Source organism: Drosophila novamexicana, unplaced genomic scaffold, assembly GCF_003285875.2.
Source record: "Drosophila novamexicana strain 15010-1031.04,08,12 unplaced genomic scaffold, DnovRS2.1 tig00000739-arrow-arrow-pilon, whole genome shotgun sequence".
NCBI lineage: Eukaryota > Metazoa > Arthropoda > Insecta > Diptera > Drosophilidae > Drosophila > Drosophila novamexicana.
Window position 1 is genome coordinate 2,871,314 of NW_020824819.1, and position 117,137 is coordinate 2,988,450.

The 117,137-nt window shown below is 38.2% G+C and overlaps 13 protein-coding genes, 1 long non-coding RNA gene and 1 other non-coding gene across 23 annotated transcripts; 8 read left to right on the plus strand and 7 right to left on the minus strand.

Moving 5' to 3' along the window:
* Nucleotides 1–2,467: 2,467 nt before the first annotated feature.
* Nucleotides 2,468–20,569, minus strand: LOC115763515 (diuretic hormone class 2). Of its 4 annotated transcripts, none has more exons than XM_030706114.1 (5): nt 20,496–20,569; nt 20,281–20,389; nt 4,495–4,608; nt 3,597–3,719; nt 2,468–3,541 (listed from the first exon to the last, which is right to left on the minus strand). In XM_030706114.1, the coding sequence occupies exons 3-5, from the start codon at nt 4,587–4,589 to the stop codon at nt 3,406–3,408; spliced, it is 354 nt and encodes a 117-aa protein (XP_030561974.1). In that variant the 5' UTR covers nt 4,590–4,608; nt 20,281–20,389; nt 20,496–20,569; the 3' UTR covers nt 2,468–3,405. The 4 variants fall into 4 exon arrangements, with proteins under 4 accessions (XP_030561974.1, XP_030561976.1, XP_030561973.1 ...); XM_030706116.1 differs by having other exon boundaries at nt 4,498–4,608; nt 20,457–20,562; XM_030706113.1 differs by having other exon boundaries at nt 20,457–20,562.
* A 7,301-nt stretch (nt 20,570–27,870) lies between these two features.
* On the minus strand, nt 27,871–29,904 carry LOC115763366 (ribosomal L1 domain-containing protein CG13096). The gene is made up of 2 exons (XM_030705893.1): nt 28,724–29,904; nt 27,871–28,654 (listed from the first exon to the last, which is right to left on the minus strand). Exons 1-2 carry the CDS (start codon nt 29,849–29,851, stop codon nt 28,037–28,039), a joined length of 1,746 nt encoding a protein of 581 aa, XP_030561753.1. The 5' UTR covers nt 29,852–29,904; the 3' UTR covers nt 27,871–28,036.
* Nucleotides 29,905–31,018: 1,114 nt separating this feature from the next.
* On the minus strand, nt 31,019–33,276 carry LOC115763497 (U3 small nucleolar ribonucleoprotein protein MPP10). The gene is made up of 3 exons (XM_030706092.1): nt 33,084–33,276; nt 31,314–33,018; nt 31,019–31,247 (listed from the first exon to the last, which is right to left on the minus strand). Exons 1-3 carry the CDS (start codon nt 33,185–33,187, stop codon nt 31,095–31,097), a joined length of 1,962 nt encoding a protein of 653 aa, XP_030561952.1. The 5' UTR covers nt 33,188–33,276; the 3' UTR covers nt 31,019–31,094.
* Nucleotides 33,277–33,638: 362 nt separating this feature from the next.
* On the plus strand, nt 33,639–35,365 carry LOC115763547 (haloacid dehalogenase-like hydrolase domain-containing protein 2). 2 transcript variants are annotated; one of them, XM_030706163.1, is made up of 4 exons: nt 33,639–33,819; nt 33,875–34,162; nt 34,235–34,454; nt 34,520–35,365. In XM_030706163.1, exons 1-4 carry the CDS (start codon nt 33,683–33,685, stop codon nt 34,691–34,693), a joined length of 819 nt encoding a protein of 272 aa, XP_030562023.1. In that variant the 5' UTR covers nt 33,639–33,682; the 3' UTR covers nt 34,694–35,365. The 2 variants fall into 2 exon arrangements, with proteins under 2 accessions (XP_030562023.1, XP_030562024.1); XM_030706164.1 differs by having other exon boundaries at nt 33,645–33,807; nt 33,866–34,162; nt 34,520–35,363.
* Nucleotides 35,366–35,557: 192 nt separating this feature from the next.
* Nucleotides 35,558–39,071, minus strand: LOC115763546 (alanine--tRNA ligase, cytoplasmic). Its single transcript, XM_030706162.1, has 3 exons — nt 38,986–39,071; nt 37,729–38,748; nt 35,558–37,661 (listed from the first exon to the last, which is right to left on the minus strand). Exons 2-3 carry the CDS (start codon nt 38,721–38,723, stop codon nt 35,753–35,755), a joined length of 2,904 nt encoding a protein of 967 aa, XP_030562022.1. The 5' UTR covers nt 38,724–38,748; nt 38,986–39,071; the 3' UTR covers nt 35,558–35,752.
* Nucleotides 39,072–39,425: 354 nt separating this feature from the next.
* On the minus strand, nt 39,426–40,287 carry LOC115763330 (transmembrane protein 126A). Its single transcript, XM_030705835.1, has 2 exons — nt 40,089–40,287; nt 39,426–40,019 (listed from the first exon to the last, which is right to left on the minus strand). The coding sequence occupies exons 1-2, from the start codon at nt 40,205–40,207 to the stop codon at nt 39,467–39,469; spliced, it is 672 nt and encodes a 223-aa protein (XP_030561695.1). The 5' UTR covers nt 40,208–40,287; the 3' UTR covers nt 39,426–39,466.
* Nucleotides 40,288–40,311: 24 nt separating this feature from the next.
* Nucleotides 40,312–41,106, plus strand: LOC115763331. Its single transcript, XM_030705836.1, has 2 exons — nt 40,312–40,695; nt 40,765–41,106. Exons 1-2 carry the CDS (start codon nt 40,387–40,389, stop codon nt 41,038–41,040), a joined length of 585 nt encoding a protein of 194 aa, XP_030561696.1. The 5' UTR covers nt 40,312–40,386; the 3' UTR covers nt 41,041–41,106.
* On the minus strand, nt 41,052–41,552 carry LOC115763332 (dolichyl-diphosphooligosaccharide--protein glycosyltransferase subunit DAD1). Its single transcript, XM_030705837.1, has one exon. It carries the CDS (start codon nt 41,463–41,465, stop codon nt 41,127–41,129), a length of 339 nt encoding a protein of 112 aa, XP_030561697.1. The 5' UTR covers nt 41,466–41,552; the 3' UTR covers nt 41,052–41,126.
* Nucleotides 41,553–41,631: 79 nt separating this feature from the next.
* LOC115763329 (proton-coupled amino acid transporter 1) lies at nt 41,632–48,628 on the plus strand. The gene is made up of 7 exons (XM_030705833.1): nt 41,632–41,690; nt 42,030–42,155; nt 42,227–42,330; nt 44,289–44,466; nt 45,278–46,199; nt 46,264–46,436; nt 47,413–48,628. The coding sequence occupies exons 4-7, from the start codon at nt 44,319–44,321 to the stop codon at nt 47,655–47,657; spliced, it is 1,488 nt and encodes a 495-aa protein (XP_030561693.1). The 5' UTR covers nt 41,632–41,690; nt 42,030–42,155; nt 42,227–42,330; nt 44,289–44,318; the 3' UTR covers nt 47,658–48,628.
* Nucleotides 48,629–49,323: 695 nt separating this feature from the next.
* Nucleotides 49,324–49,421, plus strand: LOC115763619. The gene has a single exon (XR_004017925.1). It is a non-coding gene; the product is annotated as a U6atac minor spliceosomal RNA (small nuclear RNA).
* Nucleotides 49,422–49,689: 268 nt separating this feature from the next.
* Nucleotides 49,690–50,128, minus strand: LOC115763469. The gene is made up of 2 exons (XM_030706052.1): nt 50,068–50,128; nt 49,690–49,983 (listed from the first exon to the last, which is right to left on the minus strand). The coding sequence occupies exons 1-2, from the start codon at nt 50,075–50,077 to the stop codon at nt 49,727–49,729; spliced, it is 267 nt and encodes an 88-aa protein (XP_030561912.1). The 5' UTR covers nt 50,078–50,128; the 3' UTR covers nt 49,690–49,726.
* A 1,671-nt stretch (nt 50,129–51,799) lies between these two features.
* LOC115763531 lies at nt 51,800–54,544 on the plus strand. Its single transcript, XM_030706146.1, has one exon. The coding sequence runs from the start codon at nt 51,892–51,894 to the stop codon at nt 54,184–54,186; it is 2,295 nt and encodes a 764-aa protein (XP_030562006.1). The 5' UTR covers nt 51,800–51,891; the 3' UTR covers nt 54,187–54,544.
* A 1,499-nt stretch (nt 54,545–56,043) lies between these two features.
* LOC115763575 lies at nt 56,044–56,997 on the plus strand. The gene is made up of 2 exons (XM_030706193.1): nt 56,044–56,440; nt 56,507–56,997. The coding sequence occupies exons 1-2, from the start codon at nt 56,044–56,046 to the stop codon at nt 56,995–56,997; spliced, it is 888 nt and encodes a 295-aa protein (XP_030562053.1).
* Nucleotides 56,998–73,204: 16,207 nt separating this feature from the next.
* On the plus strand, nt 73,205–78,907 carry LOC115763393. The gene is made up of 3 exons (XM_030705936.1): nt 73,205–73,288; nt 73,636–74,554; nt 74,778–78,907. Exons 2-3 carry the CDS (start codon nt 73,699–73,701, stop codon nt 78,827–78,829), a joined length of 4,908 nt encoding a protein of 1,635 aa, XP_030561796.1. The 5' UTR covers nt 73,205–73,288; nt 73,636–73,698; the 3' UTR covers nt 78,830–78,907.
* Nucleotides 78,908–88,135: 9,228 nt separating this feature from the next.
* Nucleotides 88,136–89,359, plus strand: LOC115763440. Of its 5 annotated transcripts, none has more exons than XR_004017910.1 (4): nt 88,136–88,687; nt 88,755–88,882; nt 88,967–89,013; nt 89,097–89,359. It is a non-coding gene; the product is annotated as an uncharacterized LOC115763440 (long non-coding RNA). The 5 variants fall into 5 exon arrangements; XR_004017911.1 differs by having other exon boundaries at nt 88,755–88,869; XR_004017909.1 differs by having other exon boundaries at nt 88,744–88,882; nt 88,967–89,359.
* Nucleotides 89,360–117,137: the final 27,778 nt, after the last annotated feature.

The window sequence follows — 117,137 nt, forward strand, 5'->3', positions numbered from 1 at the left end:
GTAGTTTCAAGCTATCATAGCTTCATTGTGGAGGTGAGTCTTTATTTAGTAGTACAGGTAGTATTTGTTGTTTCCCATTTTTGTAAGAATATATAGGGGTCATTCCATCTTGAAAGTTGTTTTTTATACCCTTGCAGAGGGTATTATAATTTTGTCGTGAAATGTGTACCGCATAGAAGAATACATCTCCGACCCCATAGAGTATATATATTCTTGATCAGCATCAACAGCCGAGTCGATAGAGCCATGTCCGTCTGTCTGTTTCTATGCGAACTAGTCTCTCAGTCTTAAAGCTATCTTAATGAAGTTTTGCAGAAGTCCGTCTTTCTGTTGCACGCAGCACATATGTGAAAACCAGCTGGATCGGACCACTATATCATATAGCTGCCATAGGTACGATCGGTCGAAAATGAAATTTTTGTATGGAAAACTTTTTTGTCATTCAAGATATTTTGATTAAGCACGGCATTTAAAGATTTCACTATGCTCCCTTCATTTTTGCAAAATCTTATTTACATCTACTATATCATATATCTGCCATAGGAACGATCGGTCGAAAACTAGGTTTTTGATTAAAAACCTTTTTTGTTTATCAAGATATCTTGATCAAATTCGGCGAGGGTATTAGAACTTCGGCGTGCCGAAGATAGCCTTTCTTTCTCGTTTTTATTCGTTTTCAGCAAATTATGTACAAATTAGAATGAGCTATTTAATTATATAATTAGAATGAATATCGGCTACCAATTAGTTTATTAACTATTTATGCTGGGCGTATCGGAATATGATAATAATACGAATGATTTACATGTGATTAAGTCCTTTTATTAGAAATATATATATGTAGAAGCTCATACTTATCTCTGTACATATTACTCGGAACAAACGCGACTGACTCAATCACTGAGGGAATGACGATAGGAATTACTAGGAATTACCGTAGTTGCCTTGAATGGGGTTCTGTGAAATTCCTCCTTCAAATGCGGAAAAATCGAGATAACAGTTGTATGACGCTTTCTTGTTTATCATCCAAACGGAGTTAAAACATTCATTTTCAGAGATCTTTGTTAAAATTCATTTAAGGGCTGTTTCACACTCTTTGCAAAATATATCTCTGCTTGATGAAGTTCCGGGTTGAAGTGATTTTGAAAGGATTTTGATGAAAAATCGCAGAGTTCAAGCTTCTTTGGTGGAAATGGGGATCAAAAATGATCAACGATTTTTTGGGTGTAGTTTTAATTTCTCTCCGATATGTGTCAAAGATATTTTTAAAGCCCAGCATAAAAACTTTTTAAACACGTACCTTGGGAAAAAGGCGGATTTACCATTAAATCGGCTACAAGCTCATCTTCAAAAATCCTTAGGAAAATTTATTTAATATAATTTTCGTAAATTTACTTACTAATTGGAAAATTAATGTCGAAAAGGAAAGTAAAAACCCTGGACCTGGTTAGATTGGGAAGTAAAGTTATATTTGATTTAACATTGATACATTTTTCCTCTCTAATTAATTGGGCTTATCGATTTGGGGCAATATTGCGCATTTTATTATTTTACGATCGGGCTAATAAATAAGCACATTCAATCGCAATGTATTGGCACATATAAGCACAATCAAGCTAAAACGAGTTGTGGCGCATTTGGTGCTCCCAAAAGATACATTTGAAATAAGCTTGAACGCGCTTATACGAGTATGTTTCTTATATATACACTTATACTTACTTAAGTAGTAATAAAACTTGGTGTATTTATCTGGGTAGCTAAGAGTGAGGTCAATAAAGCCAAGGAGCGAACTTCCAAAGGTCAGCGTTTGACTTAAAGGACGACAGTTGAAGTCAGGATGAGTTCCGGACCTTTTAAAGATAACCTACTTTTTATCCAGAGCGTAAGTGACACTACCTTAAAGAGTATTAGGGAAAACATAACTCAAGTCTTATAATATTTATATAGGAACTATATCCTAAAGCATAACGTGAAGTAGATAGTATACATATATGTATGTGGTACGTTTCACTTCACAACAATGTTTTCAAATCAAAACTATATTTCTGAATAGTGCTCTCGTTTTTGTATTACTTGCGGGATTAAATTTGCTCAAACTATGTGCCTCAAAACTTGAATACCCTGAACCCAATCAAAATGGTTAAAAAGGGTATAATGTATTTGTGCGAATGTATGTAACAGGCAGAAGAAAGCATCTCCGGCCCCATAAAGTATATATATTCTTGATCCGCATCATTGTCCGCCTGTCTGTCTGTCCATATATGAACGCAAGAATCTCAGAGCCTATAAGAGCTAGAGGCTGGAGTAGAGCCCACATTTGATTTCTTGCCACAAAAAATAACACGAATTTATCACAACATCATGCTATGTTTCTCTAAACGTAAATTTATTTAATCTTGTCCATTAGGATATTAATGTATATATGTTATTAATAGACACAATAATCCGTATATAGTTATATATATATATATATAAGTACATATGCAAGCGTACGTTCTTAGATATTTGATGCATGCGTCGCAAACTCTTAAATCTATCTACAGGAAGTGCTTCCAAGCTGCAGCAAATGGCTAAAGAAGTTCAAAGTTGTTGGTTCGGTTAAATTTGTTCAAGCCCAAAACAGTTCGTACATAATTATAAATGGTAGGTTAGCTCATGATCAAAATATAAAACGAGATTTTCAAGTGACACAATAAAATATTTTTTATTTCTCATATACTTATTAACTCAACTTGTAAGCGGGAAACTAACTTGCACTTCTTTGACTTGGGATCCAGCAAATATGTTGCCTATGGCAACTATCATGTGCATACTTACATATATATAGATACAGATATAGTTATATATATGTATATATGTGGGTGTGTATACATATGTTGTGTGTTAAGACTAAGGCATACCTATTAAAAGATTTTTTGCGCGAGTTTAATTACAGTTCAATTTTGTTATAGCTTGTATTGTACTTGTTTCTACATTTTACTAAATAGGTTATATTTGTATTTAGGCATTAAGACGAGCGAGAGAGCGAGAGTGGATTATGATCTTAATACTTAAAGATTGAGCGTGCATAAATTCATTCAACAGTGGAGCAACAATTTAACGCTTTTTCAAATGTTTTAAAACTAAAACGCGTATAATCGGATATAGCACACCTCACTTGTATGTATGTGATACATAGAAATTCCAATTAATATGTATATACAATGCGTTATAGGAAGTATCAATAGTAACGTAATTGAATGGGTTTTAGTTAAACTGATTGCAAAAAGTTTTGGCAAACGCCTTTAATTTCACATTAGAATAAAGTCAGTGGAAATCGTAACAATATCCGTTGTTAATTTCTTGTAGCTTTTAAGGAATTCGTTTTTTTAGTCAGAAATTATCGTGGTCATAGTCATCGCCCATTTAAGCATCGGTCTCGGATCGTCGCCTTCGACCTGGTCCGCCGGGAAAGTTGGCTGCAGCCAGGCCCATGCGATGTTTTGCCTCCTGAGTGCCGGAATATCCGCGCGCCAATCCAAAGTCCACGGTGCGCTTCGAGCTAACAAAGAGCAGGATTGAATACAAGAGCCTTAAAACTATGCCTTTAAGCTTACTTTTCCAAATCGTTACGTGCTCGTATTATAGTGCGACCGAAGCGTGTCATCAGCTCCATCAAAAGGTCGTCCGGCACCTCTTCGAGCTCGTTGTAGGCGCCATAGCCGCCGTTGGCACTTTGACTGTGAGGCGATATATATTAACATTACTATAATTCCTTAAATTCCTGCTTGTCAAATTTATTGAATAATTAACTTAAAGGTACAATTCGGCACAAATAATTAAATAATCAGGGCCTCTAATTACTTTTGCTTGTAATTGACATTCGCTTCATATCTTGCATTTGCATGGAAATCGAAAGGCGGCCGCTCGCCCACTCGTCAAAGTTAATGAATGTCATTTTCCATTTGAGCAGTTGCCCATTAAAAGAACTTTCACATTATTTAAATGGGTCAAGATGTCTGCGTAGGTAAATCATACACATTTGAAACAAGATTTTAATTATTTCAAGTGTTCTCCTTGGTGCGATTTACAAAATACATATATAACACGTTTGCTGTTAAAACTGTCACATCAGCAAGAGTTTACATTCAGTTAATTAAATATTCTACCAGCCAAGTGAAAAAAGGCACATAAAAAAAGGAAATGCCCTGAAAATGACTAAGGACATGCGCTTCCATCCAGGCACATCTCCTACATTTGCTGTCGAAATTGGCCTCATCATCGCAGCCGATGTCAAAAAAGTCCTCCATATCTCTGTTTGCCTTTTATAATGCTCTGTGTGGCTGAACGCCTCGAACACACACACAGACTCTGAACAAACTCTGGCAATTGGTTTCCGCAAATATTTTTGCAGCACTCGCAGCCAAAGTGCCAGAAATTAATTAGTTCATGCAGGCGACGTCTGCGAAACTGTCTAAAAAGAAAAATTTGTGGCAAATGAGGTAATTCCACAACTACCTGGGCATGGGTGCAGCATCGGTCCTCGAGATTGCCAGTAGATAGACGGTCATCAATGCGAAGGCGCAGCAAGCGAATCTATTTGTCATCATTGCGTTGCGATTTTATTAGCTGAAAGAAGAAACAGAACAAGCCATAATAATAAATATCTGATTAAAGAAGTATTTGAATCTTTCAGGCACACGAAACCCATTAAAACTGGCCAACTTGCGAATGGGCAACTAGCCTCAAGCAATGCTAGCCGACACATAGCACCGAGGCAACAATTAAAAATCGATCGAGAGGGCTGTACAGGTATAATTTCAGCCCGACCTGAGGCATCCCCTCCAACGGACACAAACGGAAGTCACAGGAATACCATTTCCCATTAAGTGATTCATTAACTGCTCAACGAAGCAGAAGCCGGTGCCCTGGCAGCGACTCTTCCTTCTTCCCCCCCACCAGCTGTTCTCCCCTTCTCTTCTTGACTTCCGTTTGTCCATTTGACTGCAGCAGAGCCAGATGATGGCAGTGGCCATAACAGCTGCTCCTCTGCGTTTTGCATTCAGCACTTCCTGTCATCGGCCTGTCCTGGTCGTGCCCCTTAATACTGTTGTCACTGTTATGTTTACAGTTGCAAAAGTTTAACAGCTCTGTGACATTTCTCTGACATCACCCGGTAACAATACACCCTTGTCAGCCAGGTCGACAACAGCTCCCACTACAAGTCAGACAAATGAATTGACTCACTGGACCCGTCCTGTGCCCGCTGCTGACTTCTAACTCATCTGGCACTCCGGTCGTTTGTCAGAAATTGCCGAGGGACATGCACTTTTCAAGTGCATTTTCATTGATAGACGAGCGAATTTTGTCATCCCACATGTTATTGATTGCCTGTGATGGAGCCAATGTCATTAGTACGGGCGGCGCATCGGTGGTAATAAATCCAGCATGGTTCAAATGATTTCTAATGGTAATGACAACATTTTTTCTAAATAAGTAATTATTTTCAGTAAATAATATCACTTTGCAAATTCGTTTTGTATGAGAACGACTCTCGACTTTTGAAATAATTTGAAAACCAAACCAAAATCTAATGACATTAAGGTAATGCGATGAGCTTTACTTCTATACTTCATACCTTCAATTAATTCAATTAGTACAAAGACAAACTACGGCCGACTAATTAGCCGCTATTTAGGAGAACGGACTAAAGCTGAAAGAGGTCAACTGCAAAACAATGTCAAACGCATGAGTGGACAATTACGACTGCCGATTGCTCTGGCCACCGGGGGCTGTTATTACGGAAAAATGGGGAAACTTTTCTTTAACCTTGGACTCGCATCTGGCAAAGAAAGGCCAAGAACTTGTGTGCCATCAGGGAACAGTTGCCAGTTGCAGATAAAAAAAACGTGCCGGTTTCACCTACCCGCTGCGACTATTAAGCCATTTGAAGGCAGATTTCGAATCAAATAAATTGGACAAGCATTTGAAAATAAAAGCCAAGCGAAACCACACACACACACACAATAAGATCAATTTGTGATTACGTTTTATTGCACAAGCGTTTGCCTGTTTGCTGTGGCCATGCGAAGCCACAGGTTGTTGGATGCGTGTGTCCTTTGCGAAGCTGGACGATAAAAAGGGCAACAAGTATGAATGCTCATCAAATACACTTTCTGCAAATATAGTAATAAAGGGATTTTACGCAACGCCGGACAAGTTCCGTGCATCCCAGCTGCTTTTTCATACCCTGTACCCAGGCACTTGCCTAAAAAATTCAAGCTATAAGCTATTAGGAACTTTTTTTAATATCTTAAAAATATTTATTAACAATTTGGCGTATATCGAAAAGAAAGGTTGTGCTTGTAGTTTTGTGTTCTAAAATTTCGGCTTACATCTATCTCAATCTTTGAGTTCAATTTTAACGCTTACAGGGCATCATTTAGTCGGTTACTTTTGACTATGAAACAAGAGCAACTAGTATGTTCTTTTGTTTCCATTTTTTTGTATGCCGTGGGATCAGAGTGCGTATGATTGCCGCGCTATGGCTATGGGTATTTGGTGTGTGATTATTAGACAGCTCCAGCGACAGTTCAGTGAAGCGATGGGCATATGAATGAGTGCGCTTGTCTGACCATCCGTTTATCAATCATTTTGGCATTTGATTTATGGCCGACCGACCACGCGGCCATAATGAGTAGTCCATAAATATATATAACGCATACGCCCTGGGTGACGGTACCAGTTACGGCCCAGCCAAGTGTAAAGCGCTGCGCACATAAATTTCGATTTATTTTTTATATATACAGATAAATGTGTACATTTGTTTGCTCGTGGCGCTGATATTCAACCGTGAGCTGGTCACAATCGTCCATTTGTGTTTGTGTACAAGCCTTAAAGGCTTAGCTGCTACGCAAATACAAATTATCCGAAAATAATAAACATATAATAATATTTGCGCTCAAACAAGCAGATATTCAACAATTGTTAGGTCAGTGCACAATAACTAAATATTTATAATGTTTGTCTGCAGCAAACACGCAGCTCTACCCTCCCCCTTCGAGCCGTTGCATGACACGAGTTTTCATAACCAGCCGGATACGTGAATTGGGTGGAACTTCTAATCCATCTCCGCCTTGCACTCTACTCGAATCTATCGACTGATGTGTGCGTCTCCTCGTTTCCACGGCGCTTTGACGCTGACACTGAACGATTCGCTGCCAAGACTCAGTCATTCGAATTTTATGCTCTCAGCTATCCAAGTGCCAGGCGATTAATTGTAGAATGCAGCTGATAGTATGGTCAAATGACGCTTGAAGCTAACAAAGCGCAAATGCCAACAGTTTTTTATTTGACAGCACTCAACTGAAAAGAATCATCATTTCAATGGTACCAAAAACTCCCAATCTAATATATAGTATATGTATGTTGCAATAATTCTAGAACATTCATAAGGTTCGTTTTGGCAATTTATACACTGAACCCAATAAAAATGGGTAAGTAGGGTATAATGTATTTGTGCAAATGTATGTAACAGGCAGAAGAAAGCATCTCCTACCCGATAAAGTATATATATTCTTGATCATGTCCGTCTGCCTGTCTGTCTGTCCGTCTCTCCGCATATATGAACGCAACGATCTCAGAACCTATAAGAGCAACAGACTTGAAAATAGGAACGTAGGTCCTCCAGCGCAGTACAAGTTTGTTTCCAGTCGTTCTGGCCATGTTCCCCTGTCGGTTTGTCCGTATGTATGAAAGCGTCGATCTCAGAACCTATAAATGCTATAGACTTGATATCTTAAGCGTAGGTTCTCCTAGTGCTTGGGCAGTACGAGTTTGTTTCGGATAGTAGAAAATGTACCCCATTTCCAAGCAATCGATATGAATCGATAAGAGCTAGTGTCACAAAATTTGACATCAATATAAATGTTTTAAGAAGGTTCAGGGTATCTCCTAGTCGAGCACTCCCGACTAGAGCATTACTTGCTGTTAGTTAAATTTATAAAATATATGTTTGTAACCTTAATTTTTGCATATTTATTGAATTTGAGTTTCATTTCCTAATGAGCTTATAGCTTAAATTTGTATTCTGTATTTCTCTGTTTTCAAATAGAAACAAGCTAAATTATTGTTGTCGCATGTTGTATATAAATTAAGACACGTCGATTTATTCTTATTTGCCTCATTAGATGTCTAAATTTCCAACTCTAACTTTAACTTAAATAGCGCAGACAAAAATTTGCCTGTAGCACAGGAGCTGGCAGTTGACTTTGCCAAGCCGGATATAATATTTTTGCTTTGTGAGCGAGTATAAAAGAGACATATTTATAAGTATTTGTACTTGAAATATTATAGTAAAATATTAATAAGTTTCGACTTAATCCAGCGCTCGTTTTATCTTTTCGCTGCCTATATAAAATTCGATAAAGACAAACGTAAAGAAACACACAGGCGGGCGGACCAATATGACACCCAATACCAAAGACTTCTTTCTAACATAAGCAAAGCACATTTCGTGACAAAAAAAAGGTGAAACAAGTGCGAATATCAGACCCACTACGCAATGCCTTTTTAATAGCTGTAAAATTATGAAAATATCCTTTTTGATTGTGAGGTGAGTGTTGCCAAAACTGTAGACAGCAGCATCAGACTGTGGGAGATATATATTCCTATTCTTTAAGCATGGATGAAATTGCACTATGATCCCTTAAATAAAATCAGTAATCTAGCAGTCAAACGAAGAGATTTGTGCATTACAAATTTCACTCAAAACTAATAGACTCCTCTTTACTTAGTGTCCAGTGTGTTAAATATAAATTTAGGTGCAGCTCAGCCTTAAATTGTTGACAGTGTGCCTTGGGTGCGGTTTGTTCCGGCCAAAGAGAAATAGGACACGCAGACATTGAAATTGCATTGCGTTGATTATAGTCAACACCTCGACTCGCCAGTTGCCGGCCCCAGCGACATTCTCGCCCTGCTCGGATGTGCGAATGTGGCCGGACACCTGCTGTGCTGGTAACTGAAAACGTACTTATGATTTTATAGACTTAGGTGTGGGGTTAGGTATCGATGTGGACTTGGGCCACAAGTCTGAAATTGAATTTGGGTCATTCAATTTCTAGCTGATATAAGTTTTGGTTTCGGGCGAGAAGGAAAATACGAGAGCAGCACGTGATTTGCTGCTTTATTTGAATTTTGTTGTTTCTCTTAAAGCTAGCCGAGTCGGCTTCATTTGGAGTGCGAGAGTCGAATAATATGTAGGCTAATTCACAAACGTCAGGGCAGACAAACAAAAACAATTATGAGAATTATCTATGCGCGTAATAGCAAATGAAAAATTGCGTATACGACCGTGTTGCCAGGCGTACAAACTAAGGAGCTGCCGAGCTAGTTCGTGCCGCGTTGTAATTGGATGCTTATTGAATAAGCAACAAAGGCGACTGCGGGGGGCTGCTCGACTGAAAGCGGCAGCCTGCTGAGTCTTTAGATATTTATCAAATTATTCCGTTTGTCAAATTAAGCAAACGAGTCGTTCATGCCGCAGCGGTAGAATTAATATGGATTCGCATTCGGATTCGGAAGTCGCAAGCCATTTTATTTTCTCTGATTTTTCTCTGATTTTACTTGCTCGAACTGTCAATTGCGCGACAGCGACGGTCGGGATTGAAAGAAATCAGAAAAGGTCTCACGAATAACTCTAATTAACTGCCACGCCCAAGCCACAAAATGGATAAAGAGGGTCTAATTTGTGCAAATGTATGAAACAGGCAGATATATACCATCAAGTATATACATTCTTGATAAGCATCAATAGCGGAGTCGATCTAGCCATGTTTGCCTGTCTTTCCGTCCGTCCGTATGAAAAGAACTAGGGACTTGAAAATTGGAACGCAGTTCCTCCTAGTGCCAGCGCAGCACGAGTTTGTTTCCGGTAATCGATAACTTGCCCAGTTCCCAAGCAATCGATAAAAATCGATATCGAAATCCTGTTTGTTGCGCAAGTCCCTTAACTTTGAAGAGCTACAGTCAACATACTGGATCTATAGTTTCTTGAATAGTACATATATATCAAGCATGGTTAATTAGAAAAAGTTACTAATAATACAAAATATAAATACGTATGTGTTTGTATGCAGAGTTATCTTGCTTTATATTCATAATTCTTAACTCTATCGTCAAGGGCTGGACACTCAAGGCTTTAACTTTCACTTACGGACTTAAGTAAAACTGACATCAAGTAATTACGACCTCTAATGTTGCCCCGAATCGTGGACCTAGCCTTGGGAAATGTAAGTCTTATGCATGCGAGAGTTTCAAAGCGTTTCGAGGACGAGACCTAAGAGGTACGACGACAAGCAGGCAAAGCACGCGCTGCCCAAACGCCGAAAATAAAAAAAAAATTGTTGTCCTAACTCACATACCGCTTCCAAGTTGTGTGCCAGGCCGCAGAGGAGCGACGTGCCGGGCAGGCTGGTACACGAAAACCGAGTTAAGACAATGATGTGGAAGAGAACGTTTGAGGCTAAAAGCATCGCACGCAACAGGAGCGTTGAGCCGACAACAGCATCCTGTGGGAGTCGAGTTGAGCTAAAGTCGTGATGTTGGGCATTGGGTTTGAACCGCCGTCAATGTGAGCAGCTACCTTGGCGCTCTTTGCATTAACTTAAAAATTCATTGCGACCCAAGGAATACTTTTATTAAGATTTGGCCGTAGCTTGCCGTCCCCCTCGAGCCGCCTTTTAGCAAATGTAGGAAAATTTTGCGAAAAATGTCCGACACAGATTAAGATAATTGTACGAAGGTTTTCAACGCACAGCAAATCGAAAATTAAAAGCCAGGCAACAGGTTTTGACCGGACTGCAAGCCACTGGGAATTCGTTTGCGAATTGTTTATTTATTTATTTAAAGTGAGCATTTTTGTGAATTAGCCGCAGGTGATTTGAATTGTTGCATACATTTGAATTGTTTTCAGCCTTTGAAATGGTTTACAAATGTTTCAAAAGCAGCTATGGGAATAAAGTAGAATCTAGGGTTTATACAAATGAGCTGTAACAAAAGTGCTTCCATTTGTTTTTCGAATTGGAAAATTGAACATTTTGACAGCAAACTAACTCAGACTCTTGTATTTAGCTCAGGGTCTGTGCTTCTTTAATGAAAGTTCATGATTCATTTGAATCAATAGTCAAACAAAATGAAAAATACTTTCTTCTTTTTTCAAAACACAAACCTGATGTTTAAAACTTTTCGAACGTCACAACAAGCCACACACGCTCACCGGGCCCAAACGCGTCACAAGACGAAACAAAACTGGCAAAATATTTAAATAATGGGCAAACTATGCTTTTGGCGACAAAAACGTAAGCGACGCATGAGTCTGTGTGCGGCAAAATATGCCGGCAAACTTTTACTAACTGCTTGCCCGCTCCTGTTGAGGATTTTGTAATTCTTACATGTTGCCAGGGCATATCGAGGCAATGCTCGGGTCGTTTCTGTTTCACTATTGCTTTATGATACTGTCGTAGGGCATCAGGCGCAATCTTGATAAACATTCTGTCGCAATTCAAGTCTCAGTGCAGCTTCCAGTCCCAGATGCCATGCTCCAATGTCAAACGCAGATCCAATTTCTGGCTCGCTCTCAATTGTCGCCGGTATTGTATGCAAAATCCCATTGACATACGTTTGTTTATGTTTTCCAAGCGTTGTTAATACAACTTTCTCCAAATCGGAAAGAAACTTTCAACCTCACATATTCAAATATCCAATGGATAACTTTTTTCACTGAATTTCTTCTTAAGATGTGAATGTTTTTACTCTCACTTATATCAGATATGCATTTCGTAAGATATTTTGTAACAATGAAGGCACCACAAGATGTATTTTGCAGTTCGTATAAAAAGTCGAAACCCCAAAATGTCTTTGAGCAAAACTAACCCAATTTTTTGTGTAACCTACTCTTGTTTAAGGTCCCTGGGTGGATAAATCTACATATATCTCGTTTATTACTTGCCAGTCCGTGTCAGTTAACAATGCTGGAAATCTACTAGCGCAAATTCCAGTTTTCGTAAAATATCATCCTTTACAATTATTTCTGCTCGGTATTCCAGTGTGGTCATCTGTGACCCTACAGTTACGCCGTGTAAGACCCTACTGCAGTCTAAAACCAGCTGCCTGTCAATTTTAATTGTCATGCGAGGTCAGCTTAGGCAAACTATATGTATAGTATAGATAGTATAATATAAACCAGATTCTAGAAATTCAAAAATTATATTCTTTTATATCATAAGCAGAAGAATTATGTGGATATTTCATTCCATTTTAAAATAATTTTGATTAACAGGAAGCTTCGTTTGTTTGAAGTACAATAAGAGCTTGATAAACGAAACTTGGTATGTAGATTTTCGAACAGTTTTCCCTTATTGTCCCCGCCCCCTCTAATGGAAAAGCTAATGTCGATGTACACTATTGCGCTGTGGAGCTTCTGGTGCCATATTTAACGCTTTAAAATGTTTAAAGAATGAAAGGGGTAACTATAACCTATATGTTCTGTCGAGCAATATCATTACTGAAGAGAACGGTTTGAGTATGAGCATACCAACATTATTCATTTTCATTAAAATGCCTTTATGACTTCTCGCAAATATTTATCCATATTAAAAAGTATTTTATGTTGCATTTCTTTGCCTCCGCCATGTATACTTTGTCCCCTCTCCGGTTTCCACCCCACCTTGCCCATCCTTCAGTGCTCAGCGATGTCGTTGGGCTTCGTTTGAAAGCTTCCAAATTAATTGTATGCCAAATTTTGCATTTGGTTAAAAATTCATTATATAAATATTTTAACATTTATGGCAGGAATTTAACTCAAATATACTTTATAGAATTCCAATACTACACATGTGAAACAAAAACATGAAGAGGTTCTAAGCGGCAGTTCCTGACTAGGGAATACCCTAAACCCTCTTCCACCAACACCAAATGCAGCTCGTTTAAAAATTAAATGCATCGAAACCTACTTGCCTTTTATCGACAGCCTTAACAACAATACGTTTTAGAAAGAAGCAAGTAAGAGGTTCTAGTCGGGAGCTGCCGACTAGAGAATACCCTGAACCCTCTTTTTCCAACACCAAATGCAAATATATATACTATTCTAGAAGCTACATGCCAGGTTTGGTGACTCTAGCTCTTATTATTTACCAAAATTGCCCAAAAAACAGTATATCGATATCGATATTTATCGATTACTTGGAAACAGGTCAAGTTATCGATTATCGGAAACAAACTCGATCTGCGCAGGCACTAGGAGCACCTACATCTTCTTTCAAGTCTCTAGCTCTTATAGGTTCAGAAAACCTTGCGTTCATACATACGGACAGACGGACAGACAGACAGACGGACATGGCTAGATCGACTCGACTGTTGATACTGATCAAGATAAATATATACTTGATGGGGTCGGAGATGCTTCCTTCTGCCTGTTACGTACATTTGCACATATATATTATACCCTTTTTACCCATTTTAAATGGATTCATGGTATAAAAACTTGTGTCACACCTTAATCACAACTTAATCTTGATGAAATTTTCCACAGGATATTTTTTTGCGCTAAAGAATATTTGTGTTATCAAAAATACAATTGCATTAAAATTGTGGCGATAGCTATCAAATAAAACCAAACTTTATTTTTCGGCTTCAACATGCTCACCACAAGGCTATTCGATTTGACTTTAAATATATTTTCAAATAGACGTAGAGTCCAAGGTAATATGAAGAGACTGCGATTTTTTAAAATTGTTTGAGTAAAAGCATATCAACAACATTCATTTTCACTTATGCCTTCTTTTCGCAAATATTTATCCGCATTAAAAGTGTATTTTTTGTTACATTTTTCATAAGTATTTCTTTGCCACAGCCATGGAAATTTCGCCACTGAGTGGCACCAGGAAAATGCCAGTCCCCAGTGATAAGGCATGCATTTACTCGTCTCTTATCCCGGCCCCTGGCCTGCTCCCTCCTCGCTCTGACCCTCAGCCAGTGCTCAGGGATTATGTGGTTTTCTTCTTGTTTGCTTAAAGGCTTCCAAATTGTTTGTATGACAATGTTTGCATTTTGTAATAAATTCGGTTTAAGAAATTGTTCAACATTTATGGTCTGCGCTTAAATTAAATATTTTTATATCAACCTAAGCGGGTATTACGTTCACAAAGCATCAGGTATGAAAGAAAGAGCAAAAAGAAAGCAAACTTACTTTAAAGAAAATTCACTATGAACGTGCCTAAAAGTTGCTGCAAATCCGCAAAGCTTCGACCGATCAGCATCAAATGCATTTTCTAAGAATAATCTATAAAAGAATTAATATGTGGTACCCAAATTTTTCGAAAGTCCATTTGTATATATATCTAAATCAGATGAAATGCTATTGTATAGGTTCGATCTACTCGCCGTCCCTCAGAGGGTTATTATAATCAGCGAATATTGCCCGGCCTTGCCCGTGAAACGTGCTCAAAATTTGAGAATTTGAGCCCGTGGAAGATTAAAATCTATCCGTACCATCTCGAACTCCACTTCAATTTATATTATATTTAAAGTGAATCAAATAAAGAATCAAATGTTGATATCAACAGTTTTCGCCCATGTTTCTCTTGTGGAGAGAGAGAATTTTGAAAACGAAAAATAAACTTTTTATAATTAAGCCCGAATTTTGCATCAAAAGGCGCTGAACTTTGCGAAATCGTGTCAAAAAAAATTCTCAGACTGATCTTTAAAAAAAAAAAGAAGAGTTTAAAGACTAATTTTCCGTTAAATTTTCAAAAACTTGCAAAACTGTTAAAACATGTGTTAATTTTATTTTTAAATGCGCCTTTGAAAATAAGTTCGGGCAAAACTTAAAACTTTGCCCTTATGACCTTTCACCCGCATTTTTCATTAAAGCGGTGCAGATTTTGCGAAAAGTGTGAAACACGTCTAAATCAATTATTTTTTTAATAGAAGAGTTAGTGCCATCTGTCGGTTTCGAGCTCCCTTCAACCGACCAAGCTGCTTGAATTTGAATTTAGTTCAGAAAAATAATTGAAGTAAAGTAAAGTAGTATACAGAAATTCAATGCCACGAAGTTTGGCAATAACTTCTGTGATTCTCAATGGATCTTGCCAAAATTGTAAGCTTAGATCTTATTGTGCTGTATAATATTTGTCTATTCTCAAAAAGGTAAAGAGTATCTCCTAGTCAGGCACGCCCGTAAATTGCTCGGCCAGCATTAGCAGATTATCTGCAGGCCTGGATTTAGTAAAAACTTCAGATAAAAGAACATACAAGTTAAAAAATGTAGCTATAAGGACAAATTGTGTCCATTGGTTATTGTTTACTTTAAATAATACAAAAGAGTCTAATGAAAAACTTCTCATTCAATTTTCCGGAAAAATCAAAAATGTATACCCACTAATTGGAGAAAATTCATGAAAAAATTATATTAAAATATTTGGAATCCCATATATATTTAATAGGATATTTCCCGACTTGTACACTTAGTTTGTGCAAACGAGCTTCATGACTAATAAAAGAAACTCATTTTGTCATTTCATATATTCCATTAATGACCCAAATGGCTCTTTATTAACTTTTACGTCCCGCCAGTATAAATTTCCAAGTCGGCTCATAAAATCATCTAATTAGATATAAACATTTGTTTTGCACAAGTCGTGGACAATTCGAAACCCGAAAAGCTCCTCTGCATAAAAGCATGTATTTCGTTGTCCAGAATCATAATAATCTAGCAGTAAATTGGTCAATATACCTTAAAATGTCACAAAGGAGTCGTGATAGGACCATGGAGTAAATAAAAGTTAAAATTTCCAAATTTCTGTTAACTTTCACAATTCGGATAGCTAGCGAAATATTAATTTGCGACAAATGCAGCAAAGCTCGACTCATAAGTAACTGGTTAGAAATTTAAACTCTATGTTAAATTATCAACATCTGTGTGTGTGTGTGTGTGCATGTGTGTGTGGTTGTGTATTCCCCGCACCGAGGTCCATTGTAAAGGGCATGCAATAGACATGTCCTCGTATCTCAAAGCCCTTGATAAATTTACGCAGCTTGAATTAAAATCTTGAGTGATTTTTAGGGCGGAGTCCCATGAATGCTTTAATGGTGATAAAATATAACAATACAACTTACATGTTATTCATTCATTTATGAATATTATATACATATCGGAGGTAATAAGATACATTAAATAAAAATAAATCTGCTTTTGGCTGCGAAGATTTCATGTCTTGCTCCTGCTTTGCCTTCCGAAGTGGTAAAACTAGCATGCGTTTACTATTTCATTTAGCATTTTTGCATATAAAAATTTCGTATACATAAAGTTTTGCATGAACAATTTGATTGGATGAAAAATGATAAATAAGGATATCTTCGGCAGGCCAAAGGTTTAATACCCTTCTACACATTTGCAGACATCTGGGAATAGTGAAGCTTGTAAATGCTGAGTTTGGTAAGGAATATCTTGAACAGATACTTCCTAAAGTGCTAATAAAGTAACGTAATCAGCATATTTTTGCTAATAAATGTGGAATTTCCACAGGTTATGTTGATAAACCAACAACTTTTTCATACAAGAAATTATTTTTCGACCGATTGTTCCTATGACAGCTATATGATATAATGATGAGATGTTGACAAGATTTTGCATATACATAAAGAGCACACTGACTTATAAATGCCAATAAATATATATATATTTGGTATTCCGATCCGGTTCCGTCATATATACTGCCTGCAACAGTAAGACGATAGTTTTAAAACTGAGGAATTAATTCGAGACTAAAAAGGGGTACTTCAGGGCCTTGAATAATTTTTGTGAGTTCGTTGAGTCTTGTAGCTGACCGTTTAACTTGAGCATTATACAGGTTTTTTAATTGCTGTTTTTTGGTATTCTCAGCAAACTTTATCAGGGTTTTTGCGAACTAATTGAAAATGGAAAAGTTTTCAGTGAAAAGCAGATGCGCTCATGTTATTTTTGCCCAGTCCCGGACAATTTGGAAGCTCAACAGGGCTAAACAAAGGTGAATTGAAATGGAAAACTTGACGTGATTTTATTATTGTTTAATTTGAGTAAATTTAAAGAAAACAAAATTAAAAGCGACAACGGCAGCTCCACAATATACCACCATTCAAAGCAATATAAGAAAATGTTAGGCACAGTCTGGCTTACCCTTGTAGAGGGTATTATAATTTTCTCATCAAATGTGCATTCAAGGGGGCGTGGTCAGCTTCAACAGCCAGTTGATGCAAACTTATCTATTAGCTTAAAAGCTGTGTTTATAAAACTAAGATACGTTGCTTTGTTACATTTATATGTTACATATATATGTCAAAAATAATGTTTTGCTATGAACAACTTTTTCCATAAGAATATCTGTGTTAGTTTTACCAAATCTTATTCAGATTCCATTAAGCTGTTATGTTATATAGGTCTATAAAAAGAATCGCTCGACAAATGAGTTTTTATATTCTTACTCCAAACTCGCAACGAAGTTAGAAGTTTTTTTCAATATTTATTAAAATATGAATATATGTTGCTTTTTTTCGTAAAATGTACAAGTTACTGAAGAAGAATTCTTTAATCGAAATAATATCATTAAGTTTTATGCACATTGATAATAGACGCCTCATAACAAGTAAAAATATTACAGATGTAATATGCCGACAGCAGGTTTTTTTCTAGTTCAATTACAGTTCACAAAGTCCGTCTTGGCTCTCTTCTTTTAAGGCTACATACTTTAAATTTGGAAATATATAATCGCTTCAGAGAAAGCTATATATTGCCAAAATATTTATTTTATGCAGTTTTTAAAACAAGTCCAAACTAAGCTGAATCTCAGATGAAACTCAAGTCTAAAATTGTATGTCGCATGCCTTTGAGCGGGGGATCAAGTTGTGAGCCTAATTAAAATTATTTTTCTTGGGAGTGTGAGATTAATTGTTTTTAAGCGCCCATATTTTTAATGATACTCTTGGTATAAAATTGAAAAAAATTATTAATAAAAAAGTGCCACAGGGCATTGTATCGGTGCACATATATTTATGAGTCCAACGATTATAATCTAATTCCTGCCGCCATGTTCATGTGTTTCATTGCATTTAAGTAAGACCGAAACGATAGCTAAAGACTAGTGGAGTATGTCGATTTTGGACAGTTTCATCAGAAGCAAAATTTAACAAACTGGAAGCAGCTCATGCTACTCTTATTATCCTTAAGCTACATAATAAGTATACATTTAAAAGGCACATTACGTGTACTTCAAATCTGCCGCTTATTGAAGCTTGCATTTTGTGCTATAATCCCAAAGACTTCCACTTACGAGCAAAATAATAAAGGTACGAACCGACCTTAATTTAGCAATATTCAGTGAAGATTTCTGTGATATTAAAAGGGTCACATGGGCGAAATCCCATGTTAAGCAGACAAAAAGGCAGCGAAGGAACAAATGTCTTTGGCTGAGCACACATTTAGCAGAAGGACCATGCGTGTGCCTGGCTGATTGGCAGGAGCTTAGGACGTTTGGCAGACAATATTGGAGTATCTTTATGAACTTTTTGAAAACTTGCACTTTTACCATGATTTTATCTTTTTCTCCAACAAATTTAAAGTTCATTAAACGATTTACATAAATACTAGCGGATATTGCCTGGCCTTGCCGTGGAACGTTTTTTGCCAAACATTTAAGATTTTACCTTTCCACCAAATACACGCCCGTGGAAAATTTAAATCTACCCATAGCATCTTAAGCTCCAAGTCTATTAAAAAATATGTGCTTAAAGTGCATCGAATAAATAAACGTATGTTGGAATCAACCGCTTCCGCACATGTTAGTCTCATCGTGAAAAGATTGAAGCCGAAGAATTTATTTTCTCTTATAAAACCGTTGACCCGCATTTTTCATCCTCACAATTTTTCAATTCTCACAAAGATCTCTTAAAAATGAGCTTGAAACCGATGATAAACAACAATTTTTGCAATTTTTCGCCAAATTCACACAGTTGCGGGTGGAAATTCCAAAATGGCTGAAACACGTACTCATTTCATTTTTATGTAGGGCCTTGAAAATATGTTTGATCGGGTTCGAACTTATAACCTTTCATTCGTATTTAACATCCAAAGGGGGCAATTCACAAAGATCTTTGGAAATACATTTGAACGCGAAACTTCAGCCAAATCTTTGACCCATTATATAAAGAGATACTATCGGGTATTTCCCGGCCTTGCCCATGGCAACTTTTTTACATTTAACTAAATATAACTTTTACAAACAATTACCGCCCCTGGAAAATTTAAATGTACCCTTACTATCTAGAACTCCACGCCTAAAGATAAGTATGTTTCACATATATATTTGAAATAAATTTAAAGCCCATCGAAAAGGAAGTAAAAGTTTCGGGTTGAATAACTAAAGTCGCTAAAACGTATTCCTTATGGCAGACCTTTAAATAATCTTAAGATCCATCGGGACCTTAAGACTTACCATCCGAGCAATTTAAGTGGTACGCGATCACACAGAAAGAAAAAATAACTAGTGATTTTTTGTCAACATTAGTTTTTAACATTTATTAAGCTGTGCTGTGGTCTCTGCACATCTGTATACTTTTTAAATTGGGGTACTTCACGTAAGTGTAGCTACAAATGTTGCACAAGAGGAAAACGTGCCGAAAATTCGTGTCTAAAGTTTCAAGCAAAAAACCTCGTTCGGGTAAGGTCGGGGCATACCAGTCAGTTATATTTTATTTTATGTATAAGAGATCTATTTTCTAAACAACTGCATGCTGTTCTTAAAGAAATTTCAAAGCTGTTCTAATGTTATTGGAACAGATTGGAGCTCCACAAGCAATTCCTTGGCCGTCAATCTGTTAATAGCTCACTTCCGAACACATTATTGAAAATATACGAGTTTTTTTTTAATGGCTTATATAAAATAATAGAAATATAGAAAGAAACAGCACCAAAAGAGCAAACAACATTACGAGATATACTTAAGGGCTGCAAAGACATACAACTAGTATTAGCCATAATATAAAAACAAAAAGAGAAGAACATCCTGGTCCATTAAAACGAAGTTAATGAACAAACAAATGAAATTTTAAAACACCTTTATAGTTGTCGAACATGCATACGATACAATTAAAAAGGTCCAACTGAATGATTTACAAAACTTACTACAAAAAGTTATTCCCATGAAATTCATTACGTTCCTTTAGAGAAGGATTGACTTAAACATAATTTGGACATTTCAAAATTGAACTCACCCTTTTTTGAGATAGAGCAAAAAAAAAAATGAAAGAAGTTTTCAGTTGACTGCTAAAAACTTTGGATGATATTCAAATTGTCACGACTTAATTATTGCAATAAACCGCACTGCAAAATACACGAAACAAGAAAAATGTGTTAAGACTGTGAAAAGCACTTGAAGATTATTTGAAACCTGCAGTTAATAGCGCGATTTCAAATTGCAAATGTTCACCGTCGCTGGCTTTTGTTCCTGCTCTCTGCTGCTCTATGTAAGTCTCAGGATATTTGCGTGAATAACTGCACCGCTTTAGAACCGAAACCTAAGTGAAATCGCCAGCCAAGGCACACGCGATTTATACGAGCGTTTCGTGCTTCACTGTTCGTATCAAAGTGGACGAGGATTCAAAAGATTTCAACGGAGTTGTCGTACGTGTATATTCTCGTGCTCGTGTTCCGTTCGTGTGTGTGTGTGTGTGTGTGTGTGTGTGTGTGTGTGTGCTGCCGTTCGTGCGTGTGTGCTTGTGTGTGCTTGCGTGCTTGTGCGTGTTTGTCTGCCTTTGTGTGTGTGCCTTTCGTGTGTGTGGGAGTGCCTGCCTTTCGTGTGTATGTTTGTGTCTGTGTATTTGTGCCTGCGTGTGCGTATGTGTGTGTGTTCTGTCAGGTAAATGCCGATGGCACGAGTAACATAACGAACGCCCACAACATTGACGATGCCTGCATGATTGTGCGCAGTCATTGTTGGGTTTGTGTACTTGCCCCATTTGGTTGGGAGCGAACGACCACACGTCGTATGAGCAATGTGCAACACGTGGTGCAGCGTGATGGCGTCGCTGCCAGCGCTGGACGACTGCGGGCCAGCGACATTGGACGCGGAGTGCGTTCCTTTATCAGTTTATCAGATAGCAATTACGCACAATTATCGCACATAGTACGCGATGTCACGCGATCTTATCAGCCAGCGATCTAATCAGAAGCAGATTATTTTCAATTAGTTGCATATTTGGCAGCCGTCAGCCGAAATCTAATATAAATCCCAGGCACTATGGTTGCCAAATAGTTTTGGCTTATTAATTCTTTGGCAAGCTAATTATCGTCCTTATCTAATTAGTATTGTACAATATGTTGAATATTTGACATCACACCATTCCCTACATGTTTATTCATACTTAATCCCCTTAAGAGCGGGGCTATCAATTTCATCTAGACAGACCATTTTTTTGGCATACAAACTTTTACTTATCTGGTAACATTAAACATCTATGTGCATAAGGTCATGGGGTTTTTTTTTGTGAAATTTATCAATGTTAAAATTGTAAAGCCAAGTCTACAATGGGTCAAGCACTGAAAATCCTATCTCTCATAAAAGAACACAAAATCATGCAGGCAGGCTCTCATGATCTCTAGATTTAATAGATAATAACATTGTGATTGGGGTATTGTGTTATTGGTTTGTTTCTCACTAAACAAACTCACGAATGTCGAGACTCCTGTGCTTCTAACATATGGACAATATTTTGGCACTATCGGAATAGCATTTATCGTATTTAGTATTTATGTATTTCTATAAGGAGACATCTCCGATGAATGAAAATAGCATCCGCTGGGTATATTGAAGATCCTTCTATCATAATCTAGATTGTAAATGGTCTTGACATAAATGCGCGCACAAATATGCAATATAATACTGTAAATTCTTCAGAGCCTTGGAATAGAAGTTCGATTCATATGAACTTTTGACCGTATCCAAATTATGTACGGCTGAAATGAAATGTCTTTAGTATAAACAAAACCATTTACTGATCGCAGTCGCATTGAAAAAGTTTGGATAAATGAAATTTAAGTTGACTGTCTCGTGAACTGAGGTTCAGATTGGACCATAATCAAAGGCAGTCTTATGAATAGCATAAGAAATGTGGGACTTTTTAAAAGCACATCTTTAAGCAGAAGTTGCGGTTAACAAGTTGGAGACAAACCAGAAGGGTTTAGGCGTCCCTTGTGCTCAGATCAATTACTATGCTCTGTTGGGAAATGCTTGTATCAAAAAGTTTCGTTTGTTAGTTATTATTATTTTATTTAAAAATTTGCCCGACATGCATGTAAATTTTTATACCCTGAACCCATTAAAAATGGGTATAAGGGTATATTGTATTTGTGCAAAATCCAAATGTATGTAACAGGCAGAAGGAAGCATCTCCGACCCCATAAAGTATATATATTCTTAATCAGCATCAATAGCCGAGTCGATCTAGCCATGTCCGTCCGTCCGTCCGTATGTATGAACGCAAGGATCTCAGAACCTATAAGAGCTAGAGACTTGAAATGTAGAAGCTCCTAGATGTAGAGGCTCCTAGTTCCCGCGCAGATCGAGTTTGTTTCCGATGATCGATAACTTACTTCGTTTCCAAGCAATCGATAAAAATCTATATCGATATCCTGTTTTTTGGGCAATTTTGGTAAATAATAAGAGTTAGAGTCACCAAACTTGCCAAATAGCTTCTAAAATAGAATATATATATGCATTTTATGTTGGAAGAAGAGGGTTCAGGGTATCCCCTAGTCGGAAACTCCCGACTAGAACCTCTTACTTGTTTATTATTTATTTTTGGGATAAAAGAACCATTTTATTTAAATTTGTCACGCGTCGGCAATTATTAAAGTTGGTGAGTGGTGGGAGGGGGAATGATTGAATAATTTCGGTCCCTTGGAAGATTCGGCGGGTGTACTCTCTTGAGTCTTCTGGCGGTGTTGAAGTTGTCCAGCAGGCCAACTGCTAGGTTGTTGTTGTGCAGGTGGAGTCTATGCAGATATCAGCTGCTGCTGTTGGCTATCTCGTCACTGATTCATGGGATCTTGAGAACACGTGGAAGCGTTGTCATGGTAAATATGTGCATTGGAAACGATGAGCAGTGCCTTGTTTTGCAATATCTGAATCAATCTTAGGTTGCTTCGGCTGGCAGTGCCCCATAACTGAATGCCGTAAGTAAAATATTCAAATGTTTTTTTTTCCACTGAGTACCATTGAGTACTATTGAGTACCGTTAAGTACAATGATATAGTGTTTCCAAGTGGTTCGGTGTGAATCAGCTTCAATCTGAAAATACAAAATGCGTGATGATATAAAATGTTAATTATAGTATTGTTTTTACAATTATGATAATAACTAGAGGGTATTCCCCGAAGTTGCCGTTGTCAAATTTTGTGATTACAATTTTAAGCTACTTAAGATTTTTTCACCCACTTGTCCATTGAGTAAGTACCAAAAGTTGAAATCAACGACCTCTGGCCGCTGTTTTTTTGTCTTGTCTTGTTGAAAATCTTGAGGCCGGAAAACAAACTTTCTTTCATTAAGCCCTTGACACGCATTTTCCATCCAAGATTGGTGAATTTTTCATTAGAAACCTGTCTAATTAATTTTCACCCTATAGGAAATGAAAAAGTTGCAAATTTTCTGTCAAAGTTTCACACACGCATTCATTTAGTTTTTATGTAGTGCTTTAAAAATAATTTTATAATAATAATAATAATAATAATAATAATAATTATAATAATAAAAGTATTAATAATAATTTTAATAATACTAATAATAATAATAATAATAACAATAATAATAATAACAATAATAATAATAATAATAATAAAATTAAATAATAATAGTAACAATAATAATAATAATAATAATAATAATAATAATAATAATAATAATAATAAAAATAATAATAATAATAATAATAACAATAATAATAATAATAATAAAAGTATTAATAATAATTAAAATATTAATATTAATAATGTAATAATACTTGCCGACCGTGAGACCGAATCACAATGTTTTCCATGTTAAATATTTTGTGAATTTCCTTGTACTCAGTACGCAGTCACATCCAATTTAAGAATAAATGTTTTTTTCTGATTGTCTTTAGTTTATGTTAATAAACACTCACATCAACCTTATGCGAACCGCAATGAATAAATGAAGCAGTTTTATTTATACGTTTCAGCTTAGCAATGGTGAGCTAATGCCACTTATTTATATATTTATATTATAAATATTTATATTATATATATATTTATATTATAATTATAAAAGTTTGTCCTGACTGACTGACTGATTGGTGATTTACTGTAGTAACCTTCTGTGATGAAGGTGGACATTGAGACGGGGCTTCGGGAAATTCCAAACAAAAATAGCGGAAAACGTTTGTATGAAACTTTTTTGATTACCATCCGATCAGCCTCAAGCTCAATTTTAAAGATCTTTGTTCAAATTCACTTGAGGGATGTTTCACTCTATTTGGAAAATCCATTACTCCTTCGTGGAAATGAAAAAGGATCTATATGAAAAATCATTTGAGACGTGTTGCACATTTTTCGCAAAATCAGAATGAAAATCGGTGAAAAGTTAAATTTTTTAAGTTTTGTCCGATTTTTAACTTATTTTCATAGCTCTACATAAGAGCTGAATGAATATGCGTTTCAGCGATTTGGGGAAGTATGGAGACATCTCCGGTCCCATTAAGTATATATATTTTTAATCAGTATCAATAGCCGAGCGGATATAGCCATATCTGTCTGTAGTCAATCAGTTTGTAGTTACACCTTTCTATTGCATGATGCACAATCGTCGGAACTGGCCGGATCGGAGCACCTTATCACATATGTAGCTGCCAAAAAATAAGCACTTGTATGAAAATCTTGCTGATTATCAAGTTATCTTGACCAAGCTCGTCGTTTATTTTCCTTACAAATGCGCCAAATCTTGTCAATAGTTAACTTAGTGTTGTTTCTCCTCATGATACAAGAGAATTCCTTGTTAGCCAGTGCAAATATGATTTCTTGTAAAAAAAACGTTAGTTCAATACCTTTAATAAAGAGCTTCAGGCCTCTGCTGCCATTCAATTGGTAGACTTTTGTTAAGATAGCTTTAAAATTGATCTTCAGTTTGAATATGTACTAATAATATGGCTAATATTTGGGGTCCTTTGTTACGCCCTGTTCACTTTGTTGTGCCCTGTACCCGCTCGAAATGCTTAGGGAAAGGCATAAAACTTAAAAATTATAAGATAAGAATTACAAAACATCGAATTATAAGATGTCGGCTTACGTTTAATATATATTTCACTCTTTGGATACCTTCCTTATTCCAACCAAATTAAAAAAAAAAAAAGTTTGATGCGTATTTATGCACTTTACATTTCATGAAGGATAACAAAATGAAGTTATTCAACTTTTAACTTCCAAGAAAGGGGCACAGGCGGAAGAAGCAGCCAGCTTGGACGCACATAAGTTTTTATATTATGCAAAAATAATTTTAAAAAATTGCATATTGGACTCTATTTTTATGATTTTAAGAACTCAAAACGGATCCTAAAAACAGACATATAATATTGGCTGAGGGGTACTGATTTTGTCAAAAGTACTTCGTGCTAGTCGTGGAGTTTCGTGCCACGATATGATTCTTGCTCGAAGTTCAAAAATTATTTATGCTAGGAAGTTGGGAACTCACATATGACAATGCGACTGATAAAAGCTTTACAATGTTTTTGCCAAGGCCGTCGAGGACGTGGTCAGCGCCAAATGTCCATAAACTGAAATAAACGTGATTGAAATCCCCGGAGTATTCACACTGCCAACACCTCGTCAGTTTGTAGAACATACATACACATACATATGTATGTACACACATCCTTATATATGTTTGTGTCCACATATGTATATAAGTATGTTAGGCTCACATTATCAACTGTCAAAGTTGGGGAAACACGTTATGGAAGAGCATTAGGCTAATTAAGTAAAAGGACCTATGCAAGTCTAAGGTGACTTTTGGCATGTATCTGTTCATCTTTATGTGCATATGAATATGGCAGGTTGACCTTTCGACCTTGAATTAGCACAAAACGCATGAGGATTGGTCCATCCATCAAAAACTTCAAAGACTTTTGTCTGGCATAATAAGCAATATTTGACGTCAGAACTTGGGATATTGCGTCGAAAAAGCTAATTTATGTATTAGACATACTTATTTTATGCACGCGTTAGTCGAATCTCATGGAAATCATCACACAGTGCAGTGGAGTGCATTTCACTTTACCATGACAAGGAACGCCCGCGGCGAAACTGTTGTCATATTTTGTAAATTTATACGTTATGGCTACCAACTGTGTGGCATGTGCATATTTTGATGTTATGGACAGCAAAGACCACGAGCACACAAAGTAAAAGCTAAAGCCATCTCATGTCATGTTGTCCTGTTAGCATTAGTCCTTTAAATTTCCAGGACATCGACTCATATGCATATATTGCCCATATGGTGCTTTTGAACTGAACATTATTCTTATTTTTTATCGAGCTTAAGTGTATCAATATCCGATTGTATCCGATGCAAATATGCAAAATAGGCAACAAGAAAGATGTACTATCTTCGTTATGCCGAAGATTTTATACCCTTTTAGCACTAGCTTTACTGCTTGGCAGATATTTCAGTAAGTATCTTAGATAACAGAATGTTTTGCCATACAACTCAAAACATTTCTCTATCGATAGAACTATATAATATAAATATAAGATCTTCATAATGTTTAAGCAGCAAACAGAAAATCATAAATGCCGGATTTGGTAAAAATATCTTGATAAAGAAAAAAGTTGCTCATACAAGAACTTAAATTTCGACCAATAGTGCTCACATTTTGATAAAACTGTGAATATATGCAAAGAGCATAGTGAAACTAGCAGATGCACAGTTTGGTTCGGATATCCTGAAAAGTAGAAAAATGTATTCTAACAAGAACCCATCATTTTTATTATATTATGAAAAAATTACAAGATAAGCCAAAGCCTAATAGCGGACAGAGGGACATTAATATTCAAGGGTAGAAAGTTACATAAAAATGGGTATGAATAAAAATTAACAGCCACACTCGACTATATTATGCAAATATGTACAATTCGCGTTTGCGAATTAAATCTAGCGCACAACATAATGGGTTTTTCGTCAGGTACAAACATAATTATTTGATATTCTCTGATATGGTAGGGATCGTTAACATTGTCTATTTACTGTCCCCTCTTCTAAACCTCTTCCATCTATCCAATTCCCTGCTCCAATGCTACAATTTTTGCTGTGCTGGAGACTTCTATATCCAGCTTCGGCAGGACCCCATTTATTTCAGCTCGCAGTACATTTTTTTGGTATGAACATTGCGACAAATACAATTTGAAAATTGGCAAGATTCTTGCAGCTTCAGCAAGAAGAGTAATCTAAAAAAAAGTTGAAAAATGTTGAAATCATTGAAAGCAGCAAATTTCAGAAATTTAAATGAAAATGAAAAGAGCGTATTCGCAATCCTAGCAAGTTATTGTTTAACCGGGCTGAAACACGAATTTATTGCAACTCATCTGAAGCCAAGAAACAGTCGAAACAGTCCACTTTCGGGGTAAACGTGTGCTTAAGAAGCCCAAGGAAAGTCTGTATTCTTATCATGGCTGCAAGCCAAACAAAAGTTCGTTATACTTTAAGTAATCTAAAGTTTCGCGCTTGTAAGATATAAGTATAATAAAAACAACAACCTATACGTTTCCCTAGTTGTATTGACCGACAGGTAAACCAAATTCAGCCTCCTTACATCAACTAATTCTTTATTACTTAAAACGCATCCAATTATGTAAACAGTACATTATGTAGCTTGTATATCAAAAATAAAAAAAATTAAGACAAATAAAAAGCACTGAATCTTCAGCTAATTGTCTTGATTTTCCTCATCGTTCTTCCTTCCTTTCTTATTTCTTATTTTGGTCATCAGATTCGTTAGCTACTTTGACCTTTTTCAGTGCCGAAGTTTTGCGTACTTTTTTTGGCGGCACATCGGTCTCCTCGGCAATGTTCTCGTCAACCACTTCCTTTGAATCCGCCGCTTTTAGAGCATTTCGCTTCTCGCGAAGCTCTGCCTTGCGCTTCACCTGATCCGAAGTTAACTTGACGAAGCCAACGTCCTTGGTTAATGCGAACTTAGTTAGCACCTCATTCGCCTGTTTCTTCAACTTAAGCATCCGCTGCTCGCGTGGACCAACTACGTACGGCGTGTCCGCGGGCGGCGCACACATGCTGATGTATAAGGGCAGCGCCGTTGTTCCGACAATATCAATCTTTAAATACATCGAGCGTATGTTGGCCAACCCGCCAGGGTACTGTTGCTGCAGCTGCTGGATGACGAACAGAATGTTCTCTGTAAGCTCTTGGCCGCTGTGCTCATGATTGCCCACTGGTATGGTCGTTAGATCACCCTTCCGCAGCTGTCTGTAAGCAGTCCGGCAGAGAGCGCGCGAAATCTCCTTCGGCAACTGGTCTTCTTTGCTCAGGCGAACCGCGTGCAGCACATTACGGGGCTTCTGTGTAGCCTACATCCAATATTGGATTAAGATTAAAGCAGCTGTAATAGGAAAAGTAAAAGGTAACAGGTAACTCACCTTGCCGAGAAAAGCGCTAGCCTGGCCGGATATGCGTCCGTCGCAGAGTAAGTAGTCATAGCTATTCAGGAACTTGCGCTTAGCCTCAAAAGTGCCCATATCGTTGCGTAAGCGATTAAACGGCACTACCGTTAAACGCTGCTTGACGCCGTGCTCCCGCAACAAATCCTCATAGTGTTGCACGGTGGGCTCATAGTCACAGCGCGCTCCGCGCTGCAGGTCAGTCACAATCAGGGCAACGTCATCCTCGGCACCGACTAGCGAGTGCTTCAGCGCCAGCTTTGCTACTCGCTTCGGGCAGCTGGGTATCTTATAGCAGCACACCTGTAGCATGTAGCGGTAGTCGCTGAAAATGGGCTTTGCTTTGTGGTTTTTCACCTCCTCGGCCACCTGGCTCATCAGCGCAGAGCACACCTTCTGCACATTTGATTCGCTGACAATTTCATGAAATTTATCCTCGTCAAACGGATTTAACTCATAGTTTAGCTCCACGTCTTTCTGTGCCTTCTTTTTCGCGGCAATTGTTTTTTTCGCACCCATTTCTTTCACATTTTTATTTTTTACAGCCTTTGACAGTTTTTTGTTAGTCAGTTTAGCCTTTTTCTTTTCGCCGAGTTTCTTTATTGCTACTTTTGGTTCTTTTGCCAACGGTGGCTGCTTCTTAGAACTCCTTGTAGTTGATGCAGCAGACTTATTATCTTGCTTTTCGGGTTTCCTGTTAATTGCCGCTTGTGTTTTAGGCTTCGGCTTCTCCACGGATTTCAATATCGGTTCCTTTTCGTTCTTCTTAATTTTAAGTGTTTTTGTCATTTTGGGGGCAGCCGCCGGCACCGCCTTTTTGGCTACTTCTGGAGCAACCGGCGATTCTGGTGGTGCCAAAACCAACGGCTTCTTGGCTGGCTTCGACTTTTGCGGCAGCTTGACTTCTTTGAGCTTGGCTTCAATTGCTTTGGATTTTGTTCCCTCCAGAATGGTTTTCATGTTTTTGCCGTCAACTGTAATTGCGGCAGATTGTTTTGCCTTTGCTGTAAGTTTGGTTTTGTTAACCTTTTGTTTTTCCTTAGAAACGCCGTCATCTTTCGTTTTCTTCTTTAGAGATTTTGGCAGCGGTTTTTGTACTTTAACCATGACTGATTTTCAAATGCAGTAAAAATTGAATACAAAATTCGCTGAACAACACGTGCAGTGTACAAAATTATCGTACAAAAAGTGCCTAATCGATATCGTTTTCCTAAATATCGTTAACACAGTTTCGATTATTGCAACAGTGCTGCAAAACGTGCTCTTAAATATGTATCGTACTAATACTATTTCTATTTCTATATAGCAAAAGGTACTTCTGTTAAAGAAATATGCTTTATAATATATTAAAGCCACATTCTGTGCAGAAATGTGTGTGCGTCATTCGCACGCCATAAATAGGATTATCATACTCCTATTACTTTAAAGGTCGGCTAAAAATATCGCAATTTTGCGATGGCACAAGTGCCTAATTGCCCCAGGCCAAGTCCTTGGGAATACACACGCCCACAAAATTTGGACTGCTCGACGCGTGCCATCTCCCATGGTGCCTAAAATTATAGTTTCCTAGAAACCCAGCGTAGCTACAGAAGCTTGGGATGCGACTCATTTATTGGCACGTGACGAATGCTGCGCGCCTCATGTATTTCGACGTCATGAAAACTCAAACTAATAACAAAACTGTTGCAATATACGTCCAAATAACATTTACATTAAGAAAGGGCAATTGCCAGAAAGTTTTATTTAACGCTTCGGCAATTCCGCAAAGCAGCTCAGTGAAGTATCTTGGCTTACAGTTCGATCGGAGACATGGAAAATTCATATAAAGGCAAAACGGCAGCAACTTAAATTAAAGACACAACGAATGTCCTTGCTGTCAGGCCGAAAATATCAAACTAGCCTAGAAAACAAAGTTCTCTCCTCTTTAAAGCCATACTCAAGCCTGTGTGGACGTATGCTTTACATATGTGGGGTACTGCTATCAACCCGAATATTGAGATTATTCAGCGATATCAGTCAAAAACATTGCTCCTTTCTACATATCTAATGCAAAAATACACAAAGATCTAAAAATTCCCTATGTAAAAGAATACATTAATAATATTAGTACAAAATACATTGATAGACTTCACAAACACCAAAATAACCTGGCCTTAAATCTAAAAGATAATAGTCTAGCAGTAAGAATACTTAAAAGAGCGCATATTCTCGATCTCCCGGATAGATAATTTAAATAAGTAGAACTTCAACCTTACATACAAAATAAGTCAAATATAATAGTAGGTTTCACTGGAAACTTTTTTTTTGATAATTTATGTATATAATTATCATTTATAAGCTATTTATATGGTTACAATTTCAGTTTTTTTGCATTGACTTCGGAAGTAGCCTTTTTGGGACGTTTACTGCCAGCGGAAGCTGACGTGGACGAAGTTTTGTCCTGCAGTTTATTAAAGAACGCCTTTGAGGATTTCAGTGCGCCCTGATCGTTGCTCATGGTAATCTGCAATTTAGATATGAAATATATAAATATAAATTATAGTTTATAAATTGTTTGCTAGCGACCAACCTTATGTACGTTGCGACTTTTGGTTATGGTTTTAAGCAGCTTAGAGTTTGTTTCTCGTTGCGTAGGCGCTTTGCCTTCCTTGGCGCGCTGCTGTTCTCGCTGTTCGATTGTTGTATTGATAGCGCGCTGTTTTTGCTTCTTCTTTCGACGCTCGCGGTTTTTGTCGGTGCGTGTGCGCTCTGTCTTGCCCAGCGGAGTGTGCTTGGGACCACGGAATACCTCCTCTGGAGCCAGAAGCTTGACATCGCTGACTGCCAGTGGGGCAACCTCTTCCATTTGAACGGCGGGCGTGTTAGTTACAATTTTCGCTTCGGGCGCTACTGGCTTGGGTGTGAAATGGAAGTTGGATAGTGCATCAAGCTTGAGGAATAGTGAGCGCATTGCACGTTTAATTTCTTGATGCTCCTTTGGCTCCGGCGCCGCGCTATCATTGTCATCACGATTGGGATTCAACTTTTCTAGCTCGCGATGGTATTGCTGCTCATAAATTTGGGCCAGCGACTGCTTTGACTTTTCCTGATCGAGCACAAGTTGCTTGCGGTATTCCTGTGGAGTGTGCACCGGTCGCACCGTGCGCTCCACATCGTCCCAGGCCTTGTCGCGTATGCGCTGCTTGATTATGTCCTCGATGGTGTGATTTTGCTCGTCCGTAAGTGGAGCTGAGGGTCGTGCCGCCGAGTCAAATTCGAGTATCTCCTCAAGCAGTGAGTTCTGGGGTCGATTTCCTGCTTGCACTTCACCTTTCAGCTGCCACGGCTTCTCGCCTAGCACCACATCCTCATAGTCTCGTATGCGCTGCAGCAGACGCGCCTCCCGCAGTTCATTAGACGACTGTGCCTCCATTGCGGTCTCCTCAGCCTCATCCTCGGAGCTTTCTCGGTTGGATTCCGACTCGAGATCACTGGCAGGTTGCACACCACTTTGGGCCACAAAGTCAGCTTCGTCGATTTCACTCGCTAGATCCTCCTTAGAGTCATCATTATTTGGCTCATTGTCTTCTTCATCATGCTCGCTTTCGCTTTCATTAAAATAATCTTTTTCTGTAGCTGCTTTGAGTTTGTGGGCCTTTTCCTGCAGTTCATCATCCATCTCGAAGAAATCGCCAAAGGTCGCATTAGCCCCATCCTCGTCATCGTCTGAATCCTCGAGGACTCCAAAGTCTTCAGCGAAATGATTAATGGCATCAGTTTCGTCTACCGAATTATTATTTTTGTGCTTCCGCATCTCTTTAGCATCTTCCTGTTCCAAAAACTGCTTCATTTCATCCAGCTTAAAAAATGTGTCATCGACCACAGAACTTCTGCCCTTTTTGGACCGCTTCGCCTTGATTTGGCTGGATTTTGTTGTTGACTTCTCTTTATCAATATTATCAGAATCCTCTAGCTCTGATTGATGTTCCTCATCTTCGGCTTTCTCCCCCGTGCTCTCTTGCTCACTTGTCTGCTCATTCGGATCCTCATCATCGTCCAGTTCAATGCCCAAATGCTGCTCCCCTATGTTTAAAAGCTGGGCAGTTTGTTTTGATAGATTTCCCAGCACAGAATTATTCCGCATCTCGAGCTGTTGCCAGATTTGTTCATCGTCCATATCTTCCAAAACAAGCTTAGACGGAAAGTCTTGGTTACTGTCCACATTGCTTCTAATGCACACGCTATATGTTTGCTGTATTAGCTGATATATGGCCTCAATGGACTCCGTTTGGGGCCTACAACAAAGCAAAAAAATATTCGTATTAGCAACACGTGCACTTAGGAAACAACATAAACTAACTTTAGATATCGATCCGGGTGTCTAACCAACTGCTCAAAGTTTTCTGCTAATTCCTTAAAAGTATCTCGCTTGGACTTCTTCTTTGAGTAAACATTCCCCTCCATTCCTGACTTGTCAACTTTTACAACTTATTAAACAAATAACAGACGAAATCCGCAACAATATGACTTTAAATTCCAAAATGAACAAAACGTCTTGAACTAAATGAACGATTTGTTCGTTCACCAGAATTTGAACGGTAGAACTCAGTTCTTCAACGGAACTAGAAAAATATATTACATATCTCAAAAATGTTAATTTAAACAAATATTTAAAATGTAAATTCGGCAGAACTTTTAAATCACTTTATCAATCCAATGTTAATTTCTAATTGTTTTTAAAAATTTTTACTGTCTTAATAAGTTTTGAACTAGTTCAAAAGATTATAACTCAACACAACGATACTTAGTCAAAAACATGCATGTACCGGCAGCAATATATATCGATAAATTTGTTTAATGTTTTAAAAAAAATACCAGAACCTACACTATCGAAGTATTTAAGTTTCTAATTCACAATAGCATAATCGATTTGGTTTCTGCTGAAGTTATCGATATCGAATGCTGTGCCGCTGGAGTTTACTGCGATTCAGAAAAATGTCCATAAAAGCTGTGCTCATAGATCTTAGTGGTACTATTCACGTGGAAGATGAACCAACGCCTGGCGCTGTTGTGGCATTGCAAAGGTACCTAAAGCTGTAAGATAAATATAATTGATAATAACATACATTAATTATCTTGAAGATTGCGCAGCAGCGGCATAACCGTTAAATTTGTAACAAACACCACAAAAGACTCGAAAGCGACACTCTACGAGCGGCTAGTCAAAATTGGCTTTCAACTGGAAGTCGCGGAGATTTACAGCTCGCTGAGCGCGGCAGTTGCATTTGTGTCAAATGAGAAATTGAATCCTTTCTATTTGCTTACAAATGATGCACGCAAAGATTTCCCCGAAGAGGACCGGAGCCGGCCTCACGATGCGGTCGTCGTAGGCCTGGCGCCCAATGCATTTGATTATGAGCACATGAATAAGGCCTTCAAGTAAGTGTTGCGTCAAACAAAAGAAGTGTGCATCAGCAGTCGGTCTTTAGGTGTTGCCCTCTTTTCTTACAGTGTGCTGCTGCAGAATAAAACGCACAAGCTTGTTGCAGTGCATCAGGGCAAGTATTATAAACGCGCGGATGGGCTGGCGTTGGGACCAGGCTGCTTTGTCAAGGGCTTGGAGTACGCGACGGGCAGCACGGCGACACTTATAGGCAAACCCAATTCCTACTTTTTCCAAAGCGCCCTGCCTGACGGCCTTAGAGCCGAGGAATGCGTAATGATTGGTGATGTAAGACATGCATCATATATTTAAGATTGGATGAAATTTATTAATGAAATTATTGCGCTTTCCAGGATGCAAATGATGATATTGCTGGTGCCATGCAAGTGGGTATGCAGGGCATACTCGTCAAGACAGGCAAATTCTTGCCGGATGCTCTGGCAGCGATCTCACCGCCACCCACGGCTGTGGTCAACAATTTCGCGGAGGCAGTCGATTGGATATTGTGCAAAAAGCAAGGTAATTAGTTTTATGTTCAATTTGAAAAAAGAAAACGGACCTTGCTCAAACGTCAGCAAAATATTTTTTTGAGTTCAAATATGTATATAACGGTTGTTTTATAACAGTTGAACTGATTTCGGCGCGTTAATAAATTCTCTGGCAATTTGTATAACAGAATACAGCATTATAACAGTTTTAGTTACCAACTGAAGGATACCCTAGTTCAAAGCCTAGTTATTCATTTGCAAAGATATACTCCAGTAATTGTAATAATTAATCGCTATTCCGGATTTTCAATATTTTCGGAAAGATTAATTGTAAGAAACGAACCGGAAACAGGTTTACCTACAAAACTAGAGTGGGGATTTCTAGTTAAATTTGCTGAATAAGTTCACTCGTTAATTTTCTGGCCGTGAACTAAATCGGTCATTTAGTTCACTCGTTCAGCTATTCAGTCGGTCATGAACGATGACCTCGGCTCAGCTATTCAGTCGGTCATGAACTATTAGTTAGTTCAGTTAAGCAGTCAAATCAAAATTGAAGTTAAATCCCTCTATCTTTTATGTTTATTAAGAACTGATCATCTAAAAAGAATATATCGTTCAGTAACGGCTGAACTGCTGAGTTGCATACAACGTTCATGACCGACTGAACGAGTATCAAGAATGTTCATGACCGACTGAACGAGTACAGAATACATCGTTCATGACCGATTTAGTTCATTAATCACTGAATAAGTTTAGTAGTTCATTTTAATAACCCGTTCAATCGAACTTGGTCTGAACTAAACGATACACGTCTATACAGAACCCAAAGACCAGGAACTTTAAAACTTTTTTTCCTCAATTCCAATCAATTCCAATCTGTAATTCCAATCTGTAATATATTATAACAACAATTCTCAAACAACATTTTGTTCGCCAATAATTAGAAAATTTAAAAATGTTTAATATTATTTTTATAAATAAGCAAAAATTCACTTGAAATGCAGCATATTTGACCATTCGTAACAGTCTACAATATATTTGTTGTTTCGTGTAATATGAATAGTTTGTTGAGTATGCAATTGTGGTATTGGATGCGATTTAGTTCAGCTTTGTCTGGGCAAATTTACTGGCCAATTGCACAATCTCATCGACGCGCTCGAAGTTGCTGCCGGAGGCCTGAGCAGACTCGGGTTTGCCGCCACCCTTGCCGCCCAAGACGGGTGAGACATGCTGCACCCATTCGTTGGCCTTCAGACCCTTCTCCACGGCGCTCTTGGGCACCGAGCACAGGCAAAAGATCTTCTTGGAGTCGGCATCGACGGAAACGAACATGGCCGCAGCGTCTGGCAATTGAGAACGCACCTGCTTCAGGGCAGCGTCCAGCGCCTTGGTATTGTTATACGCCTCCAGTTGCTGGACCAAAACATTTGCCTGGGGATTGGCCTCACACAAGGCCTTGGCGCGCTCCACAACTGTAACTGAGACGGCGGCACGCAGTGCACGCTCCTTATCATCGAGCGTCTTCTTCAGCGACTTGAGCAGATTGCGCATCTCGTCCTTCTTCACATAGGGTATGGTTGCATGCGATATTTGTTCGGTTAGTTCGACAATTTGCTTCACATACAGCTTGGAATCCTTGCCAGTCTTGTCAGCTTCAATGGTCGCTTGCAGCTTGCTGATTTCCTGCTGAAATGCTTCGGATTTCTTGAGAGCTTTCAGAGCCTCAGGGCCAGTTAGTGCTACAATACGGCGAATGCCCTTGGCTATGGCCTCTTCGCTGCTGATGACAAAGTCCATGATGTGGCCCGAGTTTCTCAGATGTGTGCCGCCACAGAATTCCACAGAGGTTTGCTCACCCGCCTCGGCATCAGGCTGTGCTTCGAGCTGATCGACAGGCACGCCAAACGAGATGACACGCACCGGATCCGGATAGACCTCATCGAAGACCGAGCGCAGACCGCGTATACGCTTGGCCAACGCCAGCTGCGACTCCTTGGCATAGATGGGCATATTTTTGTACACCATATCGCGAGTCAGTTGCTCCGTTTTGGCGACTTGTTTGATGGTCATGGCCGCCTTGCTGTTGAAATCGAAACGAAGTTTCTCTGGCACCACCAGCGAGCCCTTCTGTTCCGTATCCTTGCCCAGCACCTGCAGCAGACAGTGATTCAGCGCATGCGTAGCCGAATGATTCTTCATGGTTAGCCAACGACGCTCGGCATCGATATGCAGCTGCACTTCATCGCCAACTGCCAGAGTGCCTTCGACTACGCCAATGTGGAGTATGTAGCCGCCACGATTGTAAACGCGATCCACCAGAAATTCATTTGCCTCATCGTTCAGCTTGACAAGCGCGCCCTGATCATAGATCTGCCCACCGCTCTCCGCATAGAAGTTCGTCTTATCCAGCACAATGCCGGCCTTCTGGCCGCTGCTGATCTCCTGAACGAATTTATTCTCATACCGCAACGCGACAATTTTGCTGGTACACTCGCTGTAATTGTAGGCGGAGTCGCGCTCATTGGAAACAGCCTCGTATTTGTATTTGAAAGAATCATTTGTGGGCGGCACGCCCTGCTCCTGCAGCTGCGATATGGCATGCACGTCGAGATTGATCTCTTCGATTTTGCTAGCGCCCTTGCCCTGGGAGAGTATATACGAGTTCTGTTTGGCCGCATCGTAGCCAGCCATATCGATCTGCAGCGACTTCTCCTCGGCCATCAGCTGGGTGAGATCCACAGGAAAGCCATATGTATCATACAAACGCCAGGCCACATCGCCGGGTATGGTGGTCTGATTGGCGCCCAGTTTCTCAATGGTGCGATTAAGCAAATTGCGACCACGTGTTAGCGTCTTGAGGAACTGTAGCTCCTCCTCGTTAATGATGTCCATAATTTGCTGTGGATCCTTTTTGACCTCGGGAAAAGCATCGCCCAGCAATTCGACGACTGTGTTCACCAGAGTGGCAAAGAAGCCAGGCTTGGCATTCAGCTTCTCCGTGGCGTAGCTGTGCGGGCAAAGAAGTTATGTTTATTAACGTTTTTTATATATTAATGTTTTTAACCAAAACATACCGCACTGCGCGACGAAGGATGCGGCGCAGAACATAGCCGCGGCCCGTATTGTCGGGATTGCCGCCATCGGCCAAGGCTATGGTTATGGTGCGAGCATGATCGGCCAGGACACGATAGGCCATATCGATGCCATCGGCATCATCGGCGCCAACGCGTCCTTGATAAGCCGGTGCGCCAGTGCCCGCCTGTATGGCATCAAAGAGCGGTATAAACAAATCCGTATCATAGTTGGAGCGTTTATTTTGTATGACCGAAACCAAGCGCTCGAAGCCCATGCCGCAATCGATGTGCTTCTTGGGCAACGGCTTGAGGCTGCCATCGGATTCACGATTGTACTGTATAAACACCAGATTCCAAATCTCTAGGACATCGGGATCATCCTGGTTGACTAGCTCAGGCACGCTGCGTCCGCCGATGCGATCGAAATGCAGCTCAGAGCATGGACCACACGGGCCCGTTTCACCCATTTCCCAGAAATTATCCTTCATGCTGCCGGGCAAAATGTGTTCCGGCTTTAAGCCCAAATCCAGCCACATTTGCTTACACTCCAGATCCGGCTCCAGGCCACTGGCAGCATCGCCGCCAAAATAGGTCACATACAAGCGATCCTTGGGCAAATTCAAACGAACCGTAAGGAATTCCCAAGCCCAGGCGCAAATCTCCTTCTTAAAGTAGTCGCCAAACGACCAATTGCCCAACATTTCAAAGAACGTGTGATGGTAAACATCCTTGCCCACATCGTCCAAATCGTTGTGCTTGCCGCCAGCGCGAATGCACTTCTGCGTGTTCGCTACGCGCACCCATTTGGCCATCTCACTGTTGGGATCGGCTGTGCCTAGGAAAATGGGCTTGAATTGATTCATGCCGGCGTTGGCAAAAAGCAGCGTGGGATCATCCAACGGTATCGTGCTGGAGGAGTGCACATAGATGTGCTGCTTCTCCTTGAAGAAGTTCAGGTAGGTATCGCGCACCTCCTTAGCGGTCAGGAACTTCATGATGTTCTTTTGAATGAATAAAAAACTGTGGGCATAAAGTTGGAGAACGCAAGACAAAGGTTAGTTTTGGCCAATTGCCACGCGACCAAACTGTCTGTATGTACGTATATTCAATGCAAATTGTGAGAAAGTGCACGAATTTACTTTTAACGTGACATAATTGTATAAAATTCAATTGCAAAACTTTCACAAAACTGTTTATTTTATAATACGTAAACAGTTAAATTTGCATTTGCATTTGTATTAGTGGAGTATTACTCACGTCTATAAGAATTGGGTGCAAATACAAAACAATTTCGTCAACCGACTGCAACAACGTGTAAGCCGAACCGATTTCAATGCGGCAAGTTCAGCAAAAGAACCAGTTCAGCTGGCAGCCAGTGCTGAGCAATATCGGCGAACCTGTGACTGAGGAGCTGTGAAACACATCAAAAGTAAAAACCCTCACTCTCGGTCCCGACATGAACTGCCATAGTTGGCTGTTAATATTTGGTAGTTATATACACTTAAATCCCGAATATTTTCAAGCATAATATTAATTACCATTAACGCCAGTGTGACTGCATTGTCTGTGTGTGTGTGTGACTAGTTCACGATTGCAGTCACATCTGAATTAAAATCGAACCAGTTTTTAAGATATTTATCGATGCTTGTCTAATTGGCGGCGAAATATAAAGATCCAATTTACATATATTAATAAGAAAATAACAATTTAATCAGTTAACGTATTTGTACATTTATTGTTAATAATCCAATCGCGGTGGCATATGCCTTGCCTCCAGCTCGTGTTCGATTTCCTTCATTCGCAACAATAAGCTAAAGTTTTGTTTCTCCTCTTTGCCGGTCAGATACATGGTCAAAAATGCCTGTATGACAATTATTGTGCTAAGAGCGGGTATAATTGGACGCGTAAACTTATGATACAGCATTAAAACCTCTCTGGGACTTTCCGTTATAGAAGGCAATCGGTAGGTATAGCATCTGGTCGCAAACATGAATGCAGCAAATGGTGCCAGTATCGTGGGATAGACAACACCTAAAGCTGTTTGGAAGGCGGCACTGCGCACTTGCGTGCACACAGGACACTCGGCTAGAGGATTCAGTAGTAATGGGCGCTGTATAAAGAATTTGTGACTCAACATTGTGAATATCGCAGGCACAGCCACAATGGGCAAGTAGCTGGAGAAGCGACCATTTGCGCCCAGACGCAGACGTGTGCGGTAATGGTTATTAACGTAGGCGCCCGTAGCTGCCGCTAAGGCGCTGAGTATGCCGGGCGTATACCGCAATGACCAGCTATGTATACACGAACATAAAGAGGCTATCAGTCAGTGGTTAGGTAAGCGGCATGAATTGAGTACATACACATCTCCAAGCTTGTCCCAGGATGTTATGATCTTCCACTGATATTGCAGAGCCTGATCTTCCGTTATGACAACTGCATCGGCTGGTAGTTGATCGGGCTTGCCGCGCGATAAGGCCATACTTTAATTAATAATCAAAATAAAATGCACATCAGCGGCACGAGTATCAATAGAAAAAACAGCTGAGCGCCAATGCGGTGGCAGTGTTGTTAAACGTCAACAGCGTCATTCACTTTCAACCGGGCTGTAAATGTTTAAAAGCTAAGCAAATTTATTTGTATTTTACATAGATTATAAAAATGCCGCACAAGCGCAAAACACGTTTTCAATATAATCCGAAACAAGTAACGCGTCGCGTACAGCTAACGACATCAGCACCCAATGTTTGCGTTAAACCCGACAATGGTTCGCATATAGAGAACATAATGCCCGAACAGCGACCGGCGCAGCAAAGGGCAACTCCTCAGGCAGCTGGCAATAAATTTGCGGTGCCACAATTTAACACAATGATACGCAGCCAGGCTGAGGTGGCCACATTGCAGAAGATGCGCGTTGCTGCAACTGGTCCAGAGTTAACGCCCCGCAGCAAGGCGGCCATCGCGCCCAAGGTATGCATGAAGGCATCAGCACCAGCCATAATCCCAGATACATAAGAAAAGTCTACTTTTAACTTTTAGCTTACACAAAAGATGAACTTCCCACAAGCCCGTACAGTATTCAGGGATTTGATACCAATTAATGTGAACGATTCGCTGCGCGAAATTGAGCGTCCCAGAATTATAAAAGCCAAGGATCCGAGCAAATCGAATATAGCGGAGCCCGTACTCGCCGATTATGTAGAGAAAATTGAGCATGTGCAGCTTTTAATGCCAGAGCCGGAGCTAATAATGGAATTTCCAGACGAAGAATTTGATTTTCTGCGTGCCTATAGAAAAGTCTATCGCTACAAATAACAACAGAGTCATTTAATGTTAAATTATACATTTAATCATAGCGTATAAATGAAGAATGGATTGTAACAGCGTGTTTTACTTATAAGTTAGCCAATGAAGTTCATGACAACCAAGAACAGAATTACATGCGCAAATATAAAATCGGCAAAACCGCGCTCCGGCGAGATGCCCGCAAATACGGCCTTATTTTGTGGATTTGCCTGGAGACGCAGACAAACGGCCAGCACAAAGCAGCTAACAGTGCTGATAAAGCCCGACAGAAACGAATTGAAGGGAAATGTGCCCACCAGGCAGCAGTAAACAAATTGTATGATGCCGGTAAGCAGAATGTAGCCCAAGTAGATGTCCACTAGCTTAAGCTTTTTCGGTGTGTTCTGCACGTAGTCGTTGTAGAACTTGGATATTACGCTGCTGATTTCAACCATTTTTTTTAGCTTTAATATTATGTGTTTTCGGCAATAATTAATTTTATTTTGTTATTAAACGAAACGCAGACACGTCACGCAAAACGCCTGGCAACTAGTGTTGCAAGACGCGCTCAATTTGGCCGTAGCGCTGTGAATGGCTAGTAAATGCGTGGGCAAGAAGCAGCAGACCAAGTGTCTTGGTTTTGTTTTGGTTGTCGTCTCGTCATCATTGCTACTTAGAAGGTATTATTTTTTAACATGTGCGCTTGGAAAATATTAATGATATTAAATATATTTTGTTGAAATGCAAATAAAATAGCTTTTAAGCATATTTGTTAAAGTGTAATTCAAACTTGCCAGACAGCATTTCTGCGCGTTCCGTTAATTGCCTGCCTGTGTGTGTATGTGTTGTGCAATAAAAAACAGTTGTGGTTTAGATAGAATAACATGCGTATGTACATATGTATATATACACAAACAAATATGCATGTATAAGCAACATATGTTTAACGAGAATTTGTGTTGATACTAAAGTAACGGTGGAACTTGTTACTCAAATAACTTTTGCTATTTGATCAACAGGAATTCTGCAAAATTCTGCGTTTGCGTCGACATCGTGACCTTCGCTGCGCCACAACCATTGCCAGTGTCAGCAGCGCATAAATAAAATCAATGGAAGACTTAACCCCATTGACCAATCTTCAACAGGTATGTACAAAATAATTGGCATAGCTTCTACATTAAATTTCATTCAAATTTCTTTTTTATTTTTCTTACAGTTTTAGTTGAATGTTTTTATGTTTTCTTAACTGCCAACACAAGCAACGCGACCACTGCCCGCATATATCCAATTACAACAATATCTTATCTACAATTTTTATTTGTAAGTGTTTATTGCATGTCATTAACAACAATTTTTGCTTTGTGGGTGCTTGTGCACGGCTCTAATTAACAAATGAGTTTCGTATTTTGAGCTGCTCAGAAATGCGAGAATATGAACGTGTGCCTAGACAGTCCGAGTCTGGGCCTATGTCTGGTCTGGGTCAGGGTCTGCATCTGGGTGTGTGTGTGTGTGTGTGTGTGTGTGTGTGTGTGTGTGTGTGTGTCTGGGTCGAATTGTTGTTACAGTCACGAATCGAATAGTTCTCATTTCGACTGGGTTTTCACTATCTGTCTGTAAACTATCTCTCACGCAACAATACGCTATCATTTTGGGTTTCCTGGAAATTTAATATTAAAATAAAAACAGCGAGAAAGAAGGGCTATCTTCGGTACGCCGAAGATTTAATACCTTTGCAGAACCAACCTTTTCATAGTGCTTTGCCCGTATCTAAGAAGCACAGGGAAAATAGTTAATGCCGAGTTAAGATATCTTGAAAAACAAAAAAGTTTTCCGTGCAAGAACCTAATTTTCGACCGATCGTTCATATGACAGCTATATGATATAGTGGTCCGATCCAGCTGGTTCCGAAGATCTTCTGCAAAGTTTCACAAAGAAAGTTTTTAAACTGAGAGATTAGTTCGCATAGAAGCAGACAGACGGACAGACGGCCATGGCTAGTATGTCGACTCGACTGTTGATACTGAACAAGAATATATATACTTTATGGGGTCGGAGAAAATTCTAATACCCTTTGAAAGGGCATAATAAACGCTCGCAAAATATAACGCTTCGATTTCAATTTACCTGACAATAAGTTCAAAACTAATGATAATGATAAAGTGGTTGCTCGCAAAAAAAAAATAACACTTTGCTTTTAATGGTTATAATTTGTTAAGAATTCCCATACATTGAAGCCTTATTTATCAAATATAAAAGTAATTTTCGACATTTTGAATGTCCATAATCCATTATCAGTCTATGTTTTATATATATCTGAAATGTTTATTATTATATGCATATATTTTCTTAAATTTAAACGTCACAAACGTGTATACTAAACGATTTGCTATATTCCTAGTTTGTTGTATCTCCATTTGACACAGTTAGATAACTAAGCGTGGACAAAGCCCAAAGCAAATAAGAGACTTTTATAATCTGTATAAAATGTAATTATTAAGTCATAGTCTACGGACTTTATCAAAACGTGTGACAGAAATCATTTAAATTCCTTGTGTTAGATTTGTGATAGTATTTTAATGTTTGTATTTACTTTTTAGTCTTGAACTATTTCTCAAACGAAAGTTTTGCTGGGCGTATTTCAGCTCTGATATTGATTTAATTCATGCATGCTATAGAACACAATTTGACAGCCTATATATTGTATGATATATTCACAATTCTTATCGGCTGTGACTTGTTTTCGTGTCTGAGCCTCTGGTAGGGGGCTGAATATGCCCAAATCAAGTGAGTCACTGGCCTCCTCGATTTGATATCGTTTTATGAATAATGCGCATATGAACATACATATTAATATATATATTTGTATATATATTAGTGTAATCTAGTCAAGCTTCCAACTGGCCGCAAATCAAATCAAGTCCAAGTCCAAGGCTTGGATTTCATATCAGTTATAGTTGCAGTGGCACACGCAAACAAAATTTTCCACTCCTCCGTTATCCCTTATCACGCACTATCCGAGTCCCTACTTCGACTTTCAGTTCGCTGTACAGAAAGAGAAAAAAACAACAAAACTGAGTCAGCGGAAAATTTGCCAGACACAAAAGCGGCGTTTACAGCGATTCGGTTTTCAGTGTAACTTCAGCTGGCGAAGCAAGCGCATCGACTGCCCACATACTCTCACTGACGCACACAGACACAAATACACAGTTCAACAGCATTCATTGAGGTTTCTATTCATTTTTGTTTTTTGTGGCCTGCTCCCTCAACTGATCGGACAGATCGCCGATCCCGCAAAGCGCAAGCCGAAGATGTCCGAACGACAACCGTTGCTGCTGCAAAGCGACGCCTCCGATTATGAGGGCAATCGCGGCGGAAGCGATTTAATCCGGCCACCGGTACGCAGCTCACCGCCGGACAGTACGCTGGTCAATGTGCACAGCGAAGACAGCATCGCAGGTAAGTGCATTGCTTTCCATGCTTAACAATTACCTAAAGTGGCATTTAAAATTGACAAAATTTTCAAAGAGAAGATTAGACGCTGCGAAGAAGTAAAAGGAAAGAAACTCTTTTGCCGAAAAATCTATGAAATTGACAAAGTCTAGATATATAAGTCTTAGATATACGAAGTCTAGATATACGAATTGCTTTCAATCTGGACTTCATTTTTTAGAAACCCTTTTTAAAAGTAGCTTACTCTTTTTGATTACACTATTTGTAGAAGCCTTTGGATATTTATTGTTATAGAGTATTTAAATATTATTCGTTTCGATTTGCGAGCCTTCACTGTACTAAAGTATTTCGATTTGGACAAGTTTTCTCGGAAGTTATTGGAGAATTTATATGGGCTCGCGAATATCGCAGCGTTACACACTTCGTTACAATGAAATCATACCCGCTGCAAGAGTATTAAGTATACATAATTCATACTTTTGGGTACAGCTCATAGTTTCGTTATTTCATGTATCTCTTTCGCCCTATTTCGCACCTGTTTACACCGCCCACATGCTAGCGAAATATCGCAGGCAAATGTCAAAGATGACGTCACAACTAGCTGAAGACCACAACATGTGTGCTTGCGGATCGCTAGTTGGGACTTATAGCTGGTCGCTTTGATCTCGAATTAATATCATTTATAGTGTGTAAATTGTGTAGCTAACGTCCACTTCATAATATTTGACATTATTTGGGCGCCACTTTAAGTAAATGTTAGCATAGCATAAACAAATTATAATTGATTTATTAATTCAAATTAATTCTGCTAACACAGTGCACGCCGCAGCCGCTGGCGGCGATGATGACGAGCAGAGCAGCCAAACGGGCGAGGAGCACAGCAAATCGATCTACAATCCCACACATCATCGCACACTGGAGCATCCCACATCGAATTTCGATACGTTGGTGCATCTGCTGAAAGGCAACATTGGCACCGGCATATTGGCCATGCCGGAGGCGTTCAAGAACGCGGGTCTCTATGTGGGCCTCTTTGGCACGCTGATAATGGGCGCTATTTGCACGCACTGTATGCACATGCTGGTCAACTGCTCGCATGAGCTTTGCCGGCGACTGCAGCAACCGTCTTTGGACTTTTCGGAGGTGGCCTTTTGTAGCTTTGAGACGGGTCCATTGGGCCTCAGACGTCACTCGCATTTGGCGCGACGTGTTGTCACCACATTTCTGTTCATCACACAGATTGGCTTTTGCTGCGTTTACTTTCTGTTTGTGGCACTAAATATCAAGGATGTGATGGATCATTATTTCAAGATGGATGTACGCATCTATTTGCTGTTGATGCTGTTGCCCATGGTGCTGTTGAATCTGGTGCGCAACTTAAAGTACCTGACGCCCGTCTCTTTGATTGCGGCTGTGCTGACCGTGGCTGGCTTGGCCATTAGCTTCTCCTATATGCTGCACGATTTGCCTGATACGCATACGGTCAAGCCAGTTGCCACCTGGGCCACTTTACCGCTATATTTTGGCACAGCCATCTATGCGTTTGAGGGCATTGGCGTTGTGCTACCGTTGGAGAATAATATGCGCACACCCGAGGATTTTGGTGGCAGCACAGGTGTCCTCAACACGGGCATGGTCATTGTCGCCTGCCTGTACACCTCCGTTGGTTTCTTTGGCTATCTAAAGTATGGCGAGGCTGTTAAGGGCAGCATTACGCTCAATTTGCCGCAGGGCGATTTGTAAGTATACGATATATTTATGCTGTTTTATTGATTAACATACATCAATTTCGCCCGTTTACAGTCTATCGCAGCTGGTACGGATTTCCATGGCCGTGGCTATATTTCTGTCCTACACCCTGCAATTCTATGTGCCCGTCAACATGGTGGAGCCCTTTGTGCGCAGCCATTTTGATACAACGCGTGCCAAGGATCTGGCGGCTACGGTGCTACGCACGGTTATGGTCACATTTACCTGTAAGTCAGCTCCAGCGTATAAACACATTTTCCTGTTCAGCCCATTTCTTTATGCTCCTAGTGTCATGTCCGTCTGTTGAGCCATATATGTGTCTGTTTTATTGAACGCGACTCGGTCAGGCACTAAAAAATTATACGATCGATTATATAAAATTACCGATAATTCGCCTTGTCCCCCCAGCTGGGGATTTTGTGTACAATTTGGAACATAGTTACCGTATACCAAAAATCGTAGTTATGTGAACTAAAAGCTTTCAGTAATAACTCATACGGTTTCCTTGATATCGATAAATATCGATTTTACACTACATTTATATTCAAATCATGTTTTATGCCGCATTTTATAACGAGTTTTTATGTACTAGATGGGATGAAATATCATCTCCAATAGGAGATCCGTACAATGAGAACTTGTAGGTTCTTGACAGTGTTGCCAACTGTCGCTTCAAAAAGTAGCTAAAAAATAGCTACAAGCAGCTAAATTGGCTTTTTGGCAACAAAATAGCAATAAACAGCATTGTATTTGCCATTTAGCTGCGAAAAAGTGGCTGAATCAGTTAAAATATCAGCTTTTTTCGACGGATAATTAATGAAAATAGCCAAACTCGGCGTAAAAGTGGCAAAAGTTCAACTGTGAGATCTAAATACTTTGCGCGAGTGTTTGGAGCATTTCTTCTATATTTCATATCGCTTTCACTAGAAAACTTTGTTTCGGTTTGCTCTCATTGTGCTCTCTCTTTGATGTCCAATATATCGTTTAAATATATATGAGTGTGTGTGCTGCACAATTTGGAATTTGTTAAACTTAGTTCGCTTTCTTTCCTTTTGACTTACAAGTTATGTGACAAAATTAAAGGGTTTGTCACGACCATATGGCAAGTTTTGATGGGATTAACCGAAGTATTTCCCTATTTGCATGAATATTTTTTAGGGTTGAGTATTACATTTTTCTAATATTGAAGTGGTTTCTTTCTAGTTATATTGGCCGCCGTTATACCAAATCTGGGCTCGATTATCTCGCTTGTTGGTGCCGTCAGCAGCTCCGCTTTGGCGCTCATTGCGCCGCCCATTATTGAGATTATAACATACTATAATGTGGGCTATGGCCGCTATAACTGGATGCTTTGGAAGGATTTTCTAATATTAATATTTGGGCTGTGCGGTTTCGTTTTTGGCACTTGGGCGAGCTTGGCACAAATTCTGAATCCGAGCATAGATTAAGTGCATCCAGACTCCAGCAGCTCCTCCAATATTTAATGATCGTGTGCGAATTTATGACGAAGGCTTTACTGTAGTCTTTTTACTACAACTCTACGATAAGTTTTTGTTTTTGATTTAGATAGATATATTTTTATTTGTGTTTAGTTTGAACGTTTAGTTTGCTTTTGTTGCCCAAGCACCCAAAGACGTTGACGTTAACAGGTGCTTCATTTTGAATCGATTTTGTGTTAGTAATCTTAATATGTTAGTCGATTTTATTTATTTTAATTAAGCGCAAATAATTCGTTTAGTACCAGACAATAATTAGCATTTGTAATTGTGGTTTTATGTCTTTTTATTTTGTTTTTTGTATTGTCTCATGTAAAGTTACTTTTGTTAAGGTAAAGTTTTCTTCTTTCTGTACATTTTTAATCGAGTATCGCACAATGCCAAAAGTGATTTCGTATAGTATTCCTAAACAATGTTTGTTTAGTTTTAACTGTTTACTGTTTTAGATTAAGGTCAGCGCCGCTCATTCCAATTGCCAATGGCCGCAACAAATTGTGTTTGAAAATATATAACTACGTATAGCTTAATTAATTTATGTGTGTGATTTCAGACGACATTATACTCTATACCATTTAGTAGATATATTTATATATATCTAGCGAATATATTATACATACAATAACTATATATATAACACACACACACACACAACACACGTACAGCAGCTACATATGCTGTGAAATATGTCTAGTTGTGAGGAACACTCTAATATATAGTTCTCACAGTTCTTGATAATTGCTGGACACATTTCACACTATATGTTGAGTATACGTACATCAATATATAAGTACATATATGACAGAGATTTGCTTTTTCAAACTCTGTAATTTATGACAACAACAAAATCTGTAATTTCATTACAATTTTCAAACAGTAACTAAAGACAATAAATAATTGCGTTTAAAGTTTGTAAAAATCCATTAAAATGTTTGCCTTTCTCTTCCAAAAAGACTGCACCATGTCCGTACATGGCCTATAATAATAATAAATAGATACGTTTGCGAAATATTGATAGCGAACCGCGCGTCGGGCCCACTTGTTGAGCGCTGACCTAAGTTCTTGCTATCAAAACATGGAAAGCACAACTCTATTTGATAGCATGGACAGGGACTATCTGTAATCGCATCTGGAATCTATGATAATACAAAAGCGTAAATAATCTTTGCTGCAAATATAGTTCGAAATATAATTCAGCTGAGTGACTAGACATGTCATGCAGCTATATACTGAACTTACAGCTGTAGAAACAATTTTGCTTGGAGATATCCGTTTTTTTTTATAGGTGTCGATATACATATCTTAACGTACAAGCTTTTAACTATCAAGCATATATTTATTTTTATCCCGCAAACTTACAAAATATCTAAACCATATGCATATTTTCTTGTTAATATGCTGCTAAATATTTAAAAAAAAAAACATCTTGATCCACATTCAAGAGAATTCTAAGAAATATATTTTTATCAAAATTATTTGCAATTTCTGAGAATATTTTCATGAAAAATAGTTACAATCGATCTTGGTGCAATGCCTGGCTAGCATGTTTGCGCTTATAATTCCCAAGTGCTGATTCGCGGTCGCTCACGTATATAACTGGGGTTGAGCCGCAAGATTGTTTGTGTTGTTTGGAAGGAGAGCAAGTTAGCACTCCCCTAGACAAGGATGGAACACACAAACGAACGGCGGGGCACAAGACGATGCCGTTCACAAGTTTTTTTTATTAATTATTTTATTTTATTTACGTGAGTAAAAAGAAGTGCAAATAGTTTATACCATAATGCTGCTGCCCTTGCTTTTGATTACCCATTTAAATTTAATTAAAGGGTATAATAATTATGCGCAAAGAGAAGTTGGCTTTGCCCCGACCCTATAAAGGGTATACGTATATATATATGTATATATTTATATGCTGATCAGGTCGGCGACTCCCCATATCATTGATAATTAAAAGATTATGCTTAGTTTTGTGTGGTCACATAACTTTTGAATTTATTTGCAATTTGAGTGCTGAAAGAAGCCGCTTATTCGCATGGAGGATACCATTGCCAGGAGCTCCATGCAACGCAAGTCGATGTTTTGGGATCAAAGCCGGTCTGCTCATCGCATAATACGGCGGTGGCCGTATTACCCTGGCATACCCAGTAGCGAGTGGGATCCCAGTTGTTGCGGTACCTTGTGGAGCTGGTGCCAGAGCAAGTGGGCTGTCCATTGCCATCGGGATTGCAATCGGCGCCATAGGCGACCGCCACGAACAGGGCCAGGCAGAGAAGAACGAAAGCTTCGGTAATGGAATCGAATGGAAATGTATATATATAATTAGCTTGATATATAGGAAACTTTCAATTCTAAGTACAAAACTCACCTGCTTTCATATTGGTCAGAGTCAGACAAGTGAATGCTTCTGAATGTGCCCAACCAGTCCGATTGGCACAGTTTATATACGCGGTTGACGTTGCCTTTCCCAGCCTGATATCTGGCCTGGCTGTAATTATTCTAGTTCTTTATTAATACAACTTATCTAACGATGTTGTGTTCTTGTTTGTTATATGAATGGTTGTGCTCCTCGTGTATTGATAGCTTCGTTGTTTCATTCAAAATGAAAACGTTCAAACTAATCTGGCTGGGGCCTTAAATCTATTGCACTATCTAGACATATGACTAGTTAACCGCCGCCTAATTGCCTGATTAGTAAATCCGTAATACACTACGCTCAGGTAAATTTCGAATTTCGTGAATTATTGTATCCTAATCAAACTCAAGCTCTGCATTAAAAAGTATATTTGGAAATGCTTGAGGCTTATAAACAAACTGCAGAGAATAATTAATTCGAATGCTTAGATGGTGTGAAAATATTTTCTATGTTTGTGGGAATCTCGATATACAAGATATTTTTGGATCTATTCAAATATTTGCTATCTGTAAAAGTTAGTCATTTTTTTTTCCCTTGCAGACGATGTTATATATATAAATATAATAAGACTTGGCCTGTTTTTATGAAAAAGAGACTCTCAGTTCTCTATATCCTAAAGCTATCAAAGGAATTTATTTATAAGATATCTTGACCAAACTAGAACCAAGATAGTATTAATAATTTATTATGTAGCTCAATAGGAAGAATATAAAACAGAGTTTTTAATGGAAAAAATTGGAAAAAGCTTTAAAAAAAAAATTCCTTTTTCAAGGCTCGAACCTGGAACCCCTCAACATCCAAGAGTTTCATTCGGCCCTCTAATGATTATTGCGAATATTTATCAAAAATTATACTACGACAAGGCTCGAACCTGCGCCCTCATCATTTTCACAGCGTCGTCAGATATTGATTACAAAAAATAGATATAGTCACATAAAACTTTGATTTATTTGGAATTTGCGGATAGGCGCGGGCGTGCCAGCTGCTTCAAATGACGCAGTCAGATGCTGTAACAGACCGCCAACATCAGGGCTAGGCAGAGTAGGACAAAGGCTGCGAAAGACATCTTCTAATACTAGATGATATATCTATGGTATTTTACTCGAAACTTACAAGTTTCCAGATTGGTCAGTGTCTGACGAATACGTGCTACTGCACTTGGCTACATAGTTTGATTGCGTAGGCGGTTCCTATCTCGCCCCGATACGTCGAGTGAAAATACAATAGTATTTTATAAATACATCATTATCTAACAATGTTTTCGTCGAGAACATTATAAAAAGTTAAAACTAATCTATTTGAAGAAGTCAATCAAAATTCGCAATTTCCGCATGACATCCTGAACTTAATGAAAAATTGGGGGCTTGGGGAATATTAAAAGGAATGCATTAGAAATCAATGGAATGCAAAAATCAGGAGTACGAAAATGAATATATATAGTTTATGAGTATAATAGTTCGAAATTCCTCTCTTTTTTTTGAGAAATGGAACTAACCAGAAATTGGAGAATACCAGGTATAATTTTGTTCAAATATCACTTTGATTATATACCTTTATATATGATAGAGTATTTTTTTATATATGATATTACTTAAAATAATGATATCATAAATTAGAGGTTGCCTCTCTTATTTCCTCGGTAAATTGCCAGTTAACAGGAGCGAGAGGATAAATTTTGGTATAAACCAAAGTAGGTGTCAAAATTATCAGTACAAAAAAAATTAAAAAAATTTAAGGCACAAAACAATCAGAAATCGAGAAGCTAACGATAACAAAATGGAAATGAAAATATTGAAAGATTTTCGCGAACTGGAAAGATCGGTGCGCTGGTTTCGTGGCTTGTCAGCCAAACAGGTCAGTGCATGCGACCATTTGTTGCACGCCTTGCGCGACGATATTGAACAGGATTCGACATATCGTGTGCGCGATTGCCTCAATCTATTGGGACTGCAACCGATGATTAATGCCAATCAGTCGAGGGTACTGATGGGCATTAGTCAGGGCAACGATTTGGCCTTTCTCTGGTTCTTGTGGGAGTCACACTACAAGACGCCACACTCCTGCCAGGAGGAACGCAATAAGTACACGGTCAACGAGCAGTTAATATTCACAGCTATAGCTCATCTGGACATGACATCGACACTGCGTGGCCTGGACAAGATATTGCCCACTGCGGAACATTCTAAGAAATATCAAGAGCAGCAGCGTCTGCGACAACAACAAAAGCTCGCCAGACAGCTGCGCAGAAAAATGCAGATGAATAATCACATATGGCCCAATGATGCAGCCAAGGACTCACCGTATTTGGTGCCGCAATTGCGACCCAAGCTATACCTGCCCAGATCATTCAAGCCCAAGGAGCGTTCAGTGAGCTTTTCACAATATGAACAGTACAGGGATCCCATGTACAACATACCCAATGAGAGTTCGCGCTGGTTTGCCACCTACGAGCTGTCGCCGATCAAGCGCGAGGTGAAGCGTTGCCTGTCGGATGCACTGGCACAGCTCTTTGCCAGCAGCAGTGTCCGGCCATTGGATAGGTCGCTGTGTCAAGTGCATCGCATGATTGAGCATACGTCGGCTCGTAAGCGACAGGAGTTGACGGTGGAGGCAGTAAGGAGATGCATGCAATTGCTGGACGTACCGGGCACACAGAAGCGCCAGCGCGCCGATTGCATTGTGCGCCAGCTGGAGCGGGAGGTGTTGCTTGCCGCCAAACTGCTGCGAGAGCACAACATGCGGCAACTGATCGCGCTGCAACAGGTTGGCATCGATTACAAAAAATGCAGGGGCGGATGTCAGGCATGCGAGCAGATGGTTTCGGTTGTACCGTTGCCTCGCAATGGTACCGGTTGTCCGATTGATGTTGCATTGATACTACCAGAGGATTCGGATAGGCCTGAACAGCCGTTGTTGCACGATGACGACAATAATTCGGGCGTGCATGTCATGGAATGGGGGCACGAGAAGAAACACAAGACCATCCGCATAGTGGAAGATCGAAACAAGCCTCCCGGCCAGACTTGTTCTGGGCCCAAGGTGCGTTCGCCCCAGTTGCCTAAGGCTCAGCCTAAGGCTGATAAAAAGATTAATGTCCATATTGAAGATAAATCCATATTAACTAAAACCTCAGAGGAAAAGTACTGCGTCAGTCGCTCCCTGCCACACGGCATGCCGGAATGGAATTTCTTCAAGGTCTTTGAGCCGCCGCTGCAGTCAGACACACTTGGAGTCCTGTCCGATGCCCAACCGCTTATACATAGCTATTGCATTGCGGCACTCCAAAAAGCGATAGAGGCCAGCGAAGAGACGGAGGCGCAAAAAGTTTATGGCAGAAAGCACATGGACCTTGTCAGGCTGAGGGAATGGAACACATCCCGCACAGCGCTGGAAGCCGCTAACAAAGTGGCCGCACATATGTTTCGCGATGCCCAGGAGAAGCTAACGCATTACGTCGATCAGGAGAAATCTGATAAAACGGAACGTCTGGAAATGACCAACATCGATCCGGAGAACTCACAGATGCTGATGGCGCTACTCAAACAAGCTGTGGACATATTGAAAAATGATGCCCATTATGTTCTGGCCACCCTGCCCAATGCCTACAAGTTGCCCGTGCTGCTCGACTGGGTGGCGGAGCGTTATGGGAAAACCTATAGCTATAAGCAAATGTGCGCATTGGCCAACACCAGCCAGACCGTCCACGAGCATCTCACTAGAGAGGCAATGAAGAGGGAACTTCCATTGCCGAAATATCATAAGTTTATTGGCAGACAGCTGTTGAACGAAGATCTTAGCCATTATCGGAGGTATATGTGTGGATTTAAGAAAATGCGTCAGGAATATCATCAGAGACTGAATACGATCGCACTCGAGGAATCGCGTCTGGCTTGGCTCGCACTGCGCGGCTTTACCCAGCTGCCCGGCTCCAATCCGAAAACCTTTTTTGCCTATATGCCCGCCAAGCAGCAGGATTTGCTGCGCCATAATCTGTGGCAAGCGTTGGACGTTCGTCGTATTGAAAAACTTCGCCAATATGCCAAGGAGCGAAAATTAGCAGGCACTGTCTGATGCAGTGGCGAATATATTGAATGTGATTGTCAATCAACTTCCCCTCAATATGCTCGCCACTGCAACAATGCGCCAGCTAGAGTACTTAGATTCAACATATAAATTATTTTCAATGCAAATGATTAGTGTTATCCTACAATTGAATGCATGGAAGTGAATGGCTCAAATTTTCTTAAGCTTTGATTAGCGGGCGCATTGCTGAAAAAAGAGGTTCTTTTCGTAGGTCGCCTCTCTATGCGCTTCTCATAAAGTCTTTTAAGGCACCGGATTTTGTTGTACTTGATTTATAGCAACATAAAAGTTTGACTTGTTATTTATTTAATTAGATTTGATTTGCTGCTTTCTTTTAAAGTCAAAATTACGTGAGAGCGGGTTCATATTTGATACTATATATAAATCAATAGAGCACTTCGGGCCATCTATGTATGATATCATTTGTGAATTTAGTTATATAGATCATTTTTGGAGCGCGTCATCTTTCACACGAGTCTATAATCTGTGATAAGAGCTACCGAAAATTGTTTCATTTCCCCAACACTCTCACCATGTATCGCATTTCGATAGCGTTTCTACTGATAGCTGCACTTCGCACGTTTCTGATAAGAATGAAGAACCGCAAACTTTCGGGACAGTCGAATGTACAATTGGAAACGTTTCAATCGGATCGAGACGATTCGATCACATTGACAAGGCCAAACGAAATTTTGCATTCGTGTTTGCAGAAACTGAAAATACAAAAAAAAAATTCAATTATTTTTTTTAGTTTGCCAATGTCAAGAAACTTGCGCAAGAGCTTCTAACAAATTGGGCACGCCCCAAGCTGCGCCGCCTCGCTCAGTGAATGCAGCGAACACGAACGGCGTTAATTTCTTAACTATCTGCAAGCGAACAGCATTTGCGAGGGCTGCCTGTTTATTTGTGAGCTTAAAGTTGATGTAAATTGTATTTGCAAAATACTCTTATCTTCAAAGTGTTCTTGTTGAAAAAATTCAACTAACCGAGGTTTGGAAGATGACGCGCAAATTAAATCATTATATATAGAAGGCCCGAACTGCTGTAGTGATTTATATATAGTATCATGCATTTTATATGATTATAACTACCTTTACCAAATAGAATTACCTTTATGAGAAGCGCATAGATAGGCGATTCACGAAAAGAATTTCTTTTATTCGACAAAACGCACGAGCAAACGCGTCACGTTTGGGTAAATATGAATTACAAATATAATTGTTTAAAAAGTACAACTAAGGTTTGAACCTGAGCTTAAAGATGTGTAAGCCGTCTGCTGGTTCGAACCATCGAAAGTGTTTATAGTGCTAGCAAATGTTAAACTTGTTCAACACGAACAGTGTTGGCAAAGCTGAAAAGGCAGCCCTCGTACAGTGATCGCAGCGAGGGTCACTCTCTGAGTTTTATTAATAAATACGGTAAGTCATGAAGTAATGCCAGGCATTTATTTATTTTTATAAACTTTATTTTATTAACCAGTTGCTGGCAAATTGGCAACTACACGCGTGCTGGCCAAGTTAATGAAGCCCGCGTGGAAAAGTGAAACACACTAACGTGCACAATTCCACAAAAATAATACAATAAATACATATGTACTCTCTGGCGAAAGAACTCGCCCAGTTGGCGACACTAATTGTCAATGATTGCGCGACAGACGACGGCATCGTCGTCACCGTCAGCCATGCGTCCAAGACGCTCACAATTTTAGGCTTAAATTGCCAAAGCGCAATTTGTCGCCAGTTGTGGTACAATATATGCCACTCATCTGGCATGTGGCATGTGGCAACTTTCTGGGCAAATATTTTATAAAGTCGTTGGCATCGCACTGCAACGCACTTAGTCGCAATGTACGCTAACAAACGGAAACTAGTACTCGGCCAACTGGGCCTCTGGCTCTGCCTGTGTCTGTGCCTGTGCCAGGAGCTGTGCTGGGCGCAAAATTCCAGCACCGTGGTCTGGGAGCCAAGCACTGCCAGCGGCAATGCCAATAAGCGCGAGGTGGGCAACAGATTGGATTATGCGGGCACTAACATAGCCAAAAGCTATGATCCGCCGCCGGAATTCTATAGAGGACCGGGCACCACATCAAGCGGCAGCTCCACAGCCAGTAACAGTGCTAGCAGCCTGCTTGGTTCCACGGGCGTCGGCAGCGGCTCGCAGCTGGGTAACGTGGGTGAATCTCTAAGCGAGGCGTACAACAAGTGGCGTCAGAGCACTGGCCAGCACGAGCGGATTAGTGTGGGTACGTAAAGCAGCGTGGCTGATCAACAAGGAACTACTACTATTACAAACAACACGAATACAACAGGTCATTTTGGTGGTGGAGCAGGCGCTGGTCTTGGTGCGCATATACAAAGTCCACATGGACACGCCAGCTATGCTTACGAAGGACATCCCTATGAGTATGTTGGAGGCGCCGGCCATGGTGGCTACTATGGCGGCAGCGGCAGCAGCAGTGCCGAGGCGGGCATACCATTCGATGTGTACGGCACGCGTCCAGGTCATGGCTCACATCATTTACATCATTATCCGGGCACGGGCGGTGAGTACGCCTATCTGGAAGCACACGATATAGCCAGCCACAAGGGACCGGCGGAGTTGTCGCAGAAGGCGCTGCTGGCCAAGAGTTTTCTCATACCACTGGCCAGTGCTGCAGTGCTGGGCATAGCCGCTGCTCTGGTCAGTAATCCGCTGCTGCTGCAGCTGGGCACCGTATCCGGTGTGGGCGGTGGATTTGCGCCCGTTGTGGGCAAACGCAAGAGACGGGCGCTGCGTCGCGCCTACTCAGCGCATAAATAACGTCTATTAAACTTTTTAAATTCTTACACATTTTTGAAATGTTTGCCAAATAAAACGGGCATACGTAAATATCTGACAAGAAGAAAATTTAATTGTGAAAATCCTTTAACTAACAATTCTATTCAAACATGACTCATGTTAATAATTTGGCGCTAAATAGTGTACAGCAAAAGTTATCGATTGCAACAGCTCTGCATCGCTGTTAACTAACAGATTCTGTTAAGCAGCTGAAGAGCTGTTAAATTTGAATTTCGAATTTGGTGTCTACGAATTTATACCTTTCATATGTAAGTAAATAAAAAATAGAGCAACAAATTGAATTTAAGAGCTAATAATTACTGTAAAAAGTAAATCCCAAATGTGTATCAACTTTGACCCACCATATCGTCATCATGTGACTATTGTCCCTAACAGCTCTTTAAGTTAACTAAAGTAGGTAACACGCTTCTTGGCCACAACTCATTTAGCGCTCAGACAGATACAAGGACATGGCGGCACACACACACACTGACACAAAAAATATATATAACAAAAAAAACTGCAACAAATGTAGTCGTTCGGGCAAACGCGGATGGAAACCATAAGTACAATAATTGAAGAAAATGTCAGCTACACACGATGCTACGTGACTTAATAATGCCCCATTGTGCGCCATAATAACGGCCACAACGTGTTGCTGCGCTCTTCGGCAGCTCTTTGGTGGCGCCTCCGTTGGTAAGTTTTCTTGTCATTGACCATTTCATGTCGCTAAGTTTATGACTGCTCCACAGGCACAAAACTTCAACGGCAGTGTTTTTTTATTCCACCCGCTCTTGCGATGTAAACTATTCAGTTTTAATTGCTAAGTTGTTTGGTTATGGCGGAGGGTAGGGGACAGGAAGGGGTTATGGTTCCAAGATTGCACTTGTGCAAGATTGTGGTTGGGTTTGACTGAAATGTGTTCAAATGAACAATTGAAATTAACCTTTCCGCTTTTTAATCATAACTGTCAATGTCATATTGGCGCAAGATTGAGGTTAGGTTTGATTGAAATATGTTAAAATGAGCCACTGTTGAAATGAACTGTTTCACTTTGCAATGAATTTTGATCATTTACATGTTCCGAGACTGTGAATGCCGCATTCACACAAGATTTAGGTTGGGATTGACTGCAAAATGTTCAAATGAACCACTATTGTATAAACTGTTTCGCCTTTTAATGATATTTCTATCTCTATCATCAACATTAAATCTATAATTTTGTTCATTCGAATAAGGTATAATGCGCACAATTACGGCTAACTATATGCCGAAACAAAATATTAATTACAATTCGGTGCGGCCAAAATGTTTTTAATAAATAACAAATGAACAAAAAATAAATATATGTACATATATATATATAAAATATGAAAAAATAAAAACCATTCAGTTAGGCTGGGAAAAACGCATCAATTTCTTCAGCTGGAAACTAATTTGCATTGCTTTTCAATAATTTAGAGCAACGTGAATTTTCACTGACCGATGCCACAAAATGCCACGCCCCCTCAGGTTGGGCTGCAGAGAACCAGCCGCAAAGTTAGTCGTGCAACCAAATGTGATTTTAGACATATATGTTTCTAATTGAAATGGGGTACAATAAAATGCTATGAACCAGATATGTAATTATTCAACAAATTAAAATCTATAAATATTGCATTTAATTTGTATGCTAAAATAATAAACATCGGTTGCTGCGGTTCGTTTTGGCCAGTTGCTACGCATACGCTTGTTTGTCAGTTGGCCCAAATGATTAAATTGCGGTTAGCTGGTCAACTGGCCAAAGGGATTGGCCCCAGCTCACAGCTCACAGCTCCAGATGACAGTAATCAGCCATTGTGTGAAGCTCGTCAGTGGGCTTTACCGTTAATAAGTTAATTAGGCTGTGATAAGTTAGTTATCCTATAATTCAAGCATATAATTTGGCTAATATTCAATGGCAAATATTGTTTATTTAAATCCATGAGAAATATGTGTAAAATTTTAATATTTTATAACAAATTAATCAAAATGTTTTATATAAATAACATTTTTTTAGTTTATCCCGCATAAAGCTCTATTGATGAAATATATAAAGTTTCCAAAAGTTTCAATCCAATGAAACTTTTTCTAAACATTTTTTTTTATTCCCATTGAAACATTTCAAGTTTGGCGTAAGTTAATTCTGCCTCCTGTAAGATATATTTAGGGTTAAATTGTGTTTCACTATTTTCAATATAGTTAATTTGAACTGAGCGCAAAGCCAATTAGTTGAACTTATTAGATCACATTAATGGCGGTTTTTTCGGTATTTTAAAATATAAAAAATGTAATCTGGCCCTAACACCATTTTAGCATTTTCTTTCAATTAAATTAAAAATACTAAGCTGCATATGATCTTAAAATTCAGGCTTTTCAAAAACAAATGATATTTTTTTTAAATAACATCTACTTTTATCATAATCTCAGATCCTAGAACATCCTTAACACAAGCCTCAGATTCGAACTCGCATCCAACTAGTCTAGATATTCAATTTTTCTTTATTTACACTTTTATTAAGTACTTTTATCTTATTTGTAGAACAACACGTCCACATGTCATATTCATCCATTCTTTGAATGGATCCATCTCCATCTCGAACTTCAATTCTGAATTCGTTTTATGTGTTGTACAACGTCTTAAGATTTTGCAAATCATACTGCACCAGTGTGGCCGCATGTTTTACACAATTTTCTTCCACTCAACGGAATGTCAGCATATTGGCTGGCACGCCCATATCATTGCCCCAGCAACAAATCACATTGACACCCACAATTTGCACAACCATGCCCACATAGTTGCGGGGGGCGCAGCCCAAACATTCTGACCATACCAGCGAGAAGAAACCAAAAACGAAAAATAGGATAACAAAAAAAAACTGAAACAAAAACAAATTACAACTGTTGTAAAGTGTCATTTTTCAAAGTGCAGAGCAATAGAGTGGGAGGTGGAGGGGTGTGCGTGGTTGGCAGCTGGGGGTAAAACGCAATGTAGAAATAATCATAATGGCCCATCGCATATTTGAGACGAAATCTTGTGTGGAAATGTTACAGAAGCAACAGCAGGAAAAAAAAAACAAAACAAAAACAATAAGAAAAATGTGAGCAAATTTCGCTGCAGCGCAAAAGAAATGAGAGACAAAAAAGCAAAACAAGAAAAGCATCAGAAAAAAAAAAAAAAAACTAAACCAAATTCCAATTTGTCAGGAATTTGTTCAATTTCAGTTTTGCTTTGTTGGGTGCTTCGCTGAGCCTCCCTCCGCTTGCCGCTCTCCGCCTAACCATCTGCATGCTCCACACGTGCCGCCATGCAAAACCATAAGCATAACGGCTGTGCCGACCTCCACTGGCCATTATGGAGCTACCACGACAAATCGCACACATTTAACACACACACACACACACACACTTACACACACACGCATGCAAACTTACGAAAAAAGTGCATACTTAACATCCACACAAAAAAGAGCAGCAGGCGAAGCAGCTGCTCAAAATGGCTCAAACAACGTCGCAGCTTGTCGCCCATTCATATCGATAGAGGTGAGCTTCTAGCTCGTGACGCGTGTCATGTCAGTCTAAGTATTTGTTGGTATATTTTAATACAAAACAACAATACAATTTTTTTTTTAAATTTCAGCTTTATATAATAATCATAAGGCACGACAATTTCAAAGGTTAGAGTGTGACGCTTACTTTTGCATATGATTAAGTGCTAAAGCTATCGATATGCATTAATAATTATATGCATGCATGTGTATACCTTCATATGTACATATGCCCATGCGTAACCTTCTTCTTGGTGAGCCTTGCGCACTTTGCTTTTGCGCTCTACACATCGCACTCTCTACTCAAGGCGACGGCTAAGCCTAATCGCCGAGCTTCAGTACGCACACAGCTTTGATCGCGATCGGTTGTATGGTGAGTAATAATAATAATTGTGTGAAACGAAATTTCGCGAAGAATAGAACTTAGCAACGCAAAAAGGAACAAAAATGGCGCGAAAATGATGAAAATATTTTGTTTCTTGTGCATGGGAACCACTGCAGTTGCAATCAAATTAAGGTATAAATACGTTTTAGCAGAAAATAAACAACAGTCGATACTGTACTAACTAACTGTTATTATGTATAACATCGATGCGTTTATATGGACGAAGGGGGGCGGACATGGGCATTGACTCTCCCGACGCTGCTGACTAAGATTATTTACATACACACATACATTTACAGAAATATGTATTTGTATAACACAAGTGCTTCTTTCTGTCTGTTATACAAATGTTCAGAAATGGTAGAGATAGTTTTATATAACTTCTTGTTAAAAGAAATACGTTAGTGGTACTGTTGTGATATAAAGCTTAGGTCGTTTTTTTTGAGCAGTTTGTAATATTTAGGCATAATATTGTTGCTTATTTTATTATTTGTTATTTACTTACTTGAATTTCTATTATGGTGCTGCACTTTTCGTGACTCACGCGCCCATCGCTAGTCAACGTAGGCAGCAGAAATTTTTGGCTGTACTTTTGGCCGCTTTCCTAATGACATTTGTATGCGGACCTGCATACATGTGCAGCAGGGCGATTTCAACTTTCTGGAGGCCCTGGTTCTTAACTCATAAGCACTGCAGCCTGCAGCTTGACTTGAAAAGTTGTATAGCGTTGAGGAGGAAGAGCTGGTGAAGGGGGGGGGGGGGGGGGATTGTAAGCGAATTGCCTTTGGCCCTGTTGGCTACCAAAATGTGCGGCATTATCGTATGTATCGAATATGCCAAACGATAACGGTAAATTTATGTTAAGTGCAAGCGCCAAAAACCAATTGTGTTGCATAATTTTAGCGCATTTAGAAGCATCGATTTACCTCTGACAAACATATAAATATTTGAAAATACAGTTGAAAGCACTCAATTGTTGGTATTCTACACAAACTCTCCCATTCCCATTCGATACATATCCCATAGCCATGGATTTGTGAGTGCGTATGCGTGTGCTTGAGCTTGTGTCCGTGTGTGTGTGTGTGTGTGTGCATTGGTGGGCCTTGTAAATCTGTCGGCGCTTGTGCGTCGAGAATTTTAATTGAATTTTGAGTGGCGTATTTAGGGATTTGTTTATTTTTAATAGAAAGGCCACACAGCAAGAGCGGGAGCGGGAGAGCCAGAGCGAGAGAGTGTAAGAGAGTGAGCGACAGAACAATGGAAAGCAATGATACAATTCCGATGCGAATGGCAAATACAACAAACGCTCAAAAGTTTTTCATTTTAAACAATTGATGAAAGGGAACATTTTTGCGCATCAATTTTACTTTTTACGCAACGGAATGAAAATTGAATGAATTTATTTGTTATCAAATACAAGTTGAACAAGTGGAGTAAATGAATGCAAGTAAAATGGCAAGGGAAGGGGTAGGAGGTTGCGTTTTAGGTTAGGTTTTTGTTACAGTTAGGCTTTCTGTTTTGAGGTTATGCAAGTATGGATTTTATGTTAGATTGGGGTTTTTTTTTAAATATTTTTCTTATTGATATGTCTTCTTTTTGAAAGATATTGTTTTGCCTTTACTCTATATATGTTGTTATTGTTTTTTTTTCTAAACTAATTTATGCTCAGAGCTTTTTTTTCTCTTTTTTTTCGGTTTTTCTTTTTTCTGCTACTTTTGTTTTCCATGCAAATCTGTACATAGAAATCTCTTGGGAGCCACAAACAAATAGCCAAATATTGTTGTGCTCTTTATTTTTTGTTAGCCACAGATCAAAATTGTGTTATAAAATGCAATTTGTTAACGCCATAAAAACTCGATACCCACATGCTTTTTATTATGTTCGATGACCAATTTGAAAAGCAATATGCGGACACACAGTCACGCCCACACGACCGCCCACTCAGTTCAATCGGGGGACTTGAACCAGCTACTCTGCTCAATTTACAACTTGCTATTTATTTATTTTCTTTTGGGGGGATGTGTGTAACATTTGGGGCACATGTCACAGGGTTTCGAATCTTTCATGGGTGCTCGTGAGTGTTTGTTTGAATGTCTCTTTTTTTACGAGTGCGAGTGTGAGTGCATTTGTTGTTCATTTCATTTAAATTACCCTGTGGCTGACCTCCCTGTCACAACATGGCGGTGCGCCATATTGAAACATTTCATATCCCACGCTCCAGTCCTTCACAATCGAACGCTCATTGAGGACAGGATCCCGTTTTTCGAATGGTCAACAACAATTTGGGGGGCGGTTTTTTTTTTTTTATTTTTTTTTGGGGGAGAATGAGTTGCTTTTTGTGGGTTTTTAATCAAGTTGTTTGCTCACCAAATTTTTTGTTGATGGTTTCGGTTTGCAGGTTGTCAATAAAATGAAACCATGAAAACAACAGTCTCTAGAGATTTTGGGGCAAGAGATACTGATACTGATTGAGTATTTGTATAATGGGACTATTTTGAGGTAGAGCTTTTTTTGAGCTTGTTTAACCTCGCTTAAACGACAGTTAATGTTAACGTTATATTTTGACAAAAGAAACCTTGTTTAAACTAATTGAATTAATCAACTAAACTGAACTCAATGCAAAACAGGAATAAAATTTCATTGTTATACGCTTAAGTTTTAATTGACGAAAATTGTTGTTTAGTTTATTATAAAACCTACTTTGATATATATTAAATTGCTAAGATTTTTTTTAAAGAGTTTTGGATAAAATACTTACATAATCCAAAATATACTTTTTTGACTTTTACATTTTTTTTTTGGCAATAACAATAACCACTTTACAAGGCAATAATTCTGGTATTTACATTTGTTATGAGGCATAAAAATCATTGCCTACTTTTTGGCTGCGTGCAGGCAAATGCGTAAAAAATAATAATATTTTATCTGCATGTACTCTTATTCCTCTCTCTCTCTCACTCTCTCTCACAGACTAAGTCTCTGGCTAGCTCTTTCTTGTTTTGCAAGATGTACGACATTTTATTATATTTAAATTACACAAAGCATTAAATATAATTCACTCAGTACGCTCCATTTACTAAGGCCATATAAAGGAGCACACACGCACACACACACACATAAGTCCGCTGTCAGCGCACATAAGTATGCAATGGGCCAAGGCAAGAAAAAAAAAATGCCGCTGAAAATCGCTGTAATACTTATTCATCAATTATATGATGCGCAAAAATATATATGTGTATATGCATATACATATATGTGCTGAGATTTACAATATCAAACACACACACACAAGCGCACAAATAGACAGGCAGTACTTTATTCTCTCTTAGTGAGCTCCTAACTCACATACACACACACACACACACTCGTAAGTGTGCGCAGACATGCTCTAGATGGCAAACGCGTCATACTTTACTACTTACTAAATCCATTACAAAGTATTTACGTAGAAAATTGCTTTATATCTCTGCATATCTCTCAGTCGACATCGTTGCCAACGTTCGTCGTGTGTGGAAATTTGTTGCACAACAACAATGCTTGTCACGCTGTTACATACGCGACTAGACAATACCCTGTATTTAGTTAAATCCAAGTTATTCACAAGTTTAAGGCCTGGTGCTGAAATGAAAGTAGAGTTTTATTGTTGGAATGAGACAAATGATCCATTTGAAATTCAAACAAATGTTTCGGTTCAAAAACATGATTTTCTACATTTAAGAATTCAATTCAGGCTCAGTTCTAATTTGAAGTTTGGGCTCGAACCCATTAATTCCGGTAATTCCCACTAACATATCGCATGCTTAAAAATTTTGTTTGTATCAAAAAACGGACACCATATGAATATACATTTTTCAAACTGACTCTGCGGGGTATACAAATTTAAGTACGTGGGAATAATAGTAAAGAAAAAAAAGCTTTGTATGGCGTAGTCCCTACCTCTATTTGTCTTTTTCTTTCTTTCTCTCTCCTTCTCTCTCTCTCTCTCTCTCTATATCTTCTTATGACAGTAGTCAGTAAGGTATTCGCATTCAGGGTTCTTGCTCATGTTTGTTTGTGCACCAGGCATTGCCTCAGTCTCAGCTAGAGCCTCAGGCTCAGTCCGCCACAGGCCCATGCCTCCCCAGTCCCCCTTCCCAGTCATGACAATGGCAAGACAAAATGGCTGTGTGCACCAATTTATGTGATTTTTCGTAAATGTCAGTGGCAAATAAGAAAATATTAAAATAGATTTGTGCACTGTGCAAAAGACAATGGACAAGAAGTAAACTGAAAAGATTATGACAGTGTAGATTAGGGAAATGAAGCTGAAGAGGCTTTGCGTTGATTGGATGCTAAATGATTGAGTTCATAAAGTTGGTCAACAATATAAGATTGTTGAAGCTTGATACACAAAATGTTGGTGTTCATCTGAGTGACAAACTGAGCACAGAAGAGATGACTAAAGAGAGGGCAGAAGAGGTGATAGAAGAGAGGACACAAGAGCAGCCAGATGAGAGGACAGAAAAGAGTATGAGAAATGAGAGAAAAAATAAAGGCAGGAAACGATTGATAAAGGGAGAAAAACAGATCAGAAAAAGCAGATAAACTTCAAAATACAAAGACGGAGAAAGAAAAAGTAAGAGACCAAACATGAGAGAGCGTGACGGAGGCCAAAGAGAGAGAGAGAGGGAGAGAGAGACAGATGGATAGAAAGAGATGGAATCCAAGGATGCGAGAATAGAACTGAGGATAGAGCGTAGAATATTAATTGAGCTGAATAATATTGTTTTTATTTTTATTGCACTTCTCCATTACCTCTTGGATATGACCAATTTTCCCAACTATTTAGTTTACTTTACAACACTGAACAAACAAACTCAACTGTACGATTTTCACTGCCAAAATGTTCCACTTCCAAACATAGCCGCAGTTTTTGCCTCATAAAAACTAGGAAACAAAAAGTTTCCAAAAGCAAAAACGGAAACTGCAAAAGAAATGTGCTCAAATCGGATTTACTTTGGATTATTATGCATAGACAGTCGACTATTTAAGGCAAGAATTATGTTGTTTAGAAGACTATAAATCAATTGTGAATTGTACTTTTGCTAATCCGTTATTCCAATTATAAAGCGAGTTAAATGCCCCACAACATTTAGAGCAACAAGATTTTTAGTACTCCGTATAAAATATAAATACATATAGAAATATATATGATATGTTGTTGTATTATAATGGCGGCAAAGTTCAAATTAAAGCCTGAAATGCATTTGACCAGGTTCACGTTCGCAACAATTGATTTTGATGGATAGAAAAACTTCTATTAACTGTTAACTCAATTGTTGCCCGAATTTAAATGGAACTTTAAATCCTAACAAAAACAAAAAATGCGTTGGCATCTCTTGGAAGATTGTCATGCTGGGTGGAGGAAGGGGAGAGAAGCTGAAGCTGAATTGCACTACGAATCACTCTAGCGTGCTATCAATTACTGTGGCAAGTGTTGCACGTGCCACAAGTGCCCCCCAAACCACCGAGCTCCGGGCTCCAGGCTCCGAGCCGCACGCTGCTCCCGCGGATTGCTCATCTTATTGTGCTGCTACTTGGCGTTTGGCTTGGCTCGCTCTATTTCTAATTTCTTGTCGCGCTTGCTGCTTGTCTGCCACGTTTTCTTCTTATTTATTTTTTAATTTTTTCCTGCATTTTCCTGACAATTTCCTTTTGGTGCTGCCGCTGCTGTTGCTTTTTGTGTGCTTCCAATTGTTGCACAATTTTTTAATTTGTTGCATGACGGCAAAGATAGAAAGCAAGAGTTGGCGGTCCTTGGGAATGTGCATTTTAATCTAAAATGTGTTTCCTTGTGAGGGCTGATTTTCTCTACTCTTCTTTTCTTGTTTCCTTACTTCTATTTGTACTTATGACCAATCAGGAAAATTATTTAATTTGATACAAGTTAAGCACCGATTGCCGCTCCCTTGCCAATTAAACTAAAATTACACACGAATTTTGTGCAACTCTCAATTCAGATTTATGCATTCAATTAGCCACAAATAACCACACAATTTACGAAAATTAACCCACACACACACACTTACCCACACATCCACATACACACACTTAAAAGATAAATAATGTTATAATAATAATTCAAGTAGCCACACAAGAATACAAGCTTTAATTTCAGCCTTTCTTACATACAAATACATGCATAGCTTAGCCCGACCCTAAGTAAATTGCAATTACAATTTATGCTCAAGCAATACTTGAAAATCTATAGTTATAAATAAATATTTAGATATAAAGGACTAATGTGCTTAGGCCTTGTAATAAGCCTAATTCCAAATGCATTTGCCATTGGCGCTGCTGGCCGATAGATTTCTATCTGCAGGCAACTGTGATCACAACGAAGCTTAAATACGCTAAAAATAAATTGATAAATCAAAAGATAGAGATTTATCTTAATATCTGTGGACCCAAATTAAAAAAGTCGATAAGTTTTCGATCTGATAAAATACTTGAATGATTCGTTTATTTCAAAAAATTCATAAACCATCCTCAGATAATACCTCTCGCCAGATACGATAAAAAGATGGGTAGAGAAAATAGAAAATATGATTGTAAAATAATGTCACACATCATATTCTATAGAGTATAATAACTTTTGAGCTTTATTGCATGCTATTTTCAACGTAATAAGCTTAAGATTTTAATTACAGCTCTTGTAGGAATGCACTTATTATAAAGATGCATATACATACATACATATGTGAATTTAATTGTGCAGCAAACGTTTTAAATTTGTGTACTTAATGTGCGGGGCTCAAAAGGATTACGCCAAGGGACTTGAACCGAACGTGGGACAAGCTACTTATTTAAGTAGCAGCTTATGACATGTACGATTCAAGTTGCCACTTCAACTGGCTGGGTCTAATAAAATATCGTTTCAAATGTTGCACGTAATTGCCGTGTCCTTTGCAGTCATCCCTAAGTGTATATCTATCTGTGTTTGTGTCTGGCTAATTGCGGCAACTATACGTAGCCTGGCTTGTATAATTTTAATTGGTTCAGGATTTTAAGCACAGCATTTTCCTAGCTAAGCAAAGTGGCTAATGCTACTTGGAACCAGCCAGTTAACTAATCGAAAGTGTCTCTAAGTAATCCACAGTAAGGGCAATCTACAGTAGCGCGCAATGAGAGACTTGCTCATGCTTCGAAATCTACATTTTGTGATAAGTTGTGTGTATCCGTGTCAAGTTCAGCCACAAGAACAATGTTAACTTACACTAATCAACATATTACTTTTATTACACTAATCAACATATTCTCATTAGAAACTATAATAAACTTATGTACGATACGCCATACTACTGAGCACTGTTCAATACTACTTGAGTTACTATTCTATTTACACATTACACAATGCTATTCAACACTTTTCAACACTGCTCAAAAATACTCAACCTAACCTCAACCTCTACATAACACTCAATTCTTATGCAATACTTCTTAAAAACAATTGAAAGCAACTTCACATTTTTCAACACTTTTTACACTTACACTTAAATATAATTAAGAAAATGGAATCAGCTCGAATAAAATTGACAAGAGAATGAATAAGAAACAATATAAGGAAATATATAATCAATATATTGACATCAATAAATTATATAAATCTTGTTGATTATTGGAAAAGTTATTTGTTTCCAATCCCTGCACAACACTTTGCAGAAGCTCCCAACTCGCAGCCATCTCCTGGGCAAACAGTATATTAATAACTTGAGACCGAAAATTGTTCCACCTGGCGTATGAGTAACCAATGCAGTGGCCAGTTCGAAGGCGATAGCTCTGCAATTATGTGCAACTAGCTGCAACGCATAAATTTCTGCATAACGACTGAAACATAGTCAAAGCCAGAGTAAAACCCACAGGCCTCAGAAACCAGAAACCGGAGAAGCAATCATTAATTATAAGTGCCACATAGGTAAATTTCTAATTGGTAGCTACTAAGCAGAAGTTGGTCGAAATATGTTTGCTTGGGGAATTTCCGTCGACTCTGATGTTTAATAGACAGCCATGGAAACTCGATACAATCGAATACACAATTAGCTTGATTGGTTAAATGCTTATTATGCCATGGGAAAATATTATTATTAATGTACAAGAGTTTATGTTGAAGTGGCAAAAGGAATCTCAAATAATTGCTCAAGTATTGCTCTACTCAAATAGGGTTGAGCCAAAACTAGTTTCCATGTGATTTCACGACGATTTAATACATATACGACATATATCAAATATAAAATACCATACGATGATATATATCATTAAACAATTATTATAATAATTATAAGTTATTATTCTCAAAAACCTAAATACAGAAAAAAAGACAATTCTTTATCAAGGAAATACCCCACAGTAGAAGCAAGCGTGCTTCAGTCAAGACTGACCGTCTAGTTAATACCCTATACTAGTGTTCTATGCTCTGTTTCATATCTTTAATAATTTTTGAGCTCTGCAGTCACCTATCTGTCTATAAAATCATGAGGAAATATGGAGATTTGCAAAAGGTGGTATATTATCTGACTGTATAGTATACTCTGCCTACGTATCAAATGTCGTGTCTCTTTTCTTTTCTTTCCAAAAAACCAACCTCTAATCGTTAATCGTTTATCGATAATCAATTCAAATAGAGCTATCGATAAGCAGAATTTATCTTGTTCTGTGTGTGGTATAAAAACTTACGTATCTCAAATTTAAAGTTCTAGTGTTTAAAGTATTTAAAATTAACTTATCAGCTGATAAGTTACTGGAAAATGAATGAAGATGGTCACATCCAACAAGCCTGTCGACTGTATGTACCATGTGTGTTCGAAGATGCCACCCTCTTTATCTTGCATTCGTACAGGGTATAGAAAAGTACTTGCATGCGCATTTTGGGGTCGGAAAACGAAACAATAGAAGTGCAAGCACCTAACTAACCGAACTAGTTGAGCAGCTCAATCTTTCTATATGTATATGTGTGTGTATATATATAGACACTCAAGTTGTAGTTACCGATTCGTGTGCATGTTGAACAAACGAGCGAGTGAACAATGCAAATAATTGTCAAACATTGCACAAAGGAGGTACAAAAGAAAAAAAAAACGTGCCCACAATGGCCGCAATGAATGGAAGCGTATGATTTTTATAGCGCTGCCAACAGGCATTGTGCTAAGTTGTGGAAAATCGGGAAAAACGCGCCAAGAAAAGTGAGGAAAACTTCGGATGCTGCCTGCTGATTGTCTATGCTATTGGCTTTTCCCCATTCTGTTACGCTTGGGGGCGAACTAAGCGGCGCTTTAATCGCGCCCAAAGTGCACAAGCAACTGAAAAAGGTGCGCATTATGTGTTCTGGCCGGGAGCAGGAGATTTTCCCTCTGTCATTGGCTTTGCACATTTGAATGAACGTAAAACTGTGGGTTAGTCCTTTCGAATCCTAGTGTCATTGTCAACGCTGCAAGCCGCCCCTATGCCGTCTTACTATCCAGCATTACAATGAAAGTCAATAAATTTGATTTGACATTTGCCTTAACTACCGCTGCCCTCTCCAGCCACTCGCCTTCTGCGACATTTTCTTGCGCTGATTCAGCACATTTGCCTTGCGCTTGTCGTCGGGCTTCGAATGTAATTTTATTATCCCTGCCTGACAAAATGTCACACATTCAGTTTTTTAATGAGCAGCGCCGACTGGGTGAGGCGGTTGGTGCTGAAAGGGGGCTGAATAAAGTAGAAGTTAAAAATCAGTTAGATGGGAAGAGAAGTTATTCTGAATGGAACATTTAAATAGGAAAGGTTCAGTAATACTTCAAATAAGAGTACTTTATTTAATTATAATATTATCAATTTCATTATTATTATTATTTTGAGATACAATAATAAAAACTTAAATAGCCATTATCATATCATAGCCCGGAACTTATATTTCAACTAAATAAAAAAAACAACGTCTGTCTGTCTATTTGTATGAAGTTGTATACATAACTTTGGTACATTGTGTTTTGTTTTTAAAATTCAGGTTTAATTTTTCGATAACTGTCTACAAGTTTATTGCTTTACTTTATGAGAAACCGCCATTTACTAAACATTTTCACCTTCATACCCTAAGAACACCAAAGGATTTTGCCAACCTTTCACCTAACCTATTGATCTATCACCTCACGAAGCTCGTTGAATAAGACTCCACTTTGTTTCGACGCAAGACTGTTGCTGGAGGGCGCGTTGCCAAAAACCACTTTGATAATTTTACCAACACTGTCAACATGCGCCGCCGTTTCACCTATCTTTCTATCGCTTATGTCTGTCTGGTGACAGTTTTTTTTTAAATGGCTGTTTCCGCTTCCGCTTCCGTTTCCTTTACTTTTGACTTGCCTGCACGTAAATTGTGTGCCATTCACGACTGTTTTTGTACCCTATACTCATTGAAACGTTGGCAATTTGTGGCATAAAAATGATGTGCACATGAAATGACTCCCGCCTGCCTGTCCGCTCATTAGTCTGACGCTCTTCGAGAATATAATAGATACAGCTTGAGAAAATTGGTAGTTATCGATAATAGATAAATGTCGACGCACAGTCCTATTTTTGTGAGATGTTTCTCATTTAGCACAACTCACTTTCTAAATGTATTCTCCAATATTAACAAGTAAGAGGTTCTAGTCGGAAGCTCCCGACTAGGGAATACACTGAACCCTCTTATTCCAACACCAAATGTAGTTCGCGCAACGCGCTCGTTTGAAGTAATAAAGATAATTTAAAAATGAAGTTCTCTTGGCAGGGTTCGAACTCGCAACTGACCGCATTACTTGCTGACGACTCTATTCAACAGCCACACAAGCCCAAAAAAGAAAACAGTTCCCCCAGTAGGGCTTGAACTCACGACAGACCGCAACACTTGCTATGCCTCTCCTCAACGGCCACACCAATAATTAAGTATTATTGAGAAAAAATCGAACTAAAGTAGCAGCACATAAAACAATCGCAATTGCAATGCTGTTGAACAATTTCGAAGCAGACGCGCGTGAATATGTGTGTGTACATGTATACAGAAATTCTTGGAATTTGCTCCCCATCCAATTGCGCAGTAAAACATTACTTTGGTTTTTTCTTAATCGATCTTAATGAAGTATTCTACAGTATATCTAATTGTATCATAGAATATTTTCATTAAGTTGTGGCTTAAATTGGTGGGCAATATAAGTTGGGTTATTAGCTTGCTTTATAGCTCTGTGGTGCTAGCGGGGAGGTGGCGATAGGTATAAAATTTAAGAAACTTGATATATATATATTATTCTAGAAGTAACACATCAAGTTTGGTGATACCAGTCTTAATATTTACTCAATTTGCTCAATAAACAGGATGCCGAAATTGAATTTTATCGATTGCTTGGAAACGGAGTATGTTATCGATTATCGGAAACAAACTCGATCTGCTCAGGCACTAGTTTCTAAGATCCTTGCGTTCATACATACGGACGGCCGAACAGACGGACAGACAGACAGACATGGCTAGATCGACTCGGCTGTTGATGCTGATTAAGAATATATATACCTAATGGGGTCGGAGATGCTTCCTTCTGCCTGTTCAAAACATTTGCACAAGTACATTATACCCTTTTTAACCATTTTTAATGGGTTCAGGGCATAAAAATAAAAACTTATATTAAAATATGTTATATTTTTGGTGTATGGCAATGCATAGTTGGCTTTAGGGTATCTCTTATTCGTGCATTAGCGCATAGAATTCCGCTACTTGTTTTTCTCTTGTGTCTTTTGCCGCTGATGTTGGCGGTAAATTTTACTACAATGCATTTATAATCTCTTTCACTTATCTTTTCATAGTTTCCTTTTGCACAGTGGCAAAACTTTTTACGGTCTGAGGTTAAAAGTGGCATCATACATTTTGAGAAAGCCTGCGCCCCCCACCTTACCCAACTTCGTTTGACCCGACCCACCGTGCTGAATGAAAAGTTGCAAAAAGGTTGCGGTGGCGACTGCAAAAGGTGCGAATGCAACGCAATTTTTGCTGAACACTTGAGTTTTTAACCTGTCGACAATTTACAATTTTGACAGATTTATGAGTTAATTACGTTGGCCAAGAAATACGCGCAAACAGATTATGATAGATATAAAGATTAAAAGACAATTTAAGCTATTATTTATTGTAATGTATTATTGCCTAAGCTAACAAGCCTTTGGGATTTTTATCATTTCACAGCAAATATATTTTGAAAATTTTTAGAAAAATGTGTATACAAATTCTTAAGTAAAATATTTTTTGAAACAACTATTAAAGTCGAAATCCGTCTTTTAAATTGTAAGTAAATACACGATGAATATAGGAATAGAAGATATTTTTGACATAAGGTTAGAATTTTCGATCTGGTAGAGTATTATATGGAAATATCTTATAATAGCAGCTAGATAATGTACATTATGACATTTTTAATATATTTTAATGGTTTGTAGTCTTACAAATAAATACTTTTATCAATAATATTTGAGAAAATACGTATATAAATTGAACCAGTTTCTGTTACTATAGACAATATTTATATTTATCTTTAAGTTACCAGCTTTATGTAGAATTATAAATTATTTGAGTTCATCTTATATATTGAACCTTGGAATTTGGTAAGCATATTTACTAATTTTTAATTTCAGACCTTCAGTTACTTTTATTTTTTTGAGTTTAAACCACATATTGCGCATTTAAGTATAACTATCATGGCCGAAGAAGAACAGCAACCAGTCGAAGGTCCGCATAAATCTCCGCTTGGTCTATCCCCCGAAGATTTTGCTCATAGCGTACCTGTTCTTCTATGGAAGCTAGGCATAGCTTTGGGCTGTAAACGTCCCATGTTGGAGCATCACGTAGAAGTCGCCGCACCAGAAACCAAAATTAACATAAATCTCAATCATTTCCGGCAACGATTTAGGCAATTGCATTCCATGGAGAATGCGCAGGACCAGGTGCTAGAGGAGCATCGGTATAAGCTCTTTCTACATCTCTATAGGCTGCTTACGAGGCTAGAGCCAAATGAATCCAAACGTCGGCAATTTCTTATATTTTGCTATCACCTTTTTGATACGAAAAAGCCGCAACAAGTGCATCTGGAAGAAACGTTGCGATACCAGGAACACATCACCGAATCCCTCATCTCGGTTGCTCGAAATGTAATGCATCTAAATGAGGAGAATTCGGAACGTCCTTCGGAAGTAAGATCTATCAATATTGAAAACTTTTTTCCTATGCCCAAAAGGTCTTGCACTTCACAAATATTGAAAGTAGGGTTTGCCTCTGTGGTATATAAAGCAGCGCGATTTTGCTGTAACTCAAAAGGTTTGCGTTGGGATCAGGCAAGCTATAAAATAAGTTATATTCAGGCGAGGAAAGCGGCAAATGCAACAAATATTAGGGAAGAACCGAAGCCGAACAAAGACGATGAAATGAAGGTAATTTATATGTTAAATTGGAATAGGCCCGCCAAATCATGTTCAAGCAGTTCAGAGCTTATGCTCTATGAAGATATTGGAATCCAGTTGAAAGAATGCAATTCGAAGAATCGCGAATCAAGAGCTGGTACGGAAGAACCTTTAAGTATAATAATTATCACAATGACATTGTACTAGAGATAGAATTGTTCGATTGGCCAAACAGATGTAGAATAGGATTTTACAAACAAACACGTTTAAAAATTAATTTTTTGACACTCACATCCTTCACAAGACAAACATCGTACACTTTTCACAGGGGTTGATTGACTTTAATTTGTGGAACTCTAAAAAATCGGTATTTTTTCCAGCTGAAATATGCGAAAAGAGAAGGAATATTATCAAGGAGACGACTGAGGTAGGCTGTCAGTTTGTGGAACCGACACGATCTGAACTACTAAATAAATCTCAGCAAACTGAACTACACCACACGCTGTCAGATCGGGGTGTTCAAACAAGTCGAAGTGTATTTTCCGATATCGCTACGAATACTGATGATGAATTGCTTCTGGTACAAATCAATCGTATGGAAACACCGGAAATAGAAACAAGTACAGGTGAAATATTTACCGATATCGATTGGAAAATAAAAGAAGAGCAAGCAATATCCACGAAAATTAAGCCTGAAATCGATCGGTCTAGTGTATATCGCAAATTCACAACTACGAATAACCCTACCGGCTTCTGTATGGAGCAAGTGAAGCCATCTGTCTGGTGGGCAAATCAGCGCTTAACCTCCCCTATAGATCATTTCCTTTTGACGACATCTGAAGAAATGCTGTCACAGATCGGTCATACAATAACAGAACAAGAACCGATAGTCAGTAGTGCAACAATGCACCAGGAATCAATAACTCCAAGAGTCAGTTCCAGCACTCACTTGGAGTTACGTAATCAATATTCCTCATATTACCATCAACATTACATTTTTACGGCATCCGAAGAAAGTTTGGCAGAAATTGATCTTCCGATAATAGGGCAAGAACTGATAACAGCTCGGTCGTTAGAGCAGCAAGAGTCGAAAGTTTCTGGAGTTTATTCCAGCGTTCACGCAGAGGTAAGCAGTCCATTCACAAGCAACTGGAAACATAAAGCGCAGCCAAATATTGAACAATCGATAGCTCAACGGGAATCGATATCTACAACACTTTTCACCGAAACTGATCAGTACACACTTTCCATTTCGGAGCAACCTACGCTTACATCCTCTAAGGAAATGTTGCCAGAGATTGATAAGTCGATAACACAACAAAAACTGATGCCCGATGGATCGATAACACAGCAAGAATCGATATCTTTAAGAGCTACGACTAGCGTTCTATTAGAGCGCGTGCCCTCTCCCACTGGGTGGCAACAAGATTTGCTGTCAGACCCTGTTCAGTCGACAATCTCTGAAGAAGATATAACTGAAAAAGTTACTTCCGACTGCCCTTTAGAGGAAGTTAATCAAGTTCGCGAACCTACCACATGGCAACATCCGCAGCAGACGAAAGACTTATCAATTAATTACACAATAAATCAGCAATCGATGCCCGATGGATCGATAAAACAGCAAGAATCGATGCCTTTAAGAGCTACTTCTAGCGTTCTATTAGCGCGATCTAAGCGCATGTCCCCTCCAACTGGGTGGCAACCAGGATTGCTGTCAGACCCGGTTCAGTCGATAACCTCTGAAGAAGATATAACTGAAAAAGTTACTTTCGATTGCCCTTTAGAGGAAGTTAATCAAGTTCGCGAACCTACCACATGGCAACATCCGCAGCAGACGAAAGACTTATCAATTAATTACACAATAAATCAGCAATCGATGCCCGATGGATCGATAAAACAGCAAGAATCGATGCCTTTAAGAGCTACTTCTAGCGTTCTATTAGCGCGATCTAAGCGCGTGCCCCCTCCAGCTGGGTGGCAACCAGGATTGCTGTCAGACCCTCTTCAGTCGATAACCTCTGAAGAAGATATACCTGAACAAAATACTTCCGACTGTCTTTTAGAGCTAGTTAAGCAAGTGCATGAGCTAACCACATGGCAGCATCCGCAGCAGACGAAAGAGACGATAAGCCTGCAATCGATGCCCGATGAAACGATAACACAGCAACAATCGATAACCAAGTGGCAGCACCAACGGCACGTTATAGCCGCCTCTCGTTTCATTGTAAAGCAATTTCAATGCAACCCCGCCTATCAATGCTCGCCCATGCAGCGCGATGCGCCCAATTTCTTTGCGCAATGGACACAATTCCATGAGATTGTGGCGCCCCAAGCAAAATGGAACCAAGCCAATCGGAACCCCACGATCGATGTCGCTGCGATCCGAAGACGCTTAAAAGCTTTTTTGCGTTGCATGCGCAAGAAATATTCCTTCGATCCGGAGCAGTGTGTGGCCGCGATTGCCAAATGCCAGCTGCAACAGCTGCTCACCGCCGACGAACTGCGGGAATACGAGACGATGCGCTGGCAGCAGCGGGATCGTGGCACTGCCAGGGAACTGTCGCATGAGGAGCGACTGCAGGATGCGCTGCACGGCATGCTGGGCTACGAGTGCCAGCAGCTGCGTTCCTCGGCTCTGGGTCCACGTCTGATGTTGCGCTCGCCGCATCATCAGCGCAGCATAAGCGAATCCTATCTGCTCCTGTCGCTGGCCGAGGTGGGCTACTACTACAGATGCCTGCAGCAGCAGCAGAAGCATCTGCAACAACTGGGCGAATGTGGGCGCGCTTTGACGCCCTGTCTGCTGGCTGAATTGCTCAACTATTCCGAGTTTTATAAACGGCAAAAAGTGCAGCCCAAGAGTCTTCTGCATTTATTCTGGCACACGAGAAGCTATCGACAGCGCTTCCAGTGGCTATTGCAGCTCTGCGGCGGCTTGAGCAGGCGACAGCCATTGCTGCAGTATTTGCAATTGCAGCTGGGCCAGGCCAACGCCGCCTGCGATATGCTGCTGCAGTTGTGGCTGCGTTGCGCCGCCGAGCCGCTGCTGGCCCGGATTAGTAGCTGGCTGCTGCGTGGCGAGCTGCCTGCGGATGAGTTTTTTATTTTGGAGCGCAGCAGCGACAATTGCCTTGTGGAGCACTATTGGACGCAGCAGTTTGAGCTGGTGCAGCAACAACTGCCGTATTTTTTGAGCCAAGCGCTGGCACAGCAGCTACTCGGCGCGGGCCGAAATCAACATTATGCCCGTCAATTTCTGGGCCGGCAGCTTGAGCTGACAGTATCTGATGCAGAGCTGCGTGAGCAATTGGCAGCCGCCTGTGCCAGCAGCTATCGTGAGCTGGATGAGCAGCCACTCGCTGAGCTTGTCACCGACCTGCAGCTGCAGACATCCAGAGAGCTGTTGCAGCAGCTGAAGCAAGCGAGTCCACAACCCTTGGAGTTGCTCAGCCGGCTGCATCAATATTGGCTGCTGACAGATGTGGAATTTGTGCGCGAATTGATCGAGCTGCTGGAGCCGGCGCTAGAGCAGCCCGCTGAATACTTTAATCCAAAGCAACTGAACAAAATGTTGGAGCAGCTGCTCTGCGCCCACAATGAGAATCTCTATGTGGTTAAGGGTGACCACAAGGGCAGCCAGAGCTGGTGCTGCTTCCTCTTACGTTGGCAGCAGCCGGCCCACTGGCTGCCCTTACTGGGCGCGCGCCAGTTGCAATACGAGATCAGCTTTGCCTGCCTCTGGCAGCTTCACTATGCAGACTATGTGCTCAATGAGCGGATAAGGCGACATCAAGCGCATTTTTGGGAGCGCATCAATTTGGCGCACTCGAAGGATGCGCGGCATGTGAGAGATCGCTTCGAGCAGTTCAGTGACCGGCTGCAGGAGTTTATGCTACAGCTGCGAAGCTATATGCTGCAGGATGTGCTGGCCAGCGCTTTTGAGCGTCTATATTTTGGCTGCAGTACGGCAAAAACTCTGGACGAGCTGCTCGAGCTGCATGGTGCGTATCTGGAAAGCATTGAGTACGGCATTATGCAGAGGGGGAAATGCGGCAAGTTCCAGCACTATCTGGGCCAGCTCTATGCGTCCATTATTCATCTGGATGCAGTGCAGCAAAAGTTTCTATCACTCGGTCAGCTATTCAATCAGCGCTTGGATAAGCGGGAATCGGCGCAGCAGCTGCTTCTGGAACTGCGTTGGTCCTGCCAGAATACATGCGATGCCATTAACGATTTGGAGCACGATTTTCAATTGGTTTTGGCCGAGTTTTTGACTGGCCTTTACGCCACAGGGGAGCCGCAGCTGCAGGTGCTGGCCAAAAAATTGGATCGACATGGGTATTACGAGCAGCGATTTAAGGAATTAAAGGAGGCGCAAACGTTTAAATTTCAGCGAAAACTAAAAACTAAAAGGAAATCGCAATTCGATTAGCTTAAAACTTAAGCTCAAAATTTCATTTTATTTTATTGATTTTTGGTAATTGAAAATTTGGTTTTTATAATTTTATATAATGATAGTTGAGGTTAAAAAACTATTTATTTTTAATTTTTATTAAAAAATGTGCATTTGCTTAAGTTATAAATAAATACATTTTTTTGCTTATTAAATTTTAGTATTAAAATATTGCTATTCTACTCTAGAACCTAGAGTAGAACTTTTATATAAATATATAATATATTATCAATATTTGTGATCAGCTGGTCTCACAATACACCATGATTAGTGAGACCAGCTGTTCAGATATGTATATATGTATATATTTATAAAATCTTTTATATTTATGTGAATATTTATATATATATATATATCATTATTTAAAATTATTAGTAGATTTATCAAATGATTTATTTCTATATTTTATTATTAAAAATACTTTAAATTAATTTTTATTTTTTAATGTAGTTATTAGTATTTTGTTAGTATTTAAAATACTTATATTATTCTAGACCCCAATTTAATGTATTTGTATATATATAGTTTAATTTTTAGTATATATTCTCATTTGAGAATTATATAGAATTAAATAAAAAGGAATCTTTAAAGCAGTTTTATGATTCAACAATTTCTGCTAATCGAAAGTTTCAAGTTTATTTTTAGTATTTTATATAAATACATATCAAATATTTCTTGTCAACTGGCAACTTTCTAGACTTACTTATAGAAAACAAATATTTTATTAAATTAAAATTGAATCCTGATTCTGTAATCGTATGCCAATATTTCCTTCATTCTCACCTATTCCACTTTAATGTCCTTCCCATGCGCAAGTACAAAGCCTTCCACATTCAGTCCAATTCATGCACATGCGCGTGTCCGTTTAAAGGATTGACAATGGATTTAAGCAAAAAAATATTTTCATTTGAAAAACGTCGTCTCTTTGGCGTTTTTGTGTGCACAAATTGGATTTTAATTGAAAATTAAGAATCGACTTAGCAATGTTTGAATTGTGCAGCTGCCTTTTGTTATGCTAATTTCTGCTGTGAATACAACTGAATAACGAATGAATAGATGCAGGCAGTCGTCATCGTCGTAGTCGTAGTCGTGTGAGTCTTGTGTAAAATAAAGTAAATAATGGATAATTACTTTTTGGCTTAAGCGTTGGCAAATTAATTCCAAGTCCTGCTTTCGTATTTCTCTTCAGAAGTTCGTGTGAAATTTAATTATTTCAACAAATTTCAATTAAATCAAGTTGAATACTTTTTTCTTCCCCCTTTTTTTTCATAAATGCATAATTTAATTTTGTAAAATTTCCACATGCCAAAATATCATACATATCTAATTGTAAAATCTGGCCATAAGCAATGCACAATGCTGGAAGCGTATATAAGTCGAGAACTCTTTGTTATCTTGACAGGCCCAGCTGCTGAGACGTTTTCTGACTGCGTCACATATATCAGGCTGGTAAAATTATAAAGCGGCTGCCTTTCAGAAAGAATGTCAAGAGGAAGATAATTGAGCCAGGCATTTAATATAACCTTCCATGGCTGGGCCAAATGGTGGGGGCTGCCTTTATTTTGTCATGTGTGCTTTGGACGGCAAAAGGCAAACAAAAGACAAGTGAGTGACTTTTCACTTGCCACTGATTAGCAAAATTAATTTCATAGAAAATTGCGAGCGCATGTGTGTGTGAAAAGTCATAATAATGTGAGCTGATAAAAAATGGCAGATTTAATAAGCTGTCAGAAGAACTCAGTTTCGACAATTGTTGGCCAGGAATTTAATTAACTGACCCATTGAAGGTCATAAAATTGGAGCTTAACTTAATTCTTGCCCTACTTTGTGGTCTAGGCATTGTTTAGCCATTGTCTTGGTAAAATTACCATGAACTTTATGATATTTGCAATTTGTGTTGTCTAAATTTAAAAGTATCTAATTGTTAATTATTTTGCAACGAAATGATAAGTTAATAAGCGACAATTTCTCTGGTTCATGCTCATTGTAAATTTAACATGGACTTTAACATATTGTGCGGCATTTGTTTCTCGCTTTTGACCATAAACCATCAAAAGGGTTTTCATGTTCATGGTAAAGTTAAATTAAACATTTTAACACGCTGTTTTATATGTTAACACCGAATTTAACTGGGCAAAGTTGCCGCACATCTGCCTTTTAAATAAGTTATGTGTAAAACAAGAGTTTTTCCTGCTAATTACCAACTTACCAGAAGCTATAAAAAAGTTAACATGGACTTATATTCTAACTGCAGAAAAGAACAAGCTAATGTTTTCAAATGTAACTTCATAGTTTTAAGAATTTTTCAAATTTCAGCACATAAAAATTGCCATGAAGCTTACAGACAAGTTGCTTAATGTCAAATTTGCATATTTGCCAGCTTGAGCCTAATTAAATAAACTCATAAAAGTCACTTTTTTAACTAAATTTTTTCTCTGCATATAAATATATTTGCATTTGTATATGATTATATAATTTCTATATAATTAAATGTTGTTTAATTGTTGTTTGCTGCTCTTCATACGCTTACTATGTAGCCTATGCCGTAGAGTACACAGCAATTGTGCGCCATTTCCAAATTAAACAATAAAATTTATTATTATGACCGTGACATATGAGTACTTGATCTGTTCGAGCCATAAATTTCAGTTGCAGTTGCGCGCTGGCCGTTTAACATTTTGCCATTGTTATTGACAATTTGTTGTCAGTATTTTCCCTCTTTTTTTCTCTCTTTCTCTTTCAGAGGGATACAATTTATGTGGGGGGCGGTCTTTATGAAATACTTCTCATTATTGCAGTGAAGCAGCCTGGGCAAACATATTTGAACTATTTTCATTACAATTGCAAACACAGGGCGCGCAGAAAATCAATTGAATTGCCATTTCACATATGAAATGGTCATTTGTCAATGAACACACGTACACACACACACACACACAGAAGCACAACAATTGATAGGGGGCGTGGCTGGCCGACGCTCTGGTTACTGCGGTCTGTCAAAATGGCCGCATAAATATGTCGTTCGACCATGGCCCCGCGTCCACTTGTCGCTAAATTGCTGGTCGTTATTAAATTTCCGCTGCGTTGAGTTCTCATTTCCGTTTCAATGGGCAGCGCAGCTGGCGACGAATATGTGCGACGGATGTTGCCACAGACATAGATACCGTTAGCACTGACCAGCATCGGCTACACCATAAACAATGTTGGGCAACACAAGAAAAAAAAAACAACAAATGTGTGTTGCAGTCGGTTGCAAGCCACTGTGTAATGCCCGTTCACAATTCAATAATAGCTTTAACTATTAAGAAATTTATGAATTCAACTTTGAACTGTTTCATTTAAATGTTGCAAATAAAAAATAAACCAGGAATTGAACCAAAAGCTGGGCTCACGTATGTGGAAAACCAGGTTCCAACCGAAACACTGGACTTGCAGGCCTGGCGCTCAGTTCCAGAACAAGTAAAAGCACAATTTGTCCGATTTGTCACGACCCTTTTGGCCATATTATCGTGCTTTGTATAGACGCCCAGCAAGACAGACATTGTACAAAACCAGCATACCCCTTTATACTTTGTGAACAGAGTATAAAAAAGGGTTAACAGTTGCTGCAGCTTAGTGGCTGGCTGTTTGGCGGGGTGCAACATATTTGCACGCCCCATGGGGCGTATGCGTAATATTCGATTGTTATTATATTGTATATAAACATATATATTTTTGGCAGCGCCTAAACAATTGCACATTACACACACAGTTTATGTGCCGCAATCAAAATCAATGCTGGAATCCAATTGCATTATTTGGACTTTTAGCAAATTGCAACTAATTGAAATGCCCCTCTGTAGCTACAGGAGGAGCGCGTAGTGGTAGGGGCAGCTGACTTTTTCACTGATTTCATAACTGGTTGCTAGTGTGCAGCTTGTGTGTCATAAATTTCAATAAAAGGCATTTTTGGTATTTGGTTTGGCTTCTTGCTGGCTGTGTATATGTGTGTGTAAGTGTGTATGTGTTTGGCTTTTATTGGCATTGCGTATACGCCGCATGACCCTGTTTGGACGAGCATCTTCTAGTTTTTCTCACTCGTTTTCCCTTTGTCGTCCCCTCTCACTCTCGCTTGAACTAACTTTATGCCTTTATTGTGCTCTGTTTTGGCATTTGCTATTATTTTATTTAATTCACATTGTTATTGTTATTGCTGCAAAAGTGCAAAAAGCTGTTGACGTGTCCAGTGCTGGCTAATGGCATAGCACTGACGAGCCAAAAAAACTTTTGTCTTCCCATAAATTTAATAAGTTTTTTTTTTGCTTAGATTTGCCAAAATAACATAAATGTATGAAGTGCCTGTCCGTTGGCTGAAAATGGATATGTTATTTATATAAGTTGTAACTTTTCTATTAAGAGGTTAGATATTCTATTTATATATTTTTGCCAATATTATTATCTTAATTGCAATCCCTGACACTTACATATACTTGCTTTAAATGTTTTTTGTTTTTCAATTCAATATCTCTTAGATTTACAAACTTCACATTCCGCTTTTCCATTAGCAAGTGTTAGTTGTCGGTAACATAGGAATGTCGAAAGTACCGCTTCTAATAAAAATCATAAACAGCTGATCGGGTTGATTTGATATACCTAAGAACCGCAAAGTCCAATAATACGGCCTCTCTGTCATATCAGCTGCTTATGGTAAAAATACTTTCATATTTTCCGTAACATCGGTACAAAATTCGATAAATTATCGAAAAAAACACTAATTACTCGGGGCGAATAACAACATTGTTTGCAAATGTGATAAATGTGGTTTCTTGGGTTGGGAAACGTTCAGGCAACATATGTACTTCACATTCGCAAACAAATTTAAGAAATGTTGATAATGGAATTAGGCTATAAAAAAGTCTCTCTCTCTCCTTAGAGATTAATACTGACCTGCTCGTCCGAGTCGCACTTCCCTGTCAAAGGTCATAAATACCTTTGACTAACCTTTTACTGGTAATAAACAGTTTGAAAATTATTTGCACACTCATTTAATTATATGCATATAATTTTAAGTATGCCGCTCCATGCCCCGCACCCGAAAAAAAAGACCATAAAATTGCATGTAATTTAATGAAAATATATTACGAGCTGCCCAGACGGCCAGCCTCGGCCTTTTGGCCTCTAATTTTATTGTGCGCTCGGCCTTTGTGGCTGGTCAACCCCAGCGAAAAAAAGAGAACAAAAATGAAAGAAAAAAGAAATATAAATAACGAAATTATTCAGAATTATGAACCATCTTTCAGTGGGTGGCATTTTAACCCTTGTTGGTGCGTCTAATATTTGGCCAAGATTTTAATAAAATGCGCCAAGCGTTGAGCACAGCTGATGGCTGTTAAATCTAAGAAAATGCATAAAAAGCCGCTAAATAAATACATATTAAAATTGTGTCAGTTCGGAGCAGCTCAGCTTAACCCATTTTACGATGATGAGCATTATTATTATTATTCTATTCTTTTTCTTATTATTACTTATTGTGATTATTTTCTTGGCTAAACAAAGTATGTTAATGGTTGCTCGGCGAAAGGCTTTTGTTCGCCTGGTTGCCAGCCTGCCAACCTTTTATTTATGTGCCGCTAATGGACAGTGTTGAAAAACTGCAAACTTCCCACGCGATATTATTTATTGTTTCTTCTTTTTTTTTGCTGTTGTTTTTTGCTAGCCCCATTGTAATATTTATTCATTTGGTTCATTGATTTATGAGCGTTTAGCATTTAAATCAAAATCAACGCCAATGTCTTACAATAATTATTCGCATTTTATCAATTTGATGCGCCTATTTATTATTATTTATTTTCATTTCATTCCCTTTGCTGTGCGCGTCCCAAATTTATGTTTCCGCTGACCACAAGAGATTCATTCTCATTTCTGCCCCGTTCCTTTGGCCCCATTTAGCTCTTCTCTTTCTCTTAACAAATGCCACTTGATTAGTTGATGACACTTTGTATGAGCACAAATACATGCGCACACAAATACATACACAGAGAGACGTATATATGTATGCACATACCACAGGCTCAAAGCACAGTGACGTCGCCTGAAGGGTAATAACAAACAGATCGCGAGCTTGTCCAATATAATTCATTTAAGTAGAATTTAAAGTCTTATATTACATAGTTTATTGTCATTTGTCATTCTCTCCAAATTCACACTCTTCTTCTCACTTTCCAAACTTCTTAAAAGTAAAAAGTCTTTAACATAATCAAACTGAAACGACAAAGTGAGGATATCTTCGGCATGCCAAAGATTTAATGCACTTCTATACATTTCCCCCTTTTCAAATATGTGAGAAGAGTAAATCTCGAAAATGCTGGGTTTTTAAAAAATGTCTTTGAAAACAGAATATTTTGATATAGTGGTCCGATCCGGCCGGTTCCAACATTTTTACTGCGTGCAACAAAAAGAGGGACTTATGCAGGGTTTCAAGTTGAATAGTTTAAGACTGAGAGACAAGTTCGCATAGAAACAGACGGACAGATGGACCGACGGACATGGCTATATCAATCCGGCTGTTGATGCTGATCTAGAATATCTATACTCTAAGGTGTCAAAGATATCTCCTTCTATGTTTTATACAAATCATGACAAAATTATAAACCCTCTACAAGGGTATAAAAAGTAAGGCGCTAAAATTTTCTGTTCTCTAATGCAGGTAATATTAGAGTATTATTTAAAGACTAATTTTAACTATAATTTTAGCCGAAATAATAATAATAATATTCTACTTATTTTGCATGTTGATAAATTTGTTAGCAAACCCGAAATTCTTTGTGTTTCCCAACTACGCCACTGGCAAAATTAACTCGCTGTGTAAGTATGTCGGTTGCTCTTACTCTCTGCGGGTCTTGTGGCTAATTTGATAAATATGCGCGCGTTTATTCAAATCAATCAGCGTCAGTCGAAGTGGCTGTGTTGCGAAGGGCTGCGGCTCCTTGCTTCTTCCTGCCGCACTCTCTCTTTCTCCCTCTCTTTTCTCTACTCGATTTGCCTCTCACTCTTGAACTATTTGCTTATCGCATGTGCTACATGCGTCTTTGCATCTTGTGGCATATAAATTCGAGCTGCTATCTTGCTTAAGAGAGCACACACATATACACTGAGACACATGCCTTCAGAGATTTCATTAATGTGCGGATAACTATAATGAGAGGCCCGCAAGTCCTCTAGCAACATAAGCTCGGAACACCATGGGGATTTGATGTGTTTATGTAGAAGAAAAGTTTTCGGCGAGGCATTTAATTAGCTATCAAATTTAATATCTTTTTAAATTAGAGGTTTTCGTTATTCAAAAATTGGAGTTAATTTATTGGCAGTCATTTACATTGGCAATTCAAATTTGTATTAGCAAAATGTAAAGATGAATTTTTTTTGTTTCGCAATCAGACTGTTCTATAATGCGTTTAGTATCTATATTAAATATCGTCGGGCTCGTGCACTAATTTATAAATTTGGGATAAACAGTGTTAAAAAAAAGTAAATTTAGTTACAGTTATATTAAAACAAAGTTTTAAATGGTGGTAGAAACGATTTTCGGCTCAAGGATTCGTCATGGGAGAAGGCCAAAGTGGCGCCATTTGAATTCCGGATATGTGTAGCTGAGGCCAAAGGCCCGGCCAAGCGACTACTGTGAACTAACAATCGATCTTCTATCTATCGATCTTTGGAGTAGAAGGCGATCTCGCCCTTGACAATTGCCAGATTCTGGAATCTATGCAGAGTTGAGTTTCCATTTACCATGGACAATCCTTGATTATCCCAATACCTTGGGACTTGGCAGTAATTCTCCAAATCGGAATGCCTGTGGGTACAATCTTTGCCAGTTGCTGAGAGGAATCTTGCTCTTCTTGTGCCGATATAGACTGGAGATTTTGGCAACTATTTATCACTGACGTGATGTGAAGTCTGAAAATTAGCCTCTGGTCGAGGAGCAAACCTTGGTATTTCACTTTATTGCGCTGTGGGGAGACGAAATCATTTTAAATTTATTTTCTTTGGTGGCAAAATAAGAAATCTAGTTTTTTGATAGTGTTAATGGAGGTACTTTTGCTTTAAACGTCCATATAATAAATCTTTCCCATTAAACGGATCCCCCACGATAAGCCAGCACTTTGCACCCCATCAACTTGCAAGCCAGAAAACTTCACTGCCAATTGGATAAGCATTTCAAACGCAACACACATGCATGCACACACATGCGCACACACCTATTTAAATGGCAAAAATTATAGTTTAGATTTGGGGTAAAAGTGTCTTCGTATTTCGTGTTAAGAGTTTGGCAAATACCAAAATGCTGTCCAAAAACTAAGCGCACGCATTCGACAAATATTACAATTACACTTGGCGGACACTTTTGCCAGTTGGAATATGTGCAAATTTATTGCGTATACGCAGCGTGCAACGTGCCGCAAATCCTGCAGACAGTCGCTTACCTGACCAAATGCATAAAGATGGGGGAGGTTGGAAAGCAAATACAGAACGAAACCATTTTCAAGCTGACACTTGGTCGGATTGTGAAATGGAATTTTGCCAAGCTCCAGATTGTAGCGAGTGGATTTCGTTTGTTGCGGGAAAGCTAAGCTTTTTATATGTATAAATTCCCTCTCACAATAATAATCAAAGTCTCAGCTCATTTGGTAAACACGCATTTGAGTTACTTTTGCGCAGTTTCAATTGAAATTTATTATGCCAAATGTGTAACATTGTGGCAAGAAGTGCTGCTGCACGTCGAATTAAACTTGTACTAAATGTGAGCTACTTCATCTAGCTGCCTTGCAACATTTTGTGGCGCTGCTTCAGTTAAAGTTTTGCTCAGGTAGTCAGGGTTAATTAAATTTGCTTGAAAAAAAAAATACATAAGAGCTGGCGCAAGCTCAAAGATATTTAAGTTAATAGCAAATAAATTAAATAAAAACCAAAGTCGAGTCAAGAAAAGTCGAAAAAATCGTGATTATCGATACACTTCAGCTATCGATAATAAAAGTGTAGATGTTTGCAAATCGTGTATTTAGTATATTCTTTTTACATGTATATTAAAAATTATTCAAATAAATCCAGCATTTCAAGGTGATTTAAATATCCTTTCATATATATTATTTATCGCACATTTCTGTGATTGTAAACATGCTGCATTTATCGATAGCAAAAATGTAAATATATGTCAAATTTTTAATTTTATATTTAATTTTAAATGTACACAAAGAAATTTAAAAGTATTTATTTCAATTTTGTTTTTTTTTTGACTAACTTTCCACATGGTTGAACCGGGCTCAGCTAAAGCATTCATTTGCTATTCAATTTCATGGCACCCCTTGCCTGTGCCTCGAGCCTGTCCAATAAATGTCAGATCTATTACTCGTTTATTTTGAAATCCAATCTCGAGTGCCACCGACCGATATAAAAGCGACGCGCTGCCTGTCTCTAGGCAAATTCATTAGAAATCGGGGGCAAAGAAATGCTTGATTGCAGTTCAGTAAATGAATACCCGGAGCATATTTGCCCACACTCCGGACGCCTGCTCCGATAGAACAAAGTAAAAGTTTCACATTCATTTGACAAGGCGCAAATGTCAAATTATATTACGTTAATTTAGATTCTTTTAAATGTCGCTTCATTTTTTTTCTCTCTGTTTTATTCTTCTACCATTTTTATACGCTAAGCTGTCAACACTTTTGCTGGCGGCGCAAATTCGAAAATGGTTAAATGGAAATTATTAGAATATTAAAATTCTTGACAAAAATATGAAAATTGACTAAATGAAAATTTTCAACTTGGGAATGGCTTATTTCTACAGTAAATATCGGCGCGGTAATTGTTTTCATATTGCTTTCTTGTCTTTCCAAAAATATGAATATTAATTGAAGTCTATTTGAAGCATAAGAAGGATAAATTCTTAAAGGAAAAGTCGACTATTTATGGCTTTGCTATCGCTTTTCTATCTTTCCAAAAATATGAAAATTAGTTTAAGGACAATATGAAGCAAAGGAATGGTAAATTCTTAAAGTAAATCTCGCCTATTTATCGCTTTTCTATCTTCCCTGTGTAACATGCGTTATATTTTCCTATACATTATGCAAAACCTTAAAGTTTCAATAGAAAACTCATGAAAAAGGCTTTGCTTAGCCTTTACCCATGTAAGCTCACGTTTTCGTATGTCTAAAACTGAACTCGAAGTCGATTGGCTCGTCAAATAACCTTCGAGTTGTTGTTGTTGTAGTTGCTGCCGTTGGCTGGCTAATTTTCGCTAATGCAAAGAAGAGGAAGCTGCCGAAGCGCCAAAAAAAAAAAAACTAATAAAATTTACGTTTATCCCTGGCAAAGGCACTCGAAAATGTGCGCCTAATGCGCCGGGATGATGATGCCAGCCGAGCTGAGGACGACCTTAATACAGACGGCAGACAGACATGCCACCCCCTGGGGGCTAAGTGCCATCGAATTTCAATTCAATTTACAGCCGACTCGTGTCGAGGGTGCAAAAAATAAAATGAAAATTCCTATAGCATATTTTTTGACTTGATTTGGCCGGCTCAATGCGGCGTATGAGTAATATTTTTTCGTGCAAAGGGTTGCGCGCCATAAGATGCGCTGATATTGATATCAAAAGAAGGCCGCTGTCTGCTGAGTTTTGTATTACCCTCCCAAAAAGAAAACGGCTTGGTGGTAGTTCTTTATTTTTTACACAGTTTTTTTTTGCTGTTTCTTTATTATATCACGTTTCCAACATAAATGCGTTAAGCACAACGTGCGAGGCCCGCGCGCTTTTAGGCGTATTTGAAATGCGCTTAAATTCATTTCGCTTTAATACTCTCTTCACAAAAGGCCACTTCAATTTTATCAATAAATGTGTATATATATATATTTAATCGGTCTCAAGAGATTTCATATAACCAACTTGCATAGATTTGTCTTTTCCTGCAGAATGAAATCGGATTGAACAAGAGCCTCATAATGTCGTTCTGGTATATCTCATAGATATAATAGATTCCTGTGTATTTATATTTGTTATTGTTTTTTCAAGTATTCAATATGTTTTATTATGCGCTGGAATCGATCTTCGTTCTTCTGAACTCTACCAAGCGTTAACTTCATTTGAATTTACATTGGGTAGTGTGTTCAGATGATTCACCTCGTAGATACTTAGGAGACGCTTCGAGGCGCATCTCTGATGACTCAGCAGCTTATCGGTTGCCGGTCACCTTGCGTGTTGGCTTGGTCTGCGCTTATTCGATGCAGTTGGTGTGCTGATGCCGTGCCCTAGACTTGGTTGAAATTTGCAGCTTGCTTTGTGGTTTCAAAAGCGAGTCAAGCTATTGGAGCCTTCTCAAGCAATTTGACCTGTTTGCTGGGATGTGGGAACCCCAGTTGAGCCTACGGGCCAGGTGGACGCCCAGATGAACTGGTGTGGTCGTAACCCCTGGCAACTATTTGGACAAAAGCGAACTTGGCTCTGTTTATATCCATGTTCCAGTTCGCTGTCCACGTTTCTACATAGGACCACCATATTATATAGCTCCTATAGGAATATTTCTTCTTGAGGAATGGTATTTAATTTTGTTCCATATGCGCAAGGGTATTTGAAATTCTTTATTGCGAAGATAACTGTATTTTATTCTCCCTTTTTTTTTTTGGCTGTCATGACAGGCATTGAATTACAAGCAAAGTCCTGAGCACCCACACACACACACCTACACACACACACCTTCACACACATACAGTGTGTACAGCCGCTCAAACACACACATGTGTGAGCTTTTGGCTTAAAGCCTCACTACAGCTCAGTTTGGAGGACACTCTCTCTCTCTATATATATATATAGGGGGATTTTAGCCTTGGCAGCAATTTGATGGCATTTGGTTCAAGTGGCGGGCGTCTATTTCATATGTATTATTTGCTCATAGCGCCAGGGGGTAATCCTTTAGTTTATATTATTAGCTTGTAATGTGCGCATAATTGAAGGGATTTCTGCTGCGCGGCAAAAATCCTTGAAAACTCAGCTAGGTGCAAAGTCCTTTGGGATGGCTGCCACTCGAAACTGATGAGCTGCAAGGTGTTAAAAGATGAAAGGTTTGAGTGGGGTGAAAATATATGTGCACAAGGTTATTCTAAGAAGTCGATATAAAATACAATATAATAATATTTATTCGAATCTCATGTATGATTTTAATGTATATTTTCTTATGTTGTTCTTGCTATATGAAGTTTCGAAGGGAAATTCTCCAAAGTGTTGGGTAATAAACAAAGTATACAGTGGACATCGTTAAAACTCTAGGGGAAATTCGAGTACATTTTTGCGAATCAAGCTTTAAAACTTTAAAATAAGGGAGTTTTTTATTAAATAGTGAAACTCGCTGTTAAAGTAGCAAGACTTAAGGGAAATTTAAAGTTACTTGTACGAGCTGTGGGGAAGTTAGGGTAATTTTTAGAATTTAATATATATAATCGGAGAAGATTTTAGAGATTAGTCTACCTAATATCTTAAATAAGACTTTCCGTTGATTTTGAACCCGCAGCTTCAGCAGAAGCTCGTAAACTTTCATAGTTGGGGTTTTATGATCTTAAAATTATATAAAGTTTAAGGGAATTTTCTTTAAATAGGGAAATTCTATGTAAAAGTACCAAGAAACAAGGGAAATTTAATAGTTACTTTTCAGAGCTGCGAGGAAATTAGGCTAATTTTAGAATTTAATATGTTTCATCAGAAAAGATTCAAGAGATTAGCCTACATCATTTCATATATAGGGCTTTCCCTTGATTTCGAACCCTCCGCTTCTCAGCAGAAGCTCGTAAATTTTCATAGTTGGGATTTCATTATTTGTTGTAATTTCAGGAATGGGCTTAAACATGTTCTTGTGGTCGTTTGCTTGCACCTTGCTTTGGGGCCAAACAATTTTGTACCTTTTCGCGCATACTTTCAATTTCTTGGACTCTTTTTTGTGTGTGTGCTGCTGGAAGTGCTGCCGTTCTTAGCGCCAGCTGTTTCAGATTTATATGAAAAACTTGCGAGCCCTTAGCGCGCTTTTCAATTTGCTGGCGATTTTTGCCTTTTCGGCTTTTGGGCGTACCCATTGTTGTTGTTGCGGTGTGAAATGTGTGTTTTAGTGGCTTGGCATTAGCATGTTGGAAATACATAATGCCCAGGCAGCGTTATGAAGCGTCATAAAAAAATAAAGAAAAAACAAACGTTGCGCATTGCATTGAAAAATAAAATAAAATATGGTAAAAATTGTGTGTTTTTAGCTTTTGGTGGCCGAAAATTTATGTGCGCAAAATATGTGGCCTTTTTTCTGCTGAGCTTGTGGCGACATAACTAAAAAATGAAATAGAAATATATGTAGGCCGTGGCATAAGTTATAGCACGGCATGGTTCGGATTACAGAAAAATTCAATTACTTGTAGGGTTAAGAAAAAGTCAACTTTAAGGTAACTTTATGTGTGTGAAGTTGAAAAGGCTGGACTTTATGGATATAAATAAGTATTTTTATGATTCAGCTGGAAAATTTTGAGTTTACTCAAAATTTGCGAGTAAAAATTTAACTCTAATTCTATATAAAAATGATTACATAATTATATTTTAAATATGGCAAAGAAAATATATAGGGAAGGGTCTGAACTATGAGAAAAACATTCAGTTAAATTATATAGTTATCTATAAAATAATATAAAACATAAATAATAACAATTTTTTTTATTTGCATCTTGACATTGCTTTGTCCGAACGTAAATGGGCCGAGCTCTAGGATCTTTTTGTTTTGATGTTAAGTGTGTATTTAAAATGCTTATTTGATTTACAAAACTAAGAAATTGTGGATAAAAATCACCTATAAACAGCAGTTAAAAGAGGTGATAAGTACAAATAAAAATCAATAAAAATAAAATCAATTGAAACTGATTCCATATAACATGTTGATACTGATCGGGCTAATTAATTGATCTGCCATATTCTGAAAGCATATTATATTTTATCTTATTATCTTATATTATATTATTATTTCCTAATGCCGTTCTTAAATAACATTTTATTAGAATATGATGAGAGTATTCATATACTTTAGGTATTTCCTAATGTCTTTCTAATATAAGATGTCATAATGTTAAAATTCATCTTTAAATACACCCACCCTTATGCTGTATTACGGAAAAGTCATTTCGTCATTTGGTCATTTTCGCATTGTCGTCATCGACATTGTCTGAGCTCATCAATAAATTTGGACACTACACGTGCTTAAACAAGCCAACAATCTGTGAAGAGCCTCAAATCCTTTGTTCACACTAAGCCGAAGCAGAAGCAGCAGCAGCAGCAGAGACTAAACAATAGAATGTTTGCATTTTTTTTTTTTGCTTATTGACGTCGATTCTGGTGTTGACTTCAAGTGGAAACTGGGTCGTCTTTTCAAATGAAATACAATACGAGCGCTTATTATTTATAGTTATGTTTTGTTGCAAAATTCCACATGCCTCGAAATGATTGCTACTTATCAGTTTGCCGTTGCCTTTGTTCAAATTCAATACCCATTTCTTGTTGGCCTGCGTAGGCCCAAGTGTTGACTGTGATTTATGACGTTGCCTGCCTGAAAAGTCTTTGAAAACGCCACTAATAGCAATTAGGCGAGCGCAACAAGTACTACTCCGTGCCATCCAATAAAACCAGCTACTTTATGGTATTACACTGTGCACTTTTTTGTTTTTGGCTTTAAGCAGAAGTAATACTCATTCTATTATCGTCTCATTTGTCTTAGTTGTGCACGCTTCGCAACTCTTTTCGCGCTCTGCCACTTCCACATTTGTTTTCCTTAGTTCAAGCGAGCGACAAGGGGATGAGAAAAACCACTCCGTAACGTAAGTTTATAGCTTTACCAAAACTTTTTCACACACGTCTTTGCGACTGGACATTTTTTCGTTGTTGTTTTCACACAAATATATTGAAAAGTTTTTATGTTTTGTCCAAGTAATAAAAAAAATAAACAAAACTTTTCTGCTTAAGAGCCCTTGATCGGAAAATATCCTGTAGACGAAAATAAAATGATGGGAAACTTGCTAAGAAGAAAACCATGTCAAATACGATCTACGATCGCGATTTCAATATCTCCATATCAAGTAAGCCCTCTAGTTTGATTCTGCATCTAAATTGGGATATCCTTTCTTTTCATAGCCAGAACCCATTGAAAATGGGTAGAAAGTGAGTATTTCCGCGAATCTATGTAACAGGTAGAAGGAAGCATCTCCGAACCCATAAAGTATATGTATTCTTGATCAGCATCAATTACTGATCTAGCCATATCCGCATGGCCTTCCGTCCGTCTGTCGGTCCGTATCCATATACGCGTCGGTCTCAGAACCTATAAGAGCTAGAGATTTTGAAGGTAGATCCTCCTAGTGTCCCCGAGTTTGTTTTCGATAATCGATTACTTGACTCGTTTTCCAGCAATTGATAGGAATCTATATTGAAATCCATTTTTCGAACCTTCTTAGGTTTTAAGCGCTAAAGTCTTGAAATTTGGCACGATGAATATTATACATATATCAATTATCTTCCATTTAATAGCTATTGTTATATTTTATAAAATATAATATAACTTTTTTGTAACATTCTTAATTTTTCACCTTACTATACCCCTTTTCCATTTAATGCCTGCGTGGTATAAAAGTTTTCCTAGTGTTTGTAAATTTGCTAATGCTTGGCATTATAAGAAAACTTTGCACAACAACCTTTAATATCATGAAAATACTTGTTGAAAATTTTAAGAAAAACTCTTCGGCCCGTAAGAAAATTAGAAATAGAGCGCTGCTCAGATAATATTTGTTATGTTCAGAGAGTTTTAACCAAATTTAAGCGTAATTTAAAGCGTTTTTCATGGCTCGTATTCACGCGTTTTACAGCTCGCCTCATAAGCACGTCACATTTTTTAATAACCCGCAAACAGCAAAAAAAATAAATAAATATAAAAAAGAAAAAAAAAAAAACAGCAGCATTTAAGTATTATGACCGCGGCTGTGCACAAATTCCGAACCCTGCGCTCAGCTCAAGCCCTTCGCACAACATTCATATTAGGCACAAGGCCGCGCGCGCCTTCGTTCATTATATGAAAAGATACAAAAAAACGAGTCTAAAAAAAATACAATTTTATAAAAAAATAGAAATTGTAATGAAAAGGAATTATTTACATGGCTCAGGTAGGTTTTGGGTTTCGGGCGAAATGAAAGTTTATACACGGAACGCTCGGAATATGAAAAGAGAATTATGTGTATATAATTTTGACTCAGCTTTTAACTCATCCTTTTTTTATGTAGAGGGCAGCATATAGCCGGGTTTAATTGAAAAAGTATGCAAAGTGCGGGCGAGTGTTTAATATTTGGCAAGAGATATCTTGTTTTTAACTCCTGTTAATTCTTTATTCTCTTCCTTTTGGCATAAGGCCAGCCAAATTTGAACCGCATTGGCCTAGTTGAGTTTTATTTTGTTTTTAATTGAATCATAAATGGAACCCAGCGCGATGCTTTAAGCAAGTGCTTGGGCCTACACTAAAAAGTAGTATTTAATAACAATATGCGACGTTAAACAAATATTTAATGACAGCAAATTGGCAAACCAACAACAAAATGCACAGAGAAAAAATTCAACTCATTTCCATGCTGTACCAAGGCTTTGGCGAAAAAAATAACATTGAAAATTAATTAATGCCAATTTGTAAGCGCTGAAATCGAAAACTTTTCTTCGCCCAGCACTTTCATTACGGGTTCAAACGAAATTAACAAAATGCTGCAGCAAACACAAAAAAAAAAAAAACAAGTAAGAGGTTCTAGTCGGGAACTCCCGACTAGGGGTTACCCTGAATCCTCTTCTTCCAACATCAAATGCATATATATATTCTATTTGAGAAGCTATATGTCAAGTTTGCTGACTCTAGCTCTTATTATTTATCAAAATTGCTCAAAAACAGGATATCGATATCGATTTTTATCGATTGATTGGCAACGGAGTAAGTTATCGATTATCGGTAACAAACTGCGCAGGCATTAGGAGCACCTACATCTAAAATCAAGTCTCTAGCTCTTATAGGTTCTGAGATCCTTGCGTTCATACATACGGATGGACGGACGGACGGACAGACAGACGGACATGGCTCGATCAACTCGGCTATTGATGCTGATCAAGAATATATATACTTTATGGGGTCGGAGATGCTTTCTTCTGCCTGTTACATACATTTGGATTTTGCACAAATACAATTTACCCATTTTTAATGGGTTCAAGGTATAAAAAAGGGGTTCCGATTTTTCGACGGATCGTTCCTTTGGCAGCTATGAGAGAATATATATGCTTTATTTAAATATTAAATTTTTTCTGTTATTATGAGGAACAGCTTAAATTAAATTTATATGAATATTTACAAACTATTTATTCTACTGGTAAGTCTTTTATACTCCTATATGCTCTCAGGAGTGGAATATATCTGCTTCATGGTAAAATTATAGTACCCTCGGTAAGGGTATAAAAATTGAAATATAACAAAAGCAGAAAAAAATCTTTTTAACAAAACTCGCCGTAAAGTTTTAATAGAAATTACCATTTTGGCCGCTGGTCGTTTGGTCAAGTGTCAATAAGTAGAGACCCGCGGGCAGTTGAAGCGGCAAAGCCGATTTTTCAACCCGCCTCCTGCCTCCCCCTCACACCCTTTACCCTTGGGGCGACACTTTTGATTTCAATAAATTTTCGTAATTAGCGACAGGCGCATTTTTCTTTTGAATTTCGTTCGAGTTTTTCTCATTTTGTTTTTTTTTTTACCCGTTTCGTTTCGTTGTTTTTGTTTTCTTGACAAATTTACTCAAGTGGCAACTCTCGCTAACAAATTGGAGCATAACAAATGGAAAAGAGTTGAACAGGTGAGCGATGTCCACAAATTTAAGCTTTTTTTATAAGAGAGGACTTCTTTTATATTTTATTTTAATTAATAAAAATAATAATCGTTTCTATGCCGAGTCTCAAAAGTTCTAAAATCCAAAGGCGAAGTGTATTACCCTTAATTGAAATTTTCTCTTCTGTCAAATTTGTAGGGAATTTGATTCATTTGGCTTTGATGATAATTTAAGAATTTAGATAGGATTTAAGAAAGGAAAATTTAAACAAAATGTATATGGAAAGTAACAGAAATTTGATATATTTTGCTATATTCTTAGTAGGGAAAACATTAGGGGAAACTCGCAAGAAACGTGAGGAAATTCGATCCATTAACCCTGGATACGATAAAGCTATTTAAGTGGATTCGAGTGGAAAATGTATAGTAAAATTCTAAGAGAAATTCTATTAGATGTGTTATATGCTTTGAAATGGAAATTTTGATAACGATTTTTAGATTAAAGGGATGTTGAACATATAGTAAAATTTGAGGGAAATTCGTGGTGATAGTTGAATAAATGTCTAATTTGATGGGAAATTTCTAAGAAATTAAAGTGGAAATATGATTAAATTTGCCGAAAGATTTGAAGGAATTTAAAAATTTAAAACTCGTTTCACATAAGTGGAAATTCTTTGAAAATTGCTGCTAAAGTTTTAGCTTAAGTTCGAGCTTATAATCTAGACCCCTTTTAAAGGCTGCTTAAAATTAAAATAGTCATCATCTTCAACATAACCAATTCGCATGCCATTTCTTTCTCAAAGCTGATTTGTTCACTTGGAATTTCAAATGCTCTGCACAATATATATATATATATACATAACACAAAAAATCCAAGTCGGAACATAAATGAATGATAGAAGGAGGTGGAAGCAAACGAAAAGACACAGTTCCTGTTGAGTCCAGTAAAACGTTTGAGTACAAATAAAAATTTGTGTAAAAAGCTGGCAAAATGATGCCTGGCGGCATTTTTTAACATTTGTGCGAGTTGGTGGTTCTTCTTCTTCTGCTTCATGCTAACATCTACTACTTCGCATTGGAGAATTTATTGTGTCCTGTGCTGTGTTTGTCAGTTTGTCTGTTTTATCGCCCCATTATTCACATATTTGTTGGAATGAATGTTGCCATTGCCTTTTGATTTCAGGCCACACAATTCTTTGTTTATTTTTCATTTCAAAGCGAGGTTCTGCTCGCCCCCAACTCCAGGTCCACTTGTTATGCATATGAGCTGCATGCTTCCCTTCTCTCTCTCTCTATCTCTCTCAGTGTGTGTGTGCGCGAACGGAAATGTAGTGAAATGAGAAATTTCCGTTTCTGGTTCCGCTGTCGGAAGTAAAACAAACGCCGATAAAATAGGCCGCCCCTCAGTTACCAGTTACAGAGCTTAGCCGGAGTCTTAGTCGAGTGCTGTCTGAGGGCTTAAACGATGGCTGATAATGAGATGTGAGCCGAGCTGAGCAGCCCGTTTGAAGCGGGCGGCTAAAGCAGCGAGCGGGGTTCAGCTCACGAATATATATACATATGAAAACCAGTTGCATACTTTTTGGCGCTGCTGTGCGTTATTTATGTTGCTTTTGTGTTTTAGTTTGCTGGCATAAATCGACGCACAGCACGCGTTGCTCTGCCGCCCACTCTACCCACCCCTCGGCTCTTTGTCTTTTTTGTAAACCCCTCCTCCTCCCCTCTTTCGGTTGGTCTGTTTGTCGTGCTAAGTGCGTTTGGCTCCCGCTAATGGCAACATAAATTACGGCTACTAACTAACAGTTCCTAACTAAACAGTCACAACAACTGGCTCGCCCAACAAATACTCTAGCTCTCTCATATCTCAAATTATTTGTCTATATAGGTTACAATTTGTTCTCTATATGTATAAGTATAAAAAAATGTGAATATTTCCGTCCTTTCTTCTTTAGCTTATCGTAGTACTATGATGTAAAAGTTATTCACATGTTATTTACGGGTAAGTTCGACTCTTCTGGGTTAACTAGCCAAATAACTTAACTTCTCTTTTCCTAATTGACTAACACGCAATTATACACCTATATCGCTTTAATTATGTTCAACAAACTCTGCATTGCATAAACCGTTCTGGCTCTTCTGTGATGATTACCACAAGCACTACGGGGTTTTCTGCTCGGAGTCTGCTCTCCCTCTTATAAAGTCTTCTATTCTAAATTATTTAGCACATAGATACTTTTAGTGCAAGTCTTAGTTTGTTTTCTTTTATGTACTGCGATTGGGGGAGATGGGACTCGCGGTACGAAAAAGATAATTTATTTTTGGATCTGTGCGATCTATTTTCTAAGCTCTAACGCAAAATAAATATAATGCTGATGCATTTTTTTATTATTTATAATATTAGTATTATTACTTGGTTTTTCTTTTTTTAACTAAGTATTATTATCGTTCGTTTTATTATTCATTTATTATTTATATAGTACTATTATTATTATTATTATTAATAAGATTTTTATTATCTATATTATTATTATTTTTAATAATATAATAATTTTTTATTTTTTATTAATATTATTATTGTTATTGTTGTATGTAATATGATTATTATTATTATTATAATCATAACTATTATTAATATTTTTTATTTATTTTTTATTAATATTATTATTACTATTATTATTATTATTATCATTATTATTACTATGAATATTATTTTTATTTAATTATTTAATAAAAATATAGTTGCAGAACATAAACTAAATAGCCTTCAGATTGGATAATATTTAACATTAGCCTGAAGTTCTATCTGCGATCTTGTCTTACATAAACTAAAAATTTCGTTGAATATTTAAATGGTATCTAGAGTTGTAATTAAATTAATATGCCTAATATAATTTAAGTTTAAGAATTTTTACAATGAAACATTGTTTATTTGCATTTTGGCATATTTACTAATGATTTTTTTTCAACTAAAATCCACTATTTAGGGCTTTAAATAAAATTCTTTTAAAGTATAAATTCACAGATTATACAAATTTGCATAACCGAATTTTTGTTAATACATTCACAATTATAAATATATAGATTTTTATAATAATTTCCATAATTTTTGTTGAGAAAATATTTCATAAATAAGATAAGATATCGCAACTTTTTAGTTTTAAAGCTATAATTATATTTTGAATATGGAAAGGTCGCCACACCATGAATAAATTTTATTTTATATTGTAATTTTATGCTTTTAAAATCGTAGTGTATTCAGCTGTCGTTCAGTTGGTGCCCTGTGTTCTTTGCTGTTTTATGCCTGTTGTTTAGTTGGCCGTTGCCTGCGGCGCACATTAAAATTATGCTCTGAGTAATGTAGTTTTATGCCGTGCTTTGGTCGGCCCCCCACCCTCAGCCTCGCCCTCCTCTCAACCGCTGCTCGTGCACATAAATATAAAAAAAAAAAACAACAAAAACAACGACTACGCGATGTTCGCTTTGTTTGGGAATCTGCAACTGGACATTGGGAAATTACCGTTACGCAGTTGTCACAGTTTGTGCGGCCATAATTTGCCTTGGCCTGCGGTCATGTTTCATAACCTTTGTGGCTGCTGTCCGTGTGCGTGTGTGTGTGTGTGTGTGTGTGTGTTTGTTTGCTTGCTTCTGTCGCATTGCTCATACGCCGCATGTGCCGCAAGCTGCTGTAGAACAGTCGTAAATCTGTGAAGCTGTGTGTGAGTGCTTGTGCTTAGGTGTGCGTGTGTTTGTGCTTGTGTGTGTGTGCGTGTTAATGTGCGCACAATAAACAATCAATTTGTTAGAGGCCTGTCGCATGTATTTCTGTTTTTTTTTTCCTTTGCTTTCTTTTTGGTTTATGCTAATTAAATGATAAATAAAACGCATGTTGCAGATGTTTATGTGCCTGATGTGATGTGTCAATTAGTTTAATTAAACATTATAGAGGCTCGAATAAATCAAGGCAAAGGTGTCAAGGAGCGTTAGTTAAAAGGGGCGATGGAAGTTCTTACAGTTTAGATGGAGGTAGGATTCTAAAATTGAAAATAATAAATTAGTAAGGCCCAGCTAAATGAACTTTATGAATTAAACTGAATGTTAAAAGTAAATGTAAAAAAAAGATATAAAACTTATAATTAAGTTTTAAAATCTGAATTCGAAAAACGAATAACATATAATGTTCTACCGAAATAAAATATGTCCAAGTAAAATGGAAAAGTTAGTTAAAAATATAAAAAAATATCTAAATATATTTTTAAATTATTTTGTAATATGTATATGTTTAAAGCTATTTTTTTTTTAAATTTTTTAATTTTATTTGAAACTTTAAATGAAGTAATCGAAATATTATTAGACTTAGAAGACGTACGAAATATTCGTGCTCAATTATAATTTGATATTAAATTTTAATTTGATTCTACACAGTTCAAAGAAGAGTCGTATGTAGGGTATTATTTTTAGTACTAATTAAAAATTAACCAAGGTGGACATGCCCAACATTGTACAAACACACTGATTATATTTGGTGCTCGATATACATTTCAAATAAATTCTTAACAGAAAGTACGCCTAAGTCCACGACGTTAATTATAAAGCAAAAGTATTTCGAATAGCCCTCATGAGTACGAAGTATATTAATGTTACAACAAATAGAGAAGAAATTTTCCCTTGGGAACAACTTTTTCCTAACTAAACAGAGGGCAGAAGGGGCCCATATAAAAGACAATTTGCACGCAACAAACTAACTAAGACATAATGCAAATACATTACTCCATTTATACATAAATATATTTATATATATACACATATATACATACGTCCCCCTCTGCGATTGTGGCCTCTGGTGACAAATAACACTAAATTAAAATTTTATTAGGGTCTTTATTGGGCGCCTTTTGACAAAGCCAAATGAAAAATGCGAACGCAAAACAAAAGAGAGAAGCCAAAAAAAAGACAAAAATGAAAAAAAATTCGAATATGTTTTAAATGTTTCGCACTCAAAGCACAAGAGGGAAAAATAGCAGAAAAAAGCATAAAAATTCGAATTTATTTCTATGCATGTTTTGTGTATTTGCCTTTAGGCAGCAAACAGCTAAACAAAACGCGGGGTTGGAGTTGGGTGAGGGCAAGGGGGTTGGGGGATGAATAAAGCAAAATAAAATTGTGTAGAGCGAATTCCCCAAATTGATTAAAACTTCATAAATTTACATTTTTATCGCTGGGACAAACAAATGCCAAAAGGGGCGAACAAAACAAAACGAAAAGGCCAAAACAGAAGCAACAACAACACTGCAATAATAACAACAACAGCAGCAAATACAAATGCAAAGCAAGCTGCAAGTAAACAAGGCGACAGCAACACACACACACACACACACACAAGCGCACAGGCAGTCACACGCACACCTTAGCGCACACATTTATGAATATTTACACATGTTTTGGCGCCGCAGTTTCGCACAATTCAAGTTTTGTTCTCTTCATCGAGCCTTGCTGATAATGCAGACATGCAAAAAAAGAATGAAAGAAAAGTTAAGAATTAGGGCAACAGATAGACTGTGGGATACCTCGCATTGGATGCGAAGGTAAGAGCAGCTAAACATTTGCTAGACATCTCTTTAAATGCAGCTAAGCTAAATATGCGACAGTTAAGAACTGAATAAGTGATGGAATGTGAGATACTACGTACTAGATGCAGTTATCAGGTAAAACGTTGTTATTGAACAAGTGATGGAACGTCAGATACCACGTACTAGATGAAGTTAGCAGCTGAAACGGTGCTATTGAACAAGTGATGGAATGTGAGATACCACAAGTGATGGACTGTCAGATACCCTGTACCAGGTGCAATTAGCTGTTAAAACCTTGCTACCATATCTTTAAAGGCAGCTAAGCTAAATTTGCGACAGTTAAGAACTGAACAAGTGATGGAATGTGAGATACCACGTACTAGATGCAGTTAGCAGGTAAAACGTTGCTATTGAACAAGTGATGGAATGTGAGATACCACAAGTGATGGACTCTCAGATACCCTGTACCAGGTGCAATTAGCTGCTAAAACCTTGCTAGGCATCTCTTTAAAGGCAGCTAAGCTAAATATGCGACAGTTCAATACTATAATTACGTGATAGTTAGATGATTAAAATTGAACGATACCATGTGGTTTACATAAAATCAGACAAGTATTGCTTCGGCTTTTTTTTAAAGAGAATCTTACGAATTTGTTAGCATATAATACTCGTAATGTGAACTTCGAGGTAAATACTCTTTAGTCTTTAATTCCTAATCTTAAGTCTTTAGTCGTGAGTATTTAACAGTTGGTCTTTGGCCTTTAGTCTTGAGTCTTTGGTCGTTAATCTTTAGTCTTTAGTCTTCAGGCCCCAGCAATTACTCTGTAACACAAATCAAATAGCAGATACTCATAAATGAATTACTTTTAAAAATGCATATATGAATATACCCAATTGACTGTTTGTAGAACAGAGTATACAAAAAAGTGTCACCTGCTTTTTGGGTTCAGTGAGCTGACTTTGGCCAAAAAGCCAATGAATGAGCGCCTGTGCGTGCTGGCGCCGTGTAGCGTGTGAGTGTGTGTGTGTGTGTGTAGGTAGGAAGGTAGACTCTTCTCCCAAATGAGAAATAAAAATAAATTCACATCATCACAAAATATTATTAAGCAATCAACTTCTGTTATCCCGTCTGCACCGCTGTGGTTTCAAATTTTTTGGTTTGCCCTCTGCTGTTGGCATTTTTATAACGCGTCTAAGGGTTGGCAGCTAGGCAGCGGGATGAGTTGATTGTTTGTACTCGTACAGCGTACAGCACCTGCCTGGTAAGCTGCCTGGCAACCTGCCTGACAAGCTGGCTGATTAAGCAAAAGTGATTGAGCGTCAAAGAAGGGAAGAAATAAAGAGAGAGAGAGAGAGAGAGACGGGGAGCGAGTGGGAGGTAAAGAATGAGAAACCTGAAGCCCTTGCATATGATTGTCAGAACTGGAGTGTGCTTAAGTGTGTGTGTGCCCATGTGTGTGTGTGTGTTCGCAATTGTGTGCGCCCATTTAATTAGACAAACAGAGAGACAAAACTCAGAAGCTCAAGCTATGCAAAAATCAAGCGTTTAATTAAAATTACCTTCACTAAATTAGCATTTGTAATTTTTTGCAGACTTCTGTGTTTCGGGTAGAAGAGGCTTTATTATTATGTAAAATAAATGAAGCTCACTTATGTAAGATATTTAAAAGAAACACATATATACATAATTAATATTTACTACTCATTAACTTTAACTTTAATTTGAATTGCATAAAAAGTCAATGTTCGGAAAGTTGATAAAATTAAATAGTTTTTACACCCTAAGCCCATTGAAAAGCGGTTTGTGCAAATGTTAGTATATATATTCTTGATCAGCATCAATAGCCTATCCGTCGCTCTGTCCGTTCGTACGTATGAATTCAAGGATCTCATAACCTATAAGAGAAAGAGATCTGAAATTGAATTGAGAGTAGGTCCTCCTAGTGGTATATGAGTTTTATTTTTCGATAATCGATAACTTGCCCCGCTTCCAAGCAATTGATAAAAAAAACAATGTTGAAATCCTGTTTTTTTTACCAAATCTCTTGAGATCAGGTTTTAAGAGCAAGAGTCACAAAATTTGAAATCTGTAAAATCAAGACTGCCGACAAATTCATTCGGTTCACAATTCGAAAGTTTCCGTGCCGGAACCTTTTAGTTTTTTCACAGCATTTTCCTTTTTATGTTCAACTCATTTGCTTTTGGGTTCGGTTTGTAGTAAATATTAAATGCATTTCCGCATTTGATTCGCTTCTGCTCCAAACCTTGCCAGGAACCAAGACAATTCGCAATATAGATAAATGCTTAGCTTAAAAGCAATTTAATTCTCTCTGAAAATTTAGCTGGCAAATAATTAAGTTTTCTCTTGTTGTGTTACAAAAGCTTTCTGCTTAACTGATTGGCGCCATTTAATTGCAAGTCTCGAGGCATTAGCCAAAGTTTCGTTAACAAAAACTGATTTGCCAAAATAAAAAAAAACCTGCCGCACTCTCTTCGAGTTTTGGAGAGTGCATTTTATAGAGTTTTTGGCAGCTTGACATGTTGCTTGATTTAATTTCTCTGGACTGAGCCGGCCGAGAGCTTAAGTAATGTTATTTTTAACTGCGCATAAAACTTTCGCACAACTTTGGCAGCCTTTCTTTTTTTAATGCAAATGCAGTTTTTTTCTTTTGACTCCAAAATATCGGACTAGTACAGAAATTAATTGTGGGGGAGCGGGTGGAGAGTTGGGCAAGGTGTGAATAGCTAAAATGCTGGGGATTACTTTCAGGTGAGCGCTAAATTGAATTAAAACTCAAAAGTCATTAAAATGCAAGTTTGTTGTACCCAAAGTTGACATAGAGCAGCTACTAAAAAGCTTTTCAACTTCTGCTTCTTTCACTTTAATTAGACGCCCAAAATATAAAGCCTTGAAAATGTTTGGCAGTTATTTAGCTTTGATTGGTGTTAAAAACTTCGTTAACAGCTAAAAACAAAAATTCGATAACTATTTTCAAATTCCAAACAAAGCAACTATACTGAAATTATTTCAAAACTAAATGTCAATTACTGGTTAATAAAATAAAAAAATGTCTATATACTTAAAAAATACTTTAAAAATGTAAGAGAAAATAAAACATAAAATAAAAATAAATAATTAAATATTTACAAAATATTGTAATATAATGAACATTTAAGAATTTAACTGTACTATAGTTATTTTCAATATCTTTGTGCGATGCTTAAGAATTTTTAAAACTGAAATTCTAATTCACAACGTGTAAAATAAATTATTGAGGTGGGAAGCTGAAAGCCGAAAAGTAAAATTTCGTTGATTTAATCTTTTTATTCTCCATTTTTTGAATATTATTTTGTAGCCAATCGAATGGTAAACAAAAAGTTGCATTCAACAGTTTTCCACTTAATTTCCATAGGGTGAAATTTTCAAACTCTCTGAAACACGTATTAATTTAGTTTTTATGAAATGCTTTGAAAATAAATTTGAGTCCATATCGACAACATATAAAACTTTGCCCAAAAACACTTTTAATATCATTTTGATATCATAGACAAATTAATTTTCATAAAAAAATGAATTTGGGCCCGAAACATCACCCACCATCTTTGACCCCCATATCCACCAAGATTTTATAAAAAGTGTTAGATTTGAGGCGTAAATGCATTTTAATAAAAATCTTTAAAAATGGGGTTTGAGATCGATCGAATGGCAAACAAAACAGTTACATTCCACTTAATTTCCACTCTTACGGGTGAAATTTCCCAAAGCCCCGTCTAAGCTTGCACTTTTAGCACATAATTTAACTACAGTTAAAGCTTCAGATTCCTCTTCTTTTGTAGTTTAGGCTGTGCGTTGATCACGTCATCAGATCATCATGATCAGTCAGTCTCGACAAACAGTTTTATATATAGATACATATTCTACATATATACATAGCTGGCAATTTTGCCAGATAGATATATCGATTTACAGGCTCTAATAAACTCGATAAACTGTTAGTCGTCTGTTATGTAAAAGAAGGAATGGTAACTGGAGCATACGATAATAGAGAATAGAGTCGGGTTGGAGTTTCTGAAGTGAAGAGGCGTATGTGTGATCTCATTGAGTATAAGAAGAAACACGTGTCAATGAGAAATAAAGGTATGAAATGAATAAAAAAAAGATTGTATAAATATTAATCTAAAATAGCCTGGTCTAATTTATTGTATTCAAAAGATCGACCCTTTATATCATATATGTGACCCTCTTTAAAGGCAAGGACTTAAAACATTCGACTGGCAAAGGCTTGCGTAACGAGCTCTTCAGCGCATTGCGTGGCGAGGGGCGTGGCAGGCAGGCTGCACAGCAAATATGCAGTCTATGCCTGCGAAACAATAACAATGCGCAATGACCCAAAACTAAATACTGAACGCGGAACGAGGAAAACTTCACAAAAAACTCGCGACCAAAAAACAGTTTTCCATGCTTTGAGTCTTATTTTTTTTTGTCTATCCCCTCCGCAACCCCTCCGCACTCGGGTCTATGGACGTGGCACAGGCTTTTGCTAGGGCCCATATGACGAGAGGAATTTGATGGGCAGAAGGACGAATCGGTGGAGCGTGGTCCCCGGCGGGGCTCTCTTCCTCTATCTGTGTGTGTGTGTGTGTAGGCGCCGGCATAATCAACAATATTTTGAGTGCTTTTTGTGTAAAGTTGACCGATTTTTTCTGGTCGCGTTTTTAAATGGTTTCTCTTGTTGTTGTTTCTCTAGAGTTTTAGTTGTTATAGTCTGGTAACATGGGGTGTTCTTCAATGACTTGCGGATTGAGTTTTGTTAATTTTTGGAGCACGCTCTTGGACCGCTTTATTTTTTGTGATGAATTATTAGAAATATGATAAAAGGGCAGGCTACATGAAGAGCAGTTTATTCAAGAGCGCTGCATGGAAGTCAATTTGGATGGTCAAAGTTCGCCAATGTTACGAAGATTTAGGCCTACGATTTAATGTGAACTCATCAATATTTCAATATTTTTTGTATATATACTATTTATACCCTGAACTTATTAAAAAGGCTTAAAGGATATAATGTATTTGTGCAAATGTATGTAACAGGCAAAAGTATCTAGCCATGTCCGTATCTCTGTCCGTATGTATGAACGCGCCAATCTCAGAAACTATAAGAGCTAGAGACTTTGAAGGTGCCGCGTAGTACGAGTTTTTAAGCAATCGTGTTCAAGCAATCGATTAAAATCGATATCGATTTCAGCAGGGGCCCTAGGTTTTAAGGGCTTGAGGTGCCACACCTGGCACGTGGCTTCCAGAATAGTGAAAACAGATCACGTATTTTTCGTTTTATAACTATCGCCAAAGTTTTGGTGTTTGTAGAAGGGTATTCCCTAGTCACGCACTCCCACAAATTAGAAATAGAAAAGTAAACAAATTTTTCTAAAAAGCAGAAAACGATTTTTATGAATAACTAGTTTTATTTAAACAAAAGTAGTAAGTAAAAAAAGTGATTTTGATATTCTTTCTTCTCTTGAGCTTCTGTTTAAGCTACGATTGCTGGCATTTTCATGCTTTGTTTTAGTTCTCTTCTATTTCTCTTTCTGGCTCGATCTCTCTATCTCGTTCTCAGCTGCCGTCAAGAAAAAAATAAAGTTTTGGCCACAGTTTTTCATGCTGGTGCGTGTTATCTTGTTAAAGCAAAAGTTCAACTTTTGCCAGCATATATATGTATGTAGCTGCAAATGCAGCTCTGGGTGCATGTGTGTGTGTGTGTGTGTGTGTGTCTGTGTCTGTGTCTGTGTCTGTGTGCGTTACAGCGGATGCATCAACAAATGTCTTGGCCGTGCTCGATGCTTGGCGCTTGTCTAGAACATATCAAACGCAACATTTTGCGCCAATCGGTAGCAAACTTATTCCCAAAGCAGGCAGCCAAAGACGAGTGAGTGAGAGAGAGAGAGAAAGAGGGGGAGAGGGAGAGAGAGACAGATGGAGAGAGAGCGAGTAAGCGTGAGGTTGAGGTTGGACGGGGGCAAAGGGCAACCGACTGAGGCACAAAAACAACATAAATTTCTACTTAAGTAAGTGTTTAAAAGAAAGATGCAGCGGAACGAGAGGCGGTCGAAGGAGGAGGAGGAGGAGCAGGAGGAGGAGGAGCAGGAGGAGGGAAAAAACCCTCTGATAAACGATGCCGGTTAGCAGCCAAGGTACAACACAATAGCTATGCCCTAACCAAGATCGTGGCACTTAGACTGTGAAGCTTGTAAAATGCAAAATAAGAAAAACAAAAATGTTTATTTCTGTTTGATTTCTGACAGATTTTCTTGATAGAGTAAGAGTTGAATCGTTCTATAAATTGATTTCGGTCAGAGTATCAAATTCAGCTGCTTCATGCTTTCGAAATTTGTTGAAAGAGTATACTATAGTCTGCTTTATTTAAGTGAGAGACTTAGCTCGTAAATCCATAAAAGTTCCTTTTGAATATAAAACGAAAATTGTTGCTAGTTGACTTGTGTAGAGTATTAAGATGCCGGCTTGAGCGTTTTTGCGATTTCCTTTTTGTCAGTTTTCTTTCGCAGCTGTTCAGTGGTGAAATATGCAAAAGTGCAAAACGTCAGTGGGAAAACTTTGACGCTGGTTCTGGTCAAAAATTTGACTTGCACTGCAGTTGAAGTTTTCTTGATGGCCCCAACTTGGCCGCTTAGCGTGAAAAACAAATAAAGTGGGCGTAACTAAGGGTGGGGAGGCGAATGGTTAGCTGAGTTGTAATGTTAGCCAGCCAGAAAGCTTAAATTCTTAACAGTGGCCAGCGACAAGGACAAATCCGCAAGTAATCCATGAAAACGTTCGAACCCTGCGAGTTGGCCAGCGATAAGCAGAGTGAAAAGCGCCCGCAGCTACCCAAAACAGCTCGCACAAACCTGCAGCAGACCAGATCCAAATCCAAAGACCAGAAAAATGTTTTGTGCTATGGCAACTCAAACCCTTACACACACACACACACACACACACACGCACGTTTACAGTGGCAGCCAAAAATCAAATGAAAACTTTCTTGCAGTCAGGTAAAAATGGCTGAGCGGCTGCTGTTGAACTTTTCGCCTTTTCGCAAAGCGATTTTTCTGCTGAAATTGCTGGAAACGTAGAAGAAAAGACGCTTTTAGCCAGCAACAACCCCCTCGTTGCATGCAAACACATGCATTAAATGGGCTGCCATTTTGGGGCAATGTGCACTTCTGCTTTGCAGGCTCATCTGCCGCAGTGCAGGACCCAAGCGCATTTCACCTTGAGACATTAAAAGGCTTTTAATCAAATGAATGTTAATATAAGCGCATTTCATATCAATCGATATGATTAAATCCTTCGACATTAAATTAAATTAAAGTCGACAATCTATTTCGCTTGGGGCTAGAGAGAATGATTTGGATCTGAAAACTGTGCGCCAATAAAGAAAGTTGTCGACACAATTTATAAGCAAAATTTCACTTTGACATTCATCTAATACCTACCTTATTTCATACATTTATTTATTTTAATTTTTATTATTTATAACAAATTTTATATGAAATTTAATTTCTTTTAATTATGCCTAAGTCCTTTTTCTAATAAATACCTTATTTATTTTCCTAATCAATTATAGTTATTTATTTATGGCTTACTTTTATTTGATTTATTGAGTTGTTTTCATACATTATGTTGTTGATTACGTATTTATTATTTATTTATTCTAATTTACTTTATGCATAAAATAATTGTTATTTAATTTATTAATTAATCATAAATATTTTTTTTATGTACACAATAGTTTTTCCAACCTTTTCCTTTTTCCAACCGATTCACATACAAATAACATAAATTATTCTTATTTATTTATACATTAATTGTTAATTTAAGTTACTTATTTATTATTTCATTAACTGCACTTATTTATTTGCTTATTTAAATTAATTTTCATAGTTATTTGTTTGTTGTTGTTTTTTATTTATGTTTTAAAATATGCTTATGTATTTATAGTTTAATTATTTAGTAAAACTTGTTAAATTAATTTATTTTTATACCCTGGACCCATTAAAAATTGAACTCAAAATATGATTGCAAGGATCTCAGAACCTATAAGAGCTAGAGACTGAAATTTTAGATGTAGGTGCTCCTAGTGCCTGCGCAGATCGAGTTTGTTTCCGATAATCGATAACTTACTACGTTTCCAAGCTTTCGATAAAAATCGATATCGAGATCCTGTTTTTTGGGCAATTTCGGAAAATAATAAGAGCTAGAGTCACCAAACTTGACATATAGCTTCTAAAATAGAATATATATATGCATTTGATGTTGGAAGAAGAGGATTCAGGGTATCCCCTAGTCGGGAGCTCCCGACTGGAACATCCTACTTGTTTATTTATTTAGAATATATTTTTAATTATTCCTTTTTATTTTTGCTTTATATATTATATATTGATTCGGAATTAAATTTTGGAAATGAGGTAAGTTATAGGACTAAAGATTTTCTAAATATGGCTAGATTCATATTGAATTATTTTGCAATGAAATTTCATAAGACTTATTAAATATTTTGCTCATTTCAATTTAAAAAGAGTTTTCTTTCGAGCAAACATTTTCATATTAGCAACAAGAACTCACATTCATGTTAAATGAAATACGTTTCATGTTACGCTGTTAAAATTTCCCAGCTAACATTTTCCCTTTGGGACAAATACCCTAACTTTACACAAGCCCAACATTGAGTTCGAAAAAGCTCTTTTGCTCAATGCGCTCTTTCAATTGCCCTCACTCCTTCGTTTACAGTTGCTCTCTGTTTGTCCTTTAGAAAATATCCTATTTGTCTCCCGACTTCGGTTTTTATCTACTGACCTACAACAGTTTGTAACTGTCAGGTCATGCACGGAGTTACTTTGCGAATGTTGTGATAGGTTGCGGGCCACTCTGTGCCACTCGTGCCACACATGGGGGCAGCTAGAATATAGTTCTGTCCCGACTAACTAAAACTCATTGTTATCGAGTGTGTAAAAAACTAGTGTGTGCGTGTGTGTGTGTGTGTGTGTGTGGGAAAGTGTGTGTTAGATTGGCTCTTGACTTTGCTGGGCTTTCCTTTTCATCAGTCACTTCTTATACATCAATGCGGCTAATCGGCTTTTGTTATAGCCAAAGCAGATCCCGTTTTTTTTTTTTTTTGTACATTTTTGTTATGCTGTTTTTGTTCGACTTTTAGGCTAAGATGGCAGCAGGTGAAAAATAATTAGGTTTTGCACTTACAAAGCTCTTTAAAACTCGTTAGTGTCAGCTTTTTGGGGCAACTAACATGTAACTGTTAACTGACTCCGAAACATTATATACTTGTATTAAATGAAGCTGAGCTCAAGTTTGATAGTGTACTTAGCAAAGGTCTAAAAAATGTACTTATATTTGTAATGCTCAAAAGGCTTAAGCGCATAACCAATAGAAGGGTTAGCTTTACATCGAACTCTGTTCCTCAGTCTGTCTTTATATTTCTATCCAATGATTGACACATATACAAAATGTTATCTCATGTTATCTCAAATAGCGTCATCTTCCTCATCTATCTAAAGCGCTTGAATCGAGTTTTAGCTGCATGTTTTGTTGTTAGACATCTGCTATGGATTATCTATGCTTGCTGTGTGACCAGCGCATAATTCACCTGAAATGCGAAATAAAGCAAAAACATAAAAAGAAAACTAGACAGAAACGAAGGTGCAAAGCTCATTAAACACTTGCCGAATCACACTTACGCCCCATTAGCGCACTAAATAAGCGCAAAATGGGGATAATGGCCACGCCCCAGACTAAAACCCGAAACTGAATCCCAAGCCAAAAGCCCAACCAAAAAGTCGGATACACTGCATGAGGCCAAAAAACAAAACCCCAACAAAAATAACCCGCGGCTAGCGAAACGCTCAACGATACAATGAGGGGGTGGTGGGTGGAATGGGAAATGGGAATGGAAATGGGAAATGGGAAATGGGAGACCGTATTAAATGCTGGGTCACTCACCAAACTAACTGTGCTGTGCGCTATCGATGCCGCTGTTGTTGTTGTTGCTGCTGTTGCTGTTCATGTTGTGTTGTTGTTAGCTGCTTGCCTTAACCCCTGCTGACCAATAAAGCCGCTTGTGCGATACACAAGGACAACGACAAAGTTTTTCGCCAGCAACACATGTCCTCCGCATGGCCCAAAACAAAAGCACAAAACTGAAATAAAATTAAGCACATTAAAAAATGCTTCACAAATTTACAAATCTCCGTAGCGATAGTCATAAAAAACAAGTTAAAGTACTGCATGCACAAATGACCGACTAGCAGATGCCCTTTAAACAGCACTTTGTACATTATTTATAAGTAAATGCAACAGCAGCCAGTAGAAGGAGATATTTAATCTACTCTGTATTAGCTATATGAGAATACAAATATAGGGATCTATCTTCTGGAGCCATTAAATAACTCTTTGTTCTTTGAGTTTAATTTCATTTCTTATTGATACAATGATATGCATTTTCTTATTATACTCAACGAGATCACACGCACGTCTCTTTACTTAAGAAGCTCGAACCCGACTCTATTCTCCTTTATCGTATGCTCCTGTTACCATTCCTACTGTTATAACAGACGTCTAACATTTTATCGGCCGTTACAGGTTCTAATCGAGATCTCTATCTGGCAGAGTTGCCAGCTCTCAATAAAAGACGAACTTATCTTTAGCTCTTTTAATTTACAAGCTAAGCGCAATAGAAAACATAATAACGCCTTGACATTTATAGATCGATTGTCTAAGAGATCAACTCATTCATAAAGATAAACAACTAGATGAACATCTATTACTCAAACCGTTTTTCGATTCTAGTCAAGAATATATATGCTTAATCATATCGATACATACCATTGTTGCCTATTGACAATAGCCTACAGGGTATCAAAAGTGGGTTAGGGCGCTGCAGGGCTGCCACCAAAAAGGTCAACAGGATGGCCAAAAAGGGTCAGCTTGTGAAAAATGAGCTACCACTTTGAATATGGCTGCGCGCAATCGAGTGGCCGTGTGAATGGGGCGCGGAGCGGCTTGGGGTGTTGCCACACACATATTAAATTAGCCGGTTTTTGGGGTAGCTTCTGGCGTCTGGTTTGGGGTTAAGCGCTGTCTGATTTTTGTTTTTGGGGATTTATTTTTCGGCACACATCTTTATAGCCATGGCCAGCTGAATTTACTACACGCTTTTCATAGTTGTGGCCACTCGAAAAGAGAGCGGGAGCCGAAAAAAGAAAATCCCATAGCGTTAACACACATACAAAGATAAAAACTTAATTAAAGACTTCATTAACTTTGCTTTTGTTATGGCGTAGACCACGGACTATAGATACGTATTTATGTTTATGTGTATATATCCACGGGTCGGACCAGGGGTCAGCGTTTACTTTTTGCATTGTGAATTATTTTCGTTTCATTACCTTTTAATTAAGCTTTAAAATAACAGCATAATGAAAATAAATAATAATAATAAAAAACAAAAAAGAAATGCCAAAAGCTGACCAAAATTTCGATACAGTTCGTGGGGAAAGGTAATGTGTGGAAAGTAAAAAATGCGGAATAAGCGCGATTAAAAATCTAATTTATAAAGAGGGACTGTTTAAGCTCTAGGCTGGAAAAGAAAAGAATAAGTTTAACTATATATATGAAACTTTTGTGCAAAATGTGCAGGAAGTTTTGAATCGAATCAGCCTAATCCATGAGGTGGAAAATGGGTAAAATTATGCGAATCTTTAAGGATAAAAGCTTAGAAGGAACTTTATTGCAACTTTGAACCCTTACCTAATGCATTATCAACAGCAGATATAAAACCCCAGTTCGTATAACACCTTTCTTTCGCAAATGAGTAATCCACGCTTGAAGGTGGAAAATGGGTGAAATGCTAAAAGTTGCGAATGTATAATGAGATTATCCTTTGCCCAATATATTAACAACAGAAGAGATAAATACAATTCATAAGTAAAGGCTTAGAGTAATCCACGCTTGAAGGTGGAAAATGGGTGAAATGCTAAAAGTTGCGAATATATAATGAGATAATCCTTTGCCCAATATATTAACAAGAGTAGAGATAAATACAATTCATAAGTAAAGGCTTAGAGTAATCCACGATTGAAGGTGGAAAATGCGTGATATGCATAAAAGCTGTGAATAAATTATAAGATTTCACTAGGATTTCACCTACAGCAGCGATAAGACATAGTCCGTGTAACACCTTTTTTTTAATATTCACGAATGCTTTTCAAGGTATCTTGCTTCGACATGATTTACAATGTTCGGCAATAAAATGTGCGCTCATCGTTAAGTCAGTCAACTTCCTATCAGCCTATGGCTGATATAATGGTCTTTACATAAGCCGAGAGGACCTTAACTCACACTCAATTAAATCAACTTATTTTTGGTCAAATAATTTTACATAATACCAAAAACGAACGCTGAAGCTCATTAATTTAACTTAAGAGTTCTGGGCAGAAAAAAAACGGGCGGCAGAAACCGGGAGAAATGGAGCTTCGCTGGCAGGATGTGGCTGCCTATCAGGTAAGGGATACACAACAGCGAGAAGCGAGCAAGAAGTGCACAAAAAGTAGCACAAAAGCGGATTTTCATTCAAGGTGAAAGCAATCAATCAATATTCATGAAATCAGATTTAATTTTAAGCGCATTTAAGTTGCGCCCATCCCGCTCAAGGGAGGTGCTGGGGCGGCGTAATGATTCTGCCGAAAATTTTCGTGTGACAGTGTAAAAGATTGGAGTAGAGCCGGGAGATGGCCAAAAGGAAAAACAACAATCATTGGATGGCAAAAACGACGGCGATGTCGAACCAAATGAAAATGTCGAGACAAGGCTAAAGTTGGAGGAACATCATTAGAGGCTCGTGGCCCAAAAGAGGGCGAGGCTGGGCAGGGGCAGCTACACCGACCACGCTAATTGTATGGCAACTGGGAATTGCGAGAGAGGGTGGAGAGAGAGAGGTGGAGTCTGCGAGGGGGTGGTTGCCCCTCCCTCCCGCCGGCATGCTGTCGATGCTGCCCCAACAAGTAGCTGACGCGCACAAAACTAAGCTGCCAATTCAATTTGGTAATCAGAGTGGCATGAAAAATTAAATAAAACATGCAAATAAAATTATTACGCGTAATTTGTGTACCTGGCAGTAGGCCAAAGGAACGAGCGCTTCTTCAAGAGGGCAAACACTTTAAAGAAAATGCAAAAAAAAGAATTTACGTGAGTAAAACAAGAACTGATTTAATGTTGGGGTTGAATTTGTGTTGGGCCCATTTATTGTTTGAAAGTGAGAGTAGCTTTTAAACAATTAAGAGTGCTTTAGTAGGGAGTGACCGACCAGGAGACACCCCAGACCTTCTGCTACCAACATCGAATGCTGCTCGTGCTAGGGTTGGGGGTCAATTATGGTGACTTTTAGCATTAAAGCCTATGAAATTTGTTTAGAAAACTGGGTTGATATATCTATATTTATAGGTTGCTTGGAGAGTTATCGATTATCCGAAAAAAAACTCTTACTGTACGGGCACTGGGAGGATTCTGAGATCCTTGCGTACATACGAACGTACTGACGATCAGACAATTAGACAGACGGACGGATAGACAGACGATCATGGCTAGAGAGACTCGGCTATTAATGCTGATCACGAATATATTAACTATTATATTATGTTCGGAGATGCTTCCTTCTACCTGTTACATACATTTGCGCAAATACATTATACCCTTTTTATCCATTTTCAATGGGTTCAGGGTATGAAAAGAGTTAAACCTTCAAATGCCAAAATGATTAATTAAGAACATTTAATGTTCATAAAATAAGCTTATTTAAGGTTGGCTTTAACTAAGTTTATCTCAGTTAATTTGAATTGACACAATTTTTCTAAAGCTTTACAGTAAACACTTCCGATGCCATATTGATGCCATTAGAGCCTCATAAATATTTATTTTTATGTTCTAGTCTTTGCCAACCTATGCGTAGTGCTAACCTTCTAATGTCAAAGAGCTTGACATAAATCGGAACCAGCTACATTTATTTTATAAATGTTAACTGCATTTGGCATAAATAAAAATGAGGTGAAGATATCTTTACTTCAATTTTTATTTATGCCAAATGCAGTCATAATTTAGAAAATAAGTGTAGACTATATTAAAATATATTTTCGTCTGGCGTTGACTAATTTCCAACAGCAAAACACAAACAGAAAACAACACGTAAACTTTGAACACATTTAGAAAATAAATTACATGTCGCCCGTTTCACAGTTTCAAAAACAAAACAAAAACGTGAAAGTAAGGATATATTCGGTTCGCCGAAGATTTAATACTCTTTTAAATTTTTCTTCAGCAGATATGGGAGAATAGTGAAACTCGAAAATGATGAGTTTGCTAAAAATATCTTTGAAAACAGAATATTTTGCCATATAAGATTCTACTACTCCACCGATAGATCCTTTGACAGCTGTATGATATAGTGGTCCGATGTTGATAGGATGTTCCATTTATATGAGTATCATAATGAAACTATTGAATCCCGAGCTGGGTCCAGTTAAATTAATATAAGAAAGGTTTCCTTATCAGAACCAACTTTATGGCAGCTATATGATATAATGCTCCGATTCGGCCAGTTCCGACATATGAACTGCCCGCAACAGGAAGACGGGCCAATGGAAAGTTTAATGGCGATAGCTTTAAAACTGAGAACTATGTTTCCTTCTATGCGTTACACACTTCATGACAAAATTATAATATCCTCTTCAAGGGTATAGAAAGCGTAAACTTTTCGCGATTGACCATGAGCCATATAAATA

Bases quoted from the DNA above. Each gene is read 5' to 3' on its own strand.
- LOC115763515 (XM_030706114.1), bottom strand. From the start codon at position 4,589: ATGATGACAAATAGATTCGCTTGCTGCGCCTTCGCATTGATGACCGTC. The intron at 3,720-4,494 runs GTTGTGGAATTA...ATCGCCTCACAG, and splicing joins GCTGCACCCATGCCCAGGTA to TCAAAGTGCCAACGGCGGCT. The intron at 3,542-3,596 runs GTAAGCTTAAAG...GCTCTTTGTTAG, and splicing joins GCACGTAACGATTTGGAAAA to CTCGAAGCGCACCGTGGACT.
- LOC115763366 (XM_030705893.1), bottom strand. From the start codon at position 29,851: ATGGTTAAAGTACAAAAACCGCTGCCAAAATCTCTAAAGAAGAAAACG. The intron at 28,655-28,723 runs GTGAGTTACCTG...TATTGGATGTAG, and splicing joins CTAGCGCTTTTCTCGGCAAG to GCTACACAGAAGCCCCGTAA.
- LOC115763497 (XM_030706092.1), bottom strand. From the start codon at position 33,187: ATGGAGGGGAATGTTTACTCAAAGAAGAAGTCCAAGCGAGATACTTTT. The intron at 33,019-33,083 runs GTTAGTTTATGT...GCTTTGTTGTAG, and splicing joins CACCCGGATCGATATCTAAA to GCCCCAAACGGAGTCCATTG. The intron at 31,248-31,313 runs GTTGGTCGCTAG...TCTAAATTGCAG, and splicing joins AAAGTCGCAACGTACATAAG to ATTACCATGAGCAACGATCA.
- LOC115763547 (XM_030706163.1), top strand. From the start codon at position 33,683: ATGCTGTGCCGCTGGAGTTTACTGCGATTCAGAAAAATGTCCATAAAA. The intron at 33,820-33,874 runs GTAAGATAAATA...AAGATTGCGCAG, and splicing joins TTGCAAAGGTACCTAAAGCT to CAGCGGCATAACCGTTAAAT. The intron at 34,455-34,519 runs GTAAGACATGCA...TGCGCTTTCCAG, and splicing joins AATGCGTAATGATTGGTGAT to GATGCAAATGATGATATTGC.
- LOC115763546 (XM_030706162.1), bottom strand. From the start codon at position 38,723: ATGAAGTTCCTGACCGCTAAGGAGGTGCGCGATACCTACCTGAACTTC. The intron at 37,662-37,728 runs GTATGTTTTGGT...TTGCCCGCACAG, and splicing joins ATCCTTCGTCGCGCAGTGCG to CTACGCCACGGAGAAGCTGA.
- LOC115763330 (XM_030705835.1), bottom strand. From the start codon at position 40,207: ATGGCCTTATCGCGCGGCAAGCCCGATCAACTACCAGCCGATGCAGTT. The intron at 40,020-40,088 runs GTATGTACTCAA...GTGTATACATAG, and splicing joins TGGGACAAGCTTGGAGATGT to CTGGTCATTGCGGTATACGC.
- LOC115763331 (XM_030705836.1), top strand. From the start codon at position 40,387: ATGCCGCACAAGCGCAAAACACGTTTTCAATATAATCCGAAACAAGTA. The intron at 40,696-40,764 runs GTATGCATGAAG...TTTAACTTTTAG, and splicing joins AGGCGGCCATCGCGCCCAAG to CTTACACAAAAGATGAACTT.
- LOC115763332 (XM_030705837.1), bottom strand. From the start codon at position 41,465: ATGGTTGAAATCAGCAGCGTAATATCCAAGTTCTACAACGACTACGTG.
- LOC115763329 (XM_030705833.1), top strand. From the start codon at position 44,319: ATGTCCGAACGACAACCGTTGCTGCTGCAAAGCGACGCCTCCGATTAT. The intron at 46,200-46,263 runs GTAAGTATACGA...GCCCGTTTACAG, and splicing joins AATTTGCCGCAGGGCGATTT to TCTATCGCAGCTGGTACGGA. The intron at 46,437-47,412 runs GTAAGTCAGCTC...GTTTCTTTCTAG, and splicing joins GGTTATGGTCACATTTACCT to TTATATTGGCCGCCGTTATA.
- LOC115763531 (XM_030706146.1), top strand. From the start codon at position 51,892: ATGGAAATGAAAATATTGAAAGATTTTCGCGAACTGGAAAGATCGGTG.
- LOC115763575 (XM_030706193.1), top strand. From the start codon at position 56,044: ATGTACGCTAACAAACGGAAACTAGTACTCGGCCAACTGGGCCTCTGG. The intron at 56,441-56,506 runs GTACGTAAAGCA...CGAATACAACAG, and splicing joins GCACGAGCGGATTAGTGTGG to GTCATTTTGGTGGTGGAGCA.
- LOC115763393 (XM_030705936.1), top strand. From the start codon at position 73,699: ATGGCCGAAGAAGAACAGCAACCAGTCGAAGGTCCGCATAAATCTCCG. The intron at 74,555-74,777 runs GTACGGAAGAAC...TATTTTTTCCAG, and splicing joins GAATCGCGAATCAAGAGCTG to CTGAAATATGCGAAAAGAGA.